Genomic DNA, 144,179 nt, shown 5'->3' on the forward strand with positions numbered 1-144,179 from the left:
AAAGGCTTTTCTCATATACGAGACGCAAGGGGTGGGTAATAGATGGGGTCACTAGAGACATTCCTCTGAGGCAGTGATTATGAATCCATCTGCTCTATAGTTGTAGTTCAACTACAATAAACACATCCCCCATTTATGGCATTGCCCTATGACATCAATGAATTGCAGTTGGTTTCCTCCAGATTAAAGTGCAGGGTGTGGGGGGTTAGAACACATGAAACAAAGCTTTTCCCACCATGGAGATTTGATTATAGGCAGCAACAGTTTGGAACAACATAAAGTAAAATCCAGGAGACCGACGTAATCCAAAAAGTCTTTTTTCACTTTATGTATAAAAAAAGCCTTACGGGTTTCATGCCACCCAAGGACACTTAATCATAGGCTAACATTCTTTGGACAAATACTTGATATTTAAAGGAAAAGGAGCCAATAGAAAATTGTTTAGGCGGAGTTTGTAAAACTAACCAATGAGCTTCCTCTAGTGGCTCATACACATTATATCATTACACTGCAAAAATAAGTACAAAGTAATATTCAATTACAAAGGGTACAAAAAAGTTTTCAATAAACAAAGTATAAAAAATCAAATTCGGGATTTAACCCAAAAGGTTACCTGATATGATACACTACATGAACACAATTAAAGGGGTTGTTCACCGTTGAACCAACTGTTAGTATAATGTAGAGATTTATTTTATTATTTGCAATTGGTTTTTGAGTTATTAAGCTTTATATTTAGCAGCTCTTCAGTTTGCAAATGCAGCAGTCTGGTTGCTAGGGCCCAAATTCCCCTAGCAACCTGCATTGATTTGAATTAGAGACAGGAATATGAATAGGAGAGAGATTGAATGGAAGGAGAGTAATAAAAATTAGCAATTACAATAAATGTGTAGCCTTCCAGAGCATTTGTTTTTTAGATGGGGGTCAATGACCCCTAACTGAAAGATCGAATGTCAGAAAAAAGAAGGGAAATAATGCAAAAACTATAAGAACGAAAACATGAAAACCGGTTAAAACGTTGCTTAGAATTAGCCATTTTATAACACTACGTTAAAGTTAATGTAAAGGTGAACCACCCCTTTAAGTAATATTATGTAAATATATCTCTATATAAATATATAAACGGTTTCCCACTGGGGTTCAATTTTGAATTCGATATCTCTTGTTTTATTTAATGAAACCGTTTATATATATATAAATATACTTACATAATATTACTTAATTGGCAATTTTACATTGTGTTCATGTAGTGTATATCATATCAGGCAACCTTTTGGGTTAAATCCTGAATTTGATTTTTTTTGTACTTTATTGTTTTTTTTTTTGTTTAATGAAAACTTTTTTGTACCCTTGGAATTTAATATTACTTATATAATGTGTATTTTATATATGAGCCACTAGAGGCAGTGACATATGGAAGCTCATTGGTTAGCTTTACAAACTCTGCCTAAACAATTTTCTATTGGCTCCTTTTCCTTTAAATATCATGTACTTGTCCAAAGAATGTTAGCCTATGATTAAGTGACACGAAACGCGTAAGGCTTTTTTTTATACATAATGTAAAATTAAGACTTTTTGTATTATTTAAATGTTGGGCTCCTGGATTCTACTTCATGATGTTCCGGACTGGTGCTGCCTACAATCAAATCTTTGTGACTTACTTGCCCTTTGCTCTGGGGCATGAGCACCCGGACTCACCATGGAAAGCGGTGATCTTATCCTATAATCCAAACATTCAAACTTCTTGTAGTCTGGAAATATATGTACTTCTTCCAGCATGATAAGAGACGGGATAGATGAGTCTATTATTGCATGCCCCCTGCTGAACCCCATCTCTTTGCACCTCACCCCCATAAGTACATAACACACTCTAGTGTTCCATTGCTGGCGCCCCCTTGTGGTCAAGTCTTGGCTGGTGATTTAATGAGGCCCAGGCTTTGCAGGTTCCCAATGGAGTCAGCGATGATCCTCTCCGTGCGTTTCTGATAGCCCCCCGGGGTCACCATTAAAATAGGAATGCGCTGACTTCTGGAGATGCCGTATACAATCTCATCCCTTTTAATGATGCTTTAAAGTTATAAAGAATATGAATGGGTGAAGAACGGGCAGAATATGTGACTATAAGGATCTTGCTGGAGGGTCGGCTCATGTTCCTCAGACCCTCATGGAAGAGCCACAACATGAAAATTCAATTTCAGAATAAAATATTCCAGTAACATTATTATGAATTATTATTATGAACTAACCCTTGTATTCCCAGATCTAAATGTGAAATAGGAAGGTTATAACTGCACCGGGCATTCCATGTCACTTACCTGAGGGGGAATAGAGAGGCCCCAAGAGGGTCCCCATCCAGGATATCAGTCCCCGCATTGTATATAATGATGTCTGGCCGTTCCTCATTCAGGGCTCCCCTCACATGAGTCTCCACTTTATTCAGATATTCCTTGTCTTCTGTTCCCCAATCCAACTCAACCTTCCTCTTCATGGGCACAAGCACCGGCATCATCAATTCATACCACTCACCCCCCAACATTACTAACCCAACTGCACCCACACTTAAGGTGGCCATAGACGCACAGATAAAATCATAAGAAACACATTTTCGTAAAATATTCGGTGTTTGTACAGTGGAAAAAGAGCCGACCAATATCGGCAGAAGACTTGGCTCGTCGATCAGACTGGATGGAAAATTTTGATCGGGTGCCTTTGAAGGGAACCAAACATGGGCCATTGTTAGTGCTGAATCATCAGATACAGGTAGAATTCTATTGTTTCTATTGTATATCTGACGATTCAGCTCTACACGTGTGTATTGGAATGAACGATCTTTCTTGGAAACATCTTTTCCAAGAAAGATCGTAATTGTTACGTCTATGGCCTCCTCTACACTCCTCATATTCCCTTTATTTTCATACAGGAGCAGTTACTACACTAATGATACACTGGGGGGACACAGGGGCCAGTCAGTAACACACTGGGGGAAATAGAGACCATTAGAAAACATCTTTGGGGAGACAGAGGTCAAGAGTAACACACTGGGGGAGACAGGCGTCGGTGGGTCACACACTGGGGGAGACAGGGGTCGTGGGTAACACACTGGGGGAGACAGGGGTCGTGGGTAACACACTGAGGGAGACAGGGGTCGTGGGTAACACACTGGGGGAGACAGGGGTTGGTGGGTAACACACTGGGGGAGACAGGGATCGTGGGTAACACACTGGGGAGACAGGGGTCGGTGGTTAACACATTGGGAAAGACAGGGGTCGGTGGGTAACACACTGGGGGAGACAGGGGTCTGTGGGTAACACACTGGGGGAGACGGGGGTCTTGGGTAACACACTGGGGGAGACAGGGGTCGGTGGGTAACACACTGGGGGAGACAGGGATCGTGGGTAACACACTGGGGAGACAGGGGTCGGTGGTTAACACATTGGGAAAGACAGGGGTCGGTGGGTAACACACTGGGGGAGACAGGGGTCGGTGGGTAACACACTGGGGGAGACAGGGGTCGGTGGGTAACACACTGGGGAGACAGGGGTCGGTGGGTAACACACTGGGGGAGACAGGGATCGTGGGTAACACACTGGGGAGACAGGGGTCAGTGGGTAACACACTGGGGAGACAGGGGTCGGTGGGTAACACACTGGGGAAGACAGGGGTCGGTGGGTAACACACTGGGAAAGGCAGGGGTCGGTGGGTAACACACTGGGGGAGACAGGGGTCGGTGGGTAACACACTGGGGTTGACAGGGGTCGGTGGGTAACACACTGGGGAGACAGGGGTCGGTGGGTAACACACTGGGGAGACAGGGGTCGGTGGGTAACACACTGGGGAGACAGGGGTCGTGGGTAACACACTGGGGGAGACAGGGGTCGGTGGGTAACACAGTGGGGGAGACAGGGTTGGTGGGTAAAAACATTGGGGGAGACAGGGGTCGGTGGGTAACACACTGGGGAGACAGGGATCTGGGTAACACACTGGGGGAGACAGGGGTCGGTGGGTAACACAGTGGGGGAGACAGGGTTGGTGGGTAAAAACATTGGGGGAGACAGGGGTCGGTGGGTAACACACTGGGGGAGACAGGAGTGGGAGGGCACAGCACACAGAATATTAATCTCAGAAAGAGATATAAACAGCTACAATAATATAAAGCTCTTACGTTTTGCATTGTGATAAATGTGTGGGTTATACACGTCTATAATATACAGTCTCTTTCTTCCATAAAGTCCCTGTCGTGCCCATTTCCCTATAAGCAGAAAGGTGCGGTTAATAAACAACACAAATGTCCCACAATCCCTGACTCACCAGATAATCCCAGACAATCCCCTATACATGAAATATTCCTTCTTATTTTATGTGAAAGTGACTATTAATGGGCGTGGAAAGTGTTAATGACTGAGGTGCCAAATTGCTAATTGAGACCAAGCGCAATTCAGGGTTGGACTAGGGTTTGTCAGAAGAGGCACGTGACTAGGGGGCTACAGTTGGGTGCTCTGGGCACTCAACTCTTCTTCTGCCAGCCCCTGTTTCAAGGAGATGGAGGTCCCTCCCACCCGGGACCATCACCAACCAATGTTGGGCAATTTTTATTTACTTGGCCTGACACTGGGCCAATGTGTTTTCAGGATGAACAATGAATTATAAAGTCTCTTTCCGCCCATCTCTTCCCATTTCTCTATTCTCCCCGTGGCCAACAAACCTGCCCTTGTGCCTCCCTGGTTTGCCAGGATTGCAAGACAGACAGACAGCTGATACCTGATGGGCATCCAGGTCAATAGTGGTGGCCTTTGCTACCCCTTCCACTCGCTCAAATAGGAACTGAAATTGGGGAGAAAAAGTTGGATTTTAGGGACAAATCTAGCAAATGCAATATCCTTCTCTTTCACTGGGGGGCGCTCTTCCTAACATTATTGTTCAGTAGGGGCTACTCAGGGATAGAGACAATAGTTGGAGCAGCGAGATTAACACGGAACATAAAGTGATAGATCTAGCATCAATCAGTTACCCTGGCAACCAATGCGAATCATCAAAATTACAGGGAGGGGCAGAATATCAATATAGGGGGAATATGGAATTTTCAAAAAAAAAAACCCTCATTATATCTGGTATGGATTGAAGGAAAATTTATGTAATTCCAATATTTAAAAAAGGATCACAGTCTCTGCCTAGCATGTATAGACCAGTAAGTCTGACATCTGTGGGGGGCATGTAATCCGAAGATTTGTTATGGGTTCACATTAAATATTGTGTTCTTTGTTTTAATATCTGATTCTCTGTTCCCCTCCCTTGACACCAAAATAAACTGCACCCCAGTGAGGGGAGTGTCAGACTCAAGAGACATTTCTTGCCCCCTAGCAATGGGAATGTACAGGAGATACTCGCGTATAGCTCAAGACTTTGGTACCTTTGTGAACAATGTGATATCAGTATGCGCAGAATCCTCCTCCTCTGTCACCAGAACAATGATGAAAGCCGCAAGCTATTGGCCAAACAAGGAGTCACTTAGTTCATTATAGTGTCAGACATAAGGTTCAAATGTGTGATTTAACCCATTCACTTACTCCCCACTGTTTAAAGAGGCAAAAGGGACTCCTCACACTCCTATTTACTGAACCCCTATATGCTTCTAATATTGTCATATTCTACTTCTCCCACCTAATCTTTCAAATACAGGGCACAGGAAGGGGTTAATGTATCACATAATTAAATTCCTGGCTGTGAGTATTCACAGAAACATATACACCCTATATACAGAGAATATTGTTACTCATCACAGCTCAATACTGGGAATATTTCACATTATAACACAACCCATATGTCCATATCTATCATTATAAATGATTCTTCGGGATGTCTTTAGTTATAAATGATGCTTAATGATATAATTTACAGTAAGAGGTACATTATCCCTTATAATACATGAGTGATACTCAGAGTTCCCTGTATAACTCAGCCTGCAGCCTTGTGCCTTTATATGGTCACAGAACAACCCCTCAGTGACTTCTAATATCCTTATCATTTACAGTAGGGGGTACATTATCCCTTATAATACATGAGTGATACTCAGAGTTCCCTGTATAACTCAGCCTGCAGCCTTGTGTCTTTATATGGTCACAGAACAACCCCCCAGTGACTTCTAATATCCTTATCATTTACAGTAGGGGGTACATTATCCCTTATAATACATGAGTGATACTCAGAGTTCCCTGTATAACTCAGCCTGCAGCCTTGTGTCTTTATATGGTCACAGAACAACCCCTCAGTGACTTCTAATATCCTTATCATTTACAGTAGGGGGTACATTATCCCTTATAATACATGAGTGATACTCAGAGTTCCCTGTATAACTCAGCCTGCAGCCTTGTGTCTTTATATGGTCACAGAACAACCCCCCAGTGACTTCTAATATCCTTATCATTTACAGTAGGGGGTACATTATCCCTTATAATACATGAGTGATACTCAGAGTTCCCTGTATAACTCAGCCTGCAGCCTTGTGCCTTTATATGGTCACAGAACAACCCCTCAGTGACTTCTAATATCCTTATCATTTACAGTAGGGGGTACATTATCCCTTCTAATACATGAGTGATACTCAGAGTTCCCTGTATAACTCAGCCTGCAGCCTTGTGCCTTTATATGGTCACAGAACAACCCCTCAGTGACTTCTAATATCCTTATCATTTACAGTAGGGGGTACATTATCCTTTATAATACAGGAGTGATACTCAGGGTTCCCTGTAGAGTTCCCTACATGTTACAGCTGAACACTGAAGCAGTTATTGTTGTAACTAGTAGTAGTAACTCTAAAGCAACTGGACTTGCTGAGTAATCATTAAAGACATTTCACTATTTAACTGAGCAGCTTCTTTAGTTCAACTGAAGGCGAGTCCTCGGCATATAAACTCTTCCATTCATGCAACTCACAAGTAATACCTGTCTCCTTGAGTTGCACGACACAATGATAATCCTATCGCAGCAACTACACAACATTCACACCTCTGTGAGTTTCAGATGTCAGCTCTTTGGATAGTTTCATTGCACCATTGTGATTGGATTAGTGGAAGAGTTTATATGCCGAGGACTCCCCATAACAATCATTTGAACTGAAGAAGCTGCTCAGATGAGTAGTGAAACGTCTTCATTTATTACTCAGCAGGTTGAGTTACTAACTTTCCCACCAGCAGCCCCTGTGCCTGACTGTCCGGTGTGAACCCCTCGAACTGACCCTTTCACATCTTCCCACACAGCAGGTGCAATGGAGGAATATGGGGCACATCATCTGGATACAACTCTCAGTATGTGCACAACATGGGCCATGGGATGTTCAACTTCCAACACTTGTTTCAGTTCAGTTGGTTTCAGACAGTTCATCAGAAATAAAGACTTTTTCCAAACACTTTCTATTGTCTATGTGTGACTGTTTCTCTATTATTGAAGTGTAAATTTTTATTTTTCACCTTCTAAAGCAGCTCTGGGAGGAGGGTCGGCGACCCTGTAACTGATCCATGAGTTGATCCATATGTTTGTCCCTGCTGAGCAGAATCCCTGAGAGTCATTTAAGGCAACTGTTAGAATTGATACAATAGTTGCACTTATTTGCCCCATAGATCCTACTGAAAAAATGTATCAACTCAATGTATCAACTAAATGTATCAACTAATTGTATCAACTAAATGTATCAACTAATTGTATCAACTAATTGTATCAACTAATTGTATCAACTAAATGTGTCAACTAATTGTATCAACTAAATGTATCAACTAATTGTATCAACTAATTGTATCAACTAAATGTATCAACTAATTGTATCAACTAATTGTATCAACTAAATGTTTTAACTAATTGTATCAACTAATTGTATCAACTAATTGTATCGACTAATTGTATCAACTAAATGTATCAACTAATTGTATCAACTAAATGTGTCAACTAATTGCATCAACTAAATGTATCAACTAAATGTATCAACTAATTGTATCAACTAAACGTATCAACTAATTGTATCAACTAATTGTATCAACTAAATGTGTCGACTAATTGTATCAACTAATTGTATCAACTAATTGTATCAAGTAAATGTGTCAACTAATTGTATCAACTAATTGTATCAACTAATTGTATCAACTAAATGTATCGACTTATTGTATCAACTAAATGGACCAACTAATGGATCAACTAATGGATCAACTAAATGTCACAAAGACTGAGCTCAGACTGAAACACCAAAGACATGAACATTAAACTTCGATTTTGTTAAAACGGTAAAAGATGGAAAGTAATTGAAAAAAGTCTTTATTTCTGATGAACAATCTGAAACATCTGAACTGAAATAGTGTTTGTAAGTTGAAAATCCCCTTTAAAGCAACTCCACAAGCAAAGAAAACTTACTCATAAGGTGTAACTACTTTGGGGAAGGAACTCGGAGACCTGCTCCATCTACTCACACTCACTCCATTTATTTCAAATATTGTATTGAGGTTTTACTCACACTCACTCCACACACTCCGGCCTGGGGAATTCATGTAGAAATGGGAAATCAGCCCATCACTGCTATTGTACCTAATTACTCAAGCCCCTTACTTACACAAAGTAGCAGAAGTGACTATATTTCAATTTCAGGCTTGGAGACAAGTTTTGGTGCATAAAAACCAGTTGTACTGCCAAACAGAGTCTCCTGTAGCTGCCAGTCCTCATAGGGGCAACCAATAGCCAATCACGGCCCTTATTTGGCACCCAGGAACTTTTAAATGTTTGTGTTGCATCTGAGTGTGGCTCACGGGTTAAAAAGAAAGCCAGAGATAATCACATCATTACTATCCCTCCAATCACACGTTCCCATTACAGACGCAGCACATTGTAATTAGTGAGACCATTTCTCTGTTTAACAAGGAAATGTCCATTTCTCAGAGCAAATAAAGGGCAAATAAAGAGCAAATAAAGGGGGTAATTAATTGCCGGGTGTCCCCTCCCATAGGGTTACATCACTGTATTCTGTGCCTATTGCTGGGATTGGAGTTTCTCGCATTCTATTGGGAGACAGATTCCCCCCCATGTGTGTAAATACCCCGGCCCTTCTGGTGAAAATGTTACTCTGTGACCCCTGTGTCTGTGTGACCCTCGGGGGCGGGACTGACTCTCTCTGTCATCACTTTCCATTCTCTCAATATCCCTCTGCTCACAAACTGTCCTACCCCCCCCCAGTAGATTTGTATTATGTCTCTCCTCCTGCCTATAGGGTATTGACCAAATGTCACTGGGCTTGATGGATGTGAGAGCTTGAAATCTGAATTCATCACCCACCGGGGAACATGTAGGGTTAACTTCCCCTTAATGACATTGTTACAACTGTGTGTTAGTGAGTGTTAGTGAGTGTATGTTTAAGTGAGTGAGCGTGTGTGCATGAGTGTGTGAGTGTGAGTAGGTGAGTGTATGTGTCAGTGTGTATGTGAGTGTGTGTGTGTGAGTGTGTAAGGTGAGTGTGTATGTGAGTGTGTCAGTGTGTATGTGAGTGTTTATATGAGTGTGAGTGCGGGTGTGAGTGTGGGTGTGAGTGCGGGTGTGTATGTGAGTTTGAGTGTGTATGTGAGTGTGTATGTGAGTGTGTATGTGAGTGTGTATGTGAGTGTGGGTGTGTATGTGAGTTTGAGTGTGTATGTGAGTGTGTATGTGAGTGTGGGTGTGTATGTGAGTGTGTATGTGAGTGTGAGTGTGTATGATGCACTAAAGGAGCCAAATTCCCAGCCAATAAGAATTGATATTCCGTTATTTATGGCACAGGGGAGACTTCTTGATTCCACTGATAAACTACCCCCTGAGGTTCCCACCTTGTCCTGTGGTCAACATGGCAGTGCAGAGATAAGTGGAAGAATAAGGGAGAATAGAGGATAGAGAATAGATGATAGAGAATAGAGGATAGAGGATAGAGGGTAGAGGGTAGAGGACAGAGGGTAGATTATAGAGAATAGTGGATAGAGGGTAGAGAATAGAGGATAGAGGGTAGAGGACAGAGAATAGAGGATAGATGATAGAGAATAGATGATAGATGATAGAGAATAGAGGATAGAGGATAGAGGATAGAGGATAGAGAATAGAGGGTAGAGGGTAGAGGATAGAGAATAGAGGATAGTGGATAGAGAATAGAGGATAGAGAATAGAGGGTAGAGGATAGAGAATAGAGGATACAGAATAGAGGATAGAGGGTAAAGGATAGAGAATAGAGAATAGAGGGTAGAGAAAAGAGGGTAGAGGATAGAGAATAGAGGGTAGAGAATAGAGGATAGAGGGTAGAGGATAGAGAATAGAGGGTAGAGAATAGAGGATAGAGAATAGAAGATAGAGGGTAGAGGATAGAGAATAGAGGATAGAGGGTAGAGCATAGAGGATAGAGGGCAGAGGATAGAGAATAGAGAATAGAGGGTAGAGAATAGAGGATAGAAAGTAGAGGATAGTGAATAGAGAATAGAGGGTAGAGAATAGAGAATAAAGGATAGAGAATAGAGGACAGAGAATAGAGGATAGAGAATAGAAGATAGAGGGTAGTGGATAGAGAATAGAGGATAGAGGGTAGAGGATAGAGAATAGAGGATAGAGGGTAGAGAATAGAGGATAGAGGGTAGAGGGTAGAGAAAAGAGGATAGAGAATAAAGGATAGAGAATAGAGGATAGAGGATAGATGATAGAGAATAGAGGATAGAGGGTAGAGGATAGAGAATAGAGGATAGAGAATAGAGGATAGAGAATAGAGGATAGAGAATAGAGGATAGAGAATAGAGGATAGAGAATAGAGGATAGAGGGTAGAGAATATAGGGTAGAGGGTAGAGGATAGAGAATAGAGGATAGAGAATAGAGGATAGAGGGTAGAGGATAGAGAATAGAGGATAGAGAATAGAGGATAGAGAATAGATGATAGAGGGTAGCGAATAGAGGGTAGAAGATAGAGAATAGAGAATAGAGGATAGAGGGTAGATGATAGAGAATAGAGGATATAGAATAAAGGATAGAGGATTGAGAAAAGAGAATAAAGAAGGCAGAAGGCAAAATCTCATGGAGAAAGAATTTAAGAATAAGGCAACAGCAGGGGGCAAAATTCAGATGAAGCAGAAAGAAAGAGACCCCATGGGTCCCTTTCCCTTGCCCCTCCACACATACACTCACTAACACACACTCACTAACACACACTCACATACTCACTCACTGACACACTGACACACACTCACTGACACATGCACTCACTGTTTATGGATGAGACTGCACCACTCCCTGCACCACTCCCTGCAGCCCTCCCTGCTACCCTACCTTAACCCAACCACTGTGCCCCCTAGTTCTATATAGAAGCTAAGAAAACCCTTAATGACACGTGGAAACCAGTTCACCAATAAGAATTCAACTGACCAAAAACAATTACAGATGCAATAGAATCGCCCAATGAGAATGCTGATATTGTTTATTCCATTATATGACACTGGAATAAGACATGAGGATAAAGGACATATTTGATCAGGGCTGAGAAACTGTGCAGTATTACTGTAAGAATACAACCCTGATGTTGCTGGACTACACCTCCCAGCATGCTTCAATCTTGATAATGTGTTAAAGTATCCTGTGATTTGCAGTCCAGCAACTATTGAGTAAAGTGCAGGGATTAGTGCCTATTTAAAGGGGTTGTTCACCTTTAAATTAACTGTTAGTATGATGTAGAGAGGGATATTCTGAGACTATTTGCAGCTGGTTTTCACTTTTTATTATTTGTAGTTTCTGACTTATTTATCCTTTTATTCAGCAGCTCTCCAGCAATCTGGTTGCTACAGCCCCAATTCCCCTAGCAACCATGCACTGATTTGAATAAGAGACTGGAATATGAATAGGAGAGGCCTGAATAGAAAGATGAGGAATAAAAAGTAATGATAACAACACATTTGTAGCCTTACAGAGTGACCCCCATTTGAAAGCTGGAAAGAGTCAAAAAGAAAAAGTAAATACTTAAAATAAACAATTTAAATAATGAAGACCATTTGAAAGGTTATTTAAAATGAGCCATTCTATAACATACTAAAGTTTAACTTAAAGGTAAATCACCTCTTTAATTCATTCCCTTCTGGTCTCCCAGTATCTCCAAATACTCTATTTTACTTTCCCATTAAACTCTTAGGGCTGTGGCTTATGAGGCTTATTATGTATCTGCCATATCCGACTCCCATTCACTTGCTGCAGCTTCTCAACCCTAATCCTTCTGTTTCTCTTACCCTTTACTCCTTCTGCTCCTTCTGCTCCAATTTCCCTCTCTGTCCCTTTATTTCTCTCTTCTGGGGGGACTGAGTGGTGTAAAAAAATGGGACACTGACTGGAACTGGACCTGCCCCTGTGAAAGGGTTAATGTAGATCTTGCAAATTAGGCAAGGGTTAATATTAGGGACTAATGTGAGGAGCAGATGCTGGAGTTAATAGACTATTAGTAAGGGGTAGAGAGGTACATAATGGTGTTAATGTACACAGGAGCTAGTTCAGAGTTAAGTCAGGCAGGAAAGGGTTAAAGCTGGAGTTTGAGTAGTAAAGTAAGTGAGGCAAGAAGTGCAGGGTCCGAAATGCAGGCAAGGGTTAATGTAGGTAGGACATGCAAGGGTTAAAGCTAGGAGGCTTCTCTGTATGTAGGATTCACTACAGAGCGGAAGGTGAAGGAATTGGGGGGAAGTTTGATTTTAATTCTCTTTCTTAAGGGCAAAAACAGTTGTTGGCGCAGTTGCCCTTTAATGCCGGCAGTCAGGGGTTAATAGAGGTGGAGCTGCTGCAGTCACGTGAGTTCAGGTGTGGGGGTATAGGAGGGGTCGGGGGGGTCAGTAGGGGTTAATAGACATAGTGGTTGAGGCAGGTGGGGGTGAGGGTAGGAAACACGTGGGTTAATAGGATGTAGGGGCGGGGCAGAGTGGGACTGGGCGGGGCCTTTTCATTCTGGTCCAGGAGCCCCTCCCCCTACATTGGCCGCTGAGCGACCCCTCCCGGAGCTCCTGTCACTTCAATGTCCCGGGACTGAGACTGCGGGGGGGTCATATCGGCCCAATCCTGACGGTGAGTCGCGCCCCCGACCCCTCCCGGACACACTCAGGACTGGGGCTTCAAATGCGCATGTTGGGGGGGAAGCGTGTGGAGTCGGGGATTGGGGCGTCTGTGGGGGGGCAGTGAGTCCTGGGGGGGCAGGAGACAAGTGTTTATGTGACAAAGGCCTGAGATATTGTCAGTCCCAGACTGGTAGTGAGGGGGTTAATCTGAGTCATCACTGACCCCCCCCACTGCACCTTCACAATCTCATTTATATTTAATGGGACCTTCTCCTCCTCAGACACCGACACCCCCGCACCCCCTGAGCTGAGCCCCCACACCAGAGGGGTCTGTAACGGTGTCTTTGCCTCCCGCAGGGAATCCCAAGTGGGTCGTTGAGCAGAGAGTGGGGGGGCTACAATTCATGCGTCACTGCCCCCCCCCCGCGTGTCAATCTATTGAGTTTCCCAGGAGGGACCATGACTCCAGCATCCGGGGGCCATTGGATGGATCTGCCCCCCCAATAGGATCTGATGGAAAGCAGAGCAGGTGCCGCGTCATGTCTGGGCCCCCCCAGTAACACTAAGCCCCCCAGTGACCAGCCTGAGCCCCCCAGAGAAAGAGGGGGGGCGAGTGCGATGCTGAACTGTAACGTCTCTCCCAGAGTCAAGTTAAGGTTCCTCAGAAGGTTTGTCCTGGACTCGGACCCAGACGAGCCCCCCCCTGTGTTGGATTTAACTGGGCCCCACAACAAGCTCATCCCCATCTCCAGGGCACGGAGAGCCATTGCCAAGAAGTCTCAGGGGGTCAGCGACCCGGGACTGGACAATGAAGTCTCCGAATCTAAAGGTTCTTCTACTAAAGGGGGCGACGCAAAAGCAGAACCGGATCAACCCGGGGACCCTGAGAATAAAGAGAAAGCGGAAACCCCCCAAGATGTCCCAAAGTGCAGAAAAGAGAAGGAAGAGGAGGATGAGGAGGAGGCCGATATAAAGGCCGTCTCTACCTCTCCCCATGGAAGGTTTCTGAAGTTTGATATTGAAATAGGAAGAGGCTCCTTTAAGACGGTCTATAAGGGGTTGGACACGGACACGTGGGTGGAGGTGGCCTGGTGTGAGTTGCAGGTAAGTCCCTCAAGCCCAAAACTCATCTCTAATCAAAAATATGTTGTGGTAACAGTTTCTAAACTACATTTCCCAGCATTCCCTGCTAGCCTCAGAAAGCCAGTGCATGCTGGGAGTTTTAGTTCAGCAGTAGCTAAGTGGGCCTCTTACATAAGAATACAGCCCAGTCTCCTCCTCACGCCCCAATTTGTACCCATTATGCGCCAACGTGACACGTAAATCTCTGCCTCAGACATTCCAACCCATCTGCGAATTTATCATTGTGCTGCAGTGAGTTTGCACCAATTTAGCACAAGGGGGAGAGAGTTCACTTTGTGGCTGATGCACCAATATCACATGATCTGTATTTATATAAATTTTGTTTTATTTAACCATTTCTGCCATTGGTCACTGTTTGTTATCAGCTGATTGTCTGTGTGTTTAGGGAACCTGTTCCTTCAGGTATGAGGGTATAGTGTGCCCAGAACATTCCTTCTCTGTATATTTGTATTTATACATATGGGAGGAGGAGGTGCCATATTGATTCCCTTAGACAGTACAGTATGAGGGTATAGCTTATCGTGTGCCCAGAACATTCCTTCTCTGTATATTTGTATTTATACATATGGGAGGAGGAGGTGCCATATTGATTCCCTTAGACAGTACAGTATGAGGGTATAGCATATTGTGTGCCCAGAACATTCCTTCTCTGTATATTTGTATTTATACATATGGGAGGAGGAGGTGCCATATTGATTCCCTTAGACAGTACAGTATGAGGGTATAGCATATTGTGTGCCCAGAACATTCCTTCTCTGTATATTTGTATTTATACATATGGGAGGAGGAGGTGCCATATTGATTCCCTTAGACAGTACAGTATGAGGGTATAGCTTATTGTGTGCCCAGAACATTCCTTCTCTGTATATTTGTATTTATACATATGGGAGGAGGAGTCATATTGCAGTGGATATTGTATATTTGCCAGTAGATGGGGCTGTTCTATTGGGGGGTGTAGTTACAAATAATATGGCAGCTAATACATAAGTCCTTTTATGAAGTCATGTTTCTCACTTATATTTCTGCTCTGTGCTGTCACTTCCTTTATGATGACATCAGATTTTTACCCTTCCTTTATTGGTGAAGTTCTCATGGGTTGTGCCAACTTGCAGATCTACCTGATTGGCTTGACTGGCTGATGTGCTATTGGCCCTACAGTAGCTTTGCCCCAGGGGGGTCCGGCAGTTGGTTCAGTGACAGAACCCCCAGGGGAGACCTGTGACCCAGTCAGTGGTTCTGATGATGGTGTTGGTCCGCTTGAATGTTCTGTTACTGCTACAAGATAGAAATGTCACTGGTACTAATCCCCTTGCTCCCCCCCAACCTCCCGTAGAGTCAACAATGAGTACTTGTCTCCCACAATTTAACAACTGACTGTGGGAGCTGCCATGAGGATTCCAGTAATCGGGGGACTCAGTGACTTATTCCTACTAAATATGTCGCTATCCCTTTAATTCTACAACTTGACTGCCATTATTGTCTTACTTGCCCTTTAATCTTGTGTCTCATATAAGAATTGTGCTGAGCAGCATAAGCGTTACTGAGTGGGAGATGCAGAGCCCTGATTACTTGTGGGATTGAGATGTATTGACTTGTGCGCTGCTGCCCGGCCCCTTTTATTAGTAAGTGGCAATAACCAAAGCTCAATAATTGGAACAGACAGCACCCCCCCCAATCCCTGGATACATGGCTCATTCATCTCATATATATATATATATATATATATATATACAGTCATATGAAATAGTTTGGGAACCCCTTTCCCTTCTTTGGAGTTTTGTTTCTCATTGGCTGAGCTTTTACAGTAGCAACTTCCTTTTAATATATAACTTGCCTTATGGGAACAGTAGTATTTCAGCAGTGACATCAAGTTTATTGGAGTAACAGAAAATATACATCATAACAAAATTAGACAGGTGCATACATTTGGGCACCCCCAACAGAGAGAAACAAAGGACAAAAACAAAAAAGGCAAAATGTAGTTTAGTATTGTCAAAAAAAAAGGAGAAAAGTTCATTTAAACACCACCTGTTGGCATGGGGAATTGGTGATGTGATATATTACTTCCCCTTTAAATTCGGATTTGTTCTTTCACATGTACCAGAAAATCATGTGGTTCCCTCTAAAGTGACCATTAAATTCTTTCAGCAAGTGGGATTTTTTGCAGATACTTCCAGGGACACTAGTTGAAAAGCCCACTTACAAGACGGTAGTTTGACACTTGCATGTAATAATATCTGCGCTGCTCTCCTCCTCCTGCGTCGCTCCATGCGACTCCACATATAAAACTAAGGCTTATATCGTGTCATTTGCTTTAATAAAACTTTTTTAAAAATTAAAATCACTCACATTTGTTTCATTAGAAACGTTCATGAATGGGTCGTGTTTGCAGGTTGCCCAGTCGGATCCTTCTCCCTCGTGTCTCTTCTCTGCACATTGTCGTTCTGTCCCCACTGCCTGACGCGTTTCGCTGGTCCAATCCGCTTTCCTTATAAAAGCCGGTTTTGGCTGGTTGCTATGGTTACCCTTCCGTTTTATGTTATTGTGCGTTCCATCTTGCGGTCCAGCCCTCTGTTTAATCGATCTTCCGTGTTTCAATGCTATTGCCGGATCCCTGGGCAACCAATCACCTTTCTTATTTGAATTAAAGGCCGATATCCACAAAGTTTCCTCCTCTATTTCAGAAATGAGTCCAGAGGGTTTAAACACGAAGAAAGTGTAAAATTATGAAAGATGTTCTGAATTCTATGAAGAAATTACATCCCCTCTGGACTCATTTCTGAAATAGAAGAGGATACTTTGTGGATCTCGGCTTTTAATTCAAATAAGAAATGTGATTGGTTCCCGAGGTGCCACATCCACTGTTAATTGGTTCAGCACAATCTTTTATTTTTCTTCCTATAAGTCTTGGGTATAGGGTTGCTACCTGGCCGGTAAAAATTATGGTTGATCCCAATGTTATTAATAGAGAATAAAGATAAATATATAGGAAGGTAAGTAATATGATCCCAATGTTATTAATAGGGAATAAAGATAAATAAATAGGAAGGTCAGTGATATGATCCCAATGTTATTAATAGGGAATAAAGATAAATATATAGGAAGGTCAGTGATCCCAATATTATTAATAGGGAATAAAGATAAATATATAGGAAGGTCAGTGATCCCAATGTTATTAATAGGGAATAAAGATAAATATATAGGAAGGTCAGTGATCCCAATGTTATTAATAGGGAATAAAGATAAATATATAGGAAGGTCAGTGATCCCAATGTTATTAATAGGGAATAAAGATAAATATATAGGAAGGTCAGTGATCCCAATGTTATTAATAGGGAATAAAGATAAATATATAGGAAGGTCAGTGATCCCAATATTATTAATAGGGAATAAAGATAAATATATAGGAAGGTCAGTGATCCCAATGTTATTAATAGGAATAAAGATAAATATATAGGAAGGTCAGTGATCCCAATGTTATTAATAGGAATAAAGATAAATATATAGGAAGGTCAGTGATCCCAATGTTATTAATAGGGAATAAAGATAAATATATAGGAAGGTCAGTGATCCCAATGTTATTAATAGGGAATAAAGATAAATATATAGGAAGGTCAGTGATCCCAATGTTATTAATAGGGAATAAAGATAAATATATAGGAAGGTCAGTGATCCCAATGTTATTAATAGGGAATAAAGATAAATATATAGGAAGGTCAGTGATCCCAATGTTATTAATAGGGAATAAAGATAAATATATAGGAAGGTCAGTGATCCCAATGTTATTAATAGAGAATAAAGATAAATATATAGGAAGGCCAGTGATCCCAATGTTATTAATAGGGAATAAAGATAAATATATAGGAAGGTCAGTGATCCCAATGTTATTAATAGGGAATAAAGATAAATATATAGGAAGGTCAGTGATCCCAATGTTATTAATAGGGAATAAAGATAAATATATAGGAAGGTCAGTGATCCCAATGTTATTAATAGGGAATAAAGATAAATATATAGGAAGGTCAGTGATCCCAATGTTATTAATAGGGAATAAAGATAAATATATAGGAAGGTCAGTGATCCCAATATTATTAATAGGGAATAAAGATAAATATATAGGAAGGTCAGTGATCCCAATGTTATTAATAGGAATAAAGATAAATATATAGGAAGGTCAGTGATCCCAATGTTATTAATAGGAATAAAGATAAATATATAGGAAGGTCAGTGATCCCAATGTTATTAATAGGGAATAAAGATAAATATATAGGAAGGTCAGTGATCCCAATGTTATTAATAGGGAATAAAGATAAATATATAGGAAGGTCAGTGATCCCAATGTTATTAATAGGGAATAAAGATAAATATATAGGAAGGTCAGTGATCCCAATGTTATTAATAGGGAATAAAGATAAATATATAGGAAGGTCAGTGATCCCAATGTTATTAATAGGGAATAAAGATAAATATATAGGAAGGTCAGTGATCCCAATGTTATTAATAGAGAATAAAGATAAATATATAGGAAGGCCAGTGATCCCAATGTTATTAATAGGGAATAAAGATAAATATATAGGAAGGTCAGTGATCCCAATGTTATTAATAGGGAATAAAGATAAATATATAGGAAGGTCAGTGATCCCAATGTTATTAATAGGGAATAAAGATAAATATATAGGAAGGTCAGTGATCCCAATGTTATTAATAGGGAATAAAGATAAATATATAGGAAGGTCAGTGATCCCAATGTTATTAATAGGAATAAAGATAAATATATAGGAAGGTCAGTGATCCCAATGTTATTAATAGGGAATAAAGATAAATATATAGGAAGGTCAGTGATCCCAATGTTATTAATAGGGAATAAAGATAAATATATAGGAAGGTCAGTGATCCCAATGTTATTAATAGGGAATAAAGATAAATATATAGGAAGGTCAGTGATCCCAATGTTATTAATAGGGAATAAAGATAAATATATAGGAAGGTCAGTGATCCCAATGTTATTAATAGGGAATAAAGATAAATATATAGGAAGGTCAGTGATCCCAATGTTATTAATAGAGAATAAAGATAAATATATAGGAAGGCCAGTGATCCCAATGTTATTAATAGGGAATAAAGATAAATATATAGGAAGGTCAGTGATCCCAATGTTATTAATAGGGAATAAAGATAAATATATAGGAAGGTCAGTGATCCCAATGTTATTAATAGGGAATAAAGATAAATATATAGGAAGGTCAGTGATCCCAATGTTATTAATAGGGAATAAAGATAAATATATAGGAAGGTCAGTGATCCCAATGTTATTAATAGGGAATAAAGATAAATATATAGGAAGGTCAGTGATCCCAATATTATTAATAGGGAATAAAGATAAATATATAGGAAGGTCAGTGATCCCAATGTTATTAATAGGAATAAAGATAAATATATAGGAAGGTCAGTGATCCCAATGTTATTAATAGGGAATAAAGATAAATATATAGGAAGGTCAGTGATCCCAATGTTATTAATAGGGAATAAAGATAAATATATAGGAAGGTCAGTGATCCCAATGTTATTAATAGGGAATAAAGATAAATATATAGGAAGGTCAGTGATCCCAATGTTATTAATAGGGAATAAAGATAAATATATAGGAAGGTCAGTGATCCCAATGTTATTAATAGGGAATAAAGATAAATATATAGGAAGGTCAGTGATCCCAATGTTATTAATAGGAATAAAGATAAATATATAGGAAGGTCAGTGATCCCAATGTTATTAATAGGGAATAAAGATAAATATATAGGAAGGTCAGTGATCCCAATGTTATTAATAGGGAATAAAGATAAATATATAGGAAGGTCAGTGATCCCAATGTTATTAATAAGGAATAAAGAGAAATATATAGGAAGGTCAGTGATCCCAATGTTATTAATAGGGAATAAAGATAAATATATAGGAAGGTCAGTGATCCCAATGTTATTAATAGGGAATAAAGATAAATATATAGGAAGGTCAGTGATCCCAATGTTATTAATAGGGAATAAAGATAAATATATAGGAAGGTCAGTGATCCCAATGTTATTAATAGAGAATAAAGATAAATATATAGGAAGGTCAGTATCTTTTTCCAGAAAAGCTGGGAACCCTACTTGTGAAACAGATCCTCTAGGGCTCGGCCCAATCTAATCAGAACCTGCCCCTCCCATTGTATCTCTGGGTGCAGATGAGAATGTTCCCCCTCCCCCCAATTTGGCTGAAATAAACTGTGTTGGAAGGTTTTCCCTTGACCCAGTCATATGTTTGTCTCTGTAATCAGATTTGCTTTTATTGCCTCTATCTCTGCAAAATAAAGTAATCCCGCCCCTTCCCCCCTCTAACCCCTTCTGCCCCTCCCCCAGACCATCTCTTTCCCTTAAAGGAGACATTCAGTGTAAAAAATAAGAATGTCCCAGTGTGTTATACTCATTTAGATATAGAAATATTGTGCTTAAAAAAGTCAAGTTTCTGCAAAACCCCTAATAATCCCTCCCTTCTCTTCCACTTGCTGCTCCCTGAATTCCCAGGCTGTGCACTCAGCTCACTGCACTGTAGGACAGGAACCAATCAGCAGCTAGCAGGACCTGATAGGGAACTGAAGCCTGTCTGTGCTTGTGTGACTGCAGGGCTGTGATTGGCTGTTCCTCCTACTGTGCTTCTGGCAGGGACCGTTAGGACACGCCCACCCCTCATTTGACACAGGGACCAGTAAACTAGTGATCTGCTGGCCGACCCAATATCCTCGGGTTTACCTGCGGGGCGACACTTCTAGGACGCGCAGCCATGGGAGGGGGCGCACGTGAATCATCCGGTTTCTGGCCTCGGGGCGCAGCTTACATAAATCCGCCCCTGAATTTATATATATGTATAGGCAAGTGTCGCTCTCCATTGTGACATCGCTAGTAAAGGGGAAATTAAATGTTAGTATCATGGGCACCACCTACAGCCCAGTCCAAATTGACTGTGGCAGGTACTGATCGGAATGATGTATAATCTCTGTACAGCGCTGGGGAATATGTTGGTGCCATAGAAATAAGGCAGACTAATATGTGGGTGCCCTTGGTGAGTCCTTGGGAGTGAGTCGTATCATTGGTTTGTCATTGTGAGTAAAGGGGAAGTTTCAGTCTCACGTCTCCCCGGCGCATCTCCCACCAGGCGGGTTACTTCAGCCGCTAAATATTTGATGAGTTTATTTGTATCTCAACCAAACACTTTATTATTGGAGGGGGAGGAGCAATGCGTTGGGATTCTGTACAGATACTGCATCTGGGCTCTGATAAGACTACAACTCCCACAATCCCCTGACAGATGAGTCAGATACAAGGAATTCAGCGATGGCTGGGCCTGGGGGATTTTCCATATGCTGATGTGTATATATGTACAGGTATGTATGTGTATATATATATATATATATATATATATATATATATATATATATATATATATATATAATACACAAAAGCCATGAATATCTTTTAAATTATATCCTTATAAACGGTGAGTTCTGATGTCATCAGTTATAAACGGTGAGTTCTGATGTCATCAGTTATAAACGGTGAGTTCTGATGTCATTTCTGTCACATGACTCACTGAAACTTGTGTATTATAATAAATAAAGTACCCCCAGTTGTAAAATATAAGGATATTAGAAGTTACCTCGGAGTTCCATGACCTGTATAAAAACACTCGGCCTTCGGCCTCGTACTTTTATTTGGTCATGTGACTCCTCGGTAACTTATAATATCCTTATATTTTACAAGTGGGGGTACTTTATTCACTATATAAACGCAGCGCTGTATTGCACAACTATACATTCATGCAACTGCCCAATACACTAATACATACAATGCACATATATATTAATGATTAAGAGCTAAGCTTCAAGAGACAAGAGGAAAGAAGTTCCCTGCCCCATACAGCTTACAATCAACTATATGTACAGAGAGATCCCATAAAACTATGGCAGCATAGGTATTCCCCTGTACTAAGCACAATTCAGCAGGAACAGTCCCTAAGTTTGCTCATAGTCTGTACAGAGAGATCCCATAAAACTATGGTACATAGGTATTCCCTGTACTAAGCACAATTCAGCAGGAACAGCCCCCTAAGTTTGCTCATAGTCTGTACAGAGAGATCCCATAAAACTATGGTAGCATAGGTATTCCCTGTACTAAGCACAATTCAGCAGGAACAGTCCCTAAGTTTGCTCATAGTCTGTACAGAGAGATCCCATAAAAAATAAAACTGTAAAAGTTTGTTCAAGTTAAACCGACAAACCCCCAAAGTGTTTGGCTTGTACGTGTTCTGTGAGGCCCCTGGTCCCCTAATGTCACTTTAGTTCTCCTGCCCGTGTGGTATTGATATTAATGATATTTCCTGATATTTATCTTTTTTGACCAATCAGCTCTTCGAATTCACTTCTACTTCCAACAAGTGATCAAAGGCTTTTCCAGAAATAAATATGTTTGTGCCGTTAATACTCCAGTTTGTGCCGTTAATACTCCAGTGATGGAGGGAGTTGCTTTATGGCCGGTCTGTATTTACAGCTCAGGGTTATCAGGAAGGACAAATATAATGTCAGCAGCTTTCTCTACAATCAGTTGAATTGGGTAAACGTTGAGGTCGACAAATGACCCAATTCCCTCCCTGTTTATCTGACAGTTGATCTAGTGTAAGGCAGTTGGACTGATGGGTCAGCTTGGGGCCCCTTGTATATAAACTGAATGCAGAAAATTCTCACCCAGCAATTAATTACTATTGGGTGATAAAGTGGGGGGGGGGGTGCTTTTTGTTGGGGATGTAAAGTTGCCCAGATCACTGGAGGTTTTGCTAGAGGCAAACCAATCAGAGAAAGGAGCTATATTATATGGGGGAAAGAACTGGATGGACTGAGCACAAAGAATTGGGAGACTAACTGTACCCCAAGAACATCACCAGTAAACTTGTCATACAGTACTGACCCCCAGGAAATACACTCCCCCGTGCAAAGGAAGTAGAAACAGTCACATGAGTACCAGGAAATACTCTCCCCCGTGCAAAGGAAGTAGAGACAGTCACATGAGTACCAGGAAATACACTCCCCTGTGCAAAGGAAGTAGAGACAGTCACATGAGTACCAGGAAATACACTCCCCCATGCAAAGGAAGTAGAGACAGTCACATGAGTACCAGGAAATACACTCCCCTGTGCAAAGGAAGTAGAGACAGTCACATGAGTACCAGGAAATACACTCCCCTGTGCAAAGGAAGTAGAGACAGTCACATGAGTACCAGGAAATACACTCCCCCATGCAAAGGAAGTAGAGACAGTCACATGAGTACCAGGAAATACACTCCCCCATGCAAAGGAAGTAGAAACAGTCACACGAGTACCAGGAAATACACTCCCCCGTGCAAAGGAAGTAGAGACAGTCACAAGAGTACCAGGAAATACACTCCCTCATGCAAAGGAAGTAGCGACAGTCACACGAGTAGCAGGAAATACACTCCCCCGTGCAAAGGAAGTAGAGACAGTCACAAGAGTACCAGGAAATACAATCCCCCGTGCAAAGGAAGTAGAGACAGTCACAGGAGTACCAGGAAATACACTCCCCCGTGCAAAGGAAGTAGAGACAGTCACACGAGTAGCAGGAAATACACTCCCCCGTGCAAAGGAAGTAGAGACAGTCACATGAGTACCAGGAAATACACTCCCCCGTGCAAAGGAAGTAGCGACAGTCACACGAGTAGCAGGAAATACACTCCCCCGTGCAAAGGAAGTAGAGACAGTCACATGAGTACCAGGAAATACTCTCCCCCGTGCAAAGGAAGTAGAGACAGTCACATGAGTACCAGGAAATACACTCCCTCGTGCAAAGGAAGTAGATACAGTCGTACGAGTACCAGGAAATACACTCCCCCGTGCAAAGGAAGTAGAGACAGTCACACGAGTACCAGGAAATACACTTCCCCGTGCAAAGGAAGTAGCGACAGTCACACGAGTAGCAGGAAATACACTCCCCCGTGCAAAGGAAGTAGAGACAGTCACATGAGTACCAGGAAATACACTCCCCCGTGCAAAGGAAGTAGCGACAGTCTCACGAGTAGCAGGAAATACACTCCCCCGTGCAAAGGAAGTAGAGACAGTCAGATGAGTACCAGGAAATACACTCCCCCGTGCAAAGGAAGTAGAGACAGTCACATGAGTACCAGGAAATACACTCCCCCGTGCAAAGGAAGTAGAGACAGTCACACGAGTACCAGGAAATACACTCCCCCGTGCAAAGGAAGTAGAGACAGTCACACGAGTATAAGGAAATATAACGGAAGTAGAAACAGTCACCGTCTCAGAGGTCAACTTGTTAACCCCTTATATAGACCTTTGGGCTGGAGGGGGAAGGCTGACAGGACACCCCAAGTCTTGTGCCGGTGACTGTTGCCTCCTGTGGGTCGCAGGGACAGGGGGTCAGGGGGGGGGGTCTGCCCTTATTTTTGGACCAAGACATTTAGTGATTTTTGCTCGGGAGTTGCGACTCTTCAGACAAGTCCACTGCACTTTGGACGTTTGCACATTTTTACACGGGGCAATGGAAGTTGTGCAGAACGTAAGAGAAGTGAGTGGCCCAGTTATATGGAGGGTTCAGATGAAGGTTTCTTGGGCCAGGGATAGTCCTACACCCCCATATTGCTCAGATATTCACTGCAGAATATTCTCCCCTCCCTCCCGGACTCTATGATCTCATCTCCTGCGGGTGCTCAATACTAATGGGATTTATCAGGGAGACTAAAATGCACTGCAGGCTGCGTATTAATCCTGTTCTGCTTTCTAGGACCGGACCTTTCACCTCTTTATTTCTCTTAAGTCTTCTCTTGGGGGAACATGGGCTCTTTTATTTGTTTATATAAATTGTTTGTGCCCCACAGAATGTGCAACTGGGGCCCCCGGCCAATCACTGAGCCCCCCGACCTTCTCCTTCCCCTGACGCCACCAACACAGTATCCTGCCTGTTTAAAGGCAAAGCAAAACATTTATATAATTATTACTTCTATTTCTTTTATTCATCCTTTGTTCCAAGTACAATTGCAGAGATGCACTGGGCTCAATATATACTCAAAAGTCAAAGTAAATTTTATTGTCATCTCAGCAGTATATGAATACACAGCGAGACGAGACGACGTGGCTCCAGCTAATACACATCACAAAAAGGCACTTAAAATACACAATAAATATGTAAACATGGAATGTGCAATATATTGGCAGAAATTGGATATATACATGTGTATAACTCAGCCTGCAGCCTTGTGCCTTTATATGGTCACAGAACAACCCCTCAGTGACTTCTAATATCCTTATCATTTACAGTAGGGGGTACATTATCCCTTATAATACATGAGTGATACTCAGAGTTCCCTGTATAACTCAGCCTGCAGCCTTGTGCCTTTATATGGTCACAGAACAACCCCTCAGTGACTTCTAATATCCTTATCATTTACAGTAGGGGGTACACTATCCCTTATAACACATGAGTGATACTCAGAGTTCCCTGTATAACTCAGCCTGCAGCCTTGTGCCTTTATATGGTCACAGAACAACCCCTCAGTGACTTCTAATATCCTTATCATTTACAGTAGGGGGTACATTATCCCTTATAATACATGAGTGATACTCAGTGTTCCCTGTATAACTCAGCCTGCAGCCTTGTGTCTTTATATGGTCACAGAACAACCCCTCAGTGACTTCTAATATCCTTATCATTTACAGTAGGGGGTACATTATCCCTTATAATACATGAGTGATACTCAGAGTGCCCTGTATAACTCAGCCTGCAGCCTTGTGCCTTTATATGGTCACAGAACAACCCCTCAGTGACTTCTAATATCCTTATCATTTACAGTAGGGGGTACATTATCCCTTATAATACATGAGTGATACTCAGAGTTCCCTGTATAACTCAGCCTGCAGCCTTGTGTCTTTATATGGTCACAGAACAACCCCTCAGTGACTTCTAATATCCTTATCATTTACAGTAGGGGGTACATTATCCCTTATAATACATGAGTGATACTCAGAGTTCCCTGTATAACTCAGCCTGCAGCCTTGTGCCTTTATATGGTCACAGAACAACCCCTCAGTGACTTCTAATATCCTTATCATTTACAGTAGGGGGTACATTATCCCTTATAATACATGAGTGATACTCAGAGTTCCCTGTATAACTCAGCCTGCAGCCTTGTGTCTTTATATGGTCACAGAACAACCCCTCAGTGACTTCTAATATCCTTATCATTTACAGTAGGGGGTACATTATCCCTTATAATACATGAGTGATACTCAGAGTTCCCTGTATAACTCAGCCTGCAGCCTTGTGCCTTTATATGGTCACAGAACAACCCCTCAGTGACTTCTAATATCCTTATCATTTACAGTAGGGGGTACATTATCCCTTATAATACACGAGTACGTCCTTAAATTCAGAGAAAGCTGCACTGTAAAGGATTGTGTTGGGCATGCAGGGGTTAAATTCGTCCCATTCACTTAAACAACATATAAATATTTAATGCCCTTTGGCTGTTTCTCTTGTTGCTTTTATGTTTCAATGTAGAAATCTGATGACTGGAGGATTTTGGTTATTTTTGCTTGGGGGTGAATGTTTCTTTCTATTAAGATTATGTAATAAGCAAAGCACGGGGGCATTCCTTTAGTTAAGGGACCATCTCTGGGGTGGGGGTTGAGCGCAGCCCCTTCTTCCATAAACATTGTACTGTGTTGCCTCAATTTGACAAGAGCTCAAGTAATATTGGGAGAAGGTCCCTTTAAATAAAACATAAGCCGACAAAAGGTGAATTGTTCAGACAGCAGCCATAGAGATTAAAGGAACAGTTCAGTGTGAAAATAAAAACTGGGTACCGTATATACTCGTGTATAAGCCGACCCGCGTATAAGCCGAGGTACCTAATTTTACCTATGAAACCCAGAAAAACGTATTGACTCGCGTATAAGCCTAGACACAACTCAGAAATGTCTCAGAAATATCAAACAGTCGGTTTAATGTTAAAAATCAAGCCATGATGCTTAAAACATTAATTCATAAAAACAAGAGACTATTGGCCTCATTCCTCCGCACTTTGATTGGCCAGGCAGCAGCTAGTCGTACCCACCTCATAACAAAGGGAACAAACATCCCAACAGATCCACTCAATAGCTGAGCCACATATATAAATAAAATACAGGTGCTAATAGCAGGCGTGATGTTACCAGTACAAAGAGGCTCTGCCCTGAGCTCTTTTAACCACTCGAAGCCTCTAACTGCAACCCCCAGCGTTGTACTGACAGCAGAGGATTGTGGGAATTGTAGTTAACTGAGTCGCCTTACCTAATCGCTTCCAAATATCTACGCCCGCAGTGTCCCGTCCCAAACCGATCGTTTTGCTCACCGCAGCTCCCGGTCGTTCCATCCCCCAGACCTCTCCCCCAGACCTCGCACCTCAGCACCGCTGACTTCCGCCTCCAATCTGCGTCTTCGTTACGTACCGTAACATCTCCCGTATGCCAGAGAAAGGCATGCCGGGAGGAGTAGTTTTAGCTCTGCCCGAAGGGAATTGCGGCTTGTGCGCAGGCGCGGCTGAGAGAAACAGGAAGTACCGGTAGTTGAGAGTAAGGGGAGACTGAAGGCAAAGAGTAGCAGGTACTGGGGTGGGTTTGTTGGTGGGACGGAGGAGGGTTACTCTCTTACTGCCTCTCACCGCGCTGACCCGCGTATAAGCCGAGGTAGGATTTTCAAGCACATTTTGGGTGCTGAAAATCTCGGCTTATACGCGAGTATATACGGTAAATAAATAGTCTGTGCAAAATAAAAATGTATCTAATATAGTTAATTAGCCAAAAATGTAATGTATAAAGGCTGGAGTGACTGAATGTGTAACATAATAGCCAGAACACTACTTCCTGCTTTTCAGCTCTCTAACTCTGAGTTAGTCAGTGACTATAAGGGGGGCCACATGGGACATAACTGTTCAGTGAGTTTGTAATTGATCCTCAGCATTCAGCTCAGATTCAAAAGCAACAGTTATGTCCCTTGTGCCCTCCCCTCAAGTCTCTGATTGGTTACTGCCTGGTAACCAATCAGTGGAAAGCAAGAGAGCTGAAAAGCAGGAAGTAGTGTTCTGGCTATTATGTTACACATCCACTCACTCCAGCCTTTATACATTACATTTTTGCCTAACTAACTATATTAGATACATTTTTTATTTTGCCCAGCCTATCTATTTACCCAGTTTTTATTTTTACACTGAACAATTCCTTTAAAGGTACAGTACTGTCTATCCGCAGCCACTGAAAGCATTATGGCAGCTCTGTGAATTTAGGGTGAATGAGTCAAGGTACCTCCTGTTCTGTTTATTGTCTCCATCCATAGAATTGAAAAGGAGAAACTCACATTTAAGTTAAATTCGAGTACATTATAGAATGGTGCTTTCCCAGCAACTTTAATTGCCTTCCAATGTTGCCTCTAATATAGCTTGAAAATTTGGGGTCACTGACCCTACCAACAAAAAAAAAAATTATACCCTGTGAGGCTTTAATTTTATTGCTGTTGTTACTCTTTACTCTTTATTTCTATTCAGGCCTCTCCTATTCATTATCCGGTTTCTCATTCACATCCCATGCCTGGTAGCTATGGTAAATTGGACCTTAGCAACCAGTGACATGACTAGATGCTACTGGGCCCCACTGCAAATTCAGTTGAGGGCCCCAAAAGTTACCCTATTCTACCAAGATATATTAAAATGACTCATTAATTAGGGTCTCACTGGGCCCCCTACATTCCTGGGCCCCCCTGCAACCGCTGGGTCTGCTTCCTCTGTAGTTACGCCCCTGTTGGCAACCAAACAGATGATGAAATACCAAATGGAAGAGCTGCTAAAAAAAAAGGTTATATCAAATACTAAAAAAGCAATGTAGACCCAACTGGAAAGTTGTTTTATGATATTGCACTAAAAGCTCATTGTAAGGTTTACTTCCCCTTTAAGCTGCACTCTTGCACAGCCGGAATATAAACACGACAACCGAGGCTTTTTTATTCACTGATTTTGTTTCTTGGTCTTTTTCTGCAGGACCGTAAATTAACCAAATTAGAGCGTCAGAGGTTTAAGGAGGAAGCGGAGATGTTAAAGGGGCTACAGCACCCCAATATCGTCCGTTTCTATGACTTCTGGGAATCCTGTCTGAAAGGAAAGAAGTGCATCGTACTCGTGACGGAACTCATGACATCAGGGACACTAAAAACGTGAGTCAGGTTGTTGCTGAACTACAACTCCCAGAAGCCTCTGTCAGGGCATTGCTGTAAGTGTAGATGACTCTCCTCAAACTTCATTATTTATATTGTGGTTTAATTAGAATTCATGAAAGAAATTGTGTTGCGCTTGGACCAAGGGAGACGTTTGATTTCCTTCTGCCCCTGAGTCTATTGACTTCGCTTCACTGAGTTTTATCTTCTTTTCAATATTAATGGCGTGTGTTTGGCTCAACCGCATGACTTTTTCCCTCCTCAGCAACTCTCTTACTATGAATGTAAATTCTGCTCATTAGCAAATATAAATCTGTAGTTGCACCAGATCCTCCTGCTCCAAACATGCACCACAACAGCCTCTTAATGATACACACCAGCAAGTCCTAGTAATGAGATCTCACCATCAGCATAGGAAGGGGTTCTTTACTGTAAGGACAGTCAGGTTATGGGATTCCCTACCAAGAGAGGGGGAATGAGTGATTCATTGGTGGGGAGTAAAGGAGATCTCACCATCAGCATAGGAAGGGGCTCTTTACTGTAAGGACAGTCAGGTTATGGGATTCCCTACCAAGAGAGGGGAATGAGTGATTCATTGGTGGGGAGGAAAGGAGATCTCACCATCAGCATAGGAAGGGACACTCTTTACTGTAAGGACAGTCAGGTTATGGGATTCCCTACCAAGAGAGGGGGAATGAGTGATTCATTGGTGGGGAGTAAAGGAGATCTCACCATCAGCATAGGAAGGGGCTCTTTACTGTAAGGACAGTCAGGTTATGGGATTCCCTACCAAGAGAGGGGAATGAGTGATTCATTGGTGGGGAGGAAAGGAGATCTCACCATCAGCATAGGAAGGGGTTCTTTACTGTAAGGGCAGTCAGGTTATGGGATTCCCTACCAAGAGAGGGGGAATGAGTGATTCATTGGTGGGGAGGAAAGGAGATCTCACCATCAGCATAGGAAGGGGTTCTTTACTGTAAGGACAGTCAGGTTATGGGATTCCCTACCAATAGAGGAGGAATGAGTGATTCATTGGTGGGGAGGAAAGGAGATCTCACCATCAGCATAGGAAGGTTTTTTTGGGGATATTGATCCTTTAACCCAGGACACATTTTGGGTGCAGGAAGGAATCTGAACTTGGCTCCCCCACCTTCTTGGACTTTCCGTTACTTATATGCAAATAGCAGACTTTGCTGGGGGGGGAGAAGGCCTATTCATTCTGCACCCGTCATTGCACATCAGGGGGAATTTCAGTCACAAAATATTGACCCCCCTGTGTTATCTGTGACACACGCATCGTATTCCCATTATGGTACCCGTGGGGCTCATTATTTCTCTATTTCTGCACATTGTTGGGGTGGGTGAAAGACCCAAATAAACCCACAATCCATTTGCCTTTAGAATTGAGACAGAGAGGAAAGGCCAGACGCATTGTTGTTTTCCATAAACAGAAGTTTAGTTCTCCTTTAACCATAATGCCGCTCGTTAGGAAGTGACTGTGGAACAGCGATGACCCCCCAATTCTTTCAGATACTTGAAGAGATTTAAGGTGATGAAGCCAAAGGTCCTGCGCAGTTGGTGCCGGCAGATCCTGAAAGGGTTAATGTTCCTGCACACGCGAACCCCTCCCATCATCCACCGGGACCTCAAATGCGACAACATCTTCATCACGGGACCCACCGGCTCGGTGAAAATCGGAGACCTCGGCCTGGCGACCCTGAAACGCGCCTCCTTCGCAAAGAGCGTAATAGGTAATGGCGCCTCGTTGTTTCCGGGGATAATAGTAACCCATATCAACCAATCAGCAGGTAGCATTTACTAGTCACCTGTTTAAAAGCAAGCATTTTATTGGTTGCTATGGGTTACTGCTCCTGGGCAAACTGAGGGCCTTTTATTACATATGTGTTGGGCAGATTGTGGCCCAGTGATTGGCTGGGAGAGTGTTAGGATACAATGTATCAGGTGAAATATCTCGCACAACCTCTAACATTGTCTGTCCTCCCACAGGGACCCCCGAGTTCATGGCCCCCGAAATGTACGAAGAACATTATGACGAATTAGTGGATGTTTACGCATTTGGGATGTGCATGCTGGAAATGGCGACCTCGGAATATCCGTACTCGGAATGCCAGAACGCCGCGCAGATCTACCGGAAAGTGACCAGCGTAAGTCCCGCCCCCAGCATTCATAAGGATACAGGGATCATATGGAAGATTTACCCTTTATTTGTAAGAGTCACCCATGATGTTGCCCAGGGAACCCAGTTTTTGGGGATGAGTGAGTTAATTCCCATCATTGTGCAGTGCATCATGGGAAGGTGGATAATTGAACCACTCAATCCATTCTCGGCTGCCCTGAACTTTCTTCGATTTGCTGATTACACATTTCTAGTTGGTTCCTGTTCCGGAAGCCTTTGTTTGTCCAGCACTTCCCCCCGGGGTCAAGTGGGGCCCCCAAGAGCCCTTATCAGAGAGTGTTAAGTGTTAGGCAGCCGTGTAAATAGAACAGAAAGAACAGTCACAACTTCTATTGATGTTTAAAGAAGGACACTTGCCCTTTATTCTTCAGCGGGGCCCCTGAGAGCCAATGAGAGGGAGGGTCAGACACAGTCCAAGGCTAATGGTGTCGGTATATTTAGCCCAGGGATTGAATCATTTATATACACAGCTGGGGGGGGATATAATCTCCATTAATGGTGCTGTATGGGGGGGCAGCACTCTCTCTGGTCTCCTCAGTATAAAGCCGAGTCCAATATATGAGCCTCACCCCTAAACTTAACACCCCATATACCTATACACTACCCTTGCCCAATACTGGGACACCCCCCTTTTACCAAAACTCACAAGTGGGGCGCATTAATAAAAGCTACTGGGGTCCTGTATTTAATGAGACTGTTCCCTGCTCTGTGAGCTCAGGGGGGAAATGTGACCCCAAAACCAGTTTCCTTTTACCCTTTTGTTTGATCTTATTGTCCTTTTATTCCTGCAGCCTTTCAGCTCTTCAACTCCCAGAAGCCTCTGACAGCCTTTAACATAAGATACTTGTTTATCTGCTCAGCCAAACCTCCCTATATCCCCCTGATAAACCAGCCACAGGCTTCCCCAACAGCAGTGCTGCAAATAAGCCTTAGATACAGGTGCCATTTGTCTTGTGCCAATATACCAATTGCCTGCCATAAAGCAAACATGTGCTGGTGCAAAGTAAAGATCATCACTTGGGTACTTGGAAATGCTCAGTTACACGAGTACCAGGAAGTACACTCCCTCGTGCAAAGGAAGTAGAGACAGTCACATGAGTACCAGGAAATACACTCCCCCGTGCAAAGGAAGTAGAGACAGTCACACGAGTACCAGGAAATACACTCCCCCGTGCAAAGGAAGTAGAGACAGTCACACGAGTACCAGGAAATACACTCCCCCATGCAAAGGAAGTAGAGACAGTCACACGAGTACCAGGAAATACACTCCCCCGTGCAAAGGAAGTAGAGACAGTCACACGAGTACCAGGAAATACACTCCCCTGTGCAAAGGAAGTAGAGACAGTCACACGAGTACCAGGAAATACACTCCCCTGTGCAAAGGAAGTAGAGACAGTCACATGAGTACCAGGAAATACACTCCCCCGTGCAAAGGAAGTAGAGACAGTCACACGAGTACCAGGAAATACACTCCCCCGTGCAAAGGAAGTAGAGACAGTCACATGAGTACCAGGAAATACACTCCCCCGTGCAAAGGAAGTAGAGACAGTCACATGAGTACCAGGAAATACACTCCCCCGTGCAAAGGAAGTAGAGACAGTCACATGAGTACCAGGAAATACACTCCCCCGTGCAAAGGAAGTAGAGACAGGCACATGAGTACCAGGAAATACACTCCCCCGTGCAAAGGAAGTAGAGACAGTCACATGAGTACCTGGAAATACACTCCCCCGTGCAAAGGAAGTAGAGACAGTCACACGAGTACCAGGAAATACACTCCCCCGTGCAAAGGAAGTAGAGACAGTCACACGAGTACCAGGAAATACACTCCCCCGTGCAAAGGAAGTAGAGACAGTCACACGAGTACCAGGAAATACACTCCCCATGCAAAGGAAGTAGAGACAGTCACACGAGTACCAGGAAATACACTCCCCCGTGCAAAGGAAGTAGAGACAGTCACACGAGTACCAGGAAATACACTCCCCTGTGCAAAGGAAGTAGAGACAGTCACACGAGTACCAGGAAATACACTCCCCTGTGCAAAGGAAGTAGAGACAGTCACACGAGTACCAGGAAATACACTCCCCCGTGCAAAGGAAGTAGAGACAGTCACATGAGTACCAGGAAATACACTCCCCCGTGCAAAGGAAGTAGAGATAGTCAGATGAGTACCAGGAAATACACTCCCCCGTGCAAAGGAAGTAGAGACAGGCACATGAGTACCAGGAAATACACTCCCCCGTGCAAAGGAAGTAGAGACAGTCACACGAGTACCAGGAAATACACTCCCCCGTGCAAAGGAAGTAGAGACAGTCACACGAGTACCAGGAAATACACTCCCCCGTGCAAAGGAAGTAGAGACAGTCACACGAGTACCAGGAAATACACTCCCCCGTGCAAAGGAAGTAGAGACAGTCACACGAGTACCAGGAAATACACTCCCCCGTGCAAAGGAAGTAGAGACAGTCACACGAGTACCAGGAAATACACTCCCCTGTGCAAAGGAAGTAGAGACAGTCACACGAGTACCAGGAAATACACTCCCCTGTGCAAAGGAAGTAGAGACAGTCACATGAGTACCAGGAAATACACTCCCCCGTGCAAAGGAAGTAGAGACAGTCACATGAGTACCAGGAAATACACTCCCCCGTGCAAAGGAAGTAGAGACAGTCACATGAGTACCAGGAAATACACTCCCCCGTGCAAAGGAAGTAGAGACAGGCACATGAGTACCAGGAAATACACTCCCCCGTGCAAAGGAAGTAGAGACAGTCACATGAGTACCTGGAAATACACTCCCCCGTGCAAAGGAAGTAGAGACAGTCACACGAGTACCAGGAAATACACTCCCCTGTGCAAAGGAAGTAGAGACAGTCACACGAGTACCAGGAAATACACTCCCCCGTGCAAAGGAAGTAGAGACAGTCACACGAGTACCAGGAAATACACTCCCCCGTGCAAAGGAAGTAGAGACAGTCACACGAGTACCAGGAAATACACTCCCCCGTGCAAAGGAAGTAGAGACAGTCACACGAGTACCAGGAAATACACTCCCCTGTGCAAAGGAAGTAGAGACAGTCACACGAGTACCAGGAAATACACTCCCCTGTGCAAAGGAAGTAGAGACAGTCACATGAGTACCAGGAAATACACTCCCCCGTGCAAAGGAAGTAGAGACAGTCACACGAGTACCAGGAAATACACTCCCCCGTGCAAAGGAAGTAGAGACAGTCACATGAGTACCAGGAAATACACTCCCCCGTGCAAAGGAAGTAGAGACAGTCACATGAGTACCAGGAAATACACTCCCCCGTGCAAAGGAAGTAGAGACAGTCACATGAGTACCAGGAAATACACTCCCCCGTGCAAAGGAAGTAGAGACCGTCACATGAGTACTGAGATGGAAGTACTCTCCATAGCACTATAGAGTTGTTAGTAAGAATCTTTATGTTCTGTGACGCTGGTCTCTAACAGGCAGTATATAGTTGCTCATATCAGGACCCGGCTAACAAGAAATCTGATTGGATTTGGGCCGGGATTATTATTATTTGCATTATACTGATATGTCTCACTAGGTGCACTAGGCACATTTCACCCTTCAGATGTTCCATTACAAGTGCTGTCCATGAGACGTAGGGTCCTGTAGTTCAGCAACACCTGCATTGCCCAACTCTGTCCCACATTGTACTCAGACTAATTCAGTAATGTTGGTGCTAATGATCAGACTCGTGAGTTGGGCCGGTTCGATGTCTCTGCCTGACCCTCTCAAGGACAATTTGCTGCTCGTTGGAGCATGAAGATCATTTTCTGGTCTCTGGCAGTCGGGGCCCCGGCAGCATCACCGGGGGACACAGATCAGTTCCAGTGAGAAATAATCCAATCCATTTACCAGTTTAGATGATTTCTAATTGGTCAAGGAAGAACCATTGCCCAACCTTCATGTAATAAACTCCCAGTCTCCTGCAGCTTGGGGTAACTCCCCGCACCCTTCTAAGATTATCAGATGGTCACCAGGCAATTTCTGCACCAATAAAAACTTGTTTTAGGGAATAACCCCCATTGCACATCATTAACTACACTCCCTGCTCCCCCTGTCTGACCCTCTATTAACTGATCCACAGCCTCTCGGGGTGAAACTTCCTTCCTGATACTAAATCTGCAAATGGCTTGTTAATTGAATCCGCTATTGTAGATTATGGTGTCCCATAGCTATAAATGAACCCCTTCCTATGCTGATAGTAAGATCTCCTTTCCTCCCCACCAATGAATCACTCATTCCCCTCTCTTGGTAGGGAATCCCATAACCTGACTGCCCTTACAGTAAAGAACCCCTTCCTATGCTGATGGTGAGATCTCCTTTCCTCCCCACCAATGAATCACTCATTCCCCCTCTCTTGGTAGTAAATCCCATAACCTGACTGTCCTTACAGTAAAGAACCCCTTCCTATGCTGATGGTGAGATCTCCTTTCCTCCCCACCAATGAATCACTCATTCCCCCTCTCTTGGTAGGGAATCGCATAACCTGACTGTCCTTACAGTAAAGAACCCCTTCCTATGCTGATGGTGAGATCTCCTTTCCTCCCCACCAATGAATCACTCATTCCCCCTCTCTTGGTAGGGAATCCCATAACCTGACTGTCCTTACAGTAAAGAACCCCTTCCTATGCTGATGATGAGATCTCCTTTCCTCCCCACCAATGAATCACTCATTCCCCCTCTCTTGGTAGGGAATCCCATAACCTGACTGCCCTTACAGTAAAGAACCCCTTCCTATGCTGATGATGAGATCTCCTTTTCTCCATCTTCAATTATGTAGTGTTGTCAACTGAGTGTTCTCTGGGTGCTGATGGCCCCCCTCTAACATATGATTATATTTTTGAAAAGAAACCCTTTCCCAGTGAATAAGCGGCTCTGGTTGGGACAAATATTCCGGGTGGGGTAATTCTCTGTGTTACTAAGGGAAAGCTTTACATAATGACATTTCCCCTGGGGGGGAACAAGCACTTTACCAGTGACAGGCGATGGATTTGTGCTGCACACGTCCCATGACTAATTGCATTTTGCACCAGCAACTGTCAGATATCAGCAGCATGTGAATCTCATGAATAAGCGATGGGCACGTGGCAATTTGTATGCGCTGGGCCTGTGTCTGCAGCAACAATCACTTCCCTCCCTGAGTATTGTCCTATGTGCTACTCCCTGCACCCTGCCTCCACCTAACTGTTCCCCAAAATACAGCCGCCCCTGTAGGGGGGTGTGGGGGCAGGGCGGGGCCCTGGGGCAGCAGTTACAGTAGGTCCTGCACCCACCAGTCCAACCCTGGGGGAGAGAGGCCATCAATTAATTTTCTTACTGCTTCACTTACTAATTAGACTCATCTGCCTGTCAGGAAAGAGAATGATCCTAAATGGCAATTCTGCAGCAGGGAGTTGTTCTGATACTGCAGGGAGTTGTGTGTGATAAAGTGCAAGTACTGCGGGGGGGAGGGTATATTGTATTGTAGTAAAAGGCATCACTGAGACCCCCCCAAACAGCTGAAGGGGGTCATTTTTAGGTCCCAACCCATAAAATAATAAATCCAGTTAATGACAGTTGTGAGTGTGTAATGGGTCCCATGAGGATCAGTGTGTGTAGTGATTGTGTCTGCGTTTTGTCTTTTGAGGGGGTGAAACCGGCGAGCTTCGATAAAGTGGCGGATCCGGAGATCAAGGAAATCATCGGCGAGTGCATCTGTAAGAATAAAGAGGAGAGGTGAGCAGGGGTAGTTGGCACATGGCCTGGCACAGCAGCGGGTGAATACTAATCACTAATACTAATCACTTATACTAATCACTAATACTAATCACTAATCACTAATACTAATCACTAATACAAATCACTAATACAAATCACTAATACTAATCACTAATACTAATCACTTATACTAATCACTAATCACTAATACTAATCACTAATACAAATCACTAATACTAATCACTAATACAAATCACTAATACTAATCACTAATACTAATCACTAATACTAATCACTTATACTAATCACTAATACTAATCACTAATACTAATCACTAATCACTAATACTAATCACTAATACAAATCACTAATACTAATCACTAATACTAATCACTTATACTAATCACTAATACTAATCACTTATACTAATCACTAATCACTAATACTAATCACTAATACAAATCACTAATACTAATCACTAATACTAATCACTTATACTAATCACTAATACTAATCACTAATACAAATCACTAATACTAATCACTAATACTAATCACTAATACTAATCACTTATACTAATCACTAATCACTAATACTAATCACTAATACAAATCACTAATACAAATCACTAATACTAATCACTAATACAAATCACTAATACAAATCACTAATACTAATACTAATCACTAATACTAATCACTTATACTAATCACTAATACAAATCACTGCCAGTCTGGGTTCGGCCAGTTTATCAATCACTTCCAATAACTCCTCAGTGGCGCATCATTCTTTTTCTTCCTCTCTTTCCTGTGGGGTATTGGGTTGGGCTTATACTGCTGATCAAACTCCATTCAGACCTACTCCATTAGCATCACTTTATGCTGATCAGACTCTATTTATATCACTTTCTTCTGACCAGACTCCACTTATATAATCCCCTTTTGCTGGTTAGACTCCAATTGTATCTACTCCATTTACATCAGCATTTGCTGGTCAGACGCCATTTATATCACACTCCTGTTCTTGTGTGTGTAGGTTTGTGTGTGTTCTGGATAACAGATCCCTATTGGTAACACTGTCTGTGAAAGTGAAGGCTAAGTTGTTTGATCTCTCACAGATACGAAATTAAAGACTTACTAAGCCACGCCTTCTTTGCGGAAGACACGGGGGTGCGGGTGGAGCTGGCGGAGGAAGACAACGGTAGAAAATCCTCTATTGCTTTACGGCTGTGGGTGGAAGATCCAAAGAAGCTGAAAGTCAAACCCAAAGATAATGGCGCCATTGAGTTCACTTTTGATCTGGAGAAGGAAACTCCTGAGGATGTTGCACAAGAGATGGTAAGTGCCCCCCGCTATAAACAGGGCCCAGGGGTACAGGGCAAAACTGAATTTCTGGGCCTCATTGTTTGTTGTACAAGTGGGAGGGTCCTGGGAGCACGACTACTATTTGTTAAGGGTCTCAGGGTGGGTAACACTATCTCCATGTTGCCCTTCTATGGCCACGTTGCCCTGTTCTAGCAGGAACCCCTATTTGTCTCCCACTAAAGCTAGCCCACAATTATATGTGTTCCCCGGAGTGGGATAGAAGTTCTGCCTGCAAGAGCTTACAATCTAACAGGAAGCAATGGACAGATACAGTTGCTACAGGAATAATCACCGGGGGGTGAGGGTATTTCTCCTGTATTTGCTTGGGTGCCATTGTGCCATCTTACCTTGTATTTAATTGGCGCCTCATCTCTGTGCCACGTGATGCTACTGACCAATAGGAGCAGACCTGAATGACAGTTAGTTGCTTGTACCTGAGGAATGGTCATGATTTGAAGGGGGGGATCTCTGTTTTTGGGTCACCAGCATCCCAAAACTATTGCTCTGTGAGCAGTACAATTACAAATTTATTGATACTTTATATGTTCAAATATATATTCAATAAATGTTCAAAATCCAGTCTCCCATTCAAACCACAGCCTGGTTGCTAAGGTAAATACAACCCTAGCAACCAGATAGCTGTTGAAATTACAAACTGGAGAGTCAATTGAAAATTGCCTACATCATACTGACAGTTAATTTAAAGGTAATCACCCCTCTAACTCTGTTGGGATGGTGGAATAATGGGGTTCTCCTTAGGTCACAACTCCCCGTCCTCTGACCTCTCGCTGGTTCTTTAGGTAGAATCCGGGTTCTTCCATGAGAGCGACGTGAAGATCGTGGGCAAATCAATAAGAGATCGAGTAGCGCTGATCCAGTGGAGGAGAGAGAGGATCTGTCCAGGGAACGGTGAGAATGAGATCTCGGAGAAGATGCCGGTAGTGCAGCTGCCACTCATCCCATTGGCAAACTCTTCCCAAATTGCCCAACACATCCCCTCTGAGCCCGAGGAACTGGACACCAACCAGCACTTGTTTCACAACAATCTCACAACCAACATCACATCCATTGCCTGTAAGTAACAGTGAGACCCATTCAAGCCTGTGTGTTTGTTTCTATAGAGTTCTGACTTCAGAATAGAAATAGCTGAGATCTTGGGAATAGGAATCACTGTCCTTCTAAACACCTCCCATGGGCACTGCCCTTTCTTACTCCAGCCTGTTGGCAGCGGCATTCTACCAAATGTGCAGATTATTTAGTTATTTGTTCCATTATCTTTTAATGTAAAAGAGAACTAACGCCAGACAAACAATTGGTACCCAGTGACTCCCTGAGCTGCCGTTGGCTTTAATGGAAACTTGGCCGGGCAGATTTCTGTGCTGAAAACTCTCAACGGACAACTGTTTCCATTATAAACAATGGCAGGAGGCACATTCACCCGAAAATGTACCCCTTGTGCTGCCAACCCTAATCCCATTAGGTATCCAAGTCAAAGAGGAAATCCAGGCTGTTCCTGCTGAATTGTGCTTAGTACAGGGAATACCTATGCTGCCATAGTTTTATGGGATCTCTCTGTACAGACTATGAGCAAACTTAGGGACTGTTCCTGCCGAATTGTGCTTAGTACAGGGAATACCTATGTACCATAGTTTTATGGGATCTCTCTGTACAGACTATAAGCAAACTTAGGGACTGTTCCTGCTGAATTGTGCTTAGTACAGGGAATACCTATGTGCCATAGTTTTATGGGATCTCTCTGTACAGACTATGAGCAATCTGAGGTACTGTTCCTGCTGAATTGTGCTTAGTACAGGGGAATACCTATGTGCCATAGTTTTATGGGATCTCTCTGTACAGACTATGAGCAAACTTAGGGACTGTTCCTGCTGAATTGTGCTTAGTACAGGGAATACCTATGTGCCATAGTTTTATGGGATCTCTCTGTACAGACTATGAGCAAACTTAGGGGACTGTTCCTGCTGAATTGTGCTTAGTACAGTATAGTTACGACCCCTGATATACACAGACTGGGGTTATGGTGTTTACACTGGAGATTAGTCATAAATAGGGAGATAATTATAATATTTCATTGGCTTCTTAGCATTCTGCAGCCATTGATGGATCATACTTCAAGGATACAATCCTGAGTGTGACAAATCACTGTATATTGTGCAGTTTGGCATCACAAGCCCCCCGTGCCCCGGCTAATGGATTTGCACTAATCACTTTTTGTCTTTTGGCAGCCGACGGCACATTTGACAGCGGCCAGGGCTCGGCTGTATATCCGGAATCTCAGCAAAGTGTCATCTATTCCTCTCTGCCAGACTCTCTGCCTCCGGCCATCCAGAGGGTCTACAGCCCCCCCATCATGGAGGGTCAGACTGTGCCGCAAACCCAGCATTTTGGGCAGTACCAGCCTCCCCCCACGGTAAGTGCAGCCATATTATATCGAAGGTCCCAAGTTGAATGATGTCCCCAATTCTCATATTCAGTTCCTTCCACTGAATGTTTTTGTTTCTTTTTTTCTTTAATGTGCGGCACATTTAGCTGCATGTTGTACCCACCTTTGTTCATGAGCTTTTTGGGACGTCCATTTCTGCCCAAAACATCCCTCTTAGAGAGTCTCACGGCAGCTTCTTTGAGGGGGAAGCTGTTAACTGGGGAAGAAGCAGCCAGCTCACATTTGAACTGAAACCCTGTATCAAACCCTGTCGTATCCAGTGCCGGAATCAAAGCCCAGAGCATTTCCACCATATGTTGCCTCTTAAAGGCCCGGAATCAGTGAATTGCCTCTGTTCTGCCTCAACTTCTCCCGTTGATAAGAAGAAGCTGCTGGATGTTCCCCATGAGTTCTGGAGCAACCGCCGATACAGTGACTCTGTAGTCTCATCCAAAGTCATTCCCGACTTAAAATCTTCAAAATCAGCAGAACATGGGTTGGCCGAGATCTCATCCCAGCCATCAGAGTTCAACCCGGGGACATTTACAGACCATGTGGCCTTTCCAAAGTCTATTGTACTTAGTCAACATGGCAGTGGTGAGGGTATGGAGGACATTCCATGCAACAGGTTCTCTAATTCTAGTTCTGCAGGATCAAACCCATGTAGATATAATTTAGGCAAGCACTCTTGCTGCTGCTCTCCTCCCACAGGCTGCAGAACATATGGGCGCAGCTTAGATTTAACAGGGCTCCACACATTGCTCCATGCGATCATTGACCAGAAGATCCAGCCTGGCTCTTTGAGAAAAGTGAAACCTTTTGGAGAAAGTTCAATAAAGGCTGAAGATCCGTTACATACAAGTGTCCCGGAGAGGGAAGAAAGTGATGGTTCACCCACTGAGTGCTGTAGGAGTCACCCACCTTCTAGATCTAGTGCCAGTGAATTGGTAGGTGGGATCTGGAATATAAAATATGTGTCTGTTCTTCCCCACACGCCTTGTTATATCCCCCCTTGTTTTTGGCTCCTTTGCTTCAATGGCCAATTCCTGTTCCAAAAACCAACCTGCGTGTCTGATGTGAAATCTAGAATAAAAGGTCTCCTGATTGGATGATATCCCTCCTGTATTCTGCAGCTCCCACAATCCTCTTCTCCACAAAGCCATTAATAAGCCCCTCTGAGTGTGTTGCACAGGAGGACCAGGACAGCCCAAGGCTCTGGCTCTTTCCACATGACTTGATTGGCTCATTTCTATCATTCTATGGAATGACTTTAAGCCATGTGCACTAGCCCTCTGTGCAGCCAATCACTGAGCCTCAGTGCCACCAAGTCGCGTCTATTAATGATGCAGACGCTTCTTAGATTTTCTCCATTTGGAGAACAGGTTATTTTCTGGAACTGTTGATATTAAGATGCTACATCATTTCAGCAGGCGGAAATTAACTTGGGCCCGGCTATTTATCCGGGCTGAAAGAAGCCGTGCCTGGAATGGCACCTAAGCTCTTGGAGCCATCGGCCCATTTCAATTAGAATTCTCCCATCTGTCCGTGGCCTGTCTCTTTTTGTTAATCATCAGCTTTGTGCTGCTTCAAATGGAAAAGGCTAATCCTGCCCCCACTGGAGATTTTATCTTGGTTGGAATTGTTCAGGAGTCGGAACTGGTGCAGAATATAAAAAATTCTGTTTTATGACTTCTTGGGTATCTCACCCTTAAAGCAATCTCGTTCTCTGCAACAGATGAAATGGACACATCTCCTTTTATATTCTTATTATCTGGGCTGGACCAGTACCTTCTTATCATGTAAAATGACTGAGGCATTTAAGCATGTTGGGCACCTCTTTCCCATTTTCACCCATCTGTGCCCACAGCACATTCTTACCTTTTCTTTCCTGAATTATTGATCTGATCCGCAGGTCTGAGCATTATCTCAATGTGTCTTGTAATCGCACCACCTCCCATTTGTGCATTGGGGGTACAGTTGGCTCCTGCCATAAACTTTCCACCTTCTACTTGTTTCTCCCTCTTTTGCTTGGACTTGACCCTGCCAAAAAGAAATTGCTTCCATGTCAAAAAAGACTTTGTGGGCCCCAATTATTTATATAAAGTCTTACTCTATCCATCTTACCCTACTGTACCTGTGTGTACACTCATCCCTGTATCATCATGTCCGATAAAAGTGATATATTTAATTGTGTCCTTCTGCTTGTTCTACATTACTTTACACATTTCACATAATCTTTTCAACCCTTTTGTTGTTTACTTTCTAAGCATTTTTTTCCTTCTGTGTGCCCAGAACATTCCTTCTCTGTATATTTGTATTTATACATATGGGAGGTGCCATATTGATTCCCTTAGACAGTACAGTATGAGGGTATAGCTTATTGTGTGCCCAGAACATTCCTTCTCTGTATATTTGTATTTATACATATGGGAGGAGGAGGTGCCATATTGATTCCCTTAGACAGTACAGTATGAGGGTATAGCTTATTGTGTGCCCAGAACATTCCTTCTCTGTATATTTGTATTTATACATATGGGAGGTGCCATATTGATTCCCTTAGACAGTACAGTATGAGGGTATAGCTTATTGTGTGCCCAGAACATTCCTTCTCTGTATATTTGTATTTATACATATGGGAGGAGGAGGTGCCATATTGATTCCCTTAGACAGTACAGTATGAGGGTATAGCTTATTGTGTGCCCAGAACATTCCTTCTCTGTATATTTGTATTTATACATATGGGAGGTGCCATATTGATTCCCTTAGACAGTACAGTATGAGGGTATAGCTTATTGTGTGCCCAGAACATTCCTTCTCTGTATATTTGTACTTATACATATGGGAGGAGGAGGTGCCATATTGATTCCCTTAGACAGTACAGTATGAGGGTATAGCTTATTGTGTGCCCAGAACATTCCTTATCCATATTGTTTCTGATTGTACTTTGCTTTTATAGCCTGGGATTCAAGTTGCTACTGGCTCCCTTCCATCTCTAAGTCAGCATTACCAAGATCCCAATGCCCAGTACCCGGTGGTGCAAGGAAATACCATTCCTGCTGTGCAGTTTGCTCAGTTGCAGCCAGGGTTACCCAGCCAGGTAAGTCGTCCTGATTATTTATGGTCACAGTAGAAAAAGATGTGGGATTAGTTTGTTATGACCAGGTAAAGCCACAAGGGGAGACTTTCTGCAAGGAGTTTGTACTTGCTACACTGTGTACCTTCTCCTTCCTTAGTGAGAGAACATGCAATGCATTATGGGTTCTGGAGCCTTGGCAAATTCTTAAGTGCCAAGGAGTGTCGGACTGGGGCCCCTAAGACCAACCAGAGGACAGTCTTAATTAGATGTAGGTAGCACCTTATGTAATGGGTGTTATACTGACCTATAGTGGACACAAAGGGTTACTGCAGTTGTCATTGGCTGGGGACCAATGGGCACCTCTTTGGGGGGCCAGTCCAACTCTGGTGCCAAGTATTGGTTAGTGGTTGTGTGGCCATTGGGGGAGACTGGACAGGATTCGACAGGAAGGAATAGAGAAATAACTCATTAGACAGGGCTGTTTATAAATGGAGACCCCTGGGGCAAAACAATATATGAAGATATTTTGGGGTGACTGTACTTGTGTGTGTTAGGGGGCCTTGTATCTATCAATATGGTGTGCGATTGAGTGGGTGCCTTAAGCTCTGTTAGTGAAGCAGTAGAGTCCCAGGGCCACACACCTGTGTTGAGATCAGATCAATACAATGACGTTTTCATTCATGTTCTTGTCCATTGTCTTTCAGCTTCCTCCGTACCCCCACATTCCAGCAGTTACTTCTCTCACAGGATTTGAGACTCTCCCCGCCAATCTCTCTGACTTTCCTGCTGTCTGTATCACCCCGCTACCTGCCCCCTGTCAGTACTTGCCTCCAGGCGTGGTGGTGGCCAATGTTCCTATGACCCCTGCAGTAGCCCCACCTCTGCCTATGCAAGCCATCAATCCCCAGTTGGTGCTGCCATATGAGACTAACATAGTCCAAAATCTGCTGGTGGGCACCGTTCCATTACTGGCCATGGCAGCAGCTGGTGTGCAAATGTTACCCACCCCACAGGTCATTTCCCAAAACCCCCAAGTTCAGCCGCTCCAGGCATCCTACCCACCCATCATTCAGAGTGATGTTCCTTCTCAAAATGTCTCCCAACAAGTAACAGCTCCACCTCCTCAACGCCACCATCTGAAAACTGCTCATCCCTCTGACCAGGCCTCGGCCGGGACAAGTAACCAGGTAAACATTTCCAACGGGCACCACTGCTACTACTTGCACCTTTCTGCTGTCGTGTGGCGCTATATACAGTTTTGGGCACCCCCAGAGAAATGACACATATAGTTAATTGTCTAAGTTGAAACTAATTGCTTAGATGGTGTCCGTTTTCAAAAAGCATTTCTGTTCTCAACCTCAAAACTGTAGGCCTGTTAGTCTAATATCAGTGGTAGGAAAGATTTTGGAAGGGGTAATAAGGTTTGGAAGGGGTAGTAACAGATAAGATACTGCAAATCACATTCCTTTAAATTTGTGCCAGCATGGTTTTATGCAGAACAGATCTTACCAGACTAATTTAATTGCTTTCTACAAAAAGGTGAGCAGGAACCTAGACTCTACATGGCAGTGGATGTGATCTGCTTTGACTTTGCAAAAGCACAGTAGATAACAGATAAGTACTACTTTAGTTTATATAAACAAGCTGCTGTGTAGCCATGGGGGCAGCCATTCAAGCACAGGATACACAGTAGATAACAGATAAGTACTACTATAGTTTATATAAACAAGCTGCTGTGTAGCCATGGGGGCAGCCATTCAAGCACAGGATACACAGTAGATAACAGATAAGTACTACTATAGTTTATATAAACAAGCTGCTGTGTAGCCATGGGGGCAGCCATTCAAGCACAGGATACACCGTAGATAACAGATAAGTACTACTATAGTTTATATAAACAAGCTTCCCTTGCAGGTTCAGCTTCTTGGCTGACTGTTTCACATTGAGGCTTCACACAATATCAAGTGTTCCCTGTGCCACTGGCTGCCACACAACCCCAAAGTATCATGGATCTGCCCCCATGTCTAAAAGTTAATAGGGGGAGTTCTTATTCATTAAATGCTGCTCCATTTTTTTATCCAAACAAACCTTTGGTGACGATGGCCAAAAACTTAAATTTATCCTTCATCTTCCCCAAAAACACTTGTTTCCCAAAACCCCTGGTTTGTGTAGACCAGTGAATCCCAACCAGTAGCTCGTGAGTAACATGTTGCTCTCTGACCCCTTGGATGTTGCTCCCAGTGGCCTCAAAGCAGGTGATTATTTCTGAATTCTTGCCTTAAAGACAAGGTTTAGTTGCATAAAAACAGTCTACTGCCAAACAGAACCTCCTGTAGGCTGCAAGTCCACATAGGAGCTGCCAATACCCAATCACAGCCTTTATTTGGAGACTGCATGCTTATGTTGCTCCTTAACATTATTTTACACTTGAATGCGGCTCACGGGTAAAAAAGGTTGGGGACCCCTGGTCTAGATGTTGCTTTACATTGGTCAGGGCTGGGGTTTGTGATGTGTTGGCTCCTCCATGAAGACCACACTCCTGTGCCAACCAACCCTTCCCACCGTTCATTCAAAGCCATACGAGCCTTTGCCTTTATATTAAAAAAAAGTTTCTATTTCCAGTGAACAACCCCTTTAAGACCCCTTTAAGACCTAATGAAGTAATTTGGGTCAGGGACCTTAGTAAAACAGCATTTATCACTGGAACAGGGTCCCAAACTTTTTCATGGAAAACATGTAACTGGGCATTAATATTTGCGGCTTTTCACTTAATTCACTTAAAAGTAATTTGGCCCCACAGTTTTGCATTCAGCTGGGGGTATGTGTATATTATACAGGGCAAGCAGAAAAAAGAATCCAAAAATATTTTTTAAATATGTTAATAGTAAAAAAATGAAGCAGAAAGGGGTGGGTCAGTTGGTTGATGAAAACAAAATAAAAGCACAGATTCTGAACTCACATTTTTCGTCTCTCTACACAAATGAGGAACCAGTAAGTGAAGGTTTCCTTCTTAACAGTCCCAATTCTAGTAATACAACTAATGACGCATGGTTCACACATGAGGAAATTCAAAAGAGACTAGAACATGTTAAGATTAACAAAGGTCCAGGGCCAGATGGTATTCATCCCAGGGTAATTAGCGAGCTTAGCTCTGTGATTGCCAAACCTCTTTACTTAATTTTTCAGGATTCATTGAGATCTGGCATAGTGCCGAGAGACTGGCGAATTGCTAATGTGGTGCCTCTATTCAAAAAAGGATCTGGTTCTCAGCCTCAAAACTATAAGCCAGTTAGTCTGACGTCAGTATTAGGAAAGCTTTTCGAAGGGTTAATAAAGGATAAGATGCTGGACTTCATAGCAAATCATAATACTATGAGTTTGTGCCAGCATGGTTTTATGCGTAATAGATCTTGCCAGACTAACTTAATTTCTTTTTACGAGAATGTAAGTAGAGACCTTGATTCTGGGATGGCAGTGGATGTGATTTACTTAGACTTTGCTAAAGCATTTGATACACAGAAGGTGCCACACAAAAGGTTACTGGTTAAATGAAGGAATGTTGGCCTGGAACATAGTATTTGTACCTGGATAGAGAACTGGCTAAAAGATAGACTACAAAGAGTGGTGGTAAATGGAACATTTTCTAATTGGACCAGTGTTGTTAGTGGAGTACCGCAGGGCTCTGTACTAGGTCCCTTGCTTTTCAACTTGTTTATTAATGACCTGGAGGTGGCCATTGAAAGTACTGTTTCTATTTTTGCAGATGAGACTAAATTGTGCAGAACTATAGGTTCCATGCAGGATGCTGCCACTTTGCACAGTGATTTGTCTAAACTGGAAAACTGGGCAGCAAACTGGAAAATGAGGTTCAATGTTGATAAATGCAGGTTATGCACTTTGGCAAAAATAATATAAATGCAAGTTATACACTAAATGGCAGTGTGTTGGGAGTTTCCTTAAATGAGAAGGATCTTGGGGTCTTTGTAGATAACAAGTTGTCTAATTCTGGGCAGTGTCATTCTGTGGCTACTAAAGCAAATAAAGTTCTTGTATAAAAAAGGGCATTAACTCAAGGGATGAAACCTAATTGTGTCTCTTTATAGGTCCCTGGTGAGGCCTCATCTGGAGTATGGGGGCAGTTTTGGACTCCAGTCCTTAAGAGGGATATAAATGAGCTGGAGAGAGTGCAGAGACTAAGTGCAACTAAACTGGTTAGAGGGAGGGAAGAGTTAAATTATGAGGGGAGACTGACAAGGTTGGGGTTGTTTTCTCTGGGGGAAAAAAGGTGCTTGTGAGGGGACATGATTAGACTTTACAAGTACATTAGAGGACATTATAGACAAATAGCAGGGGACCTTTTTACCCATAAAGAGAATCACGTACCAGAGGCCTCCCCTTCAGACTAGAGGAAAAGAAGTTTCATTTAAAGGAACAGAGTAGGGGGTTCATCACAGTGAGGACAGTGAGGTTGGGGAATGCACTGCCGGGTGATGATTCAGTTAATGACTATAAGAGGGACTTGGATGATTTCTTGGACAGACATAATACAAAGGCTATTGTGATACTAAACTCTATAGTTAGTATAGATATGGGGATATATCATTTATGTGACAGTAGGGAGGGGTGTGTGTATGGGGCTGGGTTTTCATTTGGAGGGGTTGGACTTGATGGACTTTGTCTTTTATCAACCCAATTTAACTATGTAACTATGTAACTACTGTATAATGAATCTCGTTCCCTGGAAGATTAAAATATCCCACACAGAGAGGATACCAAGTGGGACTACGTGTTCTATACATAGGGAATAGCTGTGCACAATAAGCAATACTCTTATACTGTACTGTCTAAGGAAAACATTATGGCAGCTCCCACTTAAAAATAACAAATATTCCAAAAAAAAAGAATTAAAATGTTTTGCACAATAAAAGGGCCCTCTTTTTTTTTTTTTTAAAAAAAAAGGTTTTTATTTTGCGTTTTACAACAATAAACAAACAAACAAATATTGCACTGTTCCATCTTATTGTAAATATCACAGTACCATATCAGCATTTGCATACTGTGTATATACTTTAATTCAGGTATAATTCTGGATCTATCGCCCCTAGACCACTTAAATAGGTGATATATATATATATATATATATATATATATATATATATATATATATATATATGTCATTGTTATCTTGCCCTCTTTTTAATGAGAAAATCGGCACCATTTGGGTTGTTTGTCTTTAGACTCAACGATTCCATCTTTTGTAAACTCACATAATGTACTAGAATGAGCCGGGAATGATGAGGTTAAGGTTTAACCCTGTCTGTACCCTTCATCCCCTGCCATTTCTACCCCTATTGCTATGAATAAACATAATGTGATCGACATGTTTAATATTTTGTCATTCTTTGATAACTTGTGTGTTTCAAGAAATGTGCCATTTATGGGGGAGCCCTATAATTCTATGAAACCCTCCCCATTCTCTGTGTCCTCTCGTGGGCACGTGGTGTGACAATCTAAATGTCGGACTGTTGGCGTGAGTCTCATGTGGTGCTTCAGTAACAACACGGCCTTTGTCTCTTTTCTCTCTTTGCTTATAGAATTAACCCCTAGCAGTAAGTGATCTGTTTTGCTATTTTGTGTCGTTTAAGTCGTGTCTGTGCCGTGTTAGAGTTTCTGCATGTTGGAATATTGAAATCCCTTCATGTGTCAAACAGGCTGTTGGTCTCCCCCAGCCTCCTCTGGACGTGGCAGTTGCAATGATGTCACCACCAGTGCAGTTTACAGGAGAACTTGCCCCTCAGGACCACATCACCCCTGCATCGTACAAACACACAGATGTACCTGCGACTCCCCAGACTGAGGGTCATCAGCCCAAAACTTCACTGCCACCAGCCCATCAAACTCACTACCAATCCCAACGGCCTTCTGGGGAGACCAGCACAGAGGTACCTTCCTATACGTTCCCTCTAACTGCCCCAATTGCCACGCGGCTCAGGACTATATAGTTATCCAGATGCATTATGGGTTTTTTATGTAAACAATGCCCATATTTGGTATAATTCATTTAAAGGAATAATACACAATTGAACTAACAAGGGTTTCAGAGTGAACATGGAATCCTAGGGCCCTGCTCTCTAAAGGATTATTGTATCTGTTTTGTGCATCTGTGGCCCTTTGGTTGTACAATCGATGGTTCTCAACAGAAAGTGATCCAGGCCTTATTTGATGTTTTTGTTTATTTTAAGGAGCCGCCTGTGCAGGAAAATCTAGTGAGCTCAACACAAAGTTGTGATAAGTAAGTGATTTGTGTTTATTATAGGGTTTTTTTTCATCATACAGCAAGGCAGGTCAATTGTGTTTTTAGCAGAAATAGATACAGTCACATGAGTACCAGAAAATACACTCCCCCATGCAAAGGAAGTAGAGACAGTCACATGAGTACCAGGAAATACACTCCCCCATGCAAAGGAAGTAGAGACAGTCACACGAGTACCGGGAAATACACTCCCCCATGCAAAGGAAGTAGACGCAGTCACACGAGTACCAGAAAATACACTCCCCCATGCAAAGGAAGTAGAGACAGTCACACGAGTACCAGAAAATACACTCCCCCATGCAAAGGAAGTAGAGACAGTCACACCAGTACAGCAAAATATACTTCCCCGTGCAAAGGAAGTAGAGACAGTCACATGAATACCAGGAAATACACTCCCCCATGCAAAGGAAGTAGAGACAGTCACACGAGTACCGGGAAATACACTTCCCCAAGCAAAGGAAGTAGAGACAGTCACACGAGTACCAGGAAATACACTCCCCCGTGCAAAGGAGGTAAAGACAGTCATATGAGTACCAGGAAATACACTCCCTGTGCAAAGAAAATAGAGACTGTTCGATGCATATTAGAAAATACACTTCCCAATGCAAAGGAAGCAGATATGGTCAAGTGTATCAGGAAATACACTCCCCATGCAAAGGAAGTAGAGACAGTCACAAGAGTACCAGGCAGTGCCAAACCAAAGGTTGACTGCACCCAAGACTCCCAGATACTTACAGATTGCATAGGATTCAATGAATCAATCTTTGATCCATTTAGTTAGAGAATCAGTCTCTGAACCATTTCAGCCAATAATTAATAGTAAGAATAACGTAATTTGCAGTATGAGTGTTTCACATTAGAACGGAAGGATTTAGGTGATAATGGTGCACTTCTCCTTTACTAGCTATGCAGGTTCAGATGCAGCATCTGGTAGGGAGATGAGTGATGGGGGAGAAGGGGTTCATGGAAAACCAACCAAAAAGCATCACCGAAGGTCTTCCCGGACCCGATCCCGCTCCCGCCAAGAGAAGGCTAATAAACCCAAGCTGACTATTCTTAATGTAAGAACCATGTCTGTCCTTGGCTTATTGTCCCTCTAGAGTTCTCTTTTGGGTGTGTCCGCTATTCTCTCATTGGGCTCCTCCCCTTGGCTGTGCCATATGCTGTGTATCTGGTGTGTTTTTTGCTGCTGTAAGTTGGTATTTTGTGTTGCAGGTTAGTAATACTGGTGATAAGATGGTGGAATGTCAGTTGGAGACACACAACCATAAAATGGTAACGTTCAAATTTGATTTGGATGGCGATGCACCGGATGAGATTGCCACATACATGGTACGGGCAGAAATAGATTTTTATTATGTTTATAGAGCATTGGTTCTGGAGTGTAGAATGGGCAGAAATTTGACAGGGGGCTGAGTTTAGCAGTTAATAAAGAATAGCCCATTTCGTGTTCAACACTTTCTGAAAGGTTATTGTTGCTGTAGAACAACAACAACAGTAGGGGGTTTTGTTTGAGTCAAATTGTAATTGTGAACCAATCTCCTTGGGGATATAAGCTTCCAGTTCCACTGGGTAAGGGCAAGATAGGAACTTTCTGTTACAACGGGTAAGAGCAAGGCAGGAACTTCTGGGTTCCACCAGGTATGGGCAAGATACAAACTTCCTATTACCCCGGGTAAGGGGAAGATATGAACTTCCTGTTCCACCGGGTACGGGCAAGATAGGAACTTACGGTTCCAATGGGTAAGGGCAGGATAGAAACTTCCGGTTCCAATGGGTAAGGGCAAGGTATGAACTTCCTGTTACACCGGGTAAGGGCAAGATAGGAACTGCCAGTTACATGGGGTAAGGCCAAGATAGGATCTTCCATTTACACCGGGTAAGGGCAAGATAGGATAAGGGGAATATAGGAAGTTCCACTGGGTAAGGGGAAAAATGTGTTGCCCTGTCACAATGTGCCCCCTTTTGGTGACGGCGGTTCCTTGTTGCAGGTGGAGAATGGATTTATTCTGCAGATGGAGAAGGAGATCTTTATTGAGCAAATGAAGGATGTTATAGACAAGGCGGAAGACATGTTAAGTGAAGATACGGAGGGGGAGAGAAGCTCGGACCAAGCTGCGAGTCTTCAGAAAGTGGATTCTCATGGGAAAGAGACGAGTGAGGTAGAGTAGGCACTTCTCTGTAGCTCTTGTTGTGGGATGTGATGCAAAAGCTGTGGGAAAGGGACGATGCACTGACCAATCATGTCTATGAAGAAGGGGGAGTCAAACTACCAGCTCAAAGAATAAAGAGAGTGTTGGGGCAGAAGAAGAAGAGATAGCACACTCACCGCTTTAATGGGGGACTCATTAGAACACAGGATGGGGTGGGTTGGGTCCCTTGATACACATAAGGAAAATTTATAAACATGGTTTATGTAGTGTAGCATGTGGGGTCTTACTTGTCAAGTTTTGGTTTGCTTTAGCCCCCCTCTTTCATTAAATTATATTATCTATATATATATATATATATATATATATATATATATATATATATATATATATATATATATATATATATATATATATATATACACTGTTCAAATGACCAGCAACTCCAGGGATTTCAATGAAAATTTTTTATGTGTTTAAGTAAGTGCAGATACAGCCAACGTGACGTTTCGGTCCACTCTGGGACCTTTCTCAAGGCCTTGAGAAAGGTCCCAGAGTGGACCGAAACGTCACGTTGGCTGTATCTGCACTTACTTAAACACATAAAAAATTTTCATTGAAACCCCTGGAGTTGCTGGTCATTTGAACAGTGTATGGATACTTTACCGTGCACCCGGGTAATCGATGCGATACGGTGTGCCACCCAGACGAATACGGATATATATATATATATATATATATATATATATATATAGATAGATAGATAGATAGATGTAAATATCCTTATTTCCAGTAGATTGGGGGTTGGTAATTATGTATAAATCTTTCCGAGGTTTCCATTGAGCAGAACTTTGATAAGTCACAGGAGAACCAATAAATATGGTTTTCCATTTAAAGTCACTGACATGTTTTACAACTAAATCTTATGGAATGGAGTCAGGCCCATGACCCTAATTATCCAGTTCTTTTTGTTGTTTAAGGAAAAGGCCCCGAGTCAAATGAAAACTCCGGTTTATCAACAAAATGGTAGGAATTTTCTGACAATTTTCTCACTTTCTTTTATATATGTGTTAACTAATGCACATTTTTTGTTTTCTGATTCAGTTCTACATACTGGGAAGCGGTGGTTTATTATATGTCCAGTGGCAGAAACTGCCGGTTCCTCCCTGCCAGAAATGCCCCTAACTCCCTTAATTACCCAGCAGCCAACAGACCTCAAAGGTAATGTTTTCTCCTCCAATGGAATCCTCTGTTATCTTTAAGAGTAGTGTTATTATTAACATGTATTGGTACTACTGGATATATGGGAATATTCATTGGATTTAGACTGTACACAATTATTTCTACACCCCATATGTCGGAAAGTGGCTCTTGGGTGCCAATATTTTTCCAGTGTTGCTTATGTTCCCCTATTCGTTTTTTTCCTTTGTGGTCATTTTTTCTTCACAATTTTTTAAAGTGATCTTGACTTTTACTAAATGTGCCACTTTTTATTTGCAAGGGGGTTCTGGTTAGTTGGTGAGTCATGTGTCATGTCGTAGCCTCACATCCGACACTTTGGGGCAAATTCTCTAAGATTCGTAGTTGCACCAGAGTCCGCTTCGCCGCACTTCGCCTGGCGTATTTTCGCCAGCGCTACGCAAATTCACTAAAATCCGAAGTTGCGCTCAGGGGAAGCGTAAGGTTGCGAAGTTGCACTAGCGTTAATTTGCCAAGCAAAGCGAAGTTACGCTAGCGATGGTTAATTTGCATACGGCGCCAAATTGAAGTTACAATGGAGGAATACGTAGAATCACTACAAATGCCTGGGAAACCTTCAAAACAGCAAATAAAATGTTTATTTTGCCCTACACATGTGCCCACTGTATAGTTAAGGTGCCATGAGTTAGGAAATGTAGGGGGGAAGGAGGGGAGCCCCAAAAAATTTTTCGATCTTTTTCAGCCTATCACCCATAATATAGAAAAAACGCCAGCGTTTTTTGGGACTTAGAAAATCCTTATCTACTCTATTGCACTTCGTCTGGTCTGAGGTGGCGAAGGAAGTCTGGCGTAAAAGGTAGCGTTCAGAAAAATCTGCGCGTCAGCGAATTTGCGTTGTTACGTCCGTTGCGCAAATTCGCCAGGCGTAAGGGTGTGAAGTAACACTAACGGATTTGCGCCAGTGAATCGGCGAATTAACGAAAATGCGCTACGCTAGCAAATTAACGCTAGCGTTAGGCGCTTCGTCCTTTAGTGAATTTGCCCCTTTGTATTTAAAGTGTAACTATCTCGGAAATGAAAACATACTGAAATTTTCTACATTCTGTCCTGTTTCTCAAACAATTAAGTTACTCTTCACTATTCCCATCTCAGAATCTCTAGCTCTTCGTTCTCCCCTTATGCAGGAGCCTGTCAATCAAAATCAGACTCCCCGACTCCTGCATGAGTAGAGAAGAAAGAGAGGCAGATGCTGATAGGGGGAGAGGGAAGAGTAACTTGATTATTTGATACGCTTATATTAGATATATTTTGCAATATAATAGACCTTTTTGCGATAGTTCCCCTTTAATACAGATTAATATAGATGGAGATGACGTGTGTACTTTATGTGATGTTTGATGAGCCCATTGTACCTCTCCTACAGATCCGACAGTCTGCGAGGAGTCCGTATTTGCTACAAATGCCGATAAGTCAGATCTTGCTGTGACGCAGAACATACTGTGTGACAATGCCAGCGCCATTCCTGCCTCAAGGACACAATCTTCTTCTACAATATCTTCCTCAGATCTGCAAACCCAGACAGAACTGTCTATTTCTGCTCTTCCTGAGTCTCTCTCATTCCTCCAAGAAGAACAGAGTCATTTCAGTCCTCCTGCAGTTACACAGCCTCTAATGGACTCTACTGCAGCCTCTCTTCTTTATGAGGCTGACAGAGCGGAGGCCTGTGAGAGCCTGGAGCCCGAAAAGAAACCTAGTTCTCCAACTACTGATCCAGCTTCCAGCAAAGTAAATTTAACAGAACCGGCACAAGCAGTCATTTCCCTTTCCAAAGAAGACAGACTGGCTGCTCACCAAGAACAAACTGTAGATCTACCCCCAGAGCAGAATTCATTGTATGTATCCAGTATTGGTTCTCCTCTTGTGAACTCTATCAAACCAGATGTCCCCATGCCCAGTTCCTTGGCTCCTCAGGAATGCCAGCCACACCCTGATTCTGATATTTCCACACCACTGAAACCCGTGCCAGCTGCTAATCAGTCTCTGGTTCTACCAGTTGGTAGCTCATCTTGCCCACAGCCTAGTATTAGTGAGTCGGATGGGGAAGGCCCCCCAAGGGTAGAGTTTGCTGATGACACTATTAAAAGCTTAGATGAAAAGCTTCGCACTTTGTTGTACCAGGAATACGCCCCTGCCAATGTTTCTGCCGGAACCCCAGACAACTGTTCTGAAGCAGAAAGTGGAGCAGAGGGAATTCATGGGCAGCCGGGTAATGGAGAGACCGTCACTGAATCCAGAAACCTCTCCCAGTCCATCTCTGAGCCCCAAGTGAAAGCAACGGAACTCGGTGGGATTGTCACTGAGAAAAGTGCCAACGATTTACCAAACCACAAGGTAAGTACCTGCAACCACTTCCATGTTTGAATACAATTGCCTTGCCCATTTTAGTGCCCCCATAAATACAGTTATCTGGAGCCCATTATCCAGAAGGATCCGTATTACTGGTAGGCTGTCTCCCATAGACTCCATTTTAGTCTGATAATTGAGAATTGTAAAATTGATTTCCTTTTTCTCTGTAATAACAAAACAGTCGTTTGTACTTGATCCCAACTAAGATATAATTAATCCTTATTGGAGGCAAAACCAGCCTTTTGGGTTTATTTCATGTTTAAATCATTTTTTAGTAGATCGAAATTACAGAAAGATCCCTTGTCCAGAAACCCCCAGCTCCCCAGGATTCTGGGCAACAGGTCCCATACCTGTATTAAGTTCTGTTATGAACTTGCCCTAAAGAAGGACTAATACTCTATAATATATAAAAAGTTAGATTGTCGCATCCGTAAGAAATGGGAGCACCCAGTTCTATTGTTTGGTGATTATGTCTCTGATGATCTGGATTTGGATGAATCAAGAGCGCAATACATACAAGCAGTGCTAAAGTGCTCACCTGACAAATTGGCGTGATAATCTCATTCTCCCTGGATGGGTCTCGAAGGAAATCACGGGGAGGGAGGGTTGGCTGACAAAGCGAGTTTCATTTTGTCGTGCTCGTTAGCGCAAGGCCAATTAGTGGAGGTAACCATGCAAAGGAAATCCCACCTACTCCGCCCCCTGGAGAGGTAAATTGGTGCCTGGCAGGGAGGGAATGTTTCTGCTTACAGATGTATAAAGGGCAAAGCAAATGTAGGTTCCACACTCTCTGCCGTGTATATTACAGTCTGATCTGATCCCGTTGGGATGATGACATTTGGCGTTGCAGAGCGGTCAGTATGTCCTGCACCGAAATTCCTGCCCCTTTTAAACCCCACCCTGTTTGTGAGCACGCGCTTGACAGTAACATTTGTTATTCGGATAAGGAAATCCGCTATATTTGTTTTCTTTAGAACAAATCAATACGTCTTTTTATTATTTCTTATTATTTTTATTATTTAAAAACATAATTGCACTGTGCAACCCAGCAATTCCCCAGTATTACGTTACACTGGGGCTCCAGCAACATAAAATAATTGTGAGATCCCCGCCTATAAATATATTGTGCCCTTCATCAGCTGCTAGTGTAGGACACCAGCACCACTTCTATTGCCAAAAAATGGCACTCTAACCTCAAACAGCTTCCCACACAGAAAACCACTGTCACTGCAGCATTGAGCATGTATATGTTTATATAGTTATATTCCTCAGCACTTCACAGGGATCATTCCATCAGTCCTGCCTCAGTGAGCTTACAATCTAAGGACCCTATCACATTCCCATCAGTCCCTGCCCCAGTGAGCTTACAATCTAAGGTCCGTATCACATTCCCATCAGTCCCTGCCCCAGTGATCTTACAATCTAAGGACCCTATCACATTCCCATCAGTCCCTGCCCCAGTGATCTTACAATCTAAGGTCCCTATCACATTCCCATCAGTCCCTGTCCCAGTGAGCTTACAATCTAAGGTCCCTATCACATTCCCATTAGCCTCTGTCCCAGTGATCTTACAATCTAAGGACCCTATCACATTCCCATCAGTCCCTGTCCCAGTGAGCTTACAATCTAAGGACCCTATCACATTCCCATCAGTCCCTGCCCCAGTGATCTTACAATCTAAGGTCCCTATCACATTCCCATCAGTTTCTGCCCCAGTGAGCTTACAATCTAAGGTCCCTATCACATTCCCATCAGTCACTGTCCCAATGATCTTACAATCTAAGGTCCCTATCACATTCCCATTAGCCTCTGTCCCAGTGATCTTACAATCTAAGGTCCCTATCACATTCCCATTAGCCTCTGTCCCAGTGATCTTACAATCTAAGGTCCCTATCACATTCCCATCAGTCCCTGCCCCAGTGAGCTTACAATCTAAGGACCCTATCACATTCCCATCAGTCACTGTCCCAATGATCTTACAATCTAAGGTCCCTATCACATTGCCATCAGTCCCTGCCCCAGTGATCTTACAATCTAAGGACCCTATCACATTCCCATCAGTCCCTGCCCCAGTGAGCTTACAATCTAAGGTCCCTATCACATTCCCATCAGTTTCTGCCCCAGTGAGTTTACAATCTAAGGTCCCTATCACATTCCTATCAGTCACTGTCCCAATGATCTTACAATCTAAGGTCCCTATCACATTCCCATTAGCCTCTGTCCCAGTGATCTTACAATCGAAGGGCCCAACACTTTCCAATTAGTCCCTGCTCCAGTAGAGCTTACAAACTAAGGTGTCTGTCACATTCCTATCAGTCCCTGCCTTATGAGATTACAATCTAAGGTCAGTATAACATTCCCATTATTTCTGTCCCATTGAGACATACAAACTAAGGTCCCTATCTACACTGCTTCCAACAAGTTCAGAATGTTTATTTTGTTTAACAGATTCAGACTGCACCTCCAAACCATTCCCAGAGGAGGGATTCTGGCACCCGGAAGACTCTGAAAGAAAGTGCCGATGACGCTTCTCCAAAAAGGAGGGAGACTCCTGACAAGTCCTCCAAAAGCATTGGCAGGTTCTCCCTTGTGAGCACAGAAGATGACGTCACAATGATCTCTCTAAATTACATGAGATTTTCAGCCCCACCAGATGTCTACCTGGATCAATCTCCACCACAACCAGCCAAGCCCTCTGTCCCTAGATCTCACACCTCATCCCCCATCAGCTCTCTGTTCTGTGGCCATGTTTCCAGTGATTCTGAAAATGATGTCCCTCACTCCAAATCCAAAGATGCTCTGCCATCTACCCCCAGTAAAGGGGGCACCAACGACTTCATGAAGAAGGCAGCTGCTTTCTTGCATCGCTCTGGAAAGGCCAGTACCCAAAGCCCAGACTCTACGAAAGGCCAAGTCATAAAAATCCCTTCCATAAACGTGACTTCTTTCCATTCGCAGTCCTCCTATATGAGCAGTGACAATGACTCAGAGTTTGAAGATGCCGACATGAAGAAGCAACTGCAGAGCCTCCGGGAAAAGTAAGAATGAAGGGTTATAGTTACTTATTATATATAAATATGGGTTTGTGTGCATAGCACTCATGCTAGACTGGGCTGGATGTCTAAAGGAATAAAGATGGCTGTACACAGGAGAGCACATACCAAAGTCCCCAAAGGGAGGGTCTGTAGATGAACAGGACATATCTAATTAATCCTTTAGATTGTTGCTGTTACTGGTCCTCGTAGAAAAAGTACTTCATTATACCAATGCTCTTGTGATTTTGTCACTTGCGGTAGAAGTTGCTCCTGGCCTGGTGTAAGGCTACTATAAAGCCAGTACTAAATCTTCCAGCAGATACCCACTAGCTGCACTCAGAGATATCAGCTTGGTTTCTGCACAATCCTTTGTTCCTTAAAGGAGAAGGAAAGTTTAAAACTAAGTTAGCCTTATCAGAAAGGTCCATCTAAATATACCAGTAAACCCCCAAAGTAGTGCTGTTCTGAGTCCCCTGTCAAAAGAAACACTGCATTTCTTTCCTTCTATTGTGTACACATGGGCTTCTGTATCAGACTTCCTGCCTTCAGCTTAAACCTCATTGCCCTGGGCAAGAGCATGCTCAGTTTGCTCCTCTTCTCTTCTCTACTGTAATCTGAGCCCAGAGCAGGGAGAGACTCAGGCAGGAAGTGATGTCACACCATGTTAATACTGCAGCTCCTATCCTAAACAAACAGAGAGTTTCTAGAGCTTTTTACTCAGGTATGGTAAAACATTCTACAGAATAAATATAGCATTCTAGCCTGCACTATTGCAGCTAATCTATTGGCAATAAAATGCCTCCGTAGCTTTCCTTCTCCTTTAATTGTATTTACTACTGCACAGAAAATCTGCCCCCATAGACATGTGACCAGTGCACTTACATATATTTGGGCTGCACCAATCTCTACTTACTGCAAGGAGTAACAGAGTAACAGTATGAATAGTTTCTCATTTCTCGTCCCCCTCCCCAGGCACATTAAAGAAGTAACTGAACTGCAAGTGCAGCAGAAGAAGGAGATTGAGGCCTTATACCTTAGGCTGGGGAAGCCTCTGCCGCCCAATGTGGGATTCCCGCATGCGGCACCCCCTAGTGGCCGCCGGAGGAGGATCAGCAAAAATAAGCTGAAAACTGGCAAACTGCTCAATCCGTTGGTGCAGCAGTTAAAGAATTCAACCAACAGTCCAAGTAGGTTACTCGCCTCTTCATGATGGGTAAATGGGTGGGGCCCGTAACAAGTTTATATTGGGTGTCCAGGTGTGGTTTGACTTCATTGCTAGGGCAGAGGTGTTTACTTTCTGCTAAATTTCCCATAAAATAAGCTTAATTTCTGCTTGATTTCTTGGGTCACCTCTGGCTTTGACCTTGCCTCATTGCAGGAGTTTATTTTAGATGTTCCTCATATCTAGGTGTGTTTGGCTTCATTGATCCACTTATATCATGTGACGCACATAGGTTGATGGGCCGAGGGTTTGGAGTCTTGTGAGAACTGCTATATATATATATATATTGGTTATATTCATGATGAATAAACGGTTGATGACAGTGTAAAGACTTGGTACATGTGAAATTGTTGTGCAGGTCGCATTTCCCCAGAATGCAATGGTTCCCCTGCTAAGGATCCTGCGAAGCTTCTCGCAGGCTGCACTGCAGGAACCTCGCCAAGCCATGTTGTACAGACGCAGCAGCCTTGCTCTGTGAAGGTCACCATGTCGTCCGATAATATCTGTTGTGGGGTCGTCCGGGACGGTGTCGATGTGCAGAGCAGTTCAAGCCAAGGTGATTAGTTTCAGTGGAATTGCACCCATGCTGGCATTTTGCTGAGTAGAGTATGCGAATGCTGCACCAGGCATCAGGGCGCTGTAATGCCTTCCTAGTGCACGACGCTTTGCTTTGATACTATCTCCAGATATGGTGTAAATAATCATTCACCCTCTCCATATCATCTGTAAGTCTGTGTGGGTGCAGTCCCAGCCTGCTATGCCTTTAGCTACCACAGGTGGCAGAGTCCTAGTAGGTACATACCCCCAAGTTGATTGGCTGGGCAGATTTGGCCCCTGGAAGCATTTCACTTAAGATGAGACTATCATACAAATAAACATTTTATATGCCAAATTCTAAGCAACTTTTCAATTGGACTTCATTATTTATTTTTTATACTTTTTCAGTTGTTTGCCTTCTTCTTATGACTTTTTCCAGCTTTCAAATGGGGGTCACTGACCTCATCTAAAAATCAAATTTATTGTTATCACTACTTTTTATTGCTCGTCTTTCTGTTAAGGCCTCTCCTGTTCATATTCCATTCTCTTATTCAAATACAAAGCTAAATAACTCAAAACCCACAAATAATAATAGAAGATAACCAGTTCAGAATATCCCTCTCTACATCATAGGTAGGTTGAGGTGAACATCCCCTTTAATAAATGCCATGGTAGTTTCCTTGGAAGCAAAGCTTTATTTGTTCAGATGATTTGCCGACATATAGTGATGTAGGACAGACATGTTGGTCTCTTGCTGTTGCTGAACTCCAACAAGAACTCCAACCAGAATTCCCAGGGAGAGCAGGGAGCTGCATTGTAAAGCAGGTGAGATGTTGCAGCTGTAGCACATCCAATCACATCTATCTCTACTTCACAAGTCTCTCTCTTCTCCCCCCTTCTTCTCTCCTCCCTATTCATTTGCAGGCTGGACGGTTTACCACCAAACGTCTGAGAGAGTCACCTATAAATCTAGTAGCAAACCTCGTACCCGATTCCTCAGTGGACCTGTGTCTCTGTCCATCTGTTTGTATTTGTTCTTTTGTATTTATTCCACCTCATCTCTCTCCCCTCTCTGATTTCTGTTTAATTGACCTTCTTCCTTCTCCTGCTGGTACCCAACCTGAACCCCAGGAAACCTGTGTCCCTCAAATGAATCCTGTATAGTAAAGATACACACTCTTATAATGTACTGCGCACCTTCATATATTCATTTACGGAAGGTCCAGGGTCGAGGTCCCAGGATCTTCTGCTTTAAGTGCCAAACCTCATTCTGTACAGTCCCTGAGTAGCTGGGACCAGGCTCATAATATACAGTCTCTTTAGACTTTATAGACAAGTTGCAGCCACAGGTTGGATACCAGAAAGACCTTTTCTTTCTTTTTTTTTGCTGTTTAACTTTATTTTTTGCCATCGGAATGCTTTGGGTATAGCTTCTGAATTGTTGGTACCAAAAGCTTGTGTGTTCTAGTTCTAGCAATCTCTCTATACAGACAAGGACTTAATTAGGCAAAGATTTACAGGCAACTAACTAAAACTTATGTACCTAATATAGAATTTTGTGACCAGAGAAACAAGCCACATGCTCCCTGTGTTTTAGACAGAATACTTAGCAGAAAGAAGCATTACAGTTGTCAAATCCAGATTGTAGAGACGGTGTGCTTGGTCCATTCCCAATATGGATTTCATGTTCCTTCCAACAGGTGAAACCTTTTCCTGTAACTCATAGATTTTGAAACCTACACCTAGATTGCTCCAATGCTTCGTTGCATTGTTTAACCATGCTTTGTCCAGTTGAACCCATAAGTGATAGCCCTAAGCAATGGGAATTTTACAGGTATTTGGTCCCAAAGGGATGAGGTAGAACTGTAAGTTTAAATGAAGAGTCAGGTTTCACCTTTCTTTTCTATTACTGAAGTTTTCAGCTTAGATGATCCTATTAAAACTGGACATTCCTAGCCATGTTTTTTTGTGCTTTAGTTATTGTTTAAGGTGCACTGTGGTTTTGGTATCTTCTTAAAGGCTAACTGTTCCATTTTGTGGTTGACTAGTTGCATTTCTAGATTTAAGGGTATTGCTCTGGCATCCTTACTTTCTTGCTGGGGTATAGGAATCCATTGTCTCCCTAATATTCTTTTATTCAGACCATGTGACTTAGAGAATCTATCTATATATCTATCTATCACACACCAACACTTTGGATGGAATTCAAACCATCTCTGACTTAATGCTTGAGTTTATAAATCCAAAAATAATCCTTTTTTTTTTTTTGATTAACTTGGCTGCATAAGCTAAAAATCTGCCTTTTAACAGTAGAACCCAGTGAAATTGCATTCAGCTACTGATGTCAAAAATGTCATCTCCGAATCTCGATACTTCAAACGTTCCCCTTTCCATCAGTGACTTTCATTAGTGTGTCGGAAGTTTTTCGCCGCGCCAGACTCTGCTTCTTTATGTAACCTACATTTCTGCTCCTCTGTCAGTTAAAAAGGGAGAAAAGTAGACTCTTAAAAATAGATGTTCCCTCTTAGCGCTGGGTCCAGATATAAAGAGCATTTGTGTAAGATCTCTGACTTCCCAGTAAGGGAACTGACCCCATGTTCACTGGGTTCTGCTGAAAGGAAAGGTTAGATGTGGCTCTTGGCCCCCCGCACACATACCCAGTGGCTGCAACAATTCTGGCTTCATTGTTTTTATTTTTGTCCTTTCTTCATTTTTCTACTTCACCTGGATGTCTGTCTATAGCCGCTCTCCCTTCTCCACTCAATGACTTCTCAGATTGGTGTCTGTACGTCGCCTAACTGTCTTTGTCTTGTGTTATTTTGCCTTGCAGGGTCCACCCTGAAACGCCTGTGTTTAGGCAAAGATCACAGTAGTAGTAACTATCTTGTTTTTGCTTTGGTCTTTCTGCTTGTTTATCTGTACTTCTTCTCTGCATAGCATGAGACTTTGCACTTAAAGGTTCATTAGCTGTCTCATTTGCTGCTGATATAAAGTATTTGGCAGGTACCTGTGCAGTAATTCACTAACGCACGCCCTGTAATTGGTCTTTGGGTATTTGCATGTTGTGTGATTTCTGTGTGCGTGGAGTTTACCTTCGTCATGTGTCGTGCTAATAATAGTCCTTTCATTTATTTGGAGATTAAAGGAACGCATTGGCTAAACTAGTGGCAGCTGTTATGTGAAAGACTGTAGCAGGAGCCGGATATCTGTAAAAGTCTCCATACACTGCTGTCACTTACAGCCACTCACAGGCAGATCTGTTTGTTTGATGAAGGTATTCAATGGGCAAATCTTTGCCTGATTTGGCTGTTTTTTTGGCACTATACACTAGCCGATAAGCTGCTGGCTTATTATAGTGTGTCCATGTCAGTAAACAATATCTGCTTTTGAACAGCCAGCATAAAGAATAAGTAAACCTTAAAAATAAGTGAATGTAAAATTGATGAGGGGGCTATCCTAAGCACTTTTGCAGTGTGCATTTTTAATGCCAAGTTATTAAGCAATATGTGTACTGTTAATATGAACATCTGATGTTTTTCTGCTTAGGAAAGCAATTAGAAACCTTTCTCACATCTTTCCTAAGCAGAAGAACATCAGCCTCTTTCTTTCTCCTGACAACTTCCTTGACTACTTGCTGGTCAGACTGGTGGGAAACTGACCAGCAGGTGGCGCTGTTGTAACTAAATTCATTCATATTAACAGTACATGTATCCCTTAATATCTTGAATTTAAAAATAAATAAATAATGAATTTACATGGCAAAAGTGCTTAGAATAGCCCCCTCATCTATTTTACATTCTCTTATTTTAAGGTTTACTTATGCTTTAAAAGGCAAATATACCCCCATTTTTTTACGAGCCATAATAATCTACTTATTAATTAGGACCTTACTTGGCCCCCTGCAAACCCTACTTTCTCTGTAGTTTCACTCCACGTTTCATGATTTCCTTTCAATCCGTGGAAGTGAACAGAAGGAAAACATGGTACGTCAGCAGATGACAGTTTCAAAACTGCCTATTCATGAACCATCCAATATCAATATTACATGGAGATACTTTTGCATGATAAACGTGCACATTAAATCTTGCTTTTTCACATAAGGGCAATGTGTATTGTAGCTCTGGTATTTTGTTTGAAGGTCCTTGTATTCTCATTCCTGTGCTTCCAAGGTTCTTTAGCCCTAGATTGAAAGAGCCGCTGTGACTCTTATTATTCAATTATCATATTGTTAATTTGATATTTGGATGTGTATCAGACTGTGTCTGTGCAAATCTGTTCCCTATTTCTGTTCCGGCTATACCGAAATGTGCAGAGAGTCTGTTTGAGTAGATTAAGCTCAGTCCATACAGTAATCATTTTAGGTAGACGCCTTTGGAAAGTCGATGGAATGAGAATACAATTGAAAAGGAACAAGAAAAGCAGACAACAGATGTCAGTACATGGTGTCTGTTAGATCTAAAGATGTTTTTCTGTTGTTGTGAAGGATCTTCGACAAGCAGCCTTGCAACTGCCCCCGAGGCCTCAGCGCTGCCACCGATGAACATGCAACCAATCCAACCGCAGGCCAATAACAGCAATAACAACAAGAAAGGAATGTTCACGGATGACCTTCACAAGTTGGTGGATGAGTGGGCCTGCAAAACTGTTGGTGTGGCACACTTTAAACCATCGTTGAACCAACTAAAGCAGTACCAGCAGAGACAAGATCTGGAGCCTAAGTCTAAGCCCAACGACCTGTGCGACGTACGTAAATTAATGAGTATATACGGCACTGTAATGGGTAAGAAGAAGAGATAAAATTGGGGAGAAAAGGGAGTGTGAGGAGGAGGATGAAGGAGAGGTAGCGTTTGAAGAGGATGAAGAAGACCTGTAGAATTTGGGGGGGGGATAAAGGAGAGAGAGAGGTATCATTTAGTGGAGGAAGAAGGGAAAGGGAGCATTGAAAGGAGATTGAAGATGGGGAGCAGTATTTTGCTGGGTGGTGGAAGGAGGAGTAAAAAGAAGGCAGGCTATTGGGTAGAAACAGTGTTGGGGAGGAAGTGGGGACAAGGACTGGGACAGGAGGATTAAGGGGAGAGCAGTTGGGTGGAGGAAATCAAATCTAACAAAATACAGTGGTCCAGTGCCTGGTGCTGGATGGGTCAAGGCATGTTAAATATAACATTGTGCTCCTTTTGGTTTCCCTAGATGAATTGTGCCGTGCCAGAGTCCAGAAAGAGATACAGCATTCCTATGGCTGCCCCTTCATCTGTACCACTGGCTTCAGTCCACTCCTCCTCTGTCCCAGTAACAGTTCCAGAAGCTGTGCAGCCTGGTACCTTTATGATGCCCTTTTGTCCATATGCAGCACCAATGTACAACATGCCCTGGGCAGGAGCTGCTGAGCATGGGACTGCAGGCAATCAGATCATTTCCCAAGTAACCCCGATAGGCAACCAAATATTCCCTGTGGCACTGCAGCACTCAGGTCTGCATCCTGCTGGATCCAACATGCGGATTACGTAGTTCATTGCCTTGTTTCCTTTTAGTTTCAGCTTTAAAAGTGTTTGAGCCAATCAGCTTCATGCTATTTATTATTTTCTATATTTTCCCCCTCCATTAGTGTTTTCAAGGCCTGCTGTGCAGTGCAATTATATTGCAGCGCTTTTACGCCATATAAAGGTTATTTGGAGACCGTGTCTTGCTGGTATCCAGTCCAAGCCAAACGCTCACCTAAGCACCACCCACATCACTGTGAAAGTCCGCCAGCTAGTCACATGATCACAGCAACAGCCCCTCCCTACTGCTGCAAACACTTCTGTACTTCGATTTCCCACAATCCTTTATGTAAACTGCCCTTTCTGCTCCAATTCTGGGTGGTTTAGTGCCTTGAGATGTCTGAAAGGATCTGTGAAAAAGCTTGAAAAGCAGGTTTTTATTTTTAACTCCAATTTTTAATTTAGATGTTGTGGTTTTAGCAACAAGCACTGCAGGCTTACGCTGGAATACCTGCTGCATGTCTGGCAGTCATCAGTATTTATTTACAGCCCCTGTATGATGGCAAAAACCTCCCAAATCAGCAATTGTATGAAATGTGGTTATTTGGGGGGTTTTCGGAGCCACAGAAAACTTTGAATCTTGGAGCCATTGTAGCTCAGAAAGACTGAGTGATTGTTTTAGAGGTTATGGGCCGCTACTGGTCAGCTTGGGGCGTCTTTCTTAGAATTTTCCTGCTGGTTTCTGGTTTTAATTCAAATTTAGTTTTAACGAAACGGTGCCCGTGCCTTTTAACTGCTGCCACTTTTTTTTTTCTTTTCAAAAAAAGAGGGTTTAAGATGAATTAAAGTGATACTGATAAGCAAAGCCCTGTGAAGGGTCTCACCCCATTTTACTGAAAGTTACCTGCCCCCCCAGGATCATAGGATTTACAGTCTGTCACTAGTTCACTAATGCCATATAACGTCCTTCATTTACATTGGTGAGCTATTTTTTGGCTAGAGTCCATATACATTTATGCAGAACAAACAGACGTTACAGCCCTCATTTCAAGAACACAAGTGGCAATCATGCCACCCAACTGTCTACTGAAAAATCAGAATATACAGAGATCAGGCTGTATTTGTCCCTCCTGCACTGAACAATCACTCTCCTTTCTAATAAACCCAGACTTGTTCTACCAGCTCCATTCTGTCCTAAACCATGATCAGTTAAAGGGATACTGTCATGGGGAAAAAAATGTTTTCAAAATGAATCAGTTAATAGTGCTGCTCCAGTAGAATTCTGCACTGAAATCCATTTCTCAAAAGAACAAACAGATTTTTTTATATTCAATTTTGAAATCTGACATGGGGCTAGACATTTTGTCAATTTCCGAGCTGCCCCTGGTCATGTGACTTGTGCCTGCACTTTAGGAGAGAAATGCTTTCTGGCAGGCTGCTGTTTTTTCCTTCTCAATGTAACTGAAGGAGTCTCGGTGGGACATGGGTTTTTACTGTTGAGTGTTGTTCTTAGATCTACCAGGCAGCTGTTATCTTGTGTTAGGGAGCTGTTATCTGGTTACCTTCCCATTGTTCTTTTATTTGGCTGCTGGGGGGGGGGAAAGGGAGGGGTGATATCACTCCAACTTGCAGTACAGCAGTAAAGAGTGATTGAAATGTATCTCAGCACAAGTCACATGGCTGAGGCAGCTGGTAAACTGACAATATGTCTAGCCCCATGTCAGATTTCAAAATTGAATTTAAAAAAATCTGTTTGCTCTTTTGAGAAATGGATTCCAGTGCAGAATTCTGCTGGAGCAGCACTATTAACTGATTCATTTTGAAAAAATGTTTTTTCTGCTTTGTGCTTTCTAAATTGCATTTTATATCTCATGCCTCCGACTTACCTCTAGAAGCCTCTCCTGGGGTGAGATGCCACAAAGCAGTCATAGAGTTCCATCTGTTGGCTCCCTCGTGAGTTTAGCTTCTGTAAAACATCAGTATTACATAGAAACAAGATGTTTGACTACAGCAAGATCACTTGTAACTGAACTGTGCACCATTTGTTTGGAACCTTCCCCTCCGGTAAATTACAGTCTCTCCCAGTACCCCAATACAGAGCTCTAATTTTCTGTATTTCTGATTCGTAGGCTGCTCTCTTTCACATGGTCATGGAAAATAGGCACCCCCTGGGTGAGTGAATCCAGTCTTAATCCTGTATTTACCCAAGCACAGAGCTCTTTACCTCCTGCTCTGGGTAAGTACTGGGTTCATTAGAGTCACGTACCCAAGGGCTGGTTCTAACCATAGGAAAAAGAATGGTTGAAGTGCAGAGAACTGGACCAGAATAAGTAATGGGAGGCAACAGAATAATTTATACCAGGGTTGTTCCATATAGGGTAAGTAATAGGGCAACTTTCACCCCAACTGGACTTTTCAACTTTATTTTGACCTTTTAAACTATATTTAGACCTGTTTAGTTCCCTCTGTTCCTGAAAATTCTGGAACTAACCTAGTAATTTATTCCCAATCTCCCTGCGCCAATGTATTAATTTTGTTGAACCCCTTCCTTCACCTACACCCCTTCTTCTTTTTGGTACCCTTCCCCCCTTGCTCCTTTGCAATGTGCACAATATTAAATCAGTTGCTGATTTCTGTTCAGTTCTATACCCTTATAAAACAGTTTGTATTATGTGCAAGAGCAGCTTGTCTGATACTTATGCTTTGCCTTTGACTTCATTTTGATCACTCTCAGAATTGCCTTTTTTAACACACGAATTGCACTATTTATTAAATGTATTCTTTAATCCCCTACCTGTGTTAACCATCATTTGACCACCAGAAAAGGCGCAACTGTGATTTCGCCAATAAACCAATATATATTATCTTGTGGATCCCACTAATACACTTCACTATGTCACAGATTTTTCATCTTCATATAAGTCTGTTCTGCTTGAAAACTGCACTATTTGAAGGGTACCATGTTACAGGGCAGAGTGTTTTTGTACTCTGAAACCCACCTTATTGCACCTGCCACTGCCTTATTGATAAGTCTGAATCCCTCTTCTACTACCCAAAGATATTAAAGGATATATATGCACAGTACAGTTGCTGTAAAATGAGCTGGCTTTAGTGGTGCAAATAGGGAATTACTTCTACGGGACCCTAAAGAGCAGCAGAAGAGTTAAGTTTTACTTATGTTCTTATATTGGGCCAACCCTCATGAGCACAGTCTAGTCTCAGAGCATGCGCACTCAATCTACCCCTGCAATAGCCCGTTCCCTGCTGGGGAGCTGGGGACTTGCTGCCAAGCTGTGAATTGTATAGTTCTGTCTAGATTTTGGGGGTTCTATTGCCATTGTAACTGTAATTTGGCGGTAACCCTGACTGTAATCCGTCAATTCTGTCTGAATTGAATTTTATACGCAACTATGTAGAGTCTTCTACCATGGGAAACGGAGATCTAAGTGAGAGATTTCTGTTCTCTTCATTATTTGTTTGTTTTTAGATGGTATATTTCAAAAGGGAAATGTGGGAAGAACAGGCCACACTTTCTCAGTCTGCTTGCACTGAATCTTACCTTGAAATCTGCACCGCCTGTTGTAAAGACCCATCTCCCTGTATGCTGACAGTGTCAGTGGCACTAAATCCTCAATATTGTATATTAATGATACAAAATAAACATTTTGTGCTTGACATTGTGAGCTGTTTTTCTTGAGTGTTGGGTCATGTCAAGAGTGCGTTTATTGTCATTTCATCCATATACGTTTGTACGTTACACATTGAAACGAAACAACGTTCCTCTATGACCATGGTGCTACATACAACATAGATGTACCGGACAACAGACAAAAAGTGCAAGTGCAAAAATATGCAACTCCTGCGTGACAGGTGAGCACTGTGCAAGGACAATACAGGGCACACTCAGCAGATGTAATGTGTTAAGTAAATAATGCTAAACGTCAGACATAATGGGTGTATCATTGTGACATGACAGTAGCAAAAACATGGCAAAGAACATGACAAAGTGCAGATGTGCTCATAGGGAACAATTGTATCCAATGACTATTTATTTATACAATGGCGTACAGTGGTGTGTAATGTTGTGGTATATAGTAAGGTCAGATGGAGTGTGTGTCAGATGGAGATTTGTCCAGTCCTTGAGTATTCAGGAGCCTTATGGCTTGGGGGAAGAAACTGTTACACAGTCTGGTAGTGAGGGCCCTAATGCTTCCGTACCTTTTTCCAGATGGCAGGAGTGTGAACAGTGAGTGTGAGGGGTGTGTTGGATCAGCCACAATGCTGGTGGCTTTACGGATGCAGCGAGTGGTGTAAATGTCCATGATGGAAGGAAGAGAGACACCTATGATCTTCTCTGCTGTCTTCACTATCCACTGTAGGGTCTTGCGCTCCATGACAGTGCAGTTTTGAGTATGGATTATGGGAGATGGGATTTCCTCAGCTTGCGCAGGAAGTAGAGGCGCTGTTGGGCTTTCTTGGCTAAGTAGCTGATGTTGTGGGACCAGGTGAGGTTCTCCACCAAGTGGACACCAAGGAATTTGGTGCTTTTGATGATCTCCACATTAGAGCCGTCAATGTACAGTGGCAGGTGGTCACTCCTAGTCTTCCTAAAGTCAAAAACCATCTCCTTTGTTTTGTCTACATTGAGAGACAGTTTGTTGGCTCTGCACCAGTCTGTTAACCGCTGCATCTCCTCTCTGTATGGTGACTCGTCATTATTGCTGATGAGACCCACATCGGTCGTGTCATCAGCGAACTTTATCATGTGATTTGTGCGGTGCGTGGCTGCACAGTCATGCGTCAGCAGAGTGAACAGTAGAGGACTAAGCACATAGCCTTGATGGGCTCCGGTGCTCAGTGTGGTGGTTCTGTAGATGATGTTTCCAATCCTGACTGACTGAGGTCTGTCGGTCAGGAAGTCCAGAACCCAACTGCACAGGGAGGTGTTCAGTCCAAGCAGGCTCAGCTTTTCTATCAGATGCTGAGGAATGATAGTGTTGAATGCTGAACTGAAGTCTATGAACAGCCTTTGAACATAGGTGTCTTTTTCTTGTCCATATGAGAGAGTGCCAGATGGAGGGTGGTGGCTATTGCATCATCTGTTGAGCGATTATGATGGTATGCTATTAACTGTAGGGGGTCCAGTGCTGGTGGGAGCAGGGTTTTGATGTGTTTCTTGACAAGCCTCTCAAAACACTTCATGATTATGGAGTGCCACAGGACGGTAGTCATTGAGGCAGGACACTGATGACTTCTTTGGCACAGGGACAGTGGTGGTGGTTTTGAAGCACTTCGGGACAGTGATCTGCACATTCTCTTAGCACTCTTCCAGGGATATTGTCTGGTCCTGCAGCCTTCCATGGGTTTACACTTTCCAGAGTCATCCTCACGTCAGCCACCGTCAGACGCAGTGCCTGGTCACTAGGCAGAGTGATGGTCTTCCACATTCCTGTGTTGTTCTGTGCTTTAAACCGTGCATAGAAGTTGTTCAGCGCATCTGCAATGGAGGCGTCACTGTCACAGGCAGATGGTGTTGACCTGTAGTTTGTGATAGCCTGGATGCCGTGTGTCGCCATTCTCCTGGAAGAAGCTGTGTATTCTCTGAGGGTATGCTACTCTGATGGCACGGGAAAGTTTGGCTCTCGCTGTTCTCAGGGCAACTTGGTCACCTTCCCTGAAAGCAGAGTCTCGGGCACTCGGTAACACACGTACCTCTCCAGTGAACCACGGCTTCTGGTTGAGACGTGCAGTGATGCACTTGGAGACAGTGACATCATCAATGCACTTTGTGATGTAGCTGATTACAGATGATGTATACTCATCCAAGTTGATGTAGTCGCTGTAGGTTGCAGCCTCCCTAAACATGTTCCAGTCACTGCACTCAAAACAGTCCTGAAGAGCAGTCATGGCTCCTGCTGGCCATGTTTTCACCTGCTTCAGAACCAGTTTGGAGTGCCTGACGAGTGGTCTGTTTGCTGGAATTAGCATAACAGAGATATGGTCTGAGTATCCAAAGTGTGGGCGGGGCTCTGCTTGGTACGCACAGGAAATGTTTGTGTAAACCTGATCCAGCGTTTTTGGCCCTCTTGTAGCAAATTCCACATGCTGATAGAATTTAGGGAGCACTGACCTGAGATTCACATTTGGGAGGAATGTAAACTCCAATAATATGAATGGAGGCAATCTCATGGGGTAAATAAAAGGGTCTGCACTTCACAACAACAAACTCCACCAGCAGTGAGCAGTGGCTGCACCATTTTGTGTTGATGTAAACACACAGACCACCACCGCAATTCTTACCACTCAGAGCAGCGATTATGTCAGCTCGAGCCGCAACTAGCCCATCCAGCTGAATGGCGGCATCCGGGACTCTTTCGCTGAGCCACATCTCCGTGAATACAAATATGCAGCAGTCTCTGAATTCACGCTGGGTAGTTTGCTGGAGTCGAATGTAGTCCATTTTATGTTCTATAGAGCAGACATTAGACAGTAATATGGACAGGAGAGCTGGTCAGCTGGGGTTAGTTCTTAGCCTAGCACGGACTCCTGCTCACTTTCCGCGCTTCCTCGTTCTCGTACAACGTTTCCGAGTGCTTCTCCTCCCGCCATTAGCCGCAGGTGAGACCGCGGTCAGAAGATCCGGCTCCCGAATTAGGCCGAGATCCCGTAGTTTGTGCAATAAGCCATCCTTTATTGTAAGATATGCATGATTGCTGTACCGAAGGAGTGTCTGGTGATTATAGACCTGGACCTTAGTTGTTCTGACGTCCATAGCTTCACAAAAAACAAAGTACAAAACCACAAAAAAAGAAAGCACCGGAGAGGCCGCTGCAATCTACTGTCACACCGCCATCTTGTTCGCCACTGGGCTCACAGTCTCCCCCGAGGTGCCCCAAGTCACCAGTCTGCCTGCAGCTCAGCAGTTTGCCCTGCAGTTCAGGCCCCAGCTTGGTCCCCGGTACCTCTACTACTAGAGTCCCCGGCTTCTGCTGAGGATAGGGTTGCCACCTTTTGCAATTTTTTTTTCCGGCTGGTGGGGGGCGGGTACAAAAAGGGGCATGGTGTGACGTCAAAGTGGGCGGGTTGCACCACAAAGGGGCGGGGCCACTGCGTGGCCAGGACAAAAACCGAAGGACAAGCTAACTTTACAGGGGATTGGGGGCGGGCCGAGGGGTCTTTTTAAGGGTATTACAAATTTTTCCCGGCAACTACATTGCCGGTAAATTTGTAATACTGGCCCCGGCCTTTGCAGGTGTTTTACCGGCCGGTAAAATACCGGCCGGGTGGCAACCATAGTTGAGGAGGTAGGCCCCATTTTGTTCTCTGGCTCTGTGTGTGCTAGAGAGACAGTTTTTCCTCCTTTAGGTAGCGGATTTCCCTGTTAGGCTGCTGGTTTGGGAGATGTTGGCAGAAGGGGACTTGTAAAGCACGGATGGGTGCAGATTTTAACAGTGCCCTGGGAGCCCTTGCAGATGTGTCTTCCCTGGGGGAGGGCGGGCGTGTCTTCAAGTGAAATTGATCTCTGTGACATTCTGGTAAATCGTACATAAGATACCATGCAGTGCTGTGGTCCTGGGTCCCATTCTAGAGGGAGGAACTATCTACAAGGAGTGTGTGTTCTCCCTGTACTTGCATGGTTTCCCCCCCACCACTCAAAAGCCAGGCAGGTTAGTTGGCTCCAGATGAAATTGGCCTGATGAATAATCTCTGTATAGTGCTGCAGAATATGTTTATACAGTTGTGTTCAGAATGATAGCAGTGTGTTTAACAAAGTGAATAAATCTCCAAATCCTTATAATAGGTTTTATTTCCATCCAGGCAAATGCATTGGAAACACTGCACATTCTATTCCAAATCAAAAACACAAAGAGAAATTGATGAAATTTGTGTTATTCCTTTAGAGAAAGTTACGGGAATATTAGACAGCAGTCTCTGCATTCTTCTTTCCCAACTCATTGACCGTATCAAGTGAAAGATGTTTCAAGCTAGTGCTTTGAATGATTGAACTACTATTGAGTTGTATAAGCAGTGTTTCTGTGCTGCAGATCTTCTTGCTTTGCCTCACAAACACCCCATGTCACCCCCCCCCCCGACACACACACACACACAAGTTTTCTTATAGATTGGGGGATTGGGCCATAACATCCGTTGGTGTGGAACCAAGATGTTGCTCAGTTACTGGTGTTTTTGGGCTCGTTGTCTTGTTGAACCCCCAAGTCAATGTCATTTACTCTTGGGCATAAGGCAACATGACAAGTATTTGGATTGAAATGGATCCATGATCCCTGGTATAAAGGGATAAATAGGCCTAACACCATAGTATGAGAAACATCCCCATATCATGATGTTTGTGCTTTACTCTGTACTGGGGCTTCAATTCAGTGTTTGGGGGGCATCTGACAAACTGTCTTCAGCCCCTACACCCAAAAAGAACAATCTTGTTTCATTAGTCCACAAAATGTTGCGCCATTTCTTTTTAGGCCGGTCAATGTGTTGTTGCTCTTCAGACAAAAAGATGCCGGCACTCGAGGCAATTCAAACGGGAAACCCCTTGTACGTTTATTACGTCACAACGTTTCAGGGGCATTCCCCCTTTGTCAGGTGATACCACCACATAAGTGTACAAGCTTTAAATAACCACAAGCCCACCCCCTCGTGAATAAAGAGCCAATAGTCCAATGTCCAGTCCATCCGGATTTTTTATAAACCAAAGTTCAAAAAGAAAGATCCAGTTTAATCTCCATATGGTAAATCTTGTCCCATACTTTACATAAAGAGTAAACAGTAAATTCTGTCCAAGTCCTATACTTTGCATAAAGAATAAACCAAATTCAAATGGAAAAAATGTAACAAAATTAAATATAACAACCAAGAGAACACTATCCCTACGAATGGAAAGAAAGGTATCACCTTACCCTGGATGTAATTCAATTTTTCACATCATCAATATCTGTAAGGTAAAAGAAATCGGTTTACTACATGATGAGGGAACAATTGTACATATTATAAATAACACGTTAAACTAAATTCTTCATTTAACCCCTCTAGGAGTCTGAGTTTGTAAGACCCATATCCAGTATCTCTCCCGCTGTAGAAATTTCGGTTTAAAATCCTGCCCTGACTTACTATATACCTTTTCCAAGATTTGCCTTTTGATGAAACGTATCACCCCTTTTGAGTTGCAGGTATGGAAACCTTTATTATTATGTGGGGTACCTTTTAATGGGTGTGTAACTGTCTCTCCCTTAATGATGCCATTACAGTGGCCACAATTTTGACATGGGTAAGTACCAGTACGGAGCTTTTTTGGATTTGAAAAAAAAAGATTAGCAAATTTCTGATCATTTGTCAATATTCCCCAATATTTAAGGATAATTTGTTTGGATAGAATTTATAGTGATAGAATTTACATCATACGTTGAAACATATGGAATTCTTTGGAATGTATCTTTTTTCTTCTGCTGTAATACATTTTCTCTTGGTATTCTCCCGATTTCTTCCTGTGTTTTTCTCAGTTGATTTTGACCTTTTTCAATAAATATTGCCATCATTTTATCAGATTCTTTTTTGAATAATTCGTCAGTAGAGGTAATTCTCCTAACATGTGCTAATTGGCTTTTTGGTAGCCCTTTAAATAAACATGATGAATGAAAACGAGTTGGTCTTAGTAAATTATTACGATCAGTCGGCTTGGTGTATAAATTTGTAATGAACTTTTTCTCATATAGAGTGATGTTAACATCCAAAAAATGAATATTTGTGGGGTGACTTTCAAGTGTAAATTTAATCGTGGAATGATTTTAGATATATTAGAAAAGACTTTTAGATATATTAGAAAAGACTGAAGAAGTTCGTATGGACCCTTCCAGATAAAAAAAAAAAAAGTATTGTCCATGTAGCGCATGTAGAAGTCAATATACTGGGCAAAATCAATGTTGGAAAAAACAAAAGTTTGTTCAAAAAAGTCCATAAAAATGTTGGCATAAGCAGGTGTCATGTTTGCACCCATTGCACAGCCTTGTACTTGTAAATAAAATTCATTGTTAAAGGTAAATAAGTTATTAGTGAGGACCAGTTCCAGTAATGTACATAAGAAATTAATTTTATAAGTGGGCAGATTGGTGTAGCCTCAAGGGCGATCCTACCCAATTTGCCGCCCGTGGTGGCCTTCGTTTTTGCCTCTCCCCACCTCCCTACGGCACTCACCTTTAGCGCCAGACGGGGGGGGGGGGGGTCGGCAGGGGGTCCACGTTGCTAGTGCAGAGAGCTAAATTGCACTCTCTGCACTAGAAGAGCCAAATTTCCATGTTTAAAACCAGAAATTCGGCTCTTAGTTACCAGGAGCGGCATTTTTGCCTGAGGCGAGTGCCTCAACTCGCCTCATTGGCGGAGCGCCCCTGTGTAGCCTTAATATGTACGAATGCATTCGGGGGCGGTAATTTCACCCAGCCTTAATAAAAATTCTGTGATGTCCAGTAAGCATGGTTTCAGTGTAGCATTTACTGAAATGTAATAAACCGAGGAAAAATAATGTTACAGCTAGCGAATGGGCAGCTATTAAAAAATTACAAGAGAATGATACAATTGTAATTGGCAAAGCAGACAAAGGTGGAGGCATTGTAGTGGTTAACAAAGGGGATTATGAGAAGGAAGCCTTGAGACAGTTGTGTAATACTAACCATTATAAAAAAATCAAGGACAAATTAATGTTTTACTACATGATGCTTTAATGGAGGGGATAATAACTGAAAGTATTTATGACCTACTTGTTTGTAAAAATGCTCAAGTGCCACATATTTATTTTCTTCCAAAAATACAAAAAGCCCTGGTGGATCCACCAGGGAGACCGATTGTCTCTAACTTGGGTTCACTTCTCCAGCCGTTAGAAATATTTGTGGATTTGGTTTTACAGGACATTGTCCCTACACTGAAACCATGCTTACGGGACACCACAGAATTTTTATTAAGGCTGGGTGAAATTACCGCCCCCGATTCAGATTGTATTTTATGTTCCCTAGATGTTCGGGATTTATATACCTCAATCCCACATGAAGAAGCAGTAGAATGCATTTCCGGGTTTAAAACCAGAAAATTGGCTCTTAGTTACCAGGAGCGGCATTTTTGAATGGCTGATTGAGTTAATGCCTTTAAGAATGGCTTGGATGATTTTTTGGACAGACATAATATCAAAGGCTATTGTGATACTAAGCTCTATAGTTAGTATAGGTATATAGAATTTAATTAAAAGTAGGGAGGGGTGTGTGTATGGATGCTGGGTTTTCATTTGGAGGGGTTGAACTTGATGGACTATGTCTTTTTTCAACCCAATTTAACTATGTAACTATGTAACTATTCGTACATATTTAGGCTACACCAATCTGCCCACTTATAAAATTTATTTCTTATGTATATTACTGGAACTGGTCCTCACTAATAACTACTTTACCTTTAACAATGAATTAAAAATGAATTTTATTTAAAGGCTGTGTAATGGGTGCAAAAATGGCACCTGCTTATGCCAACATTTTTATGGACTTTTTTTGAACATATTTTTGAACATATTTTTGAACTTATTTTTTCCAACATTGATTTTGCCCAGTATATTGACTCCTAAGGGCAGGATTTTAAACAGAAATTTCTACAGCGGGAGAGCTACTGGATATGGGTCTTACAAACTCAGACTCCTAGAGGGCTAAATGAAGAATTTAGTTTAACATGTTATTTATAATATGTACAATTGTTCCCTCATCATGTAGTAAACCGATTTCTTTTACCTTACAGATATTGTTTTAAAAAATGAATTACATCCAGGGTAAGGTTATACGTTTTTTCTATTCATAGGGAGAGTGTTCTCTTGGTTGTTATATTTAATTTTGTTAAATTTTTTCACCTTGAATTTGGTTTATTCTTTATGCAAAGTATAGGACTTGGGCAGAATTTATCGTTTACTCTTTATGTAAAGTATGGGACTTGGACAAGATTTACCATATGGAAATTACACTGGATCTTTCTTTTGAACTTTGGTTTATAAAAAATCCGTAATGATTGGACTATTGGCTCTTTATTCATGAGGGGGTGGGCTTGTGGTTTTTTAAAGCTTCTGCACTTATGTGACAGTGGTAACACCTGACGAAGGGGGAACGGCCCCGAAATGTTATGACGTAATAAACGTATAAGGGGTTTCCCCTGTTTGAAGTGCCTTGAGTGCCGGCATCTTTTTGTCTTTAATTGTATTTTGGGAAGGGCCATCTTCCCCAGGTCTCTGCACCGGGCAGATATCGACCATTGAAGGACCTCGGGTGTGCACGTGAATTTTTGTATCTACAATTGTTGCTCTTCAGCACACGCCTTTTTTTTTCAACAATGGGACTTTGCGGGGGCTTCTTACCGATAGTTTGGCTTCACATAGTCACTTCTAATTGTAACAGTATCACAGGTAACTTTACTCCTTCTTTCATCTTCCTGGAGCTGATCATTGGCTGAGTCTGTGCCATTTTGGCTATTCTTCTATCCATTCCAATGGTCGTTTTGCCTTTTCTTCCATGTCTTACAGGTTTTGGTGCCATTTGAAAGCATTTGAGATTTTAGCTGAGCAGCCTCTCATTTTCTGCACTTCTTTATATATTTCCCCTCTTTAATTAACTTAATGAATGAGTCAGCTGTTCTCCTGAACAATGTGTGGATGGAGCCATGTGAGTGAGAGTTTCAGAGAGAAATGCTCTATAACCAGCAGCACAACATTTGCTCCTTCCTTCCTTAAATATGGGCCAGAATTGACTCCTGTTTTTTCCCAGAATGAATAAGCTCACTAATTGAACCCCACACTGCTATTATTTGGAACAAGCTATTATTATGTGGAACACTGCTATTATTTGGAACAAGATATTATTATGTGGAACACTGCTATTATTTGGAACAAGCTATTATTATGTGGAACACTGTTATTATTATTTGGAACAAGCTATTATTTGCAACACTGCTGTTATTATTAGGAACAAGCTATTATTATTAGGAACACTGCTTTTATTATGTGGAACACTGCTATTATTTGGAACAAGCTTATGTGGAACACTGCTATTATTTGGAACAAGCTATTATGTGGAACAAGCTATTATTATGTGGAAAAAGTTATTATTTGGATCAAGCTATTATTATTAGGAACAAGCTATTATTTGGAACACTGATATTATTAGGAACAAGCTATTATTATGTGAAAAACTGCTATTATTATTTTGAACAAGCCTCAATGATTCAATGAATCAGCAGCATGGTATGACTGTTGGGCCTGTTGGTTTCTATTACACTACTACACCTACTAGTAAATTATTTGCCATGTACATATAGTATTTCTACCAAAAACAGTGACTGATCAGGTTAGTGATGTTGGACTGCTATTATTCTGAACACAAGTGTTCTGAGGTCACTGTTCACAATATGTAAATAAATGGATTGCTTAAATGATATGAGAGTAAATAGAGACCAGCAGGAAATCCTGTGGTTAGGTACATTTGGTCAAGGGAAATGCCCTTCTAAACAAACATGTTTCCTTTCAAACAGATAAATCCAATCCATGTGAAAGCTGGAAAGAGTCAGAAAAAGAAAGCAAATAATTCAAAAACTATAAAAAAAAAAATGAAGGCCTGTTGAAAAGTTGCTTAGAATTAGTCATTCTATAACATAATAACCGTAAACCTAAAGGTGAACCACCCAGTGTCCTGCAAACCCAGAGCTCCGCTATAACGAGATCCTGAAGACATCCTTAGCTCTAATAACCAGCATCAATGGTAACTCTGCTGGTATCATTGGCACTCCTACGATGGGGAAATACGGGCCTAGGCAGAAAACTATGGAGCAATTCGGCAAACAAAGTGATCAGCCCAATGCAACACTGCCAGGGCCTGCTATTGAAGATGGCGATGGGGAACAACCCTTACCAGAGATGACACAACCTGACCCGGGCATCCGAATCCTCCTATGCAATCTCGGAATCCCGATCGGCACTGTCTACACAAATAGAACTTTTTACTCTTGCGGGCAGATGTCCAAATGATCCGTGAAAGAATGCGGGAAATGGATGGCAGAGTCTCTAACCTGGAAGATGCACAAGGCTTGACTCCGGACCAGATCCATGGCCTGGAACAACAAGTAAAGCACCAAGCAGAGCTGCTTGAAGATTATGAAAATAGACAACGCCGGAATAACATCCGGGTAGTTGGCTTGCCTGACCCGGTAGCATTTATTGAAGCATGGCTGCAGGAGCACTTTGGGGCAACCGCTTTCTCAGAGCAATTCGTAGTAGAAAGGGGCACAGAGTGCCAGGAAGGAGCCCACGACCCACTGAGAGCCTCCTATTATGATTGCTAAACTATTGGGATAGAGACTCTATACTAGCTGAAGCAAAAAACAAGGCTAAGCTGCGCCACAGCGTGGCCAAAATCATGCTCTTCCCAGGCTATTCCGCAGCTCTACAAAAGAGAAGAAGTACTTTCTTGGCAGTTAAACAGCGACTCAGGGAACTGCAATACAAGTATGCTGTCCTATATCCTGCTAAGCTCAAGATCATGGAGGGCACACAGTCACACTTTTTCAATACTCCAGGGGAAGCCACTGCGTGGTTAGATGGCATTCCACGGGCAACCCTACGCAACAGCCCCAGAGGCTAGGACCTTAAGAAGTAAATTTCAAGCACCTAGAACCCATGTTGCAACAGCCAAATATCACTGACAGAAAGTAACACATACAGCTCCCTGCACAGCTATGAATACTGGAGTCTCAGAATTGGACTGGAAGCAGTACTTTCTAAACCTTCGGGCTGCTGAGCACACCGAAAGATGGTAATTCAGGGTAACAGGTCTACCTAGTGTGAAGGATAGACAGGGTGGGTGGGTTGTTGTGTTTTGTTTAAATATGGTTGCACAATGTTATTAATCTATTTTGGAAATGGTTGGTTACTTTCTACCCCTTGATCTTATTATAACCTCCCCCTTAATGGAACAATGGAGTCTTTGAATGTAATCTCCTGGAATACTAGAGGCCTCAATTCTAAGATCAAAAGAGGCCTGGTATTCCAGTATCTAAAGAAATATAAACCACATTTGGTACTCCTACAGGAGACACACCTGACAGGCAGCCGTATTTTGGCTTTGAAAAAGGCATGGGTTGCAAGAGTTTACCACTCAAACTTTTCTAATTATTCAAGAGGAGTTGCAGTGCTGGTGAGCAAGACGGCCAACGTGATTATACAAACTATACACACAGACCGGCTAGGCAGGTATATAGTATTACAATGTTTGATGGGACAACAATTACTCAGTCTGGTTTGTCTCTATCTCTCCCCTCCAGCTGACCTTACTGTGTTGTGACGTCATCATGGGAAAAAATTTAAATATGGAAATAGCCCCCACTTTATTGGTGACCTAAACATGGTTCTAAACCCTGAGCTAGACCGATGCCCTCCAGTAATCTTGGCCCAACCCCTCTACTTAACTGGTGCTGCACTTATAACTTTCTAGATATCTGGAGGCAGGGCCACCCACACGGTCAGATGTATTCCTGGTACTCTGCCACCTATAGAATGGCGTATTGACCTAGTCCTGGTGTCACCTATATTGCAGCCCAGAATTACTAATGCCCAGTACTTACCAGGGGGAATATCAGATCATGCCCCACTTTCTCTCTCTCCATTAGAACACATCAAAACTGCACAACGCCTATGTGGCGCTTAAACCCCAAGTGATTAAATGTTACTGAGGTGCATGAAAAAGTGACGCAGGAATAGGAGAGGTACTGGATAGAGAACACTGCCTCAGCTGACCCATTTATAATTTGGAAAGCATCCAAAGCTTGCCTTAGAGGGTCCTTTATTGGCAGCATTGCTGCATACAGGCAGCAATTAAATACTGAACTAGATAACCTCTCTGTGGAGATCCAACGGGTACAAGTTCAGTTCACTACCAACCCATCCCCGGATAACTATGCTATGGCTGCGTAAGCACAACACCGTTGCGAAAAACTAAAAAAAAACTTATCTACCTCACAGGTCATATTTGAAAAAGGTAACAAAGCTGGCAAACTGCTGGCTTATCTCTCACGGGAGCAAAAACCAGCAACAATTATTCCTAGGGTTAAAAAGCCAAATGGAATTCCCATGGAGTCCCCTGGGGAAATTAATCATGTCTTTAAAGAATACTACTTTCAACTGTATAACCCACCTAATTTAATACAACTTGCTCAATTCATGCAGATTCTGCAAGATGCTATACTTCCTAACGTATTAATTCCTGAGCGACAATTTCTAGACAGTCCCATTTCACTGGGAAAAAACCCCAGGACTGGACAGTATCCCAATAGAATTTTATAAAATCCACCAAGACAGTTTAGCACCTTGATTACTTAGTATTTATCAAGAAGCTCTTTACAAGGGTCAGCTCCCCCCTTCCACTCAACAGGCACTAATTGTACTAATCCATAAACCCGGTGGGATTGTGCCGCGTACAGGCCAATTTCTTTACTTACCTGTGACAACAAAATACTGGCCAAAGACTTAGCACTAAGGTTGGTGCAAGTGATAAAATCATTGATCCACCCAGATCAAACTGGATTTATGCCCGTGAAGACCACATCTATCAACATACGTACATAGGCTATATACTAATATTGAATACAGGAGCAATAGCCGCACTTGAGATTAGGAAGGCCTTTAACTCTCTACACTGGGATTTTTTGTGGGCCACTATGGAACATATGGGCTTTGGACATAATTTTATTAAACGGGTCAAGCTACTGTATACAAACCCTACAGCCAGAATCCAAACCAACCGCAAAGTATCTTCCTCCTTTACGTTGGCCAGCGGTACGAGATGGCTGCCCCTTGTCTCCCTACCTATTTTCCATCGCCATAGAGCCATTGGCCAGTTTGATCCGTAATGATCCTGACATCCAAGGTTGGAAGGTAGACACATTAGAGGAAAAAGTGTCTCTATATGCGGATGAAACCTTAGTCTATCTGAATGATACCAGGATGTTGCAAGTTGTAGACTAAATTGATAAAGCATCAGGTCTTACTCTTAACTGGTCCAAGTCCACACTCCTGCAAGTCGGTTCACCCCCATTGAGAACACAACACCAGGCACTGGCCCTCTCTCAGGTGGAGGAATTTAAATATCTAGGCATTGTGATTCACCAATTTCGCACCCTGAACATAGACCCAATACTGATGGATATTAGTCACAGATTTTCACTTTGGACCCCACTCCCACTCAACCTGATAGGCAGAATTAACATGATAAAAATGATTGTTCTACCTAAACTGCTTTATATGTTTCAGAATGCACCCATTGTACTACCTATGGCACTGTTCTCCAAACTGGAATCCATGGTGACATCCTTTATATGGGCAAACCCATCAGCAGCCATGAATTAAACTTGAAACACTGACTGCGGGACCGGTGTGGATTGGCCCTACCGCATTTTTTCCTGTGCTACTTAGCCACACAACTTACCCACGTGGCAGGGTGGCTTGGCCCCTCAGCAGAGGACACTGCTACCATAACTGCTGCTGCAATGGCTGGTTCCCTTGAATCACTAGCTAATCTACCCTTTCATAGACATACCCAGAATGGGTGACCACTTCCTACATTGCGAGCTGGTACACTAGCCTGGAAGAAGGCTTTAGCTCTAAATAGGTCTGACACCCCCCAAAATTTCACCCAATACACCATTATGGCTATCTGCAAACAATTCCTGATCCACACCTGTGGGCAAAATACAAACTCAAATATTTGGGCCAGATACTAAAATCATTCACAGACCTTTCTCAGGAATTCCAACTACCACGCACTATGTTTTACCGGTACCTACAGGTCCAACACGCCCTGGCTGCCAAATTCCCGACTATGCCCATGTTGGAAACACCAGCTTTGGAGACAGTGCTTAGGGTACCTGATAAGAAAAAGCGTCTTATCTAATGTGTATAACTGGTTGAACTCTCAAACAGGAAATCCATATGCAAAATGTTATAACAGGTGGCTACAAGATATCCCGACATTAGACTGAGATGATATAACGTATTTCTTTGCACATACTGCAATATGCAGTGCAGACACACTAATACAATATAAGACAATACACAGGTTGTACTATACACCAATGTGTGTGCACCATATGGGGTTGACCCCAGATAACTTGTGCTACAAATGTCAATCAGAACCGGGCATCTTTTTTCATGCCTTCTGGTCATGTTCTGTGATTAACTCTTACTGGGACGATGTTGCCACCTACCTACAAACCCATCTCAACTTCCCACCGGTTAAAGGTATACTGTCATGGGAAAGAAATTTTTTTTCAAAATGAATCAGTTAATAGTGCTGCTCCAGCAGAATTCTGTTGGAGTGATATCACCCCCTCCCTTTCCCCCCAGCAGCCAAACAAAAGAACAATGGGAAGGTAACCAGATAACAGCTCCCTAACACAAGATAACAGCTGCCTGGTGATCTAAGAACAACACTCAATAGTAAAAACCCATGTCTCACTGAGACACATTCAGTTACATTTAGAAGGAAAAACAGCAGCCTGCCAGAAAGCATTTCTCTCTTAAAGTGCAAGCACAAGTCACATGACCAGGGCAGCTGGGAAATTGACAAAATGTCTAGCCCCATGTCAGATTTCAAAATTGAATATAAAAAAATCTGTTTGCTCTTTTGAGAAATGGATTTCAGTGCAGAATTCTGCTGAAGTAGCACTATTAACTGATGCGTTTTGAAAAAAACATGTTTTCCGATGACAGGATCCCTTTAAGTCACCTGAATCTCACTTCAACATCAACGGCAACTGTTTCATCTCCTCATTTTTTATGCTAGGAAAGTTATAGCGTTTAATTTGAAGCTCCAGGAGCCTCCCACGATACAGTTATGGAAGAAACATTTGCAAAAATATGGGATGCATGGACCTCTTGTCAAGAAACTACCACTGATATGGACCCTACATAGGCCAATTAAAACTATGGACTCATAAGCCGGCCACTTGGTGACCCACCCCTTTCACCATTATCTATACAACCGTGTTATAACTATGTCATATTTCCTTTCTTTTTTGTTTCCTGTTCTTACTTTTTTTTGCTTTTGTTGTTATTGTTTTAAAATGCAAAAATAAAAACTATAAAAAAAAAGGTGAACCGCCCCCTTAAGGGAGCTTATCCAACTATCTACAGTGGGGTTGGATCTGCATTAAAAATAACTTGTGTGATATCACAATGATATTCCGAGTCAATGCCCCATGGCACAGTCATTGAATTAACCTGTGCCGTAAAACAGGCGATACCAGCGATATGAAAATGATTTTATGGTTTCCAGATCATTATATTAGTATTCATATTACTCATGAATGAAAATAATACGCACAAAGAACGGATGGATTTTACTTTCACAATTAACAAAAATATTTAATAACAATGCGTGCGTGGCAAACCCAACATTGGGTCTTTTCTGAGTAGGTTAGATGTGCAAGAGACCAGAAACAGGATACATTGCTCCTGTCTAGTGCACATGTACATCCTGCACTATTTATATCCATGTCTGGGTGTCAGGCTTTATGCACCTCCTGTACAACAGCTGTGGGACGCGCCACTCCCAGCCACCCACCCCCAAAAGGGGTTTCATTCTATACAGCTCAGCAGGAAAAGCTGAAAACTTATATAGAACTTCTAACATAGTATTAACTGGCAAGTAGTTATAAAGTATAAAGGGTTGGGCGAATTTGACCCATAAAAAATTTGCCACCGGCGAAATGACGCCAACGCCTAACAAAGTCTATCGGCGTCAAAAATGTGAAACAAGGTGAAAAAATTCGCCCATTCCTAATCATTTTATTTTGTTTATGTTAGAGTTTTATTTTTTCAATGTTTTATATATAGGCATTGGACCTGTTATTCAGAATGCTTGGAACCTGGGGTTTTCCGGATAACTGATCTTTCCATAATTTGGATCTTCATACCTCAAGTCTTCTAGAAGATCATGTAAACATGAAATAAACCCAATAGGCTGGCTTTGCTTCCAATAAGGATTAATTATATCTTAGTTGGGATCATAATAATCCTATAAGGATTTTGAGTTTTTTCACTTTTAAAACACACTATTATTGTGAACACAACTGTATATAATATGTGAAAAAGGAAAATGAAGAAAAGAAGCATAGAATAGAACAGTTGAAGAGAACAAAGTTTGGTGTGAGCATTCATGTGGGGGATTTCTGCAATACCCAAAAGAGCAGGCAAACATATATTTGGGAGTGCCAGACAGAAAGTTATAATATAGCACTCCAGAAGTTCTGTATAACAGGGCAGTCCCACAACACATGAAAAATATCCCAACATTAGTACCACATTTAGGACACTGATCCAGACCATCAGGATATAAATCAGATAAGCTGTATGGGTGTAGGTGGACCAGTCAATTTGAGGTTAAGTGGGCTGGGGAAGTGGAGCCACCGAATGGGAGACAAAGCTGATGAGCCGCTGAGGAGAATGAAAAAGCTGCTGTCGCCTAGAGGGAAGAAGACCGCCTGCCAAATTTTAAAGCTAAGTTTCCACTGAACACCAGTGATCTTTTTTTTTAAAAATTTTTTTATATCCCTGGCCACAGTGTTTTTTAACTTTTATAAGGGGAAAGCCCTGACCACCAATGTATTTTCGTTTTATTGGGGGACCCTCACCACCAATGTTTTCTTTTTAACTTGTGGGGGAGGGCTGCATAGAGACCTCTTATTTTAGTGCAACATAATGGGATCCATTGCAGAGATAATTTAACATCACCTCCTTGCAGAGAAGAAACATGCCTCTCCACATACCTCTCATGGGCTGCTGCTTCAGGTATATCTCAGCTTCAGTTGCCAAACACCCTGTGCTTCTTACATATCAATCCCACACCTACTGAAAAAGAGAGAATACAAATACAAAGTATAATAGTTTATGAGTGTTAATAAGAGAAGGCAAAAGGCTACTCATCTTGTCTAACACCAAGGAAGAAGTTGTCAGTGGTCATATAAAAGAAGGATAGTAATAGATAGTAAGAAGAATGCCGTCACCAGCAAAACTCTATTTCCCACTACCAGGGAACATTTTTATATTTAACAAAATGCTGAATCTGGGTCAGAACAATACACTCCAAAAGCAAAGTTGGCCAGAGGGCATAGACTGGTTGGTTGGATTGATGACCATGAACTACCTTACCATGTGACTTTGAGGTGTCCAAAACAAATGGCTGACTCCCGCACAACATACAAAAATAGAGGGAGTTGTATGTTTACAAATAAAGGATTAATCCACTTGTTTGTCCAATAAAGACCCAACATGTTCGATGTGTTAGCTGCAACTGATTTCCATTTGTTTCCCTTTAGACAGGAAATATTGGATTCATAGTCTATGTCCAGCAAAGGCACCAAACTCATGATTTATGAATTTTGCAAATACAAAATCCTCCAACAAAGATTTGCAATAATACTAAAAGTTTTTCAAACCTAATTATGTATTATTTAACAACTGTTTTTTAAAATGATTCTGAGCAAAGAAATGTTACTTTCAGTTGTCTGAGGCTTTACAGTCACATGGCTTTATGGGTTTGGACTCGATTGATCCAAACTTTTAGGATTTGCCCAAATCCTAAAACTTTGGCCGAATCCTGAAATGCATACAGCATCACTACTAATATAAAGATGTAAAATCCAGGTATTCAAAAATAAAATTTATGTTATTTCAACTTCTTTTCATTTTTCTGTGATGTTGGAAATGAATTGACCCAGTCTGACTAAAATCTCCAAAGTGAAAATGCCCCACTCATGTTATGCCAGCTGAGGTCTTGAGTATTGATCAAAATTCTGCCTCTAAGGAGCCCATTTACTAACAATCAAATTTAATTTTTTTTACAACAAATCTCGAAAAATGTGTTTTCTATATTTCTACAAAGCTCAAAAAATGTGAGATGTATTAATTATAAAAACCACGAAAACCTCTAAGGCAAAACTGCCAAGTAAAAGTTGTTCTATAGAAGTCAATGGATGCTGTGCTGATCTTATTAGCAAATAAATGTAATAACACATAAAAATCACAAAAATGTGTTCAAACATTCATAACCTGCCAATGAACATGGTAATTAGGGGGTGCGGCCACAAAATGGGCGTGACAAATCTTTTTGTCCCTCTTTTTATTTCCAAAATGTTGGAAGGTATGCGATGCTCCATTCTCAAGTAGTGCTATATAAATAAAAATATTAAAGCTACATCCAACTGTCAGTATTGCTGGATGGAACCGGAGACAAATATATTTGTAATATGGTGAACATTTTTAGTCTTTCTTGGAAAATACCAAACCTACAGGGCAGCCCCTTCTCATCCTACAGGTAAATGATCTGTTATCCAGAAACCCGTTACCCAAAAAGTCATGCATTACGGGAAGGCATTCTTCCATTGACTCCAGATTTAATTTTTCTGTGTAATAATAAAACAATACCTTGTACTTGATCCCAACTAAGATTGGGATGAGGGTTTCCTCTCAGATGGCAACATTTTGGACATGTCCTGCAAAGAGGCGTTGGGGTGTGATACTAAGTGTGTTATCCCAGGTGACAGGATATTTACATATTTTAGCTTCTAGTCACAGGATTTGGGGATCTTCTCCCACACGTGACTGCATTTTTGGGAATTCTCCTTCTGATGACAAGACTGGGGTCATTGTGTCCCTAAGATCCTCTGCTGACAGGAATTTAGTAAGGGTTCCTCCTCAGGGGACAGAATTTTGGGAATATACTTCCGCAAGGCACAGGGATGTTGTTTTGTACCAAAGATAACAAAACTGGGGGCAAAGCAAATCCTCCTTCTCTCACAGGATTCTAAGGGCAGCCATTGCATCATTTTGAGAATGTCTAGGGTTGAGGCTTTAGAGACTGTGGTCCATTGTGTAACCAGATTTTGGGAGCATTCCTGTCTCTACAAGCATTTTACCTATAATGGTGGGATATTGGGAGTGTTCAGGCTCAGAACAACATGATTTAGGGTATGTTGCGGTGTGTTTCCCATACACTATTGTCACTTCAGGTAATAGGATTTTGGGTGTTTCTCCCACAGGTGAATTGATGTAAGGAGTGTTCCCTTCAGGTGACAGGTATGGGCAGTTTTTTTCCTAACAATACAGGAGATTCCCCTCTCAGCTGCCAGGCATTCTGGAGGTTTCCCCTTGTTAGGGAATAATCCAAAGACCGGAGATCACCGAGGTAAAAGGAATAATCCAAGTTTATTATTTATATAATAAACATACACGAGCTCCGTGGGTTCTGATACACAAGTAGGTCAGAACTGAGAAACAAAAGATTGACCACACATTATATACCCTTCAGGAGAGGAACTTCAATGGGAAAAGGCCTCTCTAGGGAGAAAAGGGAGTATTGCCAAGTATCTATCATAGTGTCTCAGTGTACAATTATCTAGTGTTAGCTAGCTATGTGAACGAGAAGGGAGTAACATAGTGGGAGAGCTTCAAGGCCAGGGCACCTGCTAGAAGCAAAAGGATAACATAACATACTACTGATAAGGACCTTCTCAGATGGCACACTGTCTCCTGGGTAGTCTTGAAACAGTTCATAGAAGGGCCCCATGGGCACTTTGAAACTGCTCAGTCTACCTTGGAGGGGGGCTTAGGAATGCGAGGGGCCATCTAGGGCCTGCAAGACTTTTCCTTCCACAATCCCCCGTTTTGTCAGTTCTTCTGACAACCATAATACAAAACAAACAATTAAACATAGCATACCTTATAAATGCAATGCATACAACCTATATGAGAATACATCTGGTATATAATGTTCATACACTGTGGTGGTTCATTGAAGTCAATTTTTAGACTTTTAGTGTTCTTAGGATAGAACAGAACAGGTTTAGAAGAGCTTGCCTTTAGAAAAGAGTAAGACAATAAGGAGGTACAGCAAGAACAACAGCAACAAATGATGTTAGGTAGACAATAGATGACTAGAAGGATGACACCAACACAAACGAGGACATACAGAATGGTATGGGAAATCTTAGCACTGATATCTTGGAACCATGTGGATGGGTCCAACCAGGGGAAGATGGATTGTTCCTTGTGATTGGTTAAAAAGGTGTCCGTCCTCTGCTAAACCTTTACCAGGTGCTTGTCATCAATGTAATTACAACTGTACCTAACCCTCCTTGACTAGCTGGAAGATAATCTAACACTAAACAATGCGGCAGAACTTCCTTCTTCAATTGTTGGAGTTCATGACTTACTATCTTCAAACTGTTGTCATATTCATTAGTAATGTTATCAAGCAACAACATACTAGACATAAGGCTAAAGGCTTTCTTAATGCAACATCTATTTACCTCAGGGGAAGTTAAAGAGAGCTCTTGCCTTACCTTTAAAGATGCACGCTTCATTAGGAAGTGTGCTGGAATCTGAGCTATCTTAATATCTTTAGCTTCCATATACCAGGTGGGATGAAGCAATTTAGCAATCATACATACACCATGGGAGCCTTTTGGTAGCCACGGATAGGCACATTTACCACAAACAAAGTAATAAGGTGAAGGTAAAGTGTAAGGAGGTATAGATGATTAGCGGAACTGTTGATACAAAGGCCATCAGAACATAAGTGTACCAACTTACCAATATCCTTGGGCGACACCGTTTTATGAAACTGGAGAAGTGTCAAATTACCCCAAGGCCTGTTAACTATATCCTGACAGGATAGAGATTCTGCTACGTATGTCATACTGCGAGCTGACAAAGGATAATGTGTACATATCCATCAAGCAATAATAGTGTGGATGCTGCTATAACATACATTTTAACAAAAGCATTATCATTAGGCTCAAACAGTTATGCATATAAGTCTCTTTTGACAACCTTAACCTGATCGGTTGACGACATATTAGCCTCCGAAGTTGGTGAGGCTGCTGTTTGTTTACTTGTGAGTTGTCGTTGCCTGCAGGCTTTATGAGTGCTATCGTCAGCACAGCAACGAAGATAATGATGTGCAGTACGGAGACACAGATGATAAGTCTTTTATCTGGCTTTGGGCCAAAGCATCTTGCACACAGAGACATGATGGTGCTGCTGAGGATCTTCACCCGATGGGGACCTACGTCTTTTGCACTGCACGTTAGGGTCCCTGGGACTTAGGTGGTGGAGGGAAAGAGGCGTTATTATGTCCTACAATTCCCCCCCACTTACACCGCAGGTGGAAGTTGAGATTTCGGTTTCCCTTCAACCTTTACAGCTGTTTCTGTGACCAGGAGTACCTGGAATGGTCATTTTCAGCGAGGTTGAAGATCTTTGGCACTGTGTCTCCTTATGAGGATCCAATCTCCTGGAATGAGAGCATGTGGTTCCAGAACATCCGCTGGATCTGGTAATGAAGAATAAACTCGAGAACACAATTTGGTCAGTTCCTTATGTAACTGAGAAACATATTCAGTCATTCTTCCATAGTTCATGCAAAGAAGATGAGGAGAAGGAAAGTACTGAGCCATGCGTGCTTGTCTCCCAAACAATATTTCATATGGGGAGAGTGTACTTAGCCTTTGGGGAGTGTGCATGACAGACATAAGCACTATATCAAGGGCATCTGGCCACACAAGTTTAGTCTCTGCACAGACTTTACTTAGCCTGCTTTTAATAACACCCTTTAGACTTTCCCACTAGCTTGGGGATGAAATGGTGTGTAACATTTGATGAATCCCAAAGTCTATGTGCAGATGAATTACATTACCTGTCCCATGAAATGTGTACCTTGATCAGAGGATAATACCTCAGGCAGTCCATAACTGCCGACAATCTCTGCAATTAACTCATTAGCTATAGCTTCATCTGAAGCTTTTACAATGGACCCAGGGAATTGGTCAACACAAACAATTACATATTCATAGGTACAACATGTAGGTAACTGTAGGAAATATATCTGCAATATCTGAAATTGTTACGGTGGTTTAGGTCAGTGTTTGATAGGTGTTGGAATAGTCTTACCTAGATTATATTGCAAACAAATAAAACATAATTATACATACTTGGCTGCAATAGATGAGAACCCGGGGGCAAACCACATTCCTGACACTACATCACATATCCCCCCATAAAAAGTGTGGGTGAGATCATGTGAGGCAGCAACCAAATATGGTAACAGAGCACGGGGTGCAACAGGGCAATCACCTAAATGCCAAACAAAAACATCACCACTTGGAGTTTGTGTGCATCCGGCTTTAAGCCAATGTTCCTTCTCCTCAGGCTCTGCTTGGTCCTGAAGGGCTGCTAATACAGCGCTAGAGGGAACAGGAAGAGAAGGTTCTTTTACAACACATGCTTTAAACATTTTATAACACAATGCTGCTTGCTTTGCAGCTACATCAGCATAGGCATTATCTTGTGCTACAGGGTCAGAGGACGCAGTGTGGGCTTAGTACTTAATGACTGCAACCTGTTTTGGTAGCGGATTTGGCCCTACCGGATGGGCTGCAATAACAACTTCGTTAACTGCTCTGAGATCCTTAACAAAACGCCACTCATTCTTGCCGGGCTTTTTAATTGGCAAGATGGGCATATTTACAGGGCTAATCCTATGGTTTAACACTCCCTTATCAAGTAACCCTTGAATTACGGGGCAAATCCCCTATACCTTTGCCCTGGACAGTGGGGTACTGTGAGATTTTGGGCGGGGGGGGCCCTTTGGGTCTACTTGTATGGACACTGGTGGGATGGATGACATGAACCCAACATCTGTTGGTGAGAAAGCCCACAAATCACTTAAAACACATTGTAATTTAGGAGGTACAGAATCTTCCTCCTCAGAAATTTCCTTTAGTGACAGAAGATTAGTAGTATCTAGTGCATTGGTCATCTCAGACACTTATGGAGGCAGGACAGGCACAAATACTGCATCCGGATTACAGTATATGGTGCACACTGGTTTAGAAAGGATGTCCCTACCTATGAAACTGTCAGGGATGGAGGCACTTAAAAGAAAGGCAGCTTTTGTGGATACAGGACCAATGGACACTTGCGATGGGCTTGTTTCTGCCATAGGGATAGGATTTCCTCCAACTCACACTGCCGTGACTACATTACCAGATAATGGCAGGTTTGAGTGAGTCTTTAAAACTGAGCGGGCAGCACCAGTATTCAGTAAACAAAGTTAGGGTCTTTTAATTAATAAACACTTCAATTAGGAGGTCTGGATGGTGATTAGAAGTGTTTGGAAATACTGGTACCGGGGCTGCGTCGCACCTTCAAGCAGGATTTATGAGGGATGCATTGGAATGTGAAGGGGCTGCATCTCCTGCAGGGAAAGGACTTTCTTTGGGGATATGCACTTATATGCATAATGCCCTTGATTATTACAATTAACACAAACAACTGTCTTTTTGTCACGGTTATCTGACCTGTTCTGCTGTCTGTTAGTTATTGTTTCTGGAGTTTTGGGAATTATCCTGGAAGTTGTTAGACTGTTGCTGAACGAGTAACACCTGCTGGGGCTTAAGACAGGAGTTCTCAACTTGCGGCAACGGCAATTATCTTTTCTAACTTCTTATGCTTCCAGGCAAGACTATGTATGCTGAGGTTACTTTGAGGATCATTTAGTAGTCCTACTACAAAGGTAATAGCATACTGGACAGCAGACTCTTTGGCATCTTGGTTAAATTTGAAAACTATTTCCCAAGAAGCTTCTGAAAGAAAAAAAATTGGTGCTTATTGTACTTTTCAGAGCATGTAAACAGACTCCGACTTGGGCTGGGTCAACAGGGTTAGTATCTCAATACATTTTGTCTAACATTTGGTAATCCCCTGGACCACACACTTTGAGTACAAATAATATATTGGTCTAATTAGGCTTATGAGCACCATTGACACACAAGAGTTCCTGTGCAAATTTGTGTGGATTAGTATGGGGCTGTGGAACATCTTGAAAAATCCTTCTAAGATCTGTGTGTTTTTAGTTAGACGCACTTCTGCAGCGTCCCCCGTCGCCCCCCTTTTTCTCTACTTTGTATTGTACGGGCGGGGTAGAGCTTAGCTGTGGGGCTGGGGACAGCCTGCTTGTCTGTATCTGAGCTATAACTTTCAGAGAACTTATTTCTGAGCTGTTTGTCTTTTTGGTGTAAATTTTTTTTTTTTTCACTGTTCTCTATTATCTAACTTAACCCTTCTGCTATCAACTTTTCTTGTTCCTCTCTTTGCTTTCTAGCTTCCTTTGATTCTGAGGCACTTTCCTGACTTTCTAGGGCACATACTTGACCATTTACCTCGTTTGCTGCCTCTCTCTTGCTCTTAGCTATTACGGGAAAACAACCCATCATAGAGTGGGGAGGCTGACGGCTCTATGTATGCCTTATGAGTTACAACCACTCAAGTCTGTGGGGCTAAAGCTTCTGATATATCACTGCTGTGCTGCGTATGTACTTAAATGCTTATACTCTTGTCTGGTGATCCCACGTATCGTTTGGGAGGAATGGCAAATGACTTACTCTCTGTAAGTGTACTCCACTTAGGCAAGTAAGCCACTACATCTTTGCCATATTCAACAGCAATCACACTACCTGGTGAATGCTCTACAGTCACTCTGCCTAGCGACTGTCTTGCGCTCACTCTCCTTGGTGAACGCGCAGAGGTGATCAGCCTCTGTTCACAATCCTCCCCGCTAGGGCGAGATGCTCCTAACGGAGTCTTACACTCATTCTGGCCAAATGCCTTAGTGAGCCTATTTCATCTCAACTAAAAAAATGCCCTCTTCCCTCAAGTACGCAGACTATCTTGGGGTATACTGGGGTCTGACCAGGTAAGTTAGTACAATTCTTATAAGCAGCAAGAGTATAGAAAAGTTAGAACTTTTTTTTTTTTTTCACTTTGCAATTAGTCCCCAATCACATGCACATTCATACAGGACACATGGTTAAGACAAACATAGATACCTCGAGTGATCACCTTGGGTCAGGCTGCTTGCACAGCAACACCCTGTCCGTTTGGAACCGGAGAAGAAAGGAGACAGAACAAGGTATGCTTACCCTGTGTGGCCACTCCTGTCCCGTTAGTTCTCCGGGTCCTCACTGTGGATGGGTGAAGTCAGCGTCTTGAGCCTGCCCGCATTATCTCCACCATTTGTTAGGGAATAATCCAAAGACCGGAGATCACCGAGGTAAAAGGAATAATCCAAGTTTATTATTTATATAATAAACATACACGAGCTCCGTGGGTTCTGATACACAAGTAGGTCAGAACTGAGAAACAAAAGATTGACCACACATTATATACCCTTCAGGAGAGGAACTTCAATGGGAAAAGGCCTCTCTAGGGAGAAAAGGGAGTATTGCCAAGTATCTATCATAGTGTCTCAGTGTACAATTATCTAGTGTTAGCTAGCTATGTGAACGAGAAGGGAGTAACATAGTGGGAGAGCTTCAAGGCCAGGGCACCTGCTAGAAGCAAAAGGATAACATAACATACTACTGATAAGGACCTTCTCAGATGGCACACTGTCTCCTGGGTAGTCTTGAAACAGTTCATAGAAGGGCCCCATGGGCACTTTGAAACTGCTCAGTCTACCTTGGAGGGGGGCTTAGGAATGCGAGGGGCCATCTAGGGCCTGCAAGACTTTTCCTTCCACACCCTCATGTGACAGGATTAGGGCAATTTTCTCCCTAAACATTTACCTGTCCCCCCTCAGGTCACAGGAATTTGATAGACCCCCCCCTTCAGATGACAGGAGTTCCAGAGGTTTCCCCTCAGGAGACAGGATTTTGGAAAGTTCCCCCCACAAGTGCCCCCTTCAGGTGACAGGAATTTGGGAGATTCTCCCTCAGGTGACAGGAATTTGGGAAGTTTCCTCTCAGGTGACAGGAATTTGGGAGGTTACCCCTGATGTGACAGGAATTTGGGAGGTTACCCCTCAGGTGACAAGAATTTGGGAGATTCTCCCTCAGGTGACATGAATTTGGAAGGTTCCTCCCTGATGTGACAGGAATTTGGGAGGTTACCCCTCAGGTGACAGGAATTTGGGAGATTCTCCCTCAGGTGACAGGAATTTGGGAGGTTCCCCCCTGATGTGACAGGAGTTTGGGAGTTTTCCCCCTCAGGTGACAGGAATTTGGGAGGTTCCCCCCTGATGTGACAGGAATTTGGGAGTTTTCCCCCTCAGTTGACTGGAATTTGGGAGATTCGCCCTCCGGTAACATGATTTTGGGAGGTTCCCCCCTGATGTGACAAAAATTCAGATGGTCCCCCTCAGGTGACAGGAATTCAGGTGCTTCCGGCTCAGGTGACAGATATTGGAGTGGATGACAGGATTGTGGGAATGAGACGTCACACACGAGAGGAATATAATTGCCCCCTCTGATTGAATTGCCCCGTCACGATGTGTTTGACAAGCGGGGGGCCCAGTGCAAGTCACAGGCCACATTCCCGGGCTCCTCCCGTTCCGGTGCGGGTTTCCTGTAGCGGTGCTGCCCCCCCTCTCTGCTCGCACATCCCCGGCCATGGCTCAGTAATACAGCACATGTCACAGCCCCTGCCCCACCGGCCATGCAGAGCCGCCCCGCTCCTCCGGTAACTTCTCTCACACCCGCCATATTCCTCCCGGCCTTGTCATAACCGATACCGGGGCCGCCATATTCCCCTCGGGCCTGTCACTCACCACCGGGGCCGCCACCTTCCTGTCCTCTCAGTCCCGGTAACTCTTCCCTCACACCCCGCCGCCTCCTGCTCCTCCCTCCGCCGCCAAACACCGACTCCGTGACCCCCCGGCCGCCATATTGCTCCCCCTCCCTGTACTCCTCCTGCACTGCCGCCCCGGTATCTCCTGCTCACCCAGCCGCTATATTCCTCCTCCTGCTCCGGTAGCTGCCGCCATATTGGCCCCGGGCCCTGACACAGCCCCCATTCCTGCCCCTCCAGTCCAGGCCCATATTGTTGTTGATTGAGGAGTGTGGGGATCATGGGGGTGCAGGGCTTCCAGGAGTACGTGGAGAAGCATTGCCCCAGTGCGGTGGTGCCGGTGGAGCTGCAGAAGTTGGCCCGGGGCTCCCTGGTGGGGGGAGGAAGACAGAGACCCCCCCAGTCCCCCCTCAGGCTGTTGGTAGATGCAGAAAACTGTCTCCACCGACTCTATGGCGGCTTCTACACCGACTGGGTGAGCGGGGGCCAGTGGAACCACATGCTGGGCTACCTGGGGGCTCTGGCCAAGGCTTGTTACGCGGGGAACATCCAGCTCTTCGTCTTCTTCAACGGGGCCCTGGAGAAGGGTCGGCTACACGAGTGGGTGAAGCGGCAGGGCAACGAGCGGCAGACTGCCCAGCAGATTGTGTCCCACGTGCAGAACAAGGGCACCCCTCCACCCAAAGTCTGGTTCCTGCCGCCCATCTGTATGGCCCACTGCATCCGATTGGCTCTTCTCAGATTCCACATCAAGGTGAGTTGGGGCTCCGTGCCCCCCGACTGTATCTGATGCCACCCCAACATGTACAGTATGTTATATAGTCATTGGTTCTCCTGAGAATCCCCATAAAGGTGAGGCTGGCGCCACCCACGATACAGCCCCTGCCGTTACATTCTTGCTGTTGGTCCTAGTTATAATAAGGGTAAATAGTAAGTGATTACTCACCACATAGAGGACGAGGTCTAGGTGTACCGCCCTCAGCACGGGGATCGGACAAAACTGAAGATTCTTGGGAGCAGGCACTCAATGAAGGCAATCTTCCACCAGGCAATTGGTGAAAAATGAGTTTATTGGGTCCACAGCCGTACACATTTCTTGTTACAAACACTTAATCATAGATTGCTCCTGGTTATATTTCACATAAAGGTGAGACAAGTCCCCCATTAGGTAATGTTATTCCTGCACCCCCCCCCCACTGACCAAATGCTTCCAATTCACTCTACCGAGGTTTTACCTTCAAGGTGAGTCCGGCACCCCTGGAGCCTATATTATATAATAGAATTCGCACCTACACCACATTCTTCCTCAATCCAAATGGATCTTCAGCGATGTCACATCTAGATGAGAAAGGACTCCAAGGACCCTCTACATATTTACTATATCCAGTTGGTTCTGCTGCTATTCCTGTCTGGTGGTATTGACCCCAGGAACCCCTCTGTTTTATCATCTCCACCTTGCCCCCACTCTATCTGTCCCTAGTTTGAATTCACATATATTCTTCACGGTGGCCATCATGCTCTTCTGTCAACTTGTTGATGGTTAGAGTAATCCCCAGTGTGTTATCCCTCATAAGTCTCAAGTGTCTCTAACCCACTGCTTTGGAAAAAATCCCCCAAGGCTCCTTTATAAAGTCATGTACCCACCCATGTATCTCCCCCTTCCCTCCCAAGTCATAATGTAGCCCTTTGCCATCTCCATGAATTCCCCCAAGTGTCTTGCTGCCCCTTTGCAGTCCCATTTTCTTGTGTACCTGTTCAACTCTTAACCTGACACTGGTTCCTTCATGTCTTACAGTCTCTGCAGCCAGCCTTTCACCACTGGGTGATGCCCTCTCCATTTGGGTTTCTGTGGGCCATCCACCCTGCTGCCCGCTTTCCTTGTGCTTTTGGGTTTCAGCATATTCCCTACCCAAATGTATGAAACTCTTTTTAGAGAAGCTGGATTGCTTAAAAAGGCATTGGGGTGGAGATGGAAGGATCACTTACTGTAAGAGATCTTGTTGATGTACATTATTGCTAAAACCAGACATTAACTGAAAAGAAATGCAGTGTGTGGCTTTCTTGCCAATTAAAATGGGTTCTACGGGTCTGAGAGTACAGATGAGCTCATTCCTGGGTTTTGGTTTTGCCAAATGCTCACTCCAGGAATTTAAATATATCATTGAGATCTCTACAAAAACATCTGAGCGTTATTTGTAGTGGTGAGGTACTGAGTTACTGAAGTCTCGCTAGTGCAGCTGCCTGAAGGAGACACAAGACAACGCCTGGCCTAAACTATTTCATATTATTTTTTACTAAATTCTGAGTCACGTCACCTGGTCGTTTTTGGCCACAACCTATTGGTGACCCTGTACATGCTCAGTGTGAGTTGTGCCAGTCAGAACACTCTACTGGTCTCCACTACTAATTAGGGGCAGTCTCTCAAAGCAAAGCGACAATGGTCCATTGTGACCAACTGCCTCCAAAATTTACTCTTAATATTCTGTTGATGGATTTGTCCAGATACTCGGTGACCTTTGAACGATATGGGGATGTTGAGGTTTATGGTGTTAGAGCAAAAGTGACCTACTGACATTGTGCACAGAATATCAGCTGAGAAAGAGTTGGGCTACTAAAGTGTCCTGCACATTCCTTCTCCATTATTTACCACCCCCTTAGACTGCTTAAAAATCATTTCCAGCTATGGTCATTGATCTTGAAGAATCTTGTATGCGGTATAATGAGGGTAGATTTGCCCCCTTGTGCCCCAGACTTTTCTCCTGAGTAAAGTTAGTAGGTTAAATTGGGAATCTGATGTGCCCTCAATATTTAGCAGCAGAGTTTTGAGCAGTGCCTTAGAGTTTTATTAACTGAAGTAAAACTCTGTTCAGTCCCCAGTGTGACCATTTTCTGAACGGGCCACAGCTCTGTGTTTCCCTTGTGATGATAAGATGACCTATATGGCTCAATTTACATAGGAAGCTTTCTTTTTCTCGGAAAGGAGTTCAGCAGATATTGTGTTTGTTCTGGATGTGCCTGTCAAGGATTATAGATATATTGATTATGAGAAGGCCAGGCTGTGTGTGCCGATCGGGTTTTAGGGTGCAAGAATAATCCCAAAGGCTGCAGTGAGCTATCCGGAATGTTTGTGTTTCTGAACATTTATTGTCATGACTCTGTGCCAAAGGTAAGTCATCAGCTTGTGTCTGTATTGCTTTAAAGGCCTCCGTAGGTTTGCAGTTTCCTTGACTTGCTAGAGGTTGGTACAAGTAAGGGACCTTTTATGCAGAATGATTGGGACCCAGGGAGTTTCCAAATATGGGATATTTCTATAATTTGGATTAAGATTCAATCTTCTATAAAATCATGTAACCATTAAATAATCCCAACAGTATGGTTTTGCTTTCATTAAAGAGTAATTATATCTTCATTTGGACAAAATACGATTGGTAGGGGCTTAAAGGATTAGTAAACCTTAAAAATAAGTGAATGTAAAATCGATGAGCGGGATATTATATGCACTCTTGCAATGTACATTCTTTATTTATTTTTAATTCCAAGATATTAAGGGATACATGTACTGTTAAAATGAATGAATTTTGTTACAACAGCGCCACCTGCTGGTCATTTTCTGACCAGTCTGACCAGCAAGTAGTCAAGGAATTTGTCAGGAGAAAGAAAGAGGCTGCTCTGATGTTCTTTTGCTTAGGAAAAAAAACCCAGAAACCTTTCTCACATCTTTCCTAACTATAAAAACATCAAACCCGCCCTCCTTTTTTTCTTGACAACTTCCTTGACTACTTACTGGTCAGACTGGAGGGAAAATTACCAGCCGGTGGTGCTGTTGTAACAAAATTCATTCATATTAACAGTACATGTATCCCTTAATATCTCGGAATTTAAAATAAATAATTATTGTACATAGCAAAGGTGCTTAGAATACATACATACATACATTCATTTATTTTTAAGGTTTACTTATCCCTTTCGAAGATGGCCATAGACGTGCAGATTATAACACCTATATCGGGTGAACAATCGTCCCTGTCAATCTTCCGATCTGCAACTAACCATTCAGATTAATATAAAGCAGTAACAGTACAAATAACACAATGCTCGGGCCATTACTTGACAACAATCGTACAAAAGTTATGTCCAACAAATATTAATGACAATCTTCCATTGATATCGGCACAAAGGCAACACATTCAGGATATTATCAGTAGACGATATAAATCTTTTAACCTGTCTGATCGACTGTACGACAGATTGCCATGTTACGAATAATGTTTTGTACGATGGTATCTTTGCATCTATGGCCAGCTGAAATAAATTCACTTACTGCTTTGTTGGAGGTACTCTAGTTTAAAGGCTAAATAATTGTTATTATGTGCAGTTTCATATGCTTCTGTATTTGCCAGCAACTGCCTAGCACGTTCATTACGAGTTCAATTTTACGACTCTTGAAAAGCAAGAATTCATACTATGAAATTCCTGACTATTTGTGATCTGTCACATGACCCAAAAGCTCCCCCTGAGTGTCTGTAAAATTCCTGGCTCTGTTGATTGGTAGGTTTTTAGCCAATACACTTTTTCTTTGTTTTAGGGTCGATTACTGGGCTCCTGCCACTCAGGTTAAATTAAGTATATTCCCTCCTGCACACTCAGTAGGAGCAGCCTTGGACCCAGCCACAGCCCAGGCTAGTGTAGGTTTTATGTCTATTGAATTTCACAATTCCTATCCACGTGTCACTGTGCACATCAGAACATTTCAGGCAGTTTTATTTACTGTATATAAGGGGCATGCTCTTCTACATAGAGCAGTGCTTTAATTCTCTTGGCTCTGTCACACTAGTATTTGACCTGAAATAAAGGTGAAGTGCAGGCAGTTATATGGTTTGTGAAATGCACTGCTGTTGAACCCATTTTTACTGTAATCTCTTGTTCGGCTAAGAGGATGCCAGTGGGGTGCCAGGCCTAGCTCTTTAGGTATCCGACAGACAGTGGGGTCAGTGGCAGATCATTAAGATTGATCAGTGGTTCACGCAGAGACAGCCAATGGCACACAGTCCGTGAATTATTATTGGCTTCATTTATACATTGCTGATCTATTACACTGATCTGTACTGGCATTGTTCAGCTTTCACTGCCTGGCCAAGTGCAGCTCTGTATTGTGTTGGGGAAAATATGCAGGTTCCACTACAAATCTAAAGTTGACCATAGACCAAATATTGTAATGGAAACTTCAACTCTCACCCAAGATGGCGTCCAAGATGGCAACCGTCTGCTCCACCGCATGGCTCCTGCCGGGCGCTTTCCTGTGACATCAGCGCCTTCTCCATCTAGGATTGGTCGCCGGCGACGGAACGGACGCCGGCGTCAGAATCGGGCGCCGGCGTCAGGGCGTCAGGACGTCAGCGTGGGGACGCTGGCGTCAGCGTCTGACGCCACCGCGTCAGCGTCTGACGCCAGCGCGTCAATATTTTGGCGCCAAGACTTGGACTATTTAAACCCCATTTCCCCTGTCTTCATTGCCCAATTATAGGTTCCTTTGACTAGTGTTCCTGGGTGTGACTTCTATTCTGATTATTCGTGTATTGACCTTTGCCTGTTTTTCGTATCTCCATTGTCTGCCGCCTGAATTGATCTTTTGCCTGTACCTTGACTACTCTTCTGGATAAACCCTTTTTGTACCTCGAACCCGGTTGTGTCTCCTCTTTGGTCCACTACTATTACTGCTGCGCCTTCGGGCCCATTACAAATATAGACAGTGTATGGGGCCCATGGACAGGCCTACCTGAAAATCTGCAAGTTATCAGGCAGGTTGGAAAATGTGGCCTTCATTGAATGGGTCTCCATAAGGACCACTGTATGATCCAATCAGTTCGACCTGGCCACTGTAAAGGTGAAGACCGCATCGGTGTCTTGATGTGTTCCTCTTCCAATAGGTCTTCTAGGCTTCCATTGTGATGTGATTGTTGGCCCGGTACGTACAGTAGGTGGACAAATTACAGTGTATGCACAGGTTACTAATGCTAGTACAGTAGGTTATCGACCCTCATTGTTTTTGTGGAAACCTAGTATATGCTCCAGGGGTCTGTTTGCATTTCAACCCTAAATGTATTTCTCCTAATATCTACCACAAGTGCAGGGCTACGGCACATGAAATTCTTGTCGGGCTATTTGACTATGCTTGATCGTGGCAATTCATGGGATCTGCAGACCATGTATTTATGCCTGACTTTTCATTTATTGGACTGACAGAGACTCTGGCTCCTTTGATTAGTATCATGGTGAAGGACACCTTGTTTTATGGCACAGAATTTCCCTTGTGATTGACAATGAATGAAATGTTAGAAATCTGCTATATATATTTATGGGCTGCACAGGTATCTGGCACGCCAAGGTATTTCATTTAGAAGAAGCAGCGTGCCTGTCTGCAACTGTATTTATAACGATGCCTATGATGTGTTGCTGTACATCATCTTCATCTCTTACTGCCTCCGGCTCTTCTCTGCCTTTGATCGTTTCTCTGTATCTCCTTAATTACTCTTTTGCTTTGTGTGTTTACTTTTTCTTTCCCATTTCATTGCATCTGGCAACGTTACAGAATGGAGATTTTTTTGGAAAATATTTTTGTTTGTTTTAATTTGGGATAAATGGTATATGTGAGGGATTGGCACATTGTGGGTATCCAGCTGTTACTGAGCCCCAGCTGCCAGGCACGCTGGCACTGGGAGTAATGGAAGCGTTCGTTCCATAACAGCTGGAGTGCACATTGATGCCAAGCCCTGGCCGAGACTTTACAGCACATTCAAACAAAGGATGGGCTATACATAAAGGATTTCCGATAACTCAGCTGCGTCTTATTTTCTATTACTGTCCTCTGAAACTTGCCAGGCACCATTTCTCCAGGTCACAAACTTGTGAAACTTATTGCTTTGCACATCCAAGTGGCTTTTTTTTAGGCCAGGAGCCCTATGGTACTTAGAACCCTTGGCATACCCCTTTATCTCTCCTCCTTGAGCAACTGGACCATGTCCTGTGTTTCCATATTGGACCCAATGTAACGTCACTAATGTTTATGTGCTTTTTGTCTCTTGAGGTGCCCATACACTATTAAATCCGCTTGTTTGGTATGGTCACCAAATGAGAGGATCTTAACCCGATATGCCCACTAAGTGCAATATCGGGTTAATCTGAACTATTGGATTACAATGATGCAAATGGGCATGGAGGGGCCACAGGGCCTCTGGATCAAAGAAAAAAATCAAACGTGCCCGATCGATATCTGGCCAGATATCGATCGGGGGGGACCCATAATCGGTCTAAAGGACCCATATCCTCAGATTTAATCTGCCTGTGTATGGCTGCCATTAGGCTTTATTGGCACTGACACCTCCCTGTATGTCGTGGGAAGTGCCCTCTCCAGGCATTATAGTACGCATGTTATTTTGTAGCTGTTGTCTTTCAAATATTCAGTGTGTCTATATATATATATATATATATATATATATATATATATATATATATATATATATATATATATATATATATAGCCTCCGTGCAAGTCCGCACACGTCACTTTGTCTATTACTTCGGGTGCAGTGTGTAGATTGTAGTACACAGCGTTCCAAGGTTACACGCACACCGTGATACGGTGTGCGTGTAACCTTGGAACGCTATATATATATATATATATATATATATATATATATATATATATATCTTTTTTTGGGGAATTTTTCTGAAGGAAATCTGCAGAATAACTTTTTGTGCCATTGCCCTGAGCCTTGAATAAGGACATTACAGCATGGCCCCCTGAGGCCCAGTAATAGGACAGTATTGTGCAGGGACAGCCCATATAAGATCAGTGTCACACAACTTCTGACAAGGTCTTTTCAGAGCTTTACATTCTGCATTTGTGTTTGTTTGGAGACTTAAACACTATTTTATGGTTTATTGAATGTATATTGAAATTGAGAAGTAATGTGCCTCTCTTGGTTCTGTTGCCCATAGATGTGTGTGATAAGCTATTTAAGACTTTCTATGTCATTTAGAGGTGACTGGTCCTGGTGGGTGAGAGTTGTGAGAAGAGGAATAAAGGGGTCATTGCTTTAAATTGTAACCAACAGATTGGCGTGGCCATGAATACTAAACCCTTACTACCCCCAGTGCAGGGTCCGCAGCCAGTTGGGGAGGAACATGCAACTGGAGGGGGAAAATGCCAGACTTTGTTTTACAGAATACTAATGTAATTGCGATATTAAAAATAAGGGCTAACCTCAGGCCCCTTAGTTGGTCTAATAGAGCAGGCACAGGCTGCAGGTTGCTATATACCATAGCAACATGTGTCTGGCCCTTTATCTATTGCAGTTGTAGATGAGGATCTAGGCCCATTGTAGTGGAATTTGCAGGTGCACATATCTGCAGGGAAGAGCAACACACAGCAGTTTAGTATATGTGCATCATTGCTAAATGGTAATGTTGGATTGTCTGTGGATATCCTTTGCATTTCCTTTATAAATCACACTCCACTTCCTGCTTAATACACAGCGAGTGTGTGACCAGAAGCTTCTCTCAGAAATGGTACAACCCAGTGGCCACAGCAAACCTTAAACTTGTCTGGAAGAGGTTCTTTTTATTAATATATGTGTGTGAATATAGAGAGATCGATGAGAGAGAGAGATATAAAAACAGAGACGGTGGAGAGATGATAGAGAGAGAGAGTGGAGCGAGAGAGGGACAGTAGTTCCTAATGGGAGAAGAGGCACTGACAGTAACATAAGCTGCACAATATGTAAGAGACTGTCATAGACTGAGAGAGACCGCACTTTCCCCTATTCCCATAAACTGCCCCCTAACCCCAACCATTTCACCCCTCTACCTGCTTTAGCAATGCTTAATATGTATTTGGTCCTGCCAATAAAGCTCATTTGAGTTGAGTTGAAAGAGTTGAGTTGAGAGAGTTGAGTTGAGAGAGTTGAGTTGAGAGAGTTGAGAGAGTTGAGTTGAGAGAGTTGAGGAGGAGTCAGTAGAGAGAGGCGAGACGAAAGGGAGATGATAGATGATGGAGAGAAACGGAGATGATGGAGAGAGTTGATAGCGGGAGAGATAGATACACTCTGAGTAGTGCCCACACATAGTAGCTTTGTGCCACAGGAATTACATAGGTGATGTGATTACCCAGAAGCAAGAAGACATTTAAGTGCATTGTGAAAATCATGTTTATTTAATGGAACAGTAACATAAAAAAAAAAAGTGTTTTAACCCTTTCCCTGCCAGCCGTTTTGTCCTAGATGTGAACTTCTAAGTGTTTCATAAAGAACAATCACATATATCAGAAACATCATTTATTTTATGTACGAGAACAAAGCCGAATTGGAAAGGTCTATGTCTCCTGAACGCGGCAATACCAAATATTTATAGTTTTATGGATCAATTATATAGATCAAAATCTACAATCAGTAAACTACCAAATTTCCAAAGCACTGCTCCCCAAATGGCATACTTATCATTTCAAGGTCAAATATTCCACTAACAGTAGGTTTACCCTAGAAAACTACCCATTATTAGAAAAAACAGATTCTGCAGAATCAAAAATGGGTAAATATATCAATGTACTCCAAACTACCAAGTTGCAATTGTTTTCTAAAGTTATAATGTTTTATAGAAATTGGTGAATTTTTTTTAAAAATGACCTCAAAGCTTCCACTCTGCAGCGTCATATCTCCCACACATCATTAAGTATCAATATAAAACACCCTACATATGATTTCCAGGAGTCCACTGAACAGTTTGATGCCCAATATGTATAGGTTTACCTAAGCATGTGGGATATAGGGGCCCCAAAACGTAGACACCTAATTTGAGCGATCTTTTCTGTAATTCCAGATACTGCAAAATCAACACATTTACATAGTTGGGGGGGGGCAAAAGTAGAAAAAGTAAATTCACCCCAGTAAACCATATATTTTTGGACATTCCCCCGAATCCAAATTGGGTATGCATGTTTTTCTACTCTAAAGCACCAAGCCGCAAACCTTTCCTAAATTTGGCAATTATGGTGACATTTTCAAAAATCACCTCAAAACTTCCAACCTGCAGCATCGTATTTCACACATACCATTAGTTATCAAGATAAATCACCCCAAATATGAAAGCCTGGGGTCCTTTCAACATTTTTATGCCCAATATGTATAGGTGTACCTAAGCACGTGGTATATAGGGGCCCAAAACAAAAACCGCCCATATGGTCTGTCATTTCAGGTACTGCAAAATCAACACATTTACATAGTTTGGGGGGGGGGGGGCAAAAGTAGAAAAAGTATGTTTACCCCAGAAAACCATATATTAACGGAAAGTACACATTCCCGCGAATCCAAATTGGGTATGCATGTCTTTGTACTCTAAAGCACAAAGCCACAAACCCTTCCTAAATTTGGAGATAAAAGCAACGGTTTTTACATATTGCAATTGGCCACATTTATCTCACCCAATTTCTTACATTAAATTGGAAAACATACTAAATATTAACGCCAAGGGTCTACTGAAGAGTTTAATGCCCAATATGCATTAATATACCAAGTCAGCTGACATGTGCGGACCCCAAATAAAAATAATGCATATGAGTTTTCTCCGCTGTCGATTCGCCTTCTCTGAACAAAGCCCCCTACTTTCTATTATGTGCCACAAGACCTTCTAACAGAACAAAAAACCCCAAAACCAAATATTTTTGGAAAATACACATTCTGACGAATCAAAAATGGATAATACGGTCTTTCTACTCCAATCTACCATACTGCAAAGCTAAGCTAAAGAAAGTTGTTTTTATCACATTTCTGAAAATCGCCTAAAAATATTACAATTGGCCACATTTATCTAATTTCTTACATACAAATGTAAAACACCATAAATATTGATGCCAAGGGTCTACTGAACAGTTTGATGCCCAACTTGCATAGATATACTAAGGCAGCTGGCTTGTGCGGACCCCAAATAAAAATAATGCATATGAATTTTCTCCGCTGTCGAATTGCCTTCTGTGAACATAGACCCTTGACTTCATATTATGTGCCTCAAGACCCTCTTAACAGCAAAGACCCCCAAAACCATATATTTTTGGTAAGTACACATTCTGATGAATCCAACAAAGATACACCAAACTACCAAACTGCAAAGCTTTTCTAAACGTCGAGGTTTTTATAACATTCTGAAAATCGCCTAAAAATTTTGCAGTTTGCTGCATTTATCTCACACAATGTTTTACGTACAAAGAAAAATCACCCCAAACGTGGACGTCCGAAGTCTACTGAATAGTTTGATGCCCAATATGTATAGATTTGGTGTGTATGGACCCCAAATGTAAAACTAAGCTTCTGAAAAGAGAGCCCCAACTGTGCGTTATGTGCCGTAAGACCCCCAAACTATAGGAAAGCATGTATTCTGGCGGATCAAACTAAATAAAATATATCTTTCTATACCAAAGCACCAAACAGCAAAACTATACTAAAGATACATAAGGAACAATAATGCAGTGATAAAATTGCAATAAAACCACAAAAATTATGTAAATCAATGAAATGACAAAATAATTGACCCAACAGCGTAATTTGTGGCCAAAATCGATTATCCAATAGTCACACTGCCAAAATAACAAGTTTTTAGGCAGAAAACCCCAAAAGATAAAGGTACATTGAATAAGTAAAAAACAAAACAAAACACCTGTTTGTGAGTTTTTGTGTATACATGTTTGTGCACTTCTAAAAGTTGTCTGAGTGTGTAAATATATGTAAATAAGTGTACAAAAGGGAGCAAGTGTGCTAAAATAAAAAAATACCAATCTTTTCTAAAATGCGTGTGTAAGTGTATAAATGTATTGTAAGTGTATGTAAGTGCATGTAAATGTGTAAAACAAAACGTGCACTTACCGTTTTTGTAGCAGGAGGAGTCCTGGACAGCGTGTCTGCAGAGTCATTGCGGAGCAGGAAGTGCGTGGGCGGCTCTGCAGGGACGAAGAGGTAAGTGAAGTAGCAAACGCTCCATGTGATGCGTCTGCTTCTTTAAAGTCGGATCTGCGACACTTGACAGCCCCCCAGCCTCGTTGCCATGGGGGTTGTCTTCCCAAAAGGCAAAAGCCGCCGATGCAGAAAAATAGCTCAGCTGCTAAAGAACGTACACTGTACGTTCTTGGCAGCCTGAGCATTTGCCTGCCAGCAAGTACGTCGTACGTGCTTGGCAGGCAAAGGGTTAAATGAATGACAATATAATGTAGTGCTGCCCTGCTCTGGTAAAACTGCTTTGTTTGCTTTAGAAACTCTTATAGTTTATATAAACAAGCTGCTGTGTAGCCATGGGGGCAGCCATTCAAGCACAGGATACACAGTAGACAACGGATAAGTACTACTATAGTTTATATAAACAAGCTGCTGTGTAGCCATGGGGGCAGCCATTCAAGCACAGGATACACAGTAGACAACAGATAAGTACTACTATAGTTTATATAAACAAGCTGCTCTGTAGCCATGGGGGCAGCCATTCAAGCACAGGATACACGGTAGATAACAGATAAGTACTACTATAGTTTATATAAACAAGCTGCTGTGTAGCCATGGGGGCAGCCATTCAAGCACAGGATACACAGTAGACAACAGATAAGTACTACTATAGTTTATATAAACAAGCTGCTGTGTAGCCATGGGGGCAGCCATTCAAGCACAGGATACACAGTAGATAACAGATAAGTACTACTATAGTTTATATAAACAAGCTGCTCTGTAGCCATGGGGGCAGCCATTCAAGCACAGGATACACAGTAGATAACAGATAAGTACTACTATAGTTTATATAAACAAGCTGCTCTGTAGCCATGGGGGCAGCCTGCGCAGACTACGGTACACTGTGTGCTTGTGCAGAGAAATTTGCATGTGTTTTTTTAGGGGGTGCTTGATTGGGAAACAGGTCTGGGCCGGCAGGGCCCATGAGGGCTGGGCCCACTGTTTTTACCTCATTTACCAAATTGCTAAGCATAAAAAGCATCTATATGTGTTGGGCTGTGTGTATGTTGCTTCTCTGTGTCTTCCTGTGAAAACACACACACCCCCTAGCTTTGGGAACGTGTAACCTTTTTATTTGCACTCTAATGATATGAACTGCAGTTACGCGCACAATCTGGCTAAGAATCGTGGGAGCTGTTGTGCCATCGTAGCGGTAGAACTATACAGCAGACAAGGGGTGTTCCTCATATCCCTGGGGGGGGGGTGAAATGCATCCAGTAAGGATCTCACTGCACCCAATCCCTTCCCTTTGGGCCATCGATTTACTACAGCAGCCGGGTCTCAAGGCCTCTACTTTCAGTTTCTGGGAAATGTTAAAGGAATTCTGTCATGATTTTTATGGTGTAGTTGTTATTTCTAAATGACACTGTTTACACTGCAAAGAATTCACTCTAGAATATAAAATGTCATTCCTGAAGCAGCAAGTGTATTTAGTTGTAATATTGGTGTGTAGGTGCATCTCAGGTCATTTTGCCTGGTCATGTGCTTTCAGAAAGAGCCAGCACTTTAGGATGGAACTGCTTTCTGGCAGCCTGTTGTTTCTCCTACTCAATGTAACTGAATGTGTCTCAGTGTGACCTGGATTTTACTATTGAGTGCTGTTCTTGGATCTACCAGGCAGCTGTTATCTTGTGTTAGGGAGCTGCTATCTGGTTACCTTCCCATTGTTCTGTTGTTTGGCTGCTGGGGGGGGGGGGGAAGGGAGAGGGTGATATCACTTCAATTTGCAGTAAAAAGTGACTGAAGTCACATGACTGGGGGCAGCTGGAAAACTGACCATATGTCTAGCCCCATGTCAGATTTCAAAATTAAATATAAAAATATCAGTTTGTTCTTTTGAGAAACGGATTTTGGAGTCAGCACTATTAACTGATGTGTTTTGAAAAAAAAAATGTGTTTTCACATGACAGTATCCCTTTAACAACTTGGGAGTTTGAATAGAACTGTTTTCTTTTTACCAACCATGTGGCACCTAGCTACCATAAGGCTTTATCCTTTTTAAAAAGTCCAAAATTTGCTGTACACTGATAAATGTGCTCATTTGGTGAGGTTGCCAAATGAGAGGACATATTTATAGATATTTGGCCTTCCATACTATGTTGCTAATTGATTTACCAAGGGCCTTTAGCGATCCATTGGGAGGGGACTTCATCAGCTCACGACACAGTTCTTATTTGACTGGATTCTCAAACTTGCTCAATAGATATCTGACTAATTTGTATTTCTCTTATATCAATCATGGCGGCCGATCATCGGGCTCCATACACTTGTCAGTCCTCTAGGTCTCAACATCTTTTATAGCCCCATTGATGACCAGCTTTAGTGTGTTTTGCAGATATATTATTTCCAACATGATTTGCAGTTAGTCTTACAGGGGAAGTAAAGTGTAAAATAGAATAAGGCTAGAAATGCTGTATTTTGTATACTAAACATAAACATGAACTTACTGCACCACAAGCCTAATCAAACAATTGATTTATGCTTTCAAAGTTGGCCACAGGGGGTCACCATCTTGTAACTTTGTTATACATCTTTGTAAGACCAAGACTGTGCACATGCTCAGTGTGGTCTGGGCTGCTTAGGGATGGTCATAAATGATCAAAATAATATCTGCCAGAAGCCGATACACAAGACTGATTAATAATCAGAATATACAGACTGCACTGGGTCCTGTGTTGTCATGTAATCTAATGTGGATTTTATAGTTTTTGTATTGTTTAATATAAACTTTCTCCAACTCTGCAGAACCAGTGGCTGCAGCAAAATAATCCTCCAAATAGAATCCCAGTTTATCTGTTTCAATCTGGCTCCATGATCTTTGTCCCTGCAGCTGGAGTTGGAAACAGTAAAGGGGATGTAAAGGCAAAAATAAAATCCAATACAAATCTCTACACAGTCGCCAACTGCTCTACAGGGAAACAAACAAAGCTGCTTGAGTTCTGCATGGCTGGGAAGTAGTGATGTGCGTGCTGGCCTGATACCCCCTGATACACCCTGCGGGTGGCGGGCGGGTCCGGGACGAGCTCTTCCTCTTGTGCTCCCCGCACATCACTACTGGGAAGTAAGGCGCGGGCTCCCCCTGCTGTTCATAAGTATGATTGTTTCCCTGTAGAGCAGTTAGGGACCGTCTGACAATTCCTATCCACAGCAGTAAATGAAGGGAGAATTTCATTGCATACAGTTAGGTTTCTTATAATAACAGTAAACATTTTTTAATTATAATATATTGGAGATAGGTTTCTTTTTCATTAAAGAAAGTAAAAATTGTATTTTATTTTTTTGCCTTTTAATTTGAATACACCACAAAGTAGAAAAACAATTAATTTGATTAGACATTTAAACTACTGACAGCTGGGCTCTGCCCCCAGTGGCACCGGGCAATGATGTAAATGAGAGTATAAACGGCAATAGGGGAAGGTAAGCAATACTGATAATATCTTCGCCTTCTCGGTTGAATGGGTAATGTTTTTTCATTCCTCCCTTTCCATTGTTCCATAATATGTCCTTTTGGCTTTTGTCAGGTTGCCCAGAGCATTGAGGATCATCACCAAGAAGTCATTAACTTTTGTCGAGAGAACGGTTTCCATGGGCTGGTGGCGTACGACTCTGATTACGCCCTGTGTAACATTCCCTTCTACTTCAGTGCCCACGCCCTCAAACTGAGCCGCAACGGCAAAAGCCTCACCACCAGCCAGTATCTCATGCACCAAGTCGCCAAGCAACTGGACCTCAATCCTAACCGCTTCCCAATTTTTGCTGCTCTTTTAGGTATTTTTGTCATTCTCATCTCGCATTTATCATCCCTGTGGCCATTTATACACACACTAACCTACGTATTCTACAATCCCTACACTTAGGGCTGCTAGTAATTTTACATCTGGAGATGGGGAACCTCTATAGGGTTACTAACCCTAACCGTGGCAATCCCACTGATGACTCGCTGCACACTACTTTTTTAAGTATTTGTGTTATTTCTTAAATGGGATTTTGCTTTAAATCCCATGAATACAAATGATTTCATAAAATAGCCCCATGAAAATGAATATTTTCTGTTGATTAATGCCTGCCAAGGTTCAGTAACGGAATTTTTTGAATTCGTAAAGTCCTTAGGTTTTTAGCCTTCCGTTATCCGGAAACCTGTTATCCACGGAATGCCCGTCTCCTATAGACTCCATTTTATCAAAATAATCAAAATGTTTAAAAATGATTTCCTTTTTCTGTGTAATAATAAAACAGTCGCTTGTACTCGATCCTAACTAAGATATAATTAATCCTTATTGGAAGCAAAACCAGCCTATTGGGTTTATTTCATGTTTATATGATTTAGTAGTAGACGGGAGGCACATTTATCAAGAGTTGAATTTCAAATTCATTTGAGTTTTTTTTAACTCCCTTAAAGGGGTTGTTTACCTTTGAGATAACTTTAAGTATGATGTAGAGAGGGATATTCTGAGACAATTTCTAATTGGTTTTCATTTTTTATTATTTAAGGTTTTTGAGTTATTTAGCGTTTTATTCAGCAGCTCTTCAATTTGCAATTTAAGCATTCTAGTAGGTAGCTAGGGACTAAACTCCCCTAGCAACCATGCACTGATTTGAATAAGAGACTGGAATATGAATAGGAGAGGCCTGAGTAGAAAGATGAGGAATAAAAAGTAACAATACATTTGTAGCCTTACAGAGCATTTGTTTTTTAGAAGGGGTCAGCGACGCCCATTTGAAAGCTGGAAAGAGTCACAACAAAAAGGTTAATATCTATAAAATAATATAATGAAGACCAATTGAAAAGTTGCTGTGAACAACCCCTTTAAACTGGAATGAATTCTAAATTCGACCTGGCAAAATGTATCTATTATATTTGACTTATTAAAACTTCGTCGAATTTAAACAACCTGAAAACTCGATTCAAATTCGTTTCTAAGTCAATCAAACTCTATTTGAGTTTTTTCTCCAAAAAAAACCTCAAATGTCAGGAAGGCTTCAAACATCTCCAAATTGATCCCTGGACCTCTCCCATTGACTTAAATTCGGCAGGTTTTAGGTGATGAATAGTCAGCCAGAGTATGATAAATATGGAATTCGATTTTTTTTAAAAACTCAAACTGAGTTTCATTAATTCCCTAGTCGAATTTGACTGTTTTGACCATAAAAAAATGAAAATTTGAATTTTCAATTCAACACTTAATAAATCTGCCCCTTAATATATGAAGATGCAAATTATGGAAAGTTCCGTTATCCGGGAAATCCCAGTTCCCTAGCATTCTGGATAACAGGTCCTATACCTGTATTATAAAATACACTGCATATTGATTAAACTACCGGTTGTCAAAAGTGACACTAAAATTAAAAGGAAGTGATTGAAATTAATTTAGATCTCTTCAAAAAAACATTATAGTCAACATTTGTGTCTGAGGCACCTCCCACAGATAGAGAACAGACAACTTGCCCCTCTCTGAGGCCAATCTCTAAATTCTACAGTAAATTGTTTTCAGTTTCAGTACTTTATTATAACCCCCAGTTACGTTCTTTATTGTGCAAGGATTCCTATGCAGCCAGAATGTTGCTTTTGTGCTCCTCAGGGATATGTGTTTAGTAACAAATTAGATGTTATCTGTAATCAAATAAGGCCTCAAGCCCCCCACATGCGACCAAAACCAGGTATGGGATCCATTATCCGGAAACCTGTTATCCAGAAAGCTCAGAATTAAGAAAGGCCGTCTCCCATGGACTCCATAGACTCCATTATAATCAAATAATCCTAATTTGTAAAAATAATTTCCTTTTTCTGTGTAATAATAAAACAGTCGCTTGTACTTGATCCCAACTAAGATATAATTAATCCTTATTGGAAGCAAAACCAGCCTATTGGCTTCATTTCATGTTTACATTAGTAAACTTTAGGTATGAAGATCCAAATTACAAAAAGATCCATTATCCGGAAAATCCCAGGTCCCAAGTATTCTGGATAACAGGTCCCATACCTATAAGGGAAATTATTGAAGTGCCTTTCTGTTACTACTTTACTAACACTGCCCTTACACCCTTTCCCCTTCTCTAAAATAAATTGATGGTGCCAGTGTGCCCTTTGTCAAATGGGATTTTTAAACCTGTTTAATTTTTGGCAAAAAAATCTGTTTGATTTTTGGCAAAAAAAAATCTGTCTGCACACTGTCGCTGGGCCCCATACTTGGACCAGTAAATTGCAGACTGTCTGGAGAGACAGTTGGCTGTTTTCATGAGCTCACATACGGCCACTAATAGCTAATAGCAGGTGCGGCTAATTCTTAAAGGGATTCTGTCATGGTTTTTATGATGTCGTTTTTATTTCTAAATGACATTGTTTACACTGCAAAGAATTCACTCTACAATATACCGGTAACATTTAATTCCTGAACCAGCAAGTGTATTTAGTTGTAATATTGGTGTGTAGGTGCATCTCAGCTCATTTTGCCTGGTCATGTGATTTCAGAAAGAGCCAGCACTTTAGGATGGAACTGCTTTCTGGCAGCCTGTTGTTTCTCCTACTCAATGTAACTGAATGTGTCTCAGTGGGACCTGGATTTTACTATTGAGTGTTGTTCTTAGATCTACCAGGCAGCTGTTATCTTGTGTTAGGGAGCTGCTATCTGGTTACCTTCCCATTGTTCTGTTGTTTGGCTGCTGGGGGGAAAGGGAGGGTGTGATATCACTCCAACTTGCAGTACAGCAGTAAAGAGTGATTGAAGTTTATCAGAGCACAAGTCACATGACTGGGGGCAGCTGGGAAACTTGACAACATGTCTAGCCGCATGTCAGATTTCAAAATTAAATCTAAAAAAATCTCTTTTGAAAAACTGATGTGTTTTGAAAAAAACATGACAGTATCCCTTTAACCCTGTAAATAAATGCAGACTGAGAATCATCTGATACGATGGGTCCTGTGTCTGTGCCAAAAGGCAGTGCATTGGCCTGGGCGCAGACACACGGAGCAGCTTTGACATAAAAATGCATACTCGTAGTCCTGCAGCGGGTCGGGTACGGGTATAGATGCGGGATCGCGGGTCAGGTTGCGGGCCTCTTCCTGCTGCACCGCTCTCCCTGCAGCTTTACCTCCACTCATCTCCCCCTCCCATCCGACTTCCAGCACAGCTCTCTTACATCACACGGTGCGCTTCTGTCCCTCTCGACTATCGGCCACGTTTGATGATGTCACTTCTGGTTTGCAGCAACATCACTTCCGATTTGATGGTGGTCAGTGAGTTGCAAGTCGTGTTGCGGATAAGGCAGTTATGGGTCCGGTTTGGGTAGAGGTTCAAAGTGGGTAAATATGTGGGTTGCGGTTCGAGCTGCGGGGTCGGGTCTTACAAATTGGTTCCACGCAGGACTCTACCCCTCATACTTATGTGGGCTCTGACAGCAAGTGCCAAAACACTCTACTTACTCCATTGTCTGTGTAGTCTAAGGCCAATGACACACAGTTTGTTGCCTGCTGGAAAGCAAAATCGACAAAGAGCCCAAAATACCTTTGTGTTGCAACAAACACAAATTACTGTTAAAAACACTACAGTTGCATATGAAGACATTTTCAGGGAATCTCGTGATTTTTTCAGGAGCAGGGAATGTTTTTCCCGCAGGCAACAAAGCATCCCATGTGTATCATTGGCCTCAGAGCTCGCTTTGCTGATGAACAAATGTCGTTTTCCACAACCCTGTGAGTGTGCAGTATGTCACGAAGATGCGGCTGTCTGAACATGGCCACCATTAGGAAAGATGACGATTCTCTGCATTTAAACAAGAACTGAATTTTCAGGGTTTTCAGAACAATAGCCCTGCAGATTAAAGGCTCCTTTTGTGCAGATGGGAATGAGCCGGCATTAGTGAGAAGTGAGGCGTGCTCTATCACTATGGTTACCACATTCGGCAATGAGTCCCAGGCGCTAATCTCTACGAGTCCAACAACAGGGCACCGATTGTGTTACTTTCTGGGTCTGTCTGTGCCCTCTCTTTAGCCGAGAGGTGTTGTACTGTTTTTATGCCCAACTGTGATGTAAATCTTATTTACACTTATTTGTCAAATACATTCCCAGCATGAGGATTCATTCCTCTCTGTGTTATACTGGGGTTCCCTGAGAAACCTACAGACTGTAACGTAGGCCAAGCTTGGGTGACAGTGTGATATGTGTCAGTGGCACACCCATATATTAACCAATATTATTTGTTTTTAGGTAATCACATTCTACCTGATGAAGATCTTGCTGCTTTTCATTGGAGTTTACTTGGCCCAGAACATCCGCTCGCATCGCTGAAGGTATGAAAAGGAATTTATCCTGGAACACTTTACATGACATTATCTGAACCATTCCCAGGCCATGCCATTGCTCTATTTATCTGCACACCTGCTGACAGGGGTTATAAATATACAAGGAGCCACTTCTTTTGCAGTGTTTCCTTGCACATTGCTCTTTTAGAGCTAAAATTGCTCCTTTAGCAACTGGGTTCATTCTGTCCTTCCAGGTCCGTGCTCATCAGCTTGTCTTGCCTCCCTGTGATGTGGTGATCAAAGCTGTGGCTGACTATGTGCGTAACATTCAGGATACCAATGATTTGGATGCCATTGCTAGAGATGTATTCCAGCACTCACAGGTAAGAAATGACTAACTGCACTGACCTGCAGACTTCTGTTCTTACTCCTGATGTGCCAAATACAATATTCTGCACAAGATACAGGACGTTTGGGTTTGCTTTAAAGGAGAACTAAAGCCTCACTAAAGAAGTAGCTAGAAATGTTGTACATTGTGTTTTTTGCTTCTCTACCAGCCCAAGGCAACCACAGCCCTTTAGCAGTAAAGATCTGTGTCTCCAAAGATGCCCCAGTAGCTCCCCATCTTCTTTTCTGCTGATTCACTGCACATGCTCTGTGCTGCTGTCACTTACTGAGCTTAGGGACCCACTCACAATATACAGTACACATAGAATAGAAATGTCACAATATAAGGCTGATTAGTAATTAATACACATAATTACTACATGGCAGCACAGAAACCAGTGCAATTAGCATCAGAATTGAATAATCAGCAAACCTGTAGCATCAGCTTATATTACAGCCAGGGAAGCTCATTTTCTGCTGGATAATTAGTGACGAGCCCTAAGCTTAGCTTCTCAACAGCCAATCAGAGCCCACTGAGCATGTGAGTGTCACAGACACTTTCCAAGATGGTGACCCCCTGTGACAAGTTTGAAGTCCTGGATCATTGCTGCTATTGACAAGCTCAAACTTTAGCCTCGTGCAATAAGTTCACTATATAAAATAGGACATTTTTAGCCACGTTTGTAGGGTTTACTCCTCCTTTAATTAAGGGGGTTCCCTTCCTTGGGAGGTCAGTGTTGTGTTACTGTTCATTTGTACCTCATCATGAGCTGAAGAACCACAGGCTGGTTGTCACTAGACACCTACCTAGAGACATTTAACAAATATATTTTATTTCATATTCTGCACATTTATCAAACCAATGAACATTAAGTGAGGATGGCTCTCTTGAGGTGCCCAATAAAAAGTTGCTAATTCCCCTGTGTTCTTGCTATCTGAAACATGTTGTATTATTAAAGCACTAACACAGTCATTCTGCTTGAGTCCAGCTTCATTCTGTTTTCACAAAGATGTGTTTTAGGGGTTCACTCTCTAGCTAAGGTATGACTGTGCCTCATAAATTGGATGTGAATCTCAAGTTTTGAATGCGAGATTCAGCATGAACTGATTCCGCAGGCTGCACTCCAGCTGTAGCACTGATTGTGCTGCACCTTCATTGAGTGACAGAATATTGCATGATAAGCAAGCCATTTTCTGCAACAATAAAGGCTGCTAAGTGAATTAGCCCGAGGCACTGTTTTTCAGATATTCAGCAAGTTAAATCCGGCTATGTGGCCCAAGTCTCCATAATGAACTTTGTATTCAAACGCAGAGGTGTGAGGCACTTAACTATGTGTGTTATAAAATAAAATTCTTTATTTTTTTTCCCCACAGTCCAGAGCTGATGACAAAGTTTCCCGTTTCAAGAAAGCAATTGCTTATTACAGAGCAACGAACAAGCCTCTGTCATGCCCACCCGCTCATTACTTAGGTCAGTGTGATATTCCACTGATGTTAAGGATTTTATACACATGTATTTGTATGTATGTATTTATGTGTATATATATGTATATATATATATATATATATATATATATAGAGAAAGGCATAAGGAGTGCACAACCACGTGTCCATGTTCGCCCTGGGTGCCAGTCAAAAGTATTTATAATAAAAAATGCAGCAGGCGACGGCACTCCTAGGAAAAAACAACAGTGGTATGAATCAAAGGTGAGGTTTAATAAATCCTACGTTTCGGTTCCTAACCGGAACCTTCGTCAGGGAAACAAACAAACAAAAAATAAAATATATATATATATATATATATATATATATATATATATATATATATATATATATATATATATATATATATATATATATATATATATATATATAATATCAAAACAGGGGGGTTGTGGGAGCACTCTAAAGGCTTTAAAGTATATATATAAGTATAATAAATGCTATTGCATATGTACCCAAAACAGGGGTTATTTGTTACAAAGTTATGATCATAAAATTGATAAACCACCATACCACGTCAAGGTAAACCCCGAATGGCGGTCCCTAACTTGTTTTATATTTTATGTGCATTTTAGCATTACCTGTAATCAATGTCCGTTGAACGCTGTTTTTCACAAGTTAGGGACCGCCATTTGGGGTTTACCTTGATGTGTATGGTGGCTTATCAATTTTATGATCATAACTTTGTAACAAAATAACCCCCTATTTGGGTACATATGCAATAGCATTTATTATACTTATATATATACTTTAAAGCCTTTAGAGTGCTCCCACAACCCCCCTGTTTTGATAATATATATTTATATATAATATATATATATATTATATATATATTATATATATATATATACGCTAATCAATTGACCTCTCTCACTCAGCACAAGCTTGTTCATTGCACTTATGTTGCACAAGGGAGTATACTGTCCCTTTAACCATACAAGTTCCATATATTTATTTATTTGTTGGTGCTTAGTTTGCTGCAAGTATTTATAGGTTCTTTTTCCTTGGTACAGGCAGGCCAAATTCAGGTGGAGTCCACAGCATGGTGCCGCCATACACATCTCCTCAGATGCTGAACATTCCACAAGGCTCTGTGCAATCCAGACCTTTGGTAAATAAGTAGCATGGTGTTCTTTGTTTTCAACGGGGTGAACAAGGGCTGTTATATATAGTGAATAAAGTACCCCCTGTTAAAGGATACCTTAAAAATAAGTGAAAAGCACTTTTGCAATGTACATTCATTGTTTACTTGTTTTAATTCCAAGATATTAAGGGATACATTTACTGTTAATATGAATGAATTGTGTTGCAACAGCGCCACCTGCTGGTCATTTTCCCACCAGTCTGACTACCAAGTAGTCAAGGAAGTTGTCAGGAGAAAGAAAGAGGCTGCTCTGATGTTCTTTTGCTTAGGAAAACAATTCAAAACCTTTCTCACATCTTTCTTAAACAGAGCAGCCTCTTTCTTTCTCCCTCCTGACAAATTTTTTGAATTCATATTAACAGTGCATGCATCCCTTAATATCTTGGAATTAAAACAAAATAAACAACGAATGTACATTGCAAAAGTGCTGAGAATAGCCCCCTCATCAATTTTTCATTAATTTATTTTTAAGGTTTACTTATCCTTTAAGGATATTGTAAGTCACCGAGGCGTTCCATAACCATAAAAGCAAGAGGCCGAAGGCTGAGTGGTTTTATACAGGTCATGGAATTTTGAGGTTACTTCTAATATCCTCATATTTTCCTACAAGGGTTACTTTATTTATTATAATACACAAGTTTTGGTGAGTAATGTGACAAAAAAACATCACTAAGCTCTGTTTATAGCTGATGACATCACTAAGAACAGATATAATTTACAAGATATTCATGGCTTTTATGTATTATAATGATATAATTTACAGCATATTCATGGCTTTTGTGTATTATAAAGAAATTACTTTCACTTTTGCATGGGTTGGTGGGGCAGCAAGTAAAAAAGCTCCAGATGGAGACAGCCTTAGTAACAACTACCCAGTCATAGATTTGATTCAAACCTGGGTTGTTATCCTTATAACCTTTCTGAGCCTGTTGTCTCCCTTCATCAGACAGGTGGAAAATGCGTTTCTGAACAGAACAATTACAGTAACATTCCTCATGAAGGAAAACACACTCCTCTATACGAGAGATCTTCTCCAATCAACCCGGCACAGAGCGGAAGTCCCAACCATGTGGATTCCAACTACTTCCCTCCATCTTCAGCCTCATCCTCCTCTGAAAACGAAGATGGAAATGGAGGGGCCGCTAAGTGAGTTTTGTTTTTGAGTAATGCCATTGTTGCTGAAATACAAATAATAAAACAAAAAGATTCTATCCACTGCAGAACTTTAAACAATAAGTCTTTTTGGGATGTAAGCTGTCTATACAGAAAACGAATTGCTGCCATGAGACCTGTCAATGAATTACAGGGCACTTTTCTCTCTGGACAAGGGAACGTTTTGCTTATGGCAATCTGTCAATCCTCACAGGTGCTTGTCAACCGACTGAAATTTCAGACCTTCCCAAATAAAAGACAACATATCGGTTGGACAAACCAATTGGTAGGCACCGTGTAAAGGCAGATATGCTAATTGCCATTTGTAGCCTCACCACAAATCTGGGCCTGAATATACACCTATCTTGGTGTATATCTTGGTGTATATTCATAAATTACCTACCCCTATAAAGCATTTATAAAGCATTTTATTGAAGCAAGAGCTCCCTCTAGTTGCCAAAGCTCTAACATCAGACTTCCCATGGGGATAAATGCAAAAGCAAAACCCTCTGACTGCTTCACACACAGGACCAAATGCACCCTGGTTTCTACTTGTAGCCATGTTCAGCCATCATGAATTTATGTTACCATGTAGTAGAAAATGTAGCCTATTGAACTCAGGACAAACATCCATTTATCAAGCCTTTGTCTGTTAATTCAGAAAATGTCTACAACTAATGCTAACAACTGTTTGTTGCACATTGCTTCTATTCTATTTTGGCACAATGTTGTCACTGTTACACTCCCACCTCTGCATTTAGGCATTTGTCCATATACTGTGGTTCTCATAGATTGTAATGGGAAATGGTCTGGGACAGGTGCCCAACTTTCTACTTCCACAGCACAGACCTATTTGCTGCAGACAACATTACCTGAGTCCCTGAACTATGTATTATTATACTATCATACATGTGAATGGCATGGATGAGCTGCTCTACACAGGCCTAACATCACCATACACAGTGCCAAGCTGGAGTAGTGTAATGGGCATCGCCCTGGGGCAGTCGAAATGCATCCTCTGACGTAATAAATATTTCGCTCACTGGAAAACACTACCTGCTGCGTTCATAATGCCAATAGTAACAAGCTTTTCCCTTAATTTGGGGTCCATAATTCCAGTAAAGCCTTAAGATCCTACAGTATACAATGACATTCCAGCCAATTCCATGCTTCCTACTTAGGGGAACAGCTTAAGGGTGCCCTGGAACAGTTTGGGGGGCCCTTTCCTGTTTCAGCACAATAATACTCCCATGCACAGGGCCAGGTCCGTACAAAATGGGTTTGCTGAGATGGGAAGAACCTGACTGCACAGAGCAGGGCCGGAACTAGGGGTAGGCAGAGTAGGCACGTGCCTAGGGCGCAAAGCTTGGGGGGCGCCAGGCACGTACCTCCTCTGTCGCCTACCCCCAGTCCGGTCCCCTCTGTTCCCGACTCTCTTTACTTCTCTTTGCGCTCCGGCGCATGCTCGCGAACACAGGCTCGCGTCATATACGCATGTGCGTGTTCACGATGATTCGCGCATGCGCAGGAGGGAAAAAATAAGTAAAAATTGTCTTTCTTGCGCATGCACACGAGAGCGCCACCTTGGGCATGCGCAGGAGCGCTAAGCCAACGCCGCATCCACCGGCTTGCCTTGGGCACCTGTGCGGCGCGGCCCAGCACTGGCACAGAGCCCTCAACCCAACTGAACCCCTGTGGGATAAATTGGAACCCCAACTGTGAGCCTGATCCCCAACATCGGTGTCCAACCTCACTAAATCTAGTGGGGACCTTCCCAGATGGGTAGAGGCAGTTATAGCAGGGAAGGGCAACTTCATATAAGTCAATTTGAGTTGGAAATGATATGTTGGGCAGACTGGCCAAATAGTGTATTTCTTCTGTGTGCAGCCTTTGTATGGAGAATTATAAAATCCCTCCACTTTCTTTCTTCTAAATTATACACTGGGCAGGGATCTGCAGGCAGTTTCTTATCTGTCATGTGTTTGTCTCTTATAGTCATGTCAGCGGGAGCAAACCTTCCTGGGATAAAAAAGGGAAAAAATCAGGAAAAACCAACAAGAAAGACTCTACTGACCAGGCCAAGGTAATATCCACAGACAGAATCTCTGTTTTTCCAGAATAAATCAGTGCATTATATCTGTATGCTTATTATATAGCCAAGCTGAATGTCACCAGTAGTGTCCTGAAGAAAGAAAGAAATCTAGTAGCACACAGAGATTGATGCAAAATCCATGGTGATTTATTTAGCCCATATATGAACAAACAAGAGCAATGTTTCAGGCCCCACTGGACCCTTTATCAAGCCTACTGTGATTACTTTCACCAAACAATTTTATAGTGTGTTGTAGGGGTGTAATCAAAAACCCTTCCCCTTTCCAGTGACTTCATTAATTGACCTTGCATTGAATATACATACATTAACCCCTCGTGATATTCAGTCCAATAGTAAGTCCATATCAATATTCTTATTGGATAATACTCAAAATTGTTCAATCCTAAATAAATACTGATCTCATATTACCCGAGCCGCTGTCACAGTTGGGTCTCATACCTTTGTGCACAATACACAGTCAGCACTCCATATTCTTTGTAGATCAGTTAGTAACTCAAAGATGAACCAGTAGTGTCCCGAATTGCATTCTCTGGCTGATCCGTTAAACTTGTTCATTCAAATCTGCATTTCTGCATTCATTCATAGGCAACAGTACCATGATATTCGGCCAAGATTATGCTGGATATTTAGTAGATTCTCTCAGCTCATGGGTTTGGGTGGTGTTTGCGTAGTACCGACGATGCTCTTGTACATTTATATGAGATTATACAGTATAGTAAGAGAGGGGCACTCCTCACATATCAGACTCTCTTCTGTGGTTATTACAGAACATTCTCTCAGTGACCTCCAGTCCTATCAGGAATAGTAGAGAAAGGAAACTGGGGCAAGAAAGGGGTGGCATTACATTGAGTGGAATAATAGGAAAAAGAAACCAGCAAATAACATTAAATGCAGTAGTGGAGGTAAGACATATAACGTACAAGAAGTGAATGGAAGTGTACAGCAGTAATGCATGGGTAGGAGGAAGGACTTTGTGAAGGAGTAAGGCTGGAACCCTGCATGGTGTGGTGGGTAGATAAGGGTGAGCTTATTCCATTAAATTACAACTTTTCTTTCATTCGGTTTCCAGGCAGAAAATTCACCTCCTTCTGGTTCAGGAAATAAGGAGACTGATAAAAAAGGCAACCAAGCTGGTCACATGCAGATCCCTTGTCTTTTGTCAATGCCGACCAGGAACCACATGGATATCACAACTCCACCTCTACCCCAAGTTGCACCAGAAGTGCTGAGAGTTGCAGAACATCGCCACAAAAAGGGTTTAATGTATCCCTACATATTCCACGTGCTGACAAAGGTAGGAACCTTCTCTTCCTGAAACATTTAATTGTTTAGCCAATAAGAACTGGCTGGCAAGGCATCTTTGTGCAACTAGCACTGCTTCTGGGGGTCTAAAAGAAGAACTAAAGCGTAACTAAATAAGTTAGAAATGTTATACATGATGTTTTGTGCTTCTGTACCAGCCCAAGGCAACCACAGCCCTTTAGCAGTAAAGATCTGTATCTCCAAAGATGCCCCAGTAGCTCCCCATCTTCTTTTCTGCTGATTCACTGATTCACATGCTCTGTGCTGCTGTCACTTACTGAGCTTAGGGAGCCACTCACAATATACAGTACACATAGAATAGAAATGTCACAATATAAGGCTGATTAGTAATTAATACACATAATTACTACATGGCAGCACAGAAACCAGTGCAATTAGCATCAGAATTGAATAATCAGCAAACCTGTAGCATCAGCTTATATTACAGCCAGGGAAACTCATTTTCTGCTGGATAATTAGTGACGAGCCCTAAGCTTAGCTTCTCAACAGCCAATCAGAGCCCACTGAGCATGTGAGTGTCACAGACACTTTCCAAGATGGTGACCCCCTGTGACAAGTTTGAAGTCCTGGATCATTGCTGCTATTGACAAGCTCAAACTTTAGCCTCGTGCAATAAGTTCACTATATAAAATAGGCCATTTTTAGCCACATTCATTTTTAGGTTCTTTAATACACAGGATCCACCAGTCCTGCTCTAAACCTGCTCTGTTCATGTTTTCTCTTGTCAAGGGGGAAATGAAAATTCCAGTTACTATTGAAGATGAAATAAACAAGGACCTGCCTCCTGCTGCTGTGTTGTACAGACCCGTGCGTCAGCATGTTTATGGAGTCTTGTTTAGTCTGGCAGAAATCAGGAAGAAAGCAGAACGATTTGCTTTCCGGAAGAACAGAATGCCCCCAGAGTGTAAGTGCTCAAACTGTGCTTCTCTGCTCAACTTGTAGGGTCTGGCTCTCCTTTCTGTTTAGTGGTAAATCCTTTCCTGTATATTAAATAGTGTTAAATATTAACCTTTATATTAACCCAAAATAAGTGTAAAGACTGCGTTCACACTTCTTGCTTTCTACAACCACTACTTTATTCTCTAGAGACCATCCCCCATCTCATGTGGTCACTCTGCTGCTGACCAAACCATATTAACCAACCAGAATCCATTCCATCACTTCTGTGGTACTACAACTGGTCTGTCTCAAAGTAGCACTATTAACAAATAGGGATGTACCAAATCCAATATTTTGGATTCAGTCGAACCCCCGACTCCTTCGCGAAAGATTCGGGCAAATACCGAACCGAATCTGAATTCTAATTTGCATATGCAAATTAGGGTTGGAAGGGGAACATGTTTTTACTTCACTTTTCACTTTTTTATTCACTTACCTGCTCCTTTTAGCAGAAAACTGTCCTGTGTTCTTTTTAGCAAGCAACACACAGAGATCCTTTATAGGGAAACTATTGCGAAAAACCAAATTTAATACAAGCTTCATATATTGTATATATATATTGGATATATTGGATCTAATGTCAATGAATATCTGACAATAAAGGCTGCATGGCCTGAAACGTTGTGGTGATGCCCACAAAAGCACAAATAAAGGCTTTTTAACTACTTGAAGAGGTGGTGGTGCTGTTCAATCTTTCACTACACAGTTTGCCAATGGGAAGTGGCCATTGTAGAACGTGCACCATCTCCAAAGAATATTGAGAATCGATGTGCTGACTACTCTTTTCCTACACAGTGACACATACAGTCACACAGCCAATACAGGCTTTTACTACTATTTTCCTCAACGTGTCTGAGGGACCCAGCGATGACCTTTTTTCCAGGGGGGCACCTGTGGCCACAATGAAAATTGTAACCTGTGCCAAATGCCGCAAACGTTTTTCAAAGGGGCTTAAAGAACCCCTATGTGGTAAATGCAAACCGCCTGTACCGGACCCTGAATCCCCAGAACCTGCTCCAACCTACAGAAAGATGGTCTTCTCCACCTTCAGTGGACGCACCAGTATACCGACTGTCTAAAAATACGGCTCTGCCTGTACCTGACACTTCCTCTTTCAGGGACTCGATGGACAAGAAGTTAGAGAGCCTCCTACGCTCTGTTTTTTCTGCGTCTGGCCCTTCTCTACGGCCTGTGTTAGCCATGGTATGGGTCAACCAAGCTGTTCAGTCCTGGTCCGATTCTCTCATCTCCGGCATTTCTTCCAGAGTACCCCGTCAGGAACTTTCCCATTTATTTTCCCAAATCAAGGAAGCAAACAAATTTTTGTGTGAAGCTTCCCTCGATGCAGCTCAGGTCATCAGTAGAACCTCTGCTCTCTCAGTGGCAGCTCGCAGATCACTTTGGATGAAATTGTGGTCAGCTGATCTTTCTTGACCTCCATTCCTTTTAAGGACAAGCTCCTTTTTGGCCCTGACTTAGATAAGATCATCAGCCAAGCAACTGGCGGCAAAAGCACCTTGTTACCTCAACCAAAGGCGCGCTCTTCCTTTCGCAGGGGAAAATTTTTTCGTGGTTCACAAACCAAACATACAAGATCATCTCCTCCATGACAGTCCTTTGCTAATCATGGACGTGTCGGTAGCAAGCAAAAACCTCCTGGCAGAACCAAAAACACACCCCCAAGACCGCCTCAGCATGACGGCGACCTTCCACCAGCAGCCACGTTGCCAATAGGGGGGAGGTTAGGGCGATTCGCAGATGCCTGGGTCACTCAAATCCAAGACTTTTGGATTCATGAAGTGGTAACTCGAGGTTATCACCTAGAATTTGCTTCTCCTCCTCCCCATTGGTTTTTCATGTCCAGGCTGCCACAGGAGACAGAAAAACAATCAGCTTTTCTAGACGTTATTTACAACCTTCTCCTCGCAGAGGTGATCATACCCGTACCCGCCGGGGAATGCTTCAGAGGATACTAATCAAACCTCTTCGTAGTTCCCAAAAAAAGACGGGTCAGTCCAGCCCATTCTGGACCTCAAGGAACTGAACAAATTTATTCAACCACGAAGATTCAAAATGGAATCTCTCAGATCTGTCATTGCAGCTATGTCTCCGGGTCAGTTCCTAATATCACTCGATATAAAGGACACATACCTACGATTTGCCTTCCAGAATCGCCACTACCAGTTCACGAGCCTACCATATGGGCTAATGTCGGCACCTCGGGTCTTTACCAAGATCATGGCCGCAGTGACAGCAGTGATCCGCACTGCAGGGATTTCCATTACTCCATACCTAGACGACCTACTTATCAAAGCTCCCTTCTTCTCGGAAGCACAGAGATCACTTGAGACAACCATGGACAAGCTGCAGGAGCTGGGTTGGGTTCTAAACCTGACAAAATCGTCCCTGATGCCCAGTCAGTCCATGACTTTCCTCGGCATGCAGTTCAACACTCAGACACAGAGGATTTATCTACCTCGAGAAGATCAGCCACCTTCAAACACTAGTGAAGTCGCTTCTACAGAAGCCACCACATGTGGTCAAGTTCTGCATGAAAGTCCTCGGAGTCATGATTTCCACCATAGTTTAATTCCATCTCAGAGAGCTCCAGTGGAACATCCTGAGGGCTGGAAGAGGAAATCCCTACTTCAGGAGATTCGCCTTTCTCACAAGACGAGGACCTCCCTTCTGTGGTGGCTACACTCCACCCACCTGTCGGCATTCAGGACTCTAGGGGAGCCTCAGTGGCGCATCCTCACAACAGACTCCAGTCTGTTCGGTTGGGGAGCAGTGCTCGAGGGTCGTACAGCACAGGGTCAACCAAACACTCGAGAAAAGAAGTTACAAATCAACCTTCTCGAGATTCGAGCAATCCAGCTCAGTCTGATCTACTGGCAGCAAACCCTGAGGGGTCAAGCGGTGAAAGTCCAGTCCGACAATGCCACGGCGGTGGCCTACATCAACCCTCAGGGGGGCACAGAGCAGCATTAAACGAAATCAAGCTCATCTTCAACTGGGCCGAAGCACATCAGACTCACCTGTCGGCAATCTACATTCCCGAGTTGCTAAACTGGGAAGCAGATTTCCTAAACAGACAGTCCCTAGACCCAGGCGAGAGGTCACTGAAAGACGAGATCTTTCGAGATAACACAGATGTGGGGCATTCTGGAAGTGGACCTCATGGCAACTCGCCACAATCGGAAGGTACCAGCATTTCTAGCTCGCTGCAGAGACCCTCTAGCCATAGACGCCGACACGCTCACAGCCAGGTGGCACTTTCATCTGGCGTACACCTTTCCACTTCTACCCAGGATACTCAAAATGCTGCATCGAGAACAGACCACACTCATCCTAATAGCACCAAGGTGGCCTCGGCGCTCTTGGTTCACATATCTTCTCAACCTGTCGGTGGAAGAGCCTTGGACCCTGCCACCACTTCCGGACCTTCTAACCCAAGGTGCAATTCGACACCCAAACCCAAAAAATCTCAATTTGACGGCGTGGCTCTTGAGGCCAAAATCCTGATCCAGAAGGGTTTTTCAAAGGCTGTAGCACGCACAATGTGCTCTGCACGCAAACCGGTTTCGGCCAGGGCTTACCATAGAGTCTGGTCGACCTATCATCAATGGTGCATACGCATCAAAACTGAATTCAGATGATTCTCTCTTCCTAACATTCTGGAATTCCTGCAAGATGTCCATGGGGTTGTCCCTGGGCTCACTAAAGTCTCAACTCTCAACCTTATCTGTCCTTTTCCAGAAACGTCTTGCCATTCTGTCTGATGTCAAGATGTTCATGCAAGGGGTAGCACATGTGGCACCCTCAGTACGAGCACCAGCTCCCCAGTGGGATCTCTCCCTGGTGCTGCATTCCCTTCAAGGACCTCCCTTTGAGCCGCTGGGCTCAATGTCTCTTCAGTGGCTCACCTGGAAAAACGTTTTCCTTATGACGATTGCCTCTGCAAGACGGGTCTCAGAGCTCAGTGCCCTGTCCTGCAGGATGCCATTCCTTGCTTTCCACCAGGACAGAGTGGTCCTCCATACGGTTCCTTCCTTCTTATCAATCGATTCAGCGAGCCTACGTTGCAAAGGGACAAATGCCACCAGCCAGACTCACTTTGACACTCGCTTTGGCAGAAAGGTACTTCAAGCCGCAGTGGTATCTTCCACTTAGGCCTCACTCTCCCACCGAGAGTTTTTTCTTCTAGGGGACAGCTTTGGTACATCCCCAAAGTCCCTGTGTCCCCCAAGATGACTCGGAGAAAAGGAGATTTTGTGTACTCACCGTTAAATCTCTTTCTCTTCAGTCACTTGGGGGACACAGGGCTTCCCTCCCTGGATTGAGGCGTTCGCTTTTCCGTCAGACATGTTCTGTTTTTTCAACGTTTATACAGTTCTTAAGGTCGGTTACATAGTTATATTTCCTGTTGACTTTGGAACAAACTGAGCTAAGCTCCGCCTGCTGGGGGTATAGCCACTAGAGGAGAGGCTAGTTTCTTCTTCTGTTGTGTCCTGCCCTCCTGGAGGTACCAGCTATACCCCAATGTCCCTGTGTCCCCCAAGTGACTGAAGAGAAAGAGATTTAACGGTGAATACACAAAATCTCCTTTTTTAATTTAATGTATTTAGAAAGGTTCTTGTTTCATTATGAGGAAGCTTAAATTACATTTTCACGATAGTTCCCCTTTAGGGTTTTATTTTTGAGTATTTTCTGTTCAAGTTTTCCAGGGTGAAATTGCTGTTGGGATGATGTCTTCCAGCTTGTGAACTGCAATTGTGTTTGTGTTCCAGACTATCCAGTCATCATTAAGGAATGGGCAGCCTACAAGGGGAAGTCACCCCAAACCCCCGAGTTGGTAGAAGCACTGGCTTTCAGGGAATGGACCTGCCCTAACCTGAAGAAGCTGTGGTTGGGGAAAGCCGTTGAGGACAAAAACCGAAGAATGAGAGCTTTCTTGGCATGCATGAGATCAGATACCCCCGCCATGCTCAATCCAGCTAACGTGCCCACCCATTTAATGGTGCTGTGCTGCGTCCTACGGTCAGTACAAACAACTGCCACTTCACCTTCAGACCCAATAACTACTAGTTGTACTATGGTGTATCATTACTCATTACACATCTCTCATCTCATCTCATCTCTGTTCCCCATAATGGAAACTCTGCACGTGTTTGTGTTTATAGTTAAGCAGCTCCTAAGGTTTTTATTTGCTTTTATTGAAAATTGTGCTTTGTAACCGTGGAAAACCAGGGCTAATTGTGGATTTGGTTACAGGTATATGGTGCAGTGGCCTGGAATCCGCATCCTGCGTAAGCAAGAGCTTGATGCTTTCCTAGCCCAGGCAATATCACCAAAACTCTATGAACCCGAACAGCTGCAGGAGCTCAAGGTAAGGCCACTAAACCAGAATTGCTTCTGTATTCATTTAAACTGGCGGCCACAAGTTTCTTCTCTGTTTTTCACCTCATCTGTTCTTTGTAAGAGATTCATGCTGTGTTAGAGCAACACAGCTTATCACAAATGGAATTTAGGTTACTAATAAAAGAGACACATTATTTCTGCTCCTACCCATATGTTTAAATACAAATATACAGAGAAGGAATGTTCTGGGCACACAATAAGCTATACCCTCATACTGTACTGTCTAAGGGAATCAATATGGCACCTCCTCCTCCCATATGTATAAATACAAATATACAGAGAAGGAATGTTCTGGGCACACAATAAGCTATACCCTCATACTGTACTGTCTAAGGGAATCAATATGGCACCTCCTCCTCCCATATGTATAAATACAAATATACAGAGAAGGAATGTTCTGGGCACACAATAAGCTATACCCTCATACTGTACTGTCTAAGGGAATCAATATGGCACCTCCTCCTCCCATATGTATAAATACAAATATACAGAGAAGGAATGTTCTGGGCACACAATAAGCTATACCCTCATACTGTACTGTCTAAGGGAATCAATATGGCACCTCCTCCTCCCATATGTATAAATACAAATATACAGAGAAGGAATGTTCTGGGCACACAATAAGCTATACCCTCATACTGTACTGTCTAAGGGAATCAATATGGCACCTCCTCCTCCCATATGTATAAATACAAATATACAGAGAAGGAATGTTCTGGGCACACAATAAGCTATACCCTCATACTGTACTGTCTAAGGGAATCAATATGGCACCTTCCTCCCCCCATATGTATAAATACAAATATACAGAGAAGGAATGTTCTGGGCACACAATAAGCTATACCCTCATACTGTACTGTCTAAGGGAATCAATATGGCACCTCCTCCTCCCATATGTATAAATACAAATATACAGAGAAGGAATGTTCTGGGCACACAATAAGCTATACCCTCATACTGTACTGTCTAAGGGAATCAATATGGCACCTCCTCCTCCCATATGTATAAATACAAATATACAGAGAAGGAATGTTCTGGGCACACAATAAGCTATACCCTCATACTGTACTGTCTAAGGGAATCAATATGGCACCTCCTCCTCCCATATGTATAAATACAAATATACAGAGAAGGAATGTTCTGGGCACACAATAAGCTATACCCTCATACTGTACTGTCTAAGGGAATCAATATGGCACCTTCCTCCCCCCATATGTATAAATACAAATATACAGAGAAGGAATGTTCTGGGCACACAATAAGCTATACCCTCATACTGTACTGTCTAAGGGAATCAATATGGCACCTCCTCCTCCCATATGTATAAATACAAATATACAGAGAAGGAATGTTCTGGGCACACAATAAGCTATACCCTCATACTGTACTGTCTAAGGGAATCAATATGGCACCTCCTCCTCCCATATGTATAAATACAAATATACAGAGAAGGAATGTTCTGGGCACACAATAAGCTATACCCTCATACTGTACTGTCTAAGGGAATCAATATGGCACCTCCTCCTCCCATATGTATAAATACAAATATACAGAGAAGGAATGTTCTGGGCACACAATAAGCTATACACTCATACTGTACTGTCTGGGTTGTTGCTGTAGTGGTCATTATTCCTATTATTTGTTCCACAAACATGAGTTTTGTGTAGCAGTTGAGAACATCTGCCTCTGTCTGTCTCCTAGTGGTGGGTTCCAACCCAAAACCCCTGGCACTCAAGTGCACTTCTTTTGTTGCAGATAGATAACCTGGATCCTCGGGGGATTCAACTGTCAGCTTTGTTTATGAGTGGAGTGGACATGGCATTTCTAGCTAACGATGCTTGCGGGCAGCCAATCCCCTGGGAGCACTGCTGTCCTTGGATGTATTTTGATGGGAAGCTGCTGCAGGCCAAGCTGAATAAAGCCAACCGGGAGAAGGCTTCACTTATTGACCTCTGTGATGGTCAGGTATGTGACCTCTGCCCTTCAGGTGAGTGTTTTACACTGAATATGACATGTTGCTTAGTGTTGAATATAGAAAATATACAAGTGACAACTTCTACATTATGGGGGTTATTTACTAAAGTCTGAATGCCAAAAACTCCAAAATGTGAGGTTTTTTTTTACTATAAAATCTGTATTTTTACTGGATTAAAAAAACTAATTTTTCTGGATTTATTATACCCCAAGGATGGAAAAAGTCAGAATCTGAAAAATCCGGCATCTCAGACCCGCCGAGGTTGTATATAAGTAATGGGAGGAGTCCTGAATATATCCTGATCTGCTCTGGGTTTCGTACAAAAAACCCAAAGATTTTGTGGTTTTCGGGCAATACGATTCGAATTTTCGGATATTTTCATGTTTTTTTCCGCACTTTTTCCCCAAACTGGAATTTTTCGTGAAAATGTATTGATAATTAAGGGGAAATAACCCGTGTGGATTTGGTCGGAGTATATTTCTGAAAGTTAGATAAATTCAGATTTTGATAAATAACCCCCTATGTCTTTTGCATTATCCCCAACATTTCTATCTTTTCTCCTATAGCACTGACCCTTTCCTAGTGCTGCCATTAGAGTTCTGCACAGTTTGGGAGCATTTACCCCTCTCTGTGCCTGCGGATGGGTAACAATGTTAGGCCTGTGCTCTGCCAGAGCTTCTCTTGTGTTACATGTATTGTGTTTTTTCTCAAACCAAACAGAACCTTCACTGCAACCTCTAAATTTGACTCATCAGCAGAAAGTGTAGTTGTGTAACTTTATATTGCTGTCATTTTAGGGCTTGCAGGTTATAAATCTGACCATGTTTGTTTTGATGAAATGTTGTACACAAAGTTTTCATTCTGTTCCCAGCATGCACTGCTCAACCGTCACTCATACATATCTCTCTTTACATTCAGGTGGAGTTGGCCTCCAAGGTGGAGAAGATGCGTCAGAGCATCCTGGAGGGGTTGTATTTTTTCCGACAAAACTACCCCCTTCCCTTTCCACCTCCACCCGCAATGCCTTTCTACCCAGCTGCTATGTACCCCCGACCCTTTGGACCAATGCCCCCACCTCAGGGGAGAGGGAGAGGATTCTCTGGTAAGTGCTGGGATTTATTTATACATTTTATATACTTCTAAATTAGCATTGAAATAAACTTAACTCCATAGGGCTCCTTTACAGTGGTGGGGAATATATATACACACTTTTGGGGGGATGCCAGCACTCACGATATAAGGTGATAAATCGCCTGGGTGCACGATCAGCAAATTAAATAATACAAAACACCAAAGAAACTCTGTATGCCCCTTTGGATAGCGGTGGCCTGGTGCTGCCCAACTTCAAGGCTTACTACTTGGCAGCCCAGACGGCCTATGTTCATTGGTGGCTGGTGCCTAATGCAGAGAACCCTAATATGCAGCTACAGGCTTCGTGGTTGGGGTCGGTAGAAGCATTGCGGAATGCTCCCTATAGAGCACACACCGATCTCCCCAAGGATCTGGCAGTGGTGACAACTACCCATAGGGCTTGGCTTTACGCTCTCCATATGACAGGGGTTGACCCACCATTGCTCTCCCCGAATTTGCCACTCTGGAGAAACTCTACTCTAATCCACTTTACTGACCTCCCCAACTTCCAAGACTGGCCATTAGGGGGCATTAAAACTTTGTCTGATGTCTTAGAGGATAATATGTTTATTTCTTACACTGTGCTTAGAGACAAAATGACGGTTCCTAATCTGAGGCTCCATGCATACTTTCAATTGAGAGAGGCCTTTTTGTCACAGTTTCGCTCCCAACTACTGGTAACCGAGGACTACCCACTGTTGGAACTAGTCCAGACGGAAACGCCAGCTAAATTAGTATCCCGAATCTATTGGCTGCTGGTTCGTGCCCCTGTGGCCCCGTTCCACCGCACTTATCTTAAATGGCGTGACACTTTAGGAGACCTGGAGGAGGACCAGTGGGAAGAGGTGACTGACAATCTCTATCACTTCTTAGTATCCTCTCGAGATAGACTGATACAATACAAGTTCCTCCACCAGGTCTACCTAACACCGGCTAAGCTACACAGGTTTGGCAGTAGGGCAAATGGCAACTGCCACAGGTGTCAGGCGGAACAGGCCAACTTTCTCCATATGACGTGGCAATGCCCCCACATACAAGCATTTTGGAGAGCGGTCATAACGCATCTCTCGACACAACTGGCTCTCCCCCCATTGCTTAAAGGAGAAGGAAACCCCCAGGGCGCTAAACCCCTCCCCCCCTCCCCTGTGCTGCCCCCCCTCCCTCCTCCCCCCTGGCCTACCTGTCCCCCTGGGCAAATGCCCCTAACTTTTTACTCACCCCTCTGCGCAGGTCCTGTCCACGGAGTACGCAGTTGCCATCTTCTCCCACGCGCGTCTTCTTCCTGCTCTGATCGGCGTTTTCTGGCGCATGCGCAGTAGGAACAGGTACCGGTACGGCTCTACTGCGCATGCGCCGAATGTCACGAAGTGAAATCGGAAAACTTCGTGACATTCGGCGCATGCGCAGTAGAGCCGTACCGGTACCTGTTCCTACTGCGCATGCGCCAGAAAACGCCGATCAGAGCAGGAAGAAGACGCGCGTGGGAGAAGATGGCGACTGCGTACTCCGTGGACAGGACCTGCGCAGAGGGGTGAGTAAAAAGTTAGGGGCATTTGCCCAGGGGGACAGGTAGGCCAGGGGGGAGGAGGGAGGGGGGGCAGCACAGGGGAGGGGGGGAGGGGTTTAGCGCCCTGGGGGTTTCCTTCTCCTTTAATCCTCACTCCTGTCTGTTGGGAATTTTGGAGGGAGTTATTCATGGGAAACTCTTACACCTTCTCACTAGAGGACTGTTATATTATGCGAAAAAGTGTATTATATTGAGATGGATGGGGCCCAGCCCTCCCACACTGACAATGTGGCGTAAGCAAGTGAATAATGTTCTTCCCCTGATCAAACTTACCTACCTGTCTAGGGGCTGTCCGGACAAGTTTGATAAAATTTGGCGTCCATGGACTGATGCTGAGGGCATAACTGTTGTAGGTGAATAAAACTTGTATCTGTTGGTCATGGGGAACTCGGTATGCATTCTTTGTAACTGATGAACGGTAATGTCAATGGTCAGTGTCTCCCAGGCGGGAGCATACCCACCCCCCCCCTTCCCCTTGTCTTGTGAATGAAAATCAATAAAAACTTTTTGGTTTAAAAAAAATAATACAAAACAAAGAAGAGGATCTGCACTCACAGGACTTAGAAAAATCAAATAAAAATGTATTTAAGAACTATGAACTGACGTTTCGGCCCGTTTCCGGCCCTTTGAGAAAGGCCCTGGACGGGCCGAAACGTCAGTCCATAGTTCTTAAATAAATTTTTATTTGATTTTTCTAAATCCTGTGAGTGCAGATCCTCTTCTTTGTTTTGTGTGTATATATATATATATATATATATATATATATATATATATATATATATATATATATATATATATATATATACACACAAAAGCCATGAATATCTTGTAAATTATATCCTTATAAACGGTGAGTTCTGATGTCATCAGTTATAAACGGTGAGTTCTGATGTCATCAGTTATAAACGGTGAGTTCTGATGTCATTTCTGTCACATGACTCACTGAAATTTATGTATTATAATAAATAAAGTACCCCCAATTGTAAAATATGAGGATATTAGAAGTTACCTCGGAGTTCCATGACCTGTATAAAAACACTCGGCCTTCGGCCTCGTACTTTTATATGGTCATGAAACTCCTCGGTAACTTGTAATATCCTTATATTTTGCAAGAGGGGCTACTTTATTCACTATATATTACACAAAAGCCATGAATGTCTTGTAAATGATACCCTTATAAACGGTGACTAGTGATGTCATCAGTTGTAAACGGTGAGTTCTGATGTCATTTTTGTCACATGACTCACTAAAACTTGTGTATTATAATAATTAAAGTAACCCTTGTTGGAAAATATGAGGATATTAGAAGTAACCTCGGAGTTCCATGACCTGTATAAAAGCGTGAAACTCCTCGGTGACTTATAATATCCTTATATTTTACAATAGGGGGTACTTTATTCACTATATAAATACATGTTTATCCGTCTGTCTGTGTAGGAGTCCAACCCGTGTCTTCTCAGGGAGGGAAGCTGGAGATCGCTGGCACAGTTGTAGGCCAGTGGGCAGGGACCAGACGTGGGCGAGGAAGGGGACCATTCCCCCTGCATGTGGTGTCTGTGGGCGGAGCAAACAGAGGGTAAGTACAGTGAAATAAACATCAGTGTAGGTTTACACTAGGGATGCACCGAATCCAGGATTCGGCCTTTTTCAGTAGGATTTGGATTTGGCAGAATCCTTGTGACTGGCCGAACCAAATCCGAATCCTAATTTGCATATGCAAATTAGTGTCGGGAAGGGAAATAGTGGATTCAGTGCATCCCTAGTTTACACTTTAATAGCGTGCATCCAGTTGGAAATTATTTCAATTTGAGATTTATCTTACGTTGAAACAACTTGAATTTGACTATTCGCCACCTAAAACCTGCCGAGTTCATGTAGGAGTCAATGGCAGCGTTCCAGTGACCTATTTGAAGATGTTAATAGCCTTCCTGACCCGAAAACTCGAATAGAATCCGAATAAACTCAAATCGAGTTTTTCTCAGAAAAAAACTCATTTGACTAAACTCGAATGGAGTTTTTTTTCTGAGAAAAAATGTATTTGAATTCTATTAGAGTTTTCGGGTCGGTAATATTCATTCGAGTTTTTTCTTAAATAAGATACTATTCGAGTTTCGAGGTTGTTTGAGTTCAAGCAAAGTATAAAAAAAATCTCTAACATTCGACCTTTGATCAATCAGCCCCTTAGTGTCGGGGGGCAGTTCGGGGGGTTGTATGTGGCCATGGTTTTTTTGGCACATTCAGACTCAAGGTAAGTCATGGGGGGTCATTTATCAACACTGGGCAAATTTGCCCGTGGGGAGTTACCCATAGCAACCAATCAGTGATTAGCTTTTTAAAGCCAGCTGCAAGAAGAACAGTGAATGCAGCAATTTGATTGGTTGCCATGGGTTACTGCACATTTGCCCAGTGTTTATAAATGACTCCCCATGGTGTTTAATGAGTAACAACATGTGATACAAAAATACACTGTGGTTTTTCATCCCAACACTGAGCCCCATTGCACTAACCCATTCTCTTACATAATTGCTTTCAGTATTTTACAAATTAGTTGCTAGCGGTTACTGCAGTTTTGCCTGATGTTTGTAACCAAGCCCCGTGTGTGCCATAGTCAGTGTAATGATTTATTCCTGTGCAGTTATACACAGGCTTTTACTACACACATTTGACTAGACATTGTTTCTTTTCGGTTATTCTTTTCTTTGTGGCAGACGCCCCAGAGGAGTAATTTCCACCCCAGTTATACGGACATTCGGAAGAGGGGGAAGATACTATGGAAGAGGATTTAAGAACCAAGGGCCAATACAGGTAATATCTTTTATTTGGATTCTGGGTCACAACTTACAGCTTTTATTAGGGGACACCATGTACAAGTGTAATTAGTGCCACCTTAACTCATTTCTGTTCAGTATCAGCTTAATATTTCATTGTTTGTAGTTCTCCTACACTTCTCACACAGAGGTACTTACTCACCAGGTACATAGGTACTTACTCACCAGGTACAGAGGTACTTACTCATCAGGTACAGAGGTACTTGCTCACCAGGTACAGCGGTACTTACTAATCAGGTACAGAGGTACTTACTCATTGGGTACAGAGGTACTTACTCACCGGGTACAGAGGTACTTACTCACCGGGTACAGAGGTACTTACTCACCGGGTACAGAGGTACTTACTCACCAGGTACATAGGTACTTACTCACCAGGTACAGCGGTACTTACTAATCAGGTACAGAGGTACTTACTCATTGGGTACAGAGGTACTTACTCACCGGGTACAGAGGTACTTACTCACCGGGTACAGAGGTACTTACTCACCGGGTACAGAGGTACTTACTCACCGGGTACAGAGGTACTTACTCACCGGGTACAGAGGTAGTTACTCAGTGGGTACAGAGGTACATACTCATCAGGTACAGAGGTACTTACTCATCGGGTACAGAGGTACTTACTCACCAGGTACAGAGGTACTTACTAATCAGGTACAGAGGTACTTACTCATTGGGTACAGAGGTAGTTACTCATTGGGTACAGAGGTACTTACTCACCGGGTACAGAGGTAGTTACTCATTGGGTACAGAGGTACTTACACACCGGGTTCAGAGGTACTTACTCATCGAGTACAGATGTACTTACTCACCCGGTACAGAGGTACTTACTCACCGGGTTCAGAGTTACTTACTCATCGAGTACAGATGTACTTACTCATTGGGTACAGAGGCACTTACTCGTCGGCACAGAGGAACGTCTCTGTAAAATCTCAGTAAATATTTGGTCATATACCTGTACAACAGAAAGTCAGTATGTTTTGTCTGTGTGTTTAGTTCTGTTCATTGAAATAAAACCTTTGAATGAAACGGCTACAGTCTGCGCTAATTACACCTGAAAGTTTCTGCTGCAAAAACAAAGCACTTGTGTTACATTTGTAATTTAGAGCTTCCCATACAATTCTCAATATGTGCAGCCCCATAATCCAAACTGATTACTATAAACTACGGTTATCAGGCAGATTTGATGATTACAGCCTCATATCAGTCCGTGCATCAGCAGAGCTAACAGTCTGAATGAGCAAATCAATAGAGAGGCAGCCATACCCTGTACTGTACCCCTACTGTATCCATCTATTTTCATATGGAATCGGCTCGTGTAGGAACTCCATAGAGGACATCATATCCTGGTTATCTGAAATATTACTTGAGGATTTGAAGATGTTTGTTAGATAATAAGTTTATCGATCAGGACAGGCTCACTCCACACATGCTATGAACTGGCTCTGGTCGAATCTGAGATATCAATAGGGGAGAGACACATTCAGCTGATGATACAGTTAGTTCAATGCATTGTGCTGTGGCAATGCCAGCGCCCCCTGCAGGCAGAGATATGTATGTTCAGCTCAGACCTGGGCCACAGTTATAAATTCCCTTCAGATTCTGAACAGTTTCATGTTAAGAAGCGACATTAGGGAACCACAGCAACTTATTGAGGAGAAGAGAGACCCTTTCTGTTCAGATTTGGCATGGCTTTCCTATCTAGAGAGTGGATCTGGGGTCGCCTTTGTCTCTAACGCTGCCAAAAAAAGCTGCCAACCCCTGGGGCCAGCATATTGATCTCTCTGCTTTGTCTCTACATATAAATGAGGAGTCTTGTGCTTTTTGTTTCTTCTTTTACTGCAGGCTAAGCCTCCTTATGCTACTTCAGCCGAAGAAGTGGCAAAAGAGCTTAAGACACAGTCGGAAGACTCCAAATCATCAGCAGCGTCTTCAGACGGGTCCCTCACCGAGAACGGTTTGGTGAACGAGAAGGCGCCGGCCTCTCCGATAAACGGGGGCTCGGGAGAAGCGAAGGATTCCACCAACTCTGAAAGTGCCTTAAGCAATGACTCTAAATTGTGCAATGCAAATCCTCACTTAAATGCACTAAACGCAGACAGCGTGCTCCACAATGAGCAGCCTCAGGAGGGCGCTGTCTCAAATAAAGAAGAATAAACGTATTTTTCTAGAGGGTGAAGGATGATCGTGTTGGAGGGTAAGGAATATCTGGAAAGAAAGAGAGCCTACAGTTACGTACATTTTTTTCCTTTCCGTAAGTGAAAAATGAGGATTTTGGAAATTCGGATCCCTCTTTTGATGTAAGACAAAAAAAAACAAAAAAAAAAGTTTATTTTTTAACCAGTCTTAGACGAAATGCTAGAAGAGCTGATCAGCTGAAAGAAGAGCGTGTGATAGAAATGTACACAGCGCTTCAACTGGTTATACAATAACATAAAAAAATCGCTTGTAATTCTGTTTCTTGAGATGTAACACACAAAAAAAAAAACCCCCTCACACACATTTTTGGCAGTTTTTTCCGTACATATAAATATATATATGAAGCTTAATTATAATTTGTAGTGTATGGCACCATACGTACGCCATTAGATTTGATTTTCCACGTCTCGCGCATCAGCTCAGAAACTCCGCCTTCACCATTATGATCACAAAAGGTTTTCTTTTTCTGCTTTCACGGCGAGTTTTATGTTTTGCATCGACCAGTGCGTCACCCGAGAACCAATGAGAGAGAGACACACACACGTTATTGCGCTGATTTGTTCGATGCCGCCGTGATTAATCAAATCCTAGGGAAAAGCCTTTTTCTTCCAAACAAACACTTGTTCCGTGAGTAACCACCGTGCGTCCGTGATCGATGAAATGTTGTGCGGTTTTTGCAGCTTTTGCAGTTAGACCATTAGTAGAAGTCATGCATGGATCCTGATTTATAAGGTGTGTAGTTAATATTCTGCATGTTCCGTCCTGTACCACTCGTGCCCATTCACTAAACTACAACGACCAAAAACGCCAACTAATCGGTTCTAGTCCTATGAAAGCTGTTGATCTCTGTTTAGTCATTGACCAATCTCGCTCTAACCTGACAATTTTGTGATTATTCACCTCTGTTGCATTTATTCTTGAACTAAAGGGAAAAAAAAACCACAAAAAAACAAACAAATACTAATAATCTAGCCGTATCAATATCAACGTTACCCTGGTGTACTCATTGCTGTATCCTTGTTCTCTGTTTCTGGTTTATGCCTTCACATTAGCAAATATCGATTTCAATGTAAAAACGTGAAAAAAAAAACCATTAGAAAAATCTTTTTACCTCCCATAGCGAGACAGGAAGGTTCCGTATCCCGCCACTTCTTTCGTGGGAAAACAAGGAAACTGATCCTGCGTCAGTTTTTGTTTGTGTTCCCCAGACTTTCTATGTGTTTTTTCTGAAAATCCCACTCATTTTTCTGTTGCTTTCTCCTCTAATTTTCCTAATGCTCTTCATATCCACCCATTAGTGATCAGAAATGAGGTGTAATCCCCCCCGTTCCTTGCCCGCAAAAGCTACGTAGGTTTTATTAATGTAAGTTGGAGGGCGCTGAGCCCCATCTCATGGAATGCGCAAGAATGAACTACTGTTGGTTCTAGTTGGATGTAGTCGGATTGTGGCGAGATTTGATTGAAGGCTATTGAATGCAACTTACAATGCTTAATAAAAATCTTTATTCTTTTAGTATAAAACTGTCTCGGGTTTCTTCTGTAAAACACTAACAATGGCACAGTTTGTAGAGGTATAGCAGCAAGTGTCTAAAAGTAGATCCTGGATCATATCAGAGAAGCACTTTGGCAGGAGATTTGATGGCTTCCTATGCACCTCCCTTTCCCTCTATTCTACCTGTGCTGACAGCATAATAAGTTGGAGCTTAGTATAAGAGAGCGGATGAACTGGCAGTTGCAATGGACCCTTATTATCTCCACCTGATCCCAAGTTCAGTTTAAAAGCTTTTCAATGAACATAAACAGGTAGATAGAAAATATACAGATAGAAAATTGTGTGGAGGTCTACGTACTAGTAACCAGTCAACTCACAGGAATGTTTCACTAGTTGAAAAACATAAGTTGTCCTCATGAGGACCAGCGCTGATTCTTCAAGGGATGAATCAGCCGTTGTGGAAAACAGTTTGTCGGCCCTTGTGTAACTTTCGAGACAAAGCAAAAAGAAATGATGTAGACCCTGAGAAGAATCCATGGAGAAGGTTGAATGATCTAGACCAGTGGTCCCCAACCAGTAGCTCGTGAGCAACATGTTGCTCACCAACCCCTTGGATGTTGCTCCCAGTGGCATCAAAGCAGGTGCAAATTTTTGAATTCCAGCCTTGGAGGCAAGTTTTGGTTGCATAAAAACCCAAGTGTACTGCCAAACAGATCCTCCTGTAGGCTACCAGTCCATATAGGGACTACCAAACAGCCAATCACAGCCCTTATTTGACATCCCCATGGACGTTCTCATGCTTGTGTTGCTCTTCAACTTTTTTTTACATTTAAATGTGGTTTACCAGTAAAAAACGATTAGGGACCCCTGATGTAGACCCTGAGAAGAATCCATGGAGAAGATCAAATAATGTAGAGCCTGAGAAAAATCCATGGAGAAGGTCGATTTCTTTATTGGCCCCATGAAACACTTTGCTGGTGAGACAATGGAGGTCATCCTGTTGATTTCAGTGGCAGAGAAGAAATGCAGAGGAGCGTGGTAGGGCTACCCCCCCCCAACTCTGTGTAAGTGCAGGAGTAATCAATGCAGCTGTCCAGGAAGGGCAATGCCCACGAAAAAAAAGTTTTAATGGGCTGAAACATAGACAAGAAACATCCATGTGTCTGGATTTTGAGACCAATTTTTTAAAGAAATATTTGGGAGTAATGGCTATTTGCCTTCCTAGAAGCACCCAGAAGGTCTATTAGGGTGAGGGTATTGGGGGGGGGGCTCTCAAAACATCCTTTTATTTTACAGCCCCACTAGATACCTGAGTTTTTGTAGAGCTGCTCTCAGAACAGTCACCTTGACCAGTTATGGGACATCTCCGTAGCCCTCGTCTGAGGTCCTTCC

At 42.6% G+C, this 144,179-nt stretch overlaps 2 protein-coding genes across 7 annotated transcripts; both read left to right on the top strand.

Annotated features, from left to right (window-relative positions):
• The first annotated feature begins 12,893 nt into the window (after nt 1-12,893).
• LOC108704406 (serine/threonine-protein kinase WNK2) lies at nt 12,894-67,455 on the top strand. Of its 6 annotated transcripts, XM_018240942.2 has the most exons (26): nt 12,894-13,069; nt 13,417-14,163; nt 29,322-29,494; nt 31,025-31,245; nt 31,502-31,659; nt 37,355-37,443; nt 38,543-38,762; nt 39,590-39,863; nt 41,033-41,217; nt 44,186-44,326; nt 45,010-45,492; nt 50,017-50,247; nt 50,548-50,597; nt 51,523-51,679; nt 51,834-51,950; nt 52,610-52,780; nt 53,749-53,794; nt 53,873-53,989; nt 55,392-56,359; nt 58,823-59,412; nt 60,382-60,596; nt 60,990-61,187; nt 62,093-62,191; nt 63,999-64,043; nt 65,652-65,911; nt 66,356-67,455. In XM_018240942.2, the coding sequence occupies exons 2-26, from the start codon at nt 13,573-13,575 to the stop codon at nt 66,671-66,673; spliced, it is 6,117 nt and encodes a 2,038-aa protein (XP_018096431.1). In that variant the 5' UTR covers nt 12,894-13,069; nt 13,417-13,572; the 3' UTR covers nt 66,674-67,455. The 6 variants fall into 6 exon arrangements, with proteins under 6 accessions (XP_018096431.1, XP_018096430.1, XP_018096432.1 ...); XM_018240941.2 differs by lacking the exon at nt 12,894-13,069 and having other exon boundaries at nt 13,136-14,163; XM_018240943.2 differs by lacking the exon at nt 12,894-13,069 and having other exon boundaries at nt 13,136-14,163; nt 50,035-50,247.
• A 29,386-nt stretch (nt 67,456-96,841) lies between these two features.
• LOC108704408 (constitutive coactivator of PPAR-gamma-like protein 1 homolog) lies at nt 96,842-142,816 on the top strand. Its single transcript, XM_018240946.2, has 17 exons — nt 96,842-98,096; nt 112,899-113,145; nt 117,582-117,664; nt 117,871-117,999; nt 119,378-119,474; nt 120,520-120,617; nt 121,597-121,796; nt 123,798-123,885; nt 124,985-125,209; nt 125,968-126,142; nt 130,968-131,217; nt 131,452-131,566; nt 133,354-133,563; nt 134,492-134,675; nt 137,709-137,847; nt 138,980-139,076; nt 140,942-142,816. The coding sequence occupies exons 1-17, from the start codon at nt 97,623-97,625 to the stop codon at nt 141,251-141,253; spliced, it is 3,123 nt and encodes a 1,040-aa protein (XP_018096435.1). The 5' UTR covers nt 96,842-97,622; the 3' UTR covers nt 141,254-142,816.
• The last annotated feature ends 1,363 nt before the right edge of the window (nt 142,817-144,179 follow it).

This window comes from Xenopus laevis, chromosome 4S (assembly GCF_017654675.1).
Source record: "Xenopus laevis strain J_2021 chromosome 4S, Xenopus_laevis_v10.1, whole genome shotgun sequence".
NCBI lineage: Eukaryota > Metazoa > Chordata > Amphibia > Anura > Pipidae > Xenopus > Xenopus laevis.

Bases quoted from the DNA above. Each gene is read 5' to 3' on its own strand.
- LOC108704406 (XM_018240942.2), top strand. From the start codon at position 13,573: ATGGAAAGCAGAGCAGGTGCCGCGTCATGTCTGGGCCCCCCCAGTAAC. The intron at 38,763-39,589 runs GTAAGTGCCCCC...CTGGTTCTTTAG, and splicing joins AGGATGTTGCACAAGAGATG to GTAGAATCCGGGTTCTTCCA. The intron at 50,598-51,522 runs GTAAGTGATTTG...CTCCTTTACTAG, and splicing joins TCAACACAAAGTTGTGATAA to CTATGCAGGTTCAGATGCAG.
- LOC108704408 (XM_018240946.2), top strand. From the start codon at position 97,623: ATGGGGGTGCAGGGCTTCCAGGAGTACGTGGAGAAGCATTGCCCCAGT. The intron at 118,000-119,377 runs GTAAGAAATGAC...TTTTCCCCACAG, and splicing joins ATGTATTCCAGCACTCACAG to TCCAGAGCTGATGACAAAGT. The intron at 123,886-124,984 runs GTAATATCCACA...TTCGGTTTCCAG, and splicing joins ACTCTACTGACCAGGCCAAG to GCAGAAAATTCACCTCCTTC.